This window comes from Hippichthys cyanospilos, chromosome 19 (assembly GCF_059441005.1).
Source record: "Hippichthys cyanospilos isolate Australia breed blue-spotted pipefish chromosome 19, RoL_Hcya_1.0, whole genome shotgun sequence".
Classification (NCBI taxonomy): Eukaryota; Metazoa; Chordata; class Actinopteri; order Syngnathiformes; family Syngnathidae; genus Hippichthys; species Hippichthys cyanospilos.
Window position 1 is genome coordinate 15,120,675 of NC_142387.1, and position 142,898 is coordinate 15,263,572.

The 142,898-nt window shown below is 43.3% G+C and overlaps 7 protein-coding genes across 21 annotated transcripts in view; 5 read left to right on the forward strand and 2 right to left on the reverse strand.

The window, feature by feature from the left end:
• Positions 1–983: 983 nt before the first annotated feature.
• myo3a (myosin IIIA) lies at positions 984–34,236 on the forward strand. The gene is made up of 37 exons (XM_088401692.1): positions 984–1,079; positions 2,436–2,619; positions 2,850–2,984; positions 7,888–7,992; positions 8,343–8,442; positions 11,827–11,903; positions 13,053–13,198; positions 15,094–15,159; positions 15,355–15,510; positions 15,624–15,665; positions 16,417–16,507; positions 16,785–16,901; positions 17,594–17,698; positions 17,781–17,864; positions 18,355–18,557; positions 18,696–18,794; positions 19,466–19,580; positions 20,254–20,380; positions 20,457–20,667; positions 20,756–20,903; positions 21,580–21,733; positions 21,799–21,887; positions 22,371–22,500; positions 22,713–22,795; positions 22,954–22,995; positions 23,737–23,814; positions 24,611–24,816; positions 24,887–24,998; positions 25,554–25,716; positions 25,791–25,871; positions 25,936–26,059; positions 26,149–27,436; positions 28,174–28,318; positions 31,036–31,127; positions 31,341–31,381; positions 32,263–32,478; positions 33,984–34,236. Exons 2-37 carry the CDS (start codon positions 2,452–2,454, stop codon positions 34,093–34,095), a joined length of 5,451 nt encoding a protein of 1,816 aa, XP_088257818.1. The 5' UTR covers positions 984–1,079; positions 2,436–2,451; the 3' UTR covers positions 34,096–34,236.
• A 994-nt stretch (positions 34,237–35,230) lies between these two features.
• gad2 (glutamate decarboxylase 2) lies at positions 35,231–49,563 on the forward strand. The gene is made up of 16 exons (XM_088401694.1): positions 35,231–35,738; positions 35,888–35,950; positions 36,027–36,179; positions 36,429–36,662; positions 37,569–37,659; positions 38,460–38,572; positions 39,042–39,157; positions 39,348–39,427; positions 39,908–39,962; positions 40,041–40,157; positions 41,113–41,177; positions 41,263–41,341; positions 41,483–41,632; positions 41,703–41,810; positions 42,914–43,003; positions 44,226–49,563. The coding sequence occupies exons 1-16, from the start codon at positions 35,672–35,674 to the stop codon at positions 44,397–44,399; spliced, it is 1,755 nt and encodes a 584-aa protein (XP_088257820.1). The 5' UTR covers positions 35,231–35,671; the 3' UTR covers positions 44,400–49,563.
• Positions 49,564–50,786: 1,223 nt separating this feature from the next.
• ralaa (RAS like proto-oncogene Aa) lies at positions 50,787–83,067 on the forward strand. Of its 11 annotated transcripts, XR_015868706.1 has the most exons (12): positions 50,787–51,134; positions 51,785–51,850; positions 51,956–52,042; positions 52,276–52,392; positions 52,475–52,552; positions 52,620–52,745; positions 52,924–53,587; positions 53,872–53,907; positions 54,081–54,168; positions 67,003–67,064; positions 73,053–73,134; positions 78,682–78,763. XR_015868706.1 is itself a non-coding variant. In XM_088441975.1 (7 exons), exons 4-7 carry the CDS (start codon positions 78,759–78,761, stop codon positions 80,262–80,264), a joined length of 621 nt encoding a protein of 206 aa, XP_088298101.1. In that variant the 5' UTR covers positions 53,058–53,907; positions 54,081–54,168; positions 73,053–73,134; positions 78,682–78,758; the 3' UTR covers positions 80,265–83,067. The 11 variants fall into 11 exon arrangements, 3 of the variants coding, with proteins under 3 accessions (XP_088298101.1, XP_088298100.1, XP_088298102.1); XR_015868700.1 differs by having other exon boundaries at positions 52,924–53,907; XR_015868704.1 differs by lacking the exon at positions 67,003–67,064.
• Positions 54,453–71,616, reverse strand: LOC148408082 (F-box/LRR-repeat protein 7). Its single transcript, XM_088441973.1, has 4 exons — positions 71,289–71,616; positions 65,366–65,455; positions 57,249–57,854; positions 54,453–56,620 (listed from the first exon to the last, which is right to left on the reverse strand). Exons 1-4 carry the CDS (start codon positions 71,323–71,325, stop codon positions 55,884–55,886), a joined length of 1,470 nt encoding a protein of 489 aa, XP_088298099.1. The 5' UTR covers positions 71,326–71,616; the 3' UTR covers positions 54,453–55,883.
• Positions 72,249–77,738, reverse strand: med1l (mediator complex subunit 1-like). 4 transcript variants are annotated; one of them, XM_088441970.1, is made up of 15 exons: positions 76,778–76,885; positions 76,337–76,412; positions 76,213–76,267; positions 76,011–76,137; positions 75,905–75,933; positions 75,706–75,777; positions 75,548–75,622; positions 75,130–75,206; positions 74,908–75,070; positions 74,652–74,776; positions 73,852–73,964; positions 73,520–73,709; positions 73,366–73,461; positions 73,058–73,160; positions 72,249–72,853 (listed from the first exon to the last, which is right to left on the reverse strand). In XM_088441970.1, the coding sequence occupies exons 1-15, from the start codon at positions 76,859–76,861 to the stop codon at positions 72,724–72,726; spliced, it is 1,515 nt and encodes a 504-aa protein (XP_088298096.1). In that variant the 5' UTR covers positions 76,862–76,885; the 3' UTR covers positions 72,249–72,723. The 4 variants fall into 4 exon arrangements, 3 of the variants coding, with proteins under 3 accessions (XP_088298096.1, XP_088298097.1, XP_088298098.1); XM_088441971.1 differs by lacking the exon at positions 76,778–76,885 and adding an exon at positions 77,572–77,738 and having other exon boundaries at positions 72,250–72,853; XR_015868698.1 differs by lacking the exon at positions 73,366–73,461 and having other exon boundaries at positions 72,822–72,853; positions 73,478–73,709.
• Positions 83,068–83,739: 672 nt separating the features above from the next.
• cdk13 (cyclin dependent kinase 13) lies at positions 83,740–94,469 on the forward strand. The gene is given in 15 exon segments (XM_088402240.1): positions 83,740–85,698; positions 86,241–86,840; positions 87,369–87,527; positions 88,149–88,288; positions 88,381–88,551; positions 89,336–89,525; positions 89,600–89,656; positions 90,308–90,409; positions 90,486–90,563; positions 90,709–90,825; positions 91,406–91,537; positions 91,702–91,901; positions 92,285–92,755; positions 93,280–93,812; positions 93,814–94,469. Coding segments are annotated over 15 exon segments (4,191 nt in total). The 5' UTR covers positions 83,740–84,586; the 3' UTR covers positions 93,943–94,469.
• A 47,880-nt stretch (positions 94,470–142,349) lies between these two features.
• The window catches only part of LOC148408085 (RNA-binding Raly-like protein), a 70,742-nt gene continuing 70,193 nt past the window's right edge, over positions 142,350–142,898 (forward strand). Inside the window, exon 1 of one of the 2 annotated variants that reach the window (XM_088441893.1) lies at positions 142,350–142,486. The gene's annotated coding sequence lies outside the window, so the exon portion shown is untranslated. The remainder of the gene's footprint in view (positions 142,487–142,898) is intronic. The other variant, XM_088441894.1, reaches the window with a different exon arrangement.

The window sequence follows — 142,898 nt, forward strand, 5'->3', positions numbered from 1 at the left end:
GGCGAGCGGCTGGAGTCATGTCCTGCTTTATCTCAGCCAGGAGGGCCGACTTTTGTATTAATTCACGGCAATCAATCATAATGATGTAGGTTATCATCATCGTTGCGATGATGAAGAGCTCAAGTCAAAGGGAGTCGTTTTGCAAGCTGTTGTGGAATGAATTACTCTTAGATATACAGTAACCAGTGTTCTTATTCCAGTTCCACCTGCGAACGAAAAAAAATCTGTGATAATACTGTACCTTTATCAGTCAAACGGCGCAACAGGGTTCAAAAAAGTCGGTTAAAAAAAGCCGGACAAACAGACTCAGTGACTGCTTTTTCCCCTGTTAATATTCTAAATAATGACAAAATAAAAACATATTGAGAAAAAAACTGCACCATGTGAAACTGTAATCTTTAATCTATGATACTTGTTTTATCTATTTACCTTTATTAAATATGCACCACTGGAGAATATATTCTGTAGGTATACATATAATGTTAGTCATACATATTGTGTATATATTTATAAGGCGGCCATTTTGCTCCCTATCTGTTGACTCACGGCTCGCCTGTTTTCTGAGTTTTGGCCATGCGATATTGCAAGATGCGCGATGATGATGTGCGAGGTCGTAACCTGTTGTCGTTTTCAACAAAATGGCCGCTCCGATGGATAAAAATGGATGAATCTTGTTATTTCATTTATATTCCACCAGTGCAATATTAATCAGAATGGCATGTTTAAATGTTGCCATTTATACTCAATTGTGATGCTTCGATAGCTGAGCATGCTAACGGAATTAATTCAAGTCATGCTTACATCAAGGCACCAATAAATGTGGAAATATTGTCCTAAAACAAGAGAAAAATGCCGCTGGTGTGAGGCAGCCTAACCAGCTTTCCTTTGGGAATGAATGGTCGTCTATATGGGGAAAGGCTCATGCCGCAACAGTGGCTAATTCCCGCTAATCCCAGCGCGCCTCCTACTTTCCAATGGTGGCCTCGCTCGCCGTCAGATTAGCCGGTTTCCTCGCTCCCGGGCCGAGCCGCCAGGAACGGGCCCGCTCGCTGTCCAAATGGGGCTGTTCGGACAAGCGTGTAAGTTAGCGTCTCGCTTTTGTGCCGCTCTTGCGCTTTTGTGATTGACTTGCTTTTTAGCTGCCGGGATGCAAGGCGGCTTTAGCATTCACGGATTTCATTTGTTCCCAGAGTTAACGGCATAAGAGTCAGACAAGGAACCTATTGGTGTGTTTTTTTTTCCCTATTTTTGTGTGTGTTATGGTGGCGTGAGCAGGAAGCTATGCTAGCTAATCTCACAGAGGACGCTAAGCACCGGTGTCTCCTTACATCCCTAAAAACAAGTGCTTTTCTACGTACTTTTTCCACATACTTTTAACTTCGTCCTACACATGAGCCGAGACCCCGTTCGTTTCCACTTTTATTGAAGGTCAGAGGTCACCGAATGGCGGTAAGATAGGTAGGGTAAAAAGGTAAACATTTAGTATTAGAATTTATAGAAATAAAGTGTTGCTTTTCTGTGTTGGGAGAAATCAGTGTCTTCATATGAATGAATATCATAAATGGCTTATTAGAATGTATGTAAATCACAAGATAATTGCCTGAAAAAAGTCTCTCAGGACAATTATGATTTTAAACCATTTTAATTCTATTATGCACGATAAACATTTTAAAGGAATTTTTTTTCAGTGATGTAAATCTACTGATTTTAAATCAGTCTGAACTAAATGTATACCTTTCATTTAATGTTGAGACTCCTTAAAGAAACGTAAATAAACGTCTTTATGAATGAATGTATTTATCACCAAACCCTATTAATAACATCATTCATTGTCATTTAAGCACATTTATTTCCAAACCAGCAGCCCTTCGCGTTAATCTCTAATTCACCCATTCAATCCCAAAGACGGATTTTTACGTGTTTTTACATCCAGACATTCAGTCCCAGGAATTGATGCTTTTTTTTTTTTTTTTTTGACTGAAAAGGGTTCTATATAAGGCAGGTACTAAGTTATTACTTTGGATACTTGGATAATTAAGCATGAAAGTAATCTATTACTTTAAAAATCCAAGTACTATAGTAACCACAGTTACTATATATATATATATATAAATTTCAAACACGTCAGTGACCCCCAGTTGTAGTTGACGATGTTCTCGTGTTTGGCGCCAGCACTTTTGGATATTGTCGTGTTCAGTGATGGAATAAAAGCGTGGAAACGTGTCACCCCGAAGCTCCTAATTCAACCCCCAACTGTGCATCTGCCGGGGGATTATCCTCTATTTACAGCTGATGTGCTTCTAGGTTAATTCCCCAAACACAACCGCAGGAGAACATGTCTTTTCCAAAGACAACTTTTGGACAGCCCTCCATGCGTTTTTCAGCCAATTTGCATTTGACGGTCGCTTCAGAAGATTTCTTTTGTTCTTGCGCAGGAGATCCCTCCTCAAAATGTTTCCACAATCTGGGAAATCGATCGTTTTCGACAACTTCCCGGATCCCACCGACACCTGGGAGATCATCGAGACTATCGGGAAGGGGACCTACGGCAAAGTTTACAAGGTGCTCAACAAGGAGGACGGAAGCAAAGCCGCCGTCAAGATTTTGGATCCGATTCACGTGAGCGCTCCCATCTGTGATCATTACAGTTGCAGTATTTTGTCCAATGGAAAGAAGCGATAGAAGGCACCAGGGAGCTGAAATTTCACCCAGATGGTTTGAAGTTCAAAATGACACGACCACTTAGTTACCACACTACAAGGAGTATGCCGTCCATTGGCTAAAATACTGGGAGAAAAATGTGGAAGGAAATGAGCCCAAAACGATCAAAAAGCCGCGTTGTTTTGCAGGATATCGACGAGGAGATCGAGGCTGAATACAACATCCTCAAGGCTCTTTCCGACCACGCAAATGTCGTCAAATTCTACGGGATGTTCTACAAGAAGGATGTGAAATGTGGAGATCAGCTGTGGCTCGTGCTGGAGGTGACTAATGCTCCCTAGCTAGTTTTTGGCTAGTTTAATATTTAGTATAATATTCGTCATTTTAACCAATAGTGTTCAAACGTCACGGTTTACATTTTTTTTATCCCCGAAAGACCGTCACAGGAAAGTCACGTAACAGCAACGCCTACCCCAATTTCATGTATGTGACATGTATGTGGTGGGGGAGGGGGTGGGGTGTGAGCGGATGCATGCAGGACTGACTGTGAGACACTCCTATTTCTATATTGCCATTTTGCACTTCTAGTTGTCTGTATGCCGTAAACATTCTAAAATGACGAAATGTGACGAAATTTTAGCACTGGTAGTCCCGTTGCGGCCGTGGCCTCGATTCTTGGCGGCCCGGCTTGACATTTGCCCGGCGGCGTGCAGACGGGCGAAAGCGCGGCGATTAAAGGTCTGATTGTTGCTGGTGCCGCGTCTGGCCAAGTTTGCGCCGCTCCGCTTATAGCTGGCTGCCGATTACGTAAGGCTAAGCCCGGCGGGGGGTGGAGGTAAGGATGCGAGTGGCAGAGTCGACCTGTCGGCCACCTGCGGGATTTGATTGCAAGCCAGTTGGCACGGCGGCAGTGCTTTCATGGGAGGGGGGTCTCTCGTATGTCATTGCTTCCCTGTTGAGTCGATTGTGGAACGTAGGGCAGAAATTGAAATGGATTTGATTTTAGTTGCAGTTTATACCTGTCAATGGTAGTGAATGCGTCGTTTTTATATATTTGATTCTTTATTATCCAGGACTATTTTGTTATAACCACTCATTATGCTGTTTCTTGACTTACCATAGATGCCCCCCCCCCCAGCATGAATTATTGTCTTTATTTTGTGAGTGTGAGTTTTGACACTTTTGGATACATATTCACACGCTTGGGTCATATTGACCCCAGAATATTCTTGCTTTTCTGAGGGGGTCAAAAGGGAATAATAATATTTGTCAGTTGGCAGGATTACACCCCCCCCCCCCCCACCCCCCCCAAAAAAAAATTCTGAAACATCTGGGTAATTAAACTTCATCCCTGGTTAATTTGACCCAATATGTTAATACCGTTCCAGATGAACAAATATGAAACGCAAATATACATTAAATATTGTCTTTACTTTGTGAGTGTGTTTCCAAATTTAAAAAAAAAAAAAAAAAATTGACACTGTTAGATACATATTCACACCCCTGGGTCATACTGACCCGGATGTATTATTTCTGTTTTTGAGAAATTAACATAAATCACTGGTTAAAGAAAATATCGGATTTGGATTTTGCGCATTTCTGACAAGTTTGGATGACTAAATAGGCCTCGGGTCAAAATGACCCGGGGACATTATTCGATCAAATCGAACAGGGGGTTTAAAGAAAACATTATCTTGAATGAAAAATGTGCATAATGGCCAGTCAGAACGGAGCCGTCGATCTCGTCGAAAGACCTGTGATGTTTGCGCATTGATGTTTTGCGCAACTAAAGGAGACGTCCCTCCCGCCTTGCGCGTCTTCATCTCTCATATTTCATCCCCCGCCGCCGCCGCCGCCGCCGCCAAATGTCAAAACTGTAATGGAGGTCAAGCTGGGAGCACAAACACACACGGCCGGGGAGATGTTGCTTTTATTTGTTTTTCCTTTTCTTCTCGTCTGAGCTAATAAATCACCCTGCGGACAGCTGATCAACTTGATTGATGACGACGGCAAATATGATGTTAAATCTACATGATTCGCTTGAAAATGTCTTAGTCTTGTTCTGGTTGCGCTTTTGTTGGTGTAAGCCTGTAATGGCTTTTATCTGTGTGGTATTTGTTGGTTACCTCTGCCAAGGAAATGTCGTTGCCCAGTTTGATATTTTCCAGGTGATTTACAGTCAAACACATTTGTGTAGAGAGAGAGACTAAAACCTTGTACAAAACCAATACGACATTTAAACAGTTAAGTTGGAAGGTTTTTTGTGTGAAACCAATTTTTCTCTTTTATTGAAACGAAATATTAGCTCTATATATCATTGCCCCCTGGTGGCTACTAAACAAACAACAACAAAAAAAACGTTCTAAGCCCCATTGGATTATAAAGTGCAGGTCTCAAATCATGAGAAAAAAGTTGCGGTTTATGCTCTGAAATTCACGGTATTTATCTTACTCACATTTTTTTCTCATGCACTAGAAAGAAACTTTATAAACCCCACTGGATTATAAAGCCCAGGTCTCAAATCATAAGAAAAAAGTTGCGGTTTATGCTCTGAAATTTACGGTATTTATCTTACTCACATTTTTTTCTCATGCACTAGAAAGAAATTTTATAAACCCCACTGGATTATAAAGCCCAGGTCTCAAATCATGAGAAAAAAGTCGCGGCTTATGCTCTGAAATTTGTATCTTACTCACATTTTTTTTCTCATGCACTAGAATAGAAGCTAAATCCATTGCGCAACCATTCCCTTAAAATAAAACGCTCAATGTCGCTTTTGTTATTTTTACTGTCAATTTGCACAGCTTCTCTGCCTCATTTGCATGTTTCCTCCCCAAACTTTCGCTAAATCTGCTATAGTTTAATCCCGTGTCTGAATTTCCTGCCTTTGGCTGAAGGATGGGGGGGGGGGGGGGGGGGGGGGGGGGGGCTGGAGTGCATGCACATGACGTTTAGCGATGAGGAGGATTTGCTCGCTAGCTCTCCATGGATACTATCCCCTTCTTCTCTTTATGGCTTCCCCCCCCTCCCCCTCCCCTCCTAAAGCGTAATTTGAACCGAGGCAAATGCAGCCCGCTCATTAGGAACGAGCCGCATCCTCCACTTTTCTTTCCTCATTCACGAAGCGGGATGAGAGCGGCGCACTTTCATGTGTCCCGTGCACTCCAATTGAGCGGGCGGGCAGCTGCAAAGTGCTTCAAAGAAAGCGGCCACGGGGCCCCGCTTTTATTCTGTAATCAGAAATCAAAACCCGATGATTTACATGCGCGTATCACAAAAGGAGGCAAAGCTTCCAGGCCGGCCTTTCAAAAAGGTGCGCGGCCATGAAAAAAATGAGTTAGGGTTCAAAAATGCAGTTAAAATAAACACGCTCATCAAAGTCGGGTGAGTCATCCGCTCGCGCCACTTTGATGGACCGCCGCCGCATTTGCATGACTGAAACCGGCGCCCGATCCATCTGATTGGACACGGAAAATATGCGCTTCGGCTTTTAAGATGCGCCGTCTGCGGGCCGCCGAACTTTCGGGCAAACGGGTCGACTTTGAGCCAAAAGCGAATCGGACACGCACAAAAATCAGCCATAAATTAAAATAATTGGGGAAAAAAGGGGTTATCGATTTAACACTCCTTAAAAATAAGTTTATTATAAAACTGATCTCGACATCAAAGGCATTTTACATCAAAAGGAAAGCATTGAAAGAAGGTGTCAGGGAGCTGAAATTTCACCCAGATGGTGACGATATGTCAAAAATTCAAATAGTTATCACACTACCGGCGTGCCATCAATTAGCTAAAATAATCAATCAATAATCAATAAAATAATGAATATACAGAGTTCAAATAATTATTTTTCACCCTTTGTTTTGCGTTTTTCAATTTATGTCGGCAACTCAGGATCATGCATTTCAAGACAGGATTAACTTTTCAAAACGGATTTTCAATTGCTGTTTAGGACATGTTTTCATGTCTGGGTATGGCTTGCAGGATACGGTTTTAAGATACTGCAAAATTCAAATTTAGGTTTCAAGCCAGGTTCAGCGTTTAAAATTTGGGTTAGGTTTTCTAATATGGGTTTTAAGCTTTTAAAATTTCTAGCCTGTTTATTGTCTCAATTTAGCCCTTCAAGCTAGGTTTAGCGTTTCTTACGAGTTATAAGTTATAAGGTTATGGTTTTAAGATTGAAAATCTGCTTAAGGTTTTAAATCAGGGTTAAAAAAGTTCCAAACTATCTTGTGAATTTTAAAACAGGATTACAGGTTTGAATTTTGCTTTCTGCTTCGTAATAGCGTTCCAGGAAATAGATTTTCTCCTCGCTAGCTTCACCCAGCACATGTACGGTCTAATTACGCTTTTGTTGTTCAAGAGCGGCAAATGCTTGTAATTATAAAAGAACACATAACGAGCTGGAGGAAAGTTTGCCGTTTCCCAGCTGAAGACGCTCATTGAAATGCCGAGCGCGCGCGCCGACGTGTTGACAAAACAAACGCGCAATTTTTCACCATTTCTGTTCCGCCTCCCTGCGCCGTGATCCAAGCGTCTTATTTTCCCTTTCACCTTCAGCATCCCCCCCCCCAAAAAAAAAAACAAGCTCTAAATGGGGGGTATTATCGTTTCCACGGCAACCAAAGGGGTCATTTTCCGTCATTTTGCAAGAGGGTGGGCGGCTTGCGGTTGACGGCGCCGTGGCACAATAGCGACAAACGCACGGCCATGTGGAATATTTAGGCCGCCTCGTCATCAGATTTGGACTTTCTTCTCCTCCCACTAAGCCGCCCGGAAAAAAGATAAGCGGCTAAAGAACAACTTTGTCCCATCTTGGCGTCAAAATCGCCTGCTCGGGCCCACCTGATGCTTCTGAGAGATGGCCCAGATTTGATCACAAGCGCTGAATTGCATTTTTTTTTTTTAATGTGAAAGGAGAAAGATTTAAATGTGAAATCAAATTTTCCATTGGGAATGAATGGTGACTTTTTTGGGGCGGAAAATTGACGTTTATTTTTGAGAAAATGAATTTTCAGAATATTCCTAAGGGGAAAATAAATGTGAAATGTCTATTCTCCCATTGGAAATGAATGGTAAATTTTTGGGTGAAAAACTGAGAATTCATCAAAAGTTTTGGAACCCTTAAAGCGAGAATTTAAAGGTGAATGTTTTGAGATTTTTTTTTTGAGGACATTTTTGGAACGTTGAAAATCCTTCCTAAGCCTGCAATGTCTCTTTTTTTAGCTTTGCAATGGCGGCTCGGTGACGGATTTGGCCAAAGGCATGTTGAAGAGGGGGGAGCGCATGGACGAAGCCATAATTGCCTTCATCCTGCATGAGGCCCTCATGGTGAGCTTTCAAACACCTCAATGTAAACGCTTTTCAATGCCCGTGTACGAGTCTGCCCTTTGACACTGTAGAGATAACACTGAGAAAGAAATTGCTTGCTGTTCCATTTCATTTGCTCTTAATTTGAAAAGAAAGTTCAACTGTTCCCGCCACGGCATGAAAACACGTAAAATTAGATTTGCCGATTTCCAGAAACCCTGTTAAAATCTGTGAACCACTGTACCAATGAACTGGATTGTCTTACAAATAACAACAAATATTACAATATTATATCGTCTCTGGACAGAAGATAAAAACAAGCATCCCCACGGTCAGGTGCCTAAAAAAAACCCCCACCTGTGTTTTGATAGGGTCTCCAGCACCTGCATGTCAATCACACCATCCACAGGGACGTCAAAGGCAACAACATCCTGCTGACCACGTACGGGGGCATCAAACTGGTGGACTTTGGTACGTGACGCACCCTAAAGGCATCACATGAGACTTCCTGATAGCTGGGAACATGGTAGACTTAATAAAAAAACAAAGGCAGTTCCCTTTTTTCATTCCAAGTAAAAGCTGCCCATTTGTAAGCATGTGTAGGTTTGCATTTAATCTTAAAAGCTTTTCGCCCCCGGAACATACAAATAACAACGTGTGCGTGTGTGTGTATGCACTCTTGGTTTTTGCAGCAATGCGGGGACCAAATCCCGAATTCATGATCTTTGTGGGGACCTCTTGGACGTTTGGGGACTATTTGGTGGACCTTTTTTTTGAGCAAGTTTTCTTAAGGTTAGGCCCTAACCTCGACCGAACCCTAAGGGTTTGGCGAGTCGGTCTGCGGGGTTCGGCGGAGATTCTGCTGATTTGCGCGCCAACAAGGTTAACAACCACTGCGTTATGCTTCGGCAATCTGTTGTAATGTTTAAGTTTAGGGACTAGGAAATGCAATATTTCAATGAGATGTCCCCACTATGATAGAAAACCCCCTTGTGCTTGTGTGAGAGCGATGTAAACGCAGCTTAATGGAATCTCTTAATATGTGAAGTTGCTAGAAAAAAGCATTTCCGAGAGTCACTCATCCTACTCTCCGAGGCTTATGGGAAAAGTTTGCAGCGCTAGTGCCAGAAATGCGGAGGAGTTTTGCCAAGCGCTTTGGCATTCACTCATCTTGAAGTACATCAAGTACAGTCAAGCCGTATGCCTCTGCGTAACACATCATTTTGAAGCGTTTTTTTTATATATATATATATACATATATATATATATATATATATATATATATATAATTTTTTACGGCATAGAGGCAAATTTCAAGTTGTGCGTCTTCTACGTTGTACCCCGTTGTGCCCAGAAAAGTGCTTGCTAGCAATGAGGTCTACTGGTTTGTTGTAGTTCAGAGCAAAAAGAGGCAGAGAAGGTCCCCAATTGATTTCACTCATTGTTGTTGCTCCCACAATGCCAAGGCAAAAAATTGATACTTTTACAGTATTGTTTTATTACCATATAATCCATGCAAATTTCAGTTTTCCTCTCTATGATATTTTGCATTATATGTTAGCATTAAGCTAGTGGGATTTCATTTAGTTTAAAGTCTCTTCAGGGCAAATTTTCTTTAATTTATTTCGTCCTCTGTGAAAGCAGGATGTGAAATTAAAATAAGGTTTTGCAAACGTCGTCTTTGAAAAACAACTATCAATATTTTTACCTACTTTCTGGCATTTCTGGCCAAACGATATTTGATTCATAATCTTCAAAAAAAGTTTTCTATTTTCCGACTCTCATTAAAATGATAGAATTGAAAATTATTTTAAGATATAATTAATTGATTATTTGACCAAAAATGTAAAATAATTATTAGTTGCAACCTTAAAGTGTTTTGTTTTGTTGTGTGCTATCATATGTTTTAAAATAACATCCGTTTGAAAATGTATTCATAATTACTGAAGCAACAATGCTAATTTACGTTTTGTTCTCTGCATAATAAAGGTTAGGATTGAGAATTTAAGAATGGCTGTGGAAAATGTGATCATTTTTTTCGACTGCATAAAAAAAAGAACTGTCAAAAGCGCCCTTATCTCCCTGAAAACACTGTTAGCATTTTAGCATGTTTGGCTAGCATTGATATTCAGGCCCTTGCTGGGTGAAATATTCACAATGTTCGCTTGCAGTAAAATAGATTTTTTTGGGTGGGGGGGCGCACAATCACGCGCGGCAATTGCGACGCCTCCAATGCGTCGTCCTTCATCAAGGACGCCGGCGGGCAGTCAAGTGGGCCGATAAGGCGCTGCATCATGGGGGTTTGTCTCGTACCTGCGAGGGCCTGAAAATGGAGCGGCGTCAGTCGTGCGGCCAGAGGAGCTTGACAGAACTGACGCTTATCTGCAACCGGTGGCGTCCAATCGCAGCCGGTCAGGACATTGCGAGTCAGCAGGGAGAAACCAAACGTGAGCGTTTGGTCGGGCGGGCGCCGAACTGCGTCACGGAGGGATTAATCTTCCCGCCCCCGCCCAACCCGGTTGGAGGAGCGTATAGAGCCCCCGTTGTGACTCATCACCACAACTGCACAAAATAGAAATGGAGGGGGCTTATGAATATTCTAATGAACCGTTATGGTAAATCTGCATGATGATTATGTATTTATTGTATACTGTATAGCAATCACACGTTATCACACCAGCTTTAATTTTAGGTTTCATCTGTTTTGTCTTTGTGAAACGAAGGTTTACGGATCAAAAGAGCTGGTATTAGTCGGGAAAAAAATGATATTGAAGTCAACTGATTAGCACGTTTTGATGACCTTAATGAAACTACAGCTTGGGGGCCAAATGCGGCCCGTTGAGCTTTTTAATCCGGCCCACCGAACATGAAGAAATTATTAGTCAGGAGGAGAGTGATAATGTTAATATCCTGAAAGATAGCGGTGCTTTAAAACGGTAACTCTTAGCAATAATTTAAAATATTTTCTTCATTTAATTTTCAGTTTAATCCCTGGGGGAAATTTTGACGGGCTTTTAGATGTTTTTGATGAGGGATATCAAAGGAAAAACACACAAAAAAATACACTGCTAAAATATTGCATAGATTGTCCAAACATGTCGCCTTTCAATATGCCATCCTTTCTAAATGCTTGAAAATGTGAGGTCGAGAGGTGCACCCAATAGGTGTCAAATTTAGCCCATGTTGGGCTCGTTTACTGCCAATTAAAATGGGAAATGTTGTCAATTTTGAATATATTGGAAACCTAATGTTTCATCATGCATTTCTACCGATTGTTGCGTTAATCCTTTCAACGTCAACTTGTGAACAGGGTGCAATAGAAAATTTTGTGTTGAGACCCCAAAACCACCAGGGGGTGCTAGCGTACAACTTAGGACATTTTCAAGCCTTTCAATGACTTAACTGAGTGGCTTAGCCTGACACCCATAATGCAAAGTTCTTTTTATACATTGTGGGACTTGTAGTAGACAAAAGGCTAACATTAGATCAGCCTATTCGCATCTTGGATACCTGCAGCATTGAATAGATGTTAACAATTTTTTTTTCGAAACCTTTAAACAACGTATATATCCGTCAATGGCAGTGAATGAGGCATTATGATTATACATTTATATTGTGCCGTTGAAGGTGCTCTACGACTTAATAAAACAGAACTCCAACCACATGGTTTCAAGTTTTCTTGAAAAGGTTGTTCCATTTTGCAATTTAAAGCAAGACATCATTTGCATGTCAAATGTTCCTTAAGGATTGCATGCAATTGTTTTCTTTTCTTGGTTTCCATAGTAACTGATTTCCCTTCGCTGTAAGACATCTTCTTGCGTGTGTGTGTGTGTGTGTGTGTGTGCTCCCCGGCAGGTGTTTCCGCCCAGCTGACCAACACTCGCCTGAGGAGAAACACTTCAGTCGGAACGCCCTTTTGGATGGCGCCCGAGGTGCGTTTTCCCTCTCTTGGCTTTCCGCCACATTAGCCTTCGGAGCACATTTATTTATCACTATGAGTTGAAGGTGTCTGTAAAGCAGACAGAGAAAAGTATACAGCATATTTTCAGCTTCAAAATATTCAACAAACATTATCATTTTGAGTAAAGTCTGCGATTGTTATGCTAGCATAAACCTAGACAGGCTAACAATGTTAGCATCCATGGTAGGGTAATTTTACAGGTCTAAACAGTTGCTACTTGTACAAATTGTGCCTCCAGGAAAATAATTAAACATTTTGTATTCATAAACAAAATCTAAACCACATCATTTGGAATGGCAAAAGTCTGCTAGCTTAATGCTAACATGTAATCGAGAAACAGTTGTTAGCTTCAGTATAAAGTAAATACGAGTATTTTAAAGTAAACAAATTTCAAATACAAATTTTTACCTTCCTGTCACAAAGAACAAAAAATAAACGTGCGTCCTAATACTACCTATTGAATTACGTAATTCACAAACAGGCACTTTAGTTTACATTGGCTGTAAGACGATTTTGCATGCTGTGCAAATGCGTCGCAACACAGCCTGCCGGACTTTGTCTTCGCCGGGTTTTAGTCTGATTTGAATCGGACGCTCGTCGTCCACAAAACCTCCAAGAAAGCATTGAATGAAGTCCACCTGGAAACGCAGGATGAAATAATTCCTTCTTCTTGTGGGGTATGGCAACATTTATTTGCCTTGCTTAACTATTAATCTTTTGTGGTAAGTCTTACAATATAATAGGCTTAAATTTGCAACAGAACAGTTATTGTGTTATATTTTTTTGTAAGACTCACCATTATGAGTGTACTTACGATGTTAGTCACATTGTTTTTGTACCGCAGCTATTTAAAACTCACTTATTCGCAGTACTTGTACTCTTTCCTGTTACTAATATATATGTATATGTGTGTATGTGTGTATATATGTATGTATATGTGTGTATATATATATATATATGTGTGTGTGTGTGTGTGTGTGTGTGTGTGTGTGTGTGTGTGTGTGTGTGTATATATCTGTATGTATATAATATATATATAAAAATATATACATATATGTATGTGTGTGTGTGTGTGTGTGTGTGTGTGTGTGTGTGTGTGTGTGTGTATTTATTTTTCTAGGTGATAGCATGTGAACAGCAACTGGACTCCACCTACGATGCCCGCTGCGACGTCTGGTCCCTTGGCATCACCGCCATCGAGCTAGGCGACGGAGACCCGCCCCTTTCTGAGCTCCATCCAATGAGAGCGCTCTTCAAAATACCCCGGTGAACCGCCGCCCACCCTGTTGCTGTCGTATATTATCGCCAATATTATTCCGAAGCGTTCTGATTGTCCTTGAAGCTATCATGTTTTTGGGGAGAAATTGACTATTGTCAGAAAATCAGACACTCATGCACTGATATCTGAGACGTCAATTTAAGTACAGGAACAAATTATCCGCGCTTGTTTTTTTTTGTCAGCACCGGTGATTTGTGGGCAGTTTTGTCGCATGGCTTGGTGACTGCGTGAAAGCCCCGTGAGCACTTCGCTGTCACTGCCAGTTTCACGGTGCAGCTCGCTGTCACATGCTCTCTCACACACACGCGCACTCACACACACACATGTACGGGGGGTTCTATCATAGTGGGGACATCATATTGCCATAATCCATTTCTTAGCCCCTAACTCTAACCTTAACCATTACAAAAGATTGCGTAACCCTCACTCTTACCTTAACCTTAACCCTAACCTAGTTCAAACCTATACTTGAGAAACCGAGACCCTCAAAAAGAGGTCTGATCTTGTGGGGTCCACTAAGATGATCCCTACAAGTCTAAGAAGTCCCCACAAAGACCGTATAACCCAGGATTTTCTCCCCAGCATGTAGCAAAAACCGAGGTCGCACACACGGGTGGGTTTTCTATGATAATGAGGACATGCCGTTGACTTAATGCATTTCCTAGCCTTTAACCTTAACCTCAAGCATTAAAACAGATTGCCGAACTCTGACTCTAACCTCAACCAAATCAAACCCAAGTCTTGACTCTCAAAATGAGATCTGAACTTGCGGGGGTCTACCAAAATGGTCCCCACAATTCCTAAAACCTTGTAGATAAAACCAAGGGTACACACACAAACCCATACACACAAATGTGCTTGCTGCGTGACTCCCGCGCGTCACGCCGCTTTGGCCGACTCTCTGTGACGGCTGCGTTGGACCTTCAGGCTTCAGCTCGTCACCTCTCCGCTTTTATTTCATCAAGCTTGGCGGTGGACGCACTCGAGGCTTTCATGTCACCACCATCACCCGCCCCGCTTAATTGACAGTCTTTTATTCCCCCCGTGTGTGTAATTCACTATTAACTTTTTTTTTAAAGAACCTTAAAATGCTCTTAACCGAGAACCCAAATTGACGGCGAACGTTCCAGCCCGTTGTGCAGCGCTAATCTTCACCCGTGGCTTTTAGCTTTTGGCAACATTAGCGCGCGGGATCGTGCCGCACAAAGCAAATGAATCGAGTGTTGTGAGCGGTGGCTGTAAAAACAAGACGGCCGCCTCATTTTCATTCACCGGTGGGCGTTTTTCTCGCCGATAAGAAAGGAGCTCTTAAGAGCTCCTGACGTCTCCTTTGGACACGTCGTGTGATTAAATAGAAGCAGCCCTTCCGCTCGTTAGGCCAATTTAGCGCCGTCTTCGCAGGCGGGGTGAAAAAGCCCCCCGCGTGCATTATGGTGGGCCCGCCGCCCGCACCTGCGCTACTTGTACAACCGGAGTAGAAATTGCTGTAAATTAGCTGCCCTTTCTCCCCACAGAGGCTTTTGGTTACACTGAAATCAACGGCGCATGTATGTGATTATACACGGAACCGGGAGTGATCATTTTATAAATAGTTTTACCTTTCCCACAAGATTTAAACACATTGGAACATTAAAACGCGCTAAACCCTCATGTGGTATTTCGGCTTTTAACGTTAAAGGGAAAGCATTGGCGCTAGGGAGCTGAAATCTCACCCGGATAGTGACAACGTGCCAAAGTTGAAACCATTTAGTTATGATACCTAGCAGATGTCTGCCATTCCTTGGCTAAAATACAATGAGAATGACGTGGAAGAAAATAACCAAAATATACCGCGCAAGGGTTAAATTTGCCTTTATGTGACTGAGTTTGTTTATTTGAACAGAAACCCTCCGCCCACCCTCCAGCAACCCGAGTTGTGGTCTGATAACTTTAACGACTTCATCGGCAAGTGAGTGAGGATTTCTTTCGGACTTAGGCGAGAAAACTAAAACTGTCTTTTAGTCTTCTTTGTATTTGACGCAAGTCACAAGCAAATTTGAAGGAACAAGTGAAAGGAAGATTCTGGCTAAATGCTTTTTTCTTTTTCCCATTACAAGCACAATTTTCGATACTTGCCCTACTCGTAATGCGGTCGGTCCCGCAGGTGTCTCATCAAGGACTTCGAGCTGCGCCCGAACGTGGCGGACCTCCTCCGGCACGTCTTCATCAGGCAGACTGCGGGCAAGGAGAAAATGCTGCAGAAACAACTCATTGAACTTATCGATCTCAACCAGCAAATAGGAGCGGTTGAGAAGACAAGGTACTGTCCTCCGTTCAGAAATCGGAAAAGAATCAGCGGCCTGACGATTAGAGCGTTATGAAGCGCTTATTTCAACACAGACGATGCAATGATCATGTTTCTGTTATTTTAAGCCATCACGGAAAAACAGACAGAAGCAGAGACAGTAATGAAAGGTAACAAAACTTCTGCTGCAGATGTGTCGTCACCCCATGTAGAGACTTTTATAAAAGTACTAGATAGAATCTTTAGTTCAATTATATGATCGGTGACACGATTGTCGTTGGTCCGACTCATACTGACGACAGGTTTTCTTTCTACGTATTTTTCAGAATATCAGACGCAACTTTTTTCTTATGATTTGAGCCCTGTGGCTCATAGTCCGCTGTGCTTTATTTGCAGTTTTGGTTCGGTTGTTTGTTTGTTTTGTTTTGTTGTTAGCTACCATGAGACAATCCACCTGTAAAAAAAAAAAATTATATATGTGTTCAAGGTGTCAATTTATGGAGAAACTATTAAATAGAAATGAGAAACGCTAAAAAAATATAGTTGTAAAAAAATAAAAATTAAGTATTCATTGAGTTAGATGTAAATTTGTGTGTTCATTTTATACGTATAATTTTATTTATTAATTTGATAAAAAAAATATTTTACATAAGATTAAAACTTCCAAATATCATTGTGTGCATGCTAATACTACAGAAAAAGCACGATCAAAGATATCACTTGACACGGTTTGAGATGGCAATCAGATTTCGTCATCTACAGTGTCAGTACATCACTCGCATGAAGGTAAACATTTTTTTATATCTTCTCATGGGATTACACGAAAAAATTTAATCGTACGTATGTAAAGGATGTTAAGGAATTTTGTGTGTAATCTGATAGGTAATCACATTTTTGTTGCAATCTTGTTGCACGTCGCAGGCATGAACGCATCCATACCAAAAAAGGCAGCAACACGAAGACGGATCGGGATGAGGGTGACGATCTCGCCGCTTTGGAAGTTCTCGACGAGGTAGCGAAAAATTGCGTTGGCTGTCATTTTTCCCGTCACGCTGATGCACGTTTAATGTCAGAATTCCAAGCGTCGTCTTTGACGCGAAAGCCATTTATCATGACTGTGGATGATAGATACGGCCCGGCGGATATTTGCGTCATCCTTCATCGTGAGAGCCTCCATGTCGCTCCCATTTTTTTCGAATCGAAGATAACAGATTGCAAATGAATTTGCAGTCCAAAGCGCTTGTTTTTCTCGGGACGTGACTCTCACCGATCCTTGGTTTCTTTTGCAGGATTCGGTCAGCGAGCAGCTGCAGGAACGCTACGTCCGAGATCAGATCTACACCTACGTGGGCGACATCCTCATCGCCGTCAACCCCTTCCACAAAATGAACATTTACGCTCCTCAGGTTCCCTCCTTTTACGCTCTTAATGGGAACCGAAAACCCCCCGTGGAAAATGAAATCCGCAAATGCGTATGAAAGTACCAGAATTTGTAAAATATGTATTCATACTCTATATTTGAGACAATGTGTAACGTATTTTCCACACTATAAGGCGCACCGGATTATAAGGCGCACCCTCAATTGACGACATATTTTAAAACCTTTTCCATATACAAGGCGCACCGGACTATAAGGCGCACCCTCAATTAATGACATTTTAAAACTTTTTCCATATATAAGGCGCACCGGATTATAAGGCGCACCCTCAATTAATGACATTTTAAAACTTTTTCCATATATAAGGCGCACCGGATTATAAGGCGCACCCTCAATGAATGACATAATTTAAAATTTTTCAATCGCAATATAGTAATACTCAAAGTAATAACAATAATAACTCAAATAATTACTGTAAACTCTCAACCTTGTTCAACTGTAAACACACAAAAGAAACAGGTAAAGATTACTGTATCAGTTCATCTCAATATTGATCCGTATATAAGGCGCACCGGATTATAAGGCGCACCATTATATTTCTTAAATAAAATTAAGGCTTTTAGGTGCGCCTTATAGTGCGGAAAATGCGGTAATTGTGGACCAAAATGTATTGCAGATGTGAATCAATTGATCAGTTTTCTCTCCTCATGTCTCGATAGTACAGTAAAATGTACGTGGGTGCAAAGCGGACGGCCAACCCGCCGCACATCTTCGCCGTGGCCGACATCGCCTACCAGTCCATGGTGTCGTACAATTCCGATCAGGTGACGCCCCCCCCCCCCCCCCCCCCCCCCCCCCCCAAGCGTATTTTGCCGTTTGAAGTGACGGGACGCAACCCGCACGCAGTGCATCGTGATCAGCGGCGAGAGCGGAGCGGGGAAAACGGAAAGCGCCCACTTGCTCGTGCAGCAGCTCACCCTCTTGGGCAAGGTGAGGAAGGCGGTGGAAAAAGTACTCGAGTATTGTTGAAGTACTAGTTCCGAAATGTACTTAGTTATTCAAAGTAAAATCGTTTTTTTTTTAGTCATGTCAACTACAGTGTATAAATACCGTAAATTTTGAAAAATAAATAGTAATGGAGTATTTGTACTCGATTACTTTGCCTCACTGATTTTGGTGTGAAATAAAATCTTTTCTTTGCATTCAAATTAGTCTTAGTAAAACAAGCAAAAAGTCCAATACAAATACAATTTATCATTATTCTGAATATTATTGTGTTCAATTGACAGCAAGAGGCAAAATGGCCGCCCCCTGAGATGGATCGTAAAACGGATTAATTTTGCTGCCTAATTCATATTCCACAAACGCAGGATTACTCACAGTCTCATGTTTAGACTAGATGTTGTAAACAAATCCAGTTGAAGTCTCTCTTGAAGTCAAATCCAGGCAAATGTTGCCAGCGCTTCTTTTTCTTCTCCAGGCCAACAACCAATCCCTCCAGGAGAAGATCCTGCTGCTCAACAGCCTGGTGGAGGCCTTCGGAAACGCCTGCACGGCCATCAACGACAACTCCAGTCGTTTCGGCAAGTACCTGGAAATGAAATTCAGCGCTGGAGGAACGGTGGTGGGCGCCAAGATATCCGAGTACCTGCTGGAGAAATCCCGGGTCATCCATCAGGCTGTGTAAATATTACTTTTGGGCGGATATAGTTTAGTTTGCTTTGAGTGGACCGTATTTTCGGAGCCCGATTACTCCGAGTAATTCATTTCTAATTGGCGGGGATTTATGTCGATGTTCGTGATGCTTGTATGTTTCCACAGGGGCGAGAAGAACTTCCACATCTTCTACTACATCTATGCAGGCCTGGCTGACAGGAAGAAGCTGGCCCACTATAAACTGTCTGACAGCAAAACACCAAAGTACCTCTTTCAATACCATAGCTATATTTTTACCTTTTTTTTTTAACTCATTCATTCCCAAAGACTTGTTTTTCAGTTTTTTTAAGAGATCGCATTCAATCCGAGTTGCTACTTTCCATTTCTTTCCATTTTATTCAAGTGTTTAGCTGAAGGATGCTCTAAAAGTGGCCAGTACTAAATAATCAATTACCATTGGTAATTATCAGTTACTTTAGGTAATTAAATAGTAAAATAATTGATTACCTTTGGTGGTTTTTAAAAAATAAACAATTACTTTGGGGAATTATGTGCTACAGTGCCTGTTTTTCCTTAGGTAATTAACTACTAAATTAAATGACTACTTAATGTGCTAAAGTAATTTAGCACCCTGGCTTAAAAATAACTAATAATTTCAGATTAAAAAAAAAAAAGCAATTTGACTTAACTTTACTGGTTTGTTTTTCCTAAAACAACCTAAAAAAAATAGATCACATTGGCACCAATACTGGGTTAGTTCTTTTTTTTTGACCCATAATTGTGTTTTTTCTAACCAAAGAGTTTGTTTTTTTTTTAATTCCCCATATATGGACTGTTTAAATGACTGGTGGAAAAAAAAAGCAAAGGACGTGGACACAAATAGACGTTTAACCACTGTAATTTCCCTCTCCCGACGCTTCCTGTGTGGCGCGCAGGTATCTGTGTAACGAGCACATTAAACTGGGGCCCGACATTGTGAGCAACACCTCCTACAAGGAGCACTTTGACGCAGTGGAGCAGTGTTTCAAAGTCATCGGATTCTCCCTGGAGGTAAACGTGGCTCCCCCGCAACCTACGGCCGCCTTTTCGACAAGGAACGTCCAAAAGGACAAAAGCGCTCTCACTTGCGCCGCGCTGGCTAATGAATCGCTGATTGATTTTGGATTTGACGGGAGAAAAATTCAATGCCGTAGGAACTTTCAAGCTAAACTAGAGATAGCGATACTGATTTTTGACCGTATTTTCCGTACTATAAAAGCCTTCAATTTTGTCAAAAGCTGACGGTGCGCCTTATAATAGGGTGCGCCTTATACAGAGCATAAACTGCGAGTTTTCATTTTTGTGTGTTAAAACTGAACATGTTTGAAACCTGATCTGCTCCAATTAGAGGTAATTTATATGGGGGGTAAAAACCTGAGTTTTTGTAAAAGAAAGCGTGATTTTGTCAAATAAATATGGAAACTGTTTTTAAATCAACAAAGCAATATATTTTTTTTTAATGTAATCAAGAGTTATTTTTTTCTTCAGATGGGACTTTCCACAAATTATCTTTATTCTTCATATCCGATTGTATTTTAATAAAGTTTGTCTGACTCATCTGGTTGGTTTATTGACATACGCTTTAGCGCATAATGCAACCCCAACTGTAGCTTCTATTCTATGTGCCATATAATGCGGTGCCGTCTAATCTTTTAGCAGCGTTTTGAATGAAGTTGCATTGCAGGAGCTGGGCAGCGTGTACAGCACCTTGGCGGCCATCCTCAACTCGGGCGACATCGAGTTCTCGCCGGTGGTCTCCGAGCACCAGACGGACAAGAGCAACATCGCCAATATGTCCATCCTGGAAAACGGTCAGCAAGACACTTGCATTCACCGCTAGATGAGCGCGGTTATTGACTTTTTTTTTTTTTTTGACCCTGGCCCCAGTGGCGTCCTTGCTGTGCATCCGCTCGGACGAGCTCCAGGAAGCCTTGACCTCCCACTGCGTGGTGGCCCGGGGCGAGACCATCGTCCGGCCCAACACGGTGGAGAAGGCGGCGGAGGTGAGGGACGCCATGAGCAAGGCGCTCTACGGTCGCCTCTTCAGCTGGATCGTCAACCGAATCAACGCGCTGCTGCGGCCCGACGGCCAACTGGGGTGAGCCCCCCGCCCCCGCCCCCGCCCCCGCCCCCGCCCCCGCCCCCGCCCCCTGGATTTCATCCGCTGACCGACCTCCGTCCCCTAGGGAGGACGACAAGGGCTTGAACATCGGCATCCTGGACATCTTCGGCTTTGAGAACTTCAAGAGGAACTCCTTTGAGCAGCTGTGCATCAACATCGCTAACGAGCAGATCCAATTTTATTTTAACCAGCACATCTTCGCCTGGGAGCAGGTAGCGTCCATGCATATATATAATAAACACAGATATTTATCATATTTTTTGGGGCTCGAGGAGGCTCTCAAATAGGCTGGGGTTAATGAACATAAAAATGAGTCATTTGGAGTCCTTGAACAAATGTTAAAAAGTACTCTGCCTTTTCATTGGCCACAGAGCGGGGCTCACGGGGGGGGGGAGTCGAGGGGGATGGGGCGCCCCCGGGGGAGGGCAGAGAACGGTTTGTTAATGTTAAATTATTTGCTCTCACCCCCGGAGAGCGCCTATAAATCAGCCTAAACGAGGCTCAATTAGGTGGGGGGACGCCAAGCAATAGATTTGAAATCCACTCTTGGGGCTTCTTGTTGGCGCCGGGCCCAGACATACATTTGTCCTATACTGTCACCATATACACTTGAGCAGAAGGGACTTGTTAGCGGCTTCGTTGGAAATGCATCGCTCATCTATTCGTGCCCAGCCGGATCAAACCTTTTTTCATTATTGCGGCAGAGCTCGTGCGCTAGCAAGTCGATTGGTTCTTAATATAAGGCGGTGTTTCTCAACTATATTTTGCCACGCCCCCCTAGAAAAGAGAAAACTTTTCGCGAAAACAAAGCCTTTTTCCTGGGATCATATTTGAGAAGCACTGATATAAGGGGACACGGAGCGAGTGAGATCTCCGGCTCGCGTGCAGGACGAGTACCTGAACGAGGACGTGGACGCCCGCGTCATCGAGTACGAGGACAACCGGCCGCTGCTGGATCTGTTCTTGCAGAAGCCGATGGGCATGCTGTCCCTCTTGGACGAGGAGAGTCGCTTCCCGCGGGCCACCGATCGGACGCTCGTCGGTGGGTTCCTCCTCGGAATTTCCCAAATCTCTCCTCGGTTTCTCACGTAAGCCCGATCTTTGCAGAGAAATTTCAAGATAACCTCAAGACCAAAAGCTTCTGGAGGCCAAAGAGAATCGACCTGGGTTTTGGGATTCATCACTATGCTGGAAAGGTACGTTAAGATATTGTAGGCGGCTACTTTTAATTCATTTTTCATAATTTTTTTTTTTTTTTTTTCAAGTTTTGATAAAGCAGTGTCTAAAAATGGCTGGTATTAATCAACTCAATTACTTTAGTAATTAATTCCTTTTTCCCTAAAGTAATCCATTACCTCAGTACCTAAAATTGTTACTTTTGTACTTCAATACCTAAATAGTTAATTACTTTGGTACTGGATTACCAGCTATCAGTCAGTTTTAGACCATCCTCTCGCAAAATACTTGAAAAAAAAAATTTCTAACAATGCCCCTGTCCATACTGTAATGTTTTTATTTTTGAAGAAGAAAACATTTATGTAAATAGTAAATGTAGAATGAGCTGAACAAATGGGGACCTCGTTGCAAGCCTTGGGGTGCTCCACAAAAGAATTTCACAATATTATTAGGTGTGAAAACAATTCTCATGATTTTTTGACACCTGCAATCCAAAATTTCAGGTGATCTACAATGCCGCGGGCTTCCTGGCCAAGAATCGAGACACGCTGTCGGCGGATATCGTCCTCCTGCTCAGGTCCTCGGAGAACGAGCTGGTTCGCAAACTTGTCACCCATCCCCTCACCAAAACAGGTGAGTACAGTTGCTAAAATGTTGAATTTCAATTTGGATTTTAGTGACATTTGTCTTGTTTCATGTTCCATTTAGTTTGCTCTTAATTTGAAAAGTAAACTATATTGTTCTTGTCAAAGCATCGAAAGGCATTAGGTTTGCTGATACTTGCAGAAACCCTGCTAAAATCTCACGTACCCACTAAAGTACCTTCATTTTCACAATTTCCCCAGGCAACCTCGCCCATACCAAAGGCAAAGCCATCAACACCCTCCTCACCCCCCGCACCCCTACGCGCACCCTCACTTTCGCCAAGGTACTAGCGCACTCGATTCTGCATTATTTCGCCACAAAAGGTTTTTTCGTTTTCCACTTCTCAGTCGTTTGCTTTATTTTCCAAACTAAAAGTGAAAGCTTCTGATTTGTTTCTCCCCCTTTTTCCTCCCCCGCTGTTGCTGCATTTCTGCGGTAAAGATGGGCGTGCTTACCTTGTACAGTTCCTTTACTTTCACTGAGGTAACAATTCATTTCACTTATTTCCTTTCTATTTATAAAAAATTGCTTCGCACCCTACACCCAGTATTCTCTGCCCATAATCCTTGTGCAGTATTTTTCCCAATCCTTTGATCAAAGAGAAAGCATTGAAATAAGACACCAGGGAGCTGAAATTTCACCCAGGTGGTGACATCATGTCAAAGCTTGAAACGGCACCACCAAATTAGTTATCAGTGCCATTCCTTGGCTAAATTACTGCAAGAATGATGTTGAAGAATTTGTCCAAAAAAATGGACACAATACTGCTCAAGGGTTAAAGAACATGTCCTCGCATTTGGCTCACTGTCATGTTGAGCTTGCTGGATTTCCAAAAGCAAATCAGCTCTTTTGTTGTGCGCTTTCTGCTTTTTGCGCGTATCTTTTGCAGCCTTCTGGCAATTTTGAGCTGACGGCTGACAAAAAATGTTTCCTTGATGTGTCGTCTCTCGCTGCCACTGTACAATATCAGATGGTGATTGGCTGGGTTTTTTGTTTTTTTTTTTAAATCCACCTTCAATTGAAATGTATACTGGCAATAAATAGGGGTTCACTGAATGCCATTAAAAAAAATAATAAAAAAGGCTTGGTAATGCTATATTAGCCCGCTGTGCTAATCAAATCACCGAGCCAGTTCATGTGATGTTTTAAAACTTGGACAATAAACTACAAATGGTTATTATTATTATCACTATTTTTTGACAAATGTTATTTTTATTCATCTAGCCAGTTGACGCCGATGCGCCCTACCATCCTCGAGAGACCACCAACATGAGAACGCAGACTGTTGCTTCCTACTTCAGAGTAAGATGAAATCCATATTCACTCATTTTACAATTCTTAGTCACAACACTGATCTTTTGGAAACCTTGCTTTTTTAAATGTATTTTATTTGTATTAAAGGGCCTAGCTCTTGCTGTTTTTTTACACATTTCACATGTAAATATATACCTATAAATTACATATGAGTTATATAGTAACTAACCAGGAAGTGAAACATCCTGTTTACTGAAGCGGCACCTTTCACCGTGTGGCTGCCTCGCCCCCTTCATGACGTCGTTCAATGCCAGCCGGCATCGCAACAATCATCCATCCGTCATCTTCACTGCTCATCCCCATGAGGCTCGAGGATGATAGAGACAATACTAATGGAGTGAATAACAGGGTCAAAAACAGCCCTGTTGTACTGATATTAAAATGCAAAACAGTGTCAAGCCACCACTCTCACTAACACGCATTCCTCCTATTAAATCAATACCTGTGGGAACCCAGTATTTATAACGATAGTTGTGCCTGCGGATGAATTATGTTGATTGTCCGGCTGTGCTTCCAAACACACATTTTCTCCGCTTTGGCTTTTTCTACAGTAAAACAAAGTAATAAATGAAACATTGCTGTTTACTTGGCCTTGCTTGGCCGACTCGATGCAAAATTTCTCCTCCTCAACTTCGGAACCAAAATGAAACTAAAAGATATGGGAAAGGTCGGAGTGTATTTACTCTCGCACGGGCGGTACGAGGTGTAGGGGAGGTACGAAATACTTCTGTCATGAGCTTTCATCAGGTCATATTTGTCTATAACTTTTGCCTTCTCCTTTTAGTACTCCCTGATGGATCTTCTATCCAAGATGGTGGCGGGGCAACCCCACTTTGTGCGCTGCATCAAACCCAACAACGACAGGCAACCCAATAAGTTCGACAGGGAGAAGGTTCTGATCCAGCTGCGCTACACGGGAATCCTGGAGACGGCCAAGATCCGTCGGCAGGGCTACTCGCACCGCATCCCCTTCGCTAATTTCCTCAAGAGGTCCCCCCTGACGCCCGTTCTCGACCGGGCGCTCGTTTCGCGTCCGACTGATGACGATTGGTTGTTGCAGGTATCACATGGTGGCATTTCGTGCTGACGAGGAGCCCGCCGTCACTCCCGAGACGTGCGCTACCATCTTGGAGAAAGCCAAGTTGGAGAACTGGGCCATGGGCAAGACAAAGGTAGTAGTCGTTAGGATATTGTACAGTTCCAGTCAAGTCAAAAACTTGAAAACATCTTCATATCCACATGCTATCAAATACTGTATAAGGCAGAGGTTATGCTATTTATTTGCCAAATAAAAGTTCAGCACACCACAAATCTATATCCATGCTTCTTAATGACATCAGAGCAACAATACATTTTACCTTTCAAATTAGAAGTAAATTAATTATAACATGAAGTACCTCACAAGAGCCTCCCTCACAAAAATGCGTGTGCCTTTATTTAAGTATTAAGATGGATATGTATTGTCATTTTTGTCAGAATTTTCAAGCAGAATATAGAATGTCTAGACTGTAAAGTGTAAACTAGTATCTGGGATTGAATGTCTGGACTGTAAAAACGTAAAAATACGTCTTTGGGATTGAATGAGTTAATCACTACATTTATACTTAATTCTGTTAGCCTGCCAATGGCATTCTGCATTATATTTTAGCAGTGGGCTAAAAAAAACCTTCTTGCAAACAAAGCATAAGGTTTGATTGAAAATGTCACACTAATTTTGTTTCATCTAGGTTTTTCTCAAGTACTACCACGTGGAGCATCTGAATCTAATGGTACAGCAGGCCACGCAGCGCATCGTGCTGCTCCAGGCCTGCGTCCGAGGCTGGCTGGGCTCCAGACGCTACCGCCGACTGTTGAAGGAGCGAGAGCGCAGCGCTCTGGTGCTGCAATCGGGTCAGTCGGCTTTCATGACCTCTACCCCCTTAGCGTTCATTAGCGTTCCGTCATTCTTCCGCTTTCATGTCCAGCTTACAGAGGCTATCAAGTGCGAAAGCGAGTCTCCGATGACAAGAAGAAAGTGGAGACCTTTGTGGTACAGTTCCAAGCCGGTAAGAGCCACCTGGAATGGGATGAAGCGCATTTTCCTGCGATTGTCATGTGTGGTACCGTTAGTCTGCAGAGGCTATCTTGCCAAAAAGAAGTTCAAGGAGTTGGTGGAGCAAAAGCACCGAGCCGCAAGCAAGATTCAGGCACACTACAGAGGGCACAAAGACAGGAAGAGTTTCAAAAGGAAACGGTGTGAAAATTAAACCAGTCATTTTTGTCATCACAGATAAGATTGAGTCCAGCTAAAAGTCTTTTTTCCCACAATACCTTCTGTTTTAGAGAAGCTTTGGAGAAGGCGAAAGCTGAGGAAGCTCTCAAAGCCAATCAGAAGAAGCCGCATGATCCAAACCAGACCATCAGCGAGGACGCTTTTCCAGCTTCAGGCGACGAAGCCCGAACTGAAGACGAGGAAACCAAAGCTGCTGTGGTTCTGCAGAGCAACTTTCGAGGTTACCAGGAAAGAAAGAAATTTAAAGATAGGAAGAAGACCGTGGCTGGAGCTGAGCTGCAGCTCCCACCCGCCTCGCTATTAGAAGCTGAATTTGACCAAGACGAAGGTGTGAAGAGCCCTGAGGATGAAGATGAAGATACGTATGAAGCAGAGGAGAACGAAGACAGCGATCACACGCAGGTGCCAGACGAAGATGAAGACAACATAGAAGCGGTGGATGAGACGGTGGTTGCAGAAGTCCTGCCTGAAGAGAACGGAGACTCCGCGAGCTTACATGAGCAAACTAAAGCCGCCACGGTCCTCCAGAGTAACTTCAGAGGGCACAAGGAGAGGAAGAGGCTTCAGGAGGAAGCCCAGAGAAACCTCAACAACTCATATAAGCAGGAACTATCAGATGAAGACAGCATGGAGCAAGAGAGCGGAGACCCGGAAGAGACCAAAGCAGCCGTGGTCCTCCAGAGTAACTTCAGAGGACACAAGGAGAGGAAGAGGCTTCAGGAGGAAGCCCAGAGAAACCTCAACTCATATGAGCAGGAACTATCAGATGAAGACAGCATGGAGCAAGAGAGCGGAGACCCGGAAGAGACCAAAGCAGCCGTCGTCCTCCAGAGTAACTTCAGAGGACACAAGGAGAGGAAGAGGCTTCAGGAGGAAGCCCAGAGAAACCTCAACAACCCGTATGAGCTAGAGGCTTCGGAAGAAGATGCCCCGGAGCAGGACAGTGGGGACCTGGAGGAGACCAAAGCAGCCGTGGTCCTCCAGAGTAACTTCAGCGGCCACAAGGGACGTAAACAACTTCAAGACAAGGTGAAGATCCCTGGAAGGAGGACACAAGAACAGACAGAAGAACTACAATCCTGTGAGAACCTTGAGACGCCCGAGGAAGTGGCACACGAGGAACCGTTATCTCCAACCGACGTTCAGCTTGATTTAACAGAGGAGGCTTTGGATGCTTTTGATGTTGTGTTGGAATGCGAAGATGAGAAACTGGAGGAAGAGGAGGCTGCGCTGAAGATCCAAAGTAACTTCAGAGGCTACAAACAGCGCAAGAAACTGAAGGCCAGCAAGCAGGCGGCGCAGGAGGAAGCCCAGCAGCTGGAGGCCTTTTCCAAACAGGTCACCTGCAAATACTCAGAACCTCATTTACTAAGATGTTAAAGTGAGTTTGAGAAGATACATGGATCTGGCTCACGGCACCAAATGAGCAGTTCTTGGGAGAAACCTTCACCTTATTTTTATCGCTAATGCTCACTACAGTAATAGTCACTATTTGGGGTGTAACAAGTTCTTGAGTAATTTGAGTACCTCTGTGCGAACAAAATGTGTCAAAGGTCAAGCTAACCATATCAACAATTATTCATGCATGACAGTGACACGCCGCTAACTTCGAAATGAATTTTATGTTCCCAAATTATTATTTTGGCAGCGTGTTGCGACGTTAACGGCTGATTTGACTTCATTAATGCCCCGTTGCCTTCAAATCAAGTTAAATTGTGAATTATAAGGAAGTTAAAAAAGAATTATGTTCACATTGTGGTATATGGCATTTGCCAGTGATTAGCTAACTAAGATAACTAACATTAGCGACTAGCAAGCAGCATTAGCGGCTAACGGCACTCAAAAGCCTTCTAGTCTTATTAATTTAAAGTTATTTTGACATGCAAATATATTTTGTCATGTATTCTGAATTCACCTTTAACCGAGGAAAAATATATTTTTAGAAATGTTATCCAAACACCAGATTAATCAGCAGAGTTTTTCGTTAATCCGCACGCTAACCGTTTTTAAATCAGGCGCCGAATACCAATCACAGCCATTCTCCAGTCTACTCATGCACTGCCGTTTGTCCGCAGATCTCAAAGACTTCTCACAACTTTGTGGTCCTGCAGCAGAAGTTGACGGAAATTATCCAGGCCCATCGATCAAACCCAGAGAGGAACGGCATGTTCGTCAAGGGGAAAGCGATCAACGGCTTCGCTACTCAGATGCACAAGACGCGTAAGTAATGCTCATCCATCTTTCAGTTAGATGCGTTTGTGTTATTTCCTGCTGAAATTTTCGAATTAGATTTGTAAACGTTTAGATCGCGCCCACAGCGGAGGCGAGGATTTCTCCACACGGCGAGTGGAAGCCTTTATTTCCGCCCTTTGCGGCGAGGAAGGCGATGTTATCGGCGCGGCGGTCTCGTGAGCTTCGATTAGATCGGGGAGCCGGTGAAAGTCAAGTGGGCAGGCGGGAAGCGGCGCTCTATCCACCGTGTCATCAAAATAAGTAATTGCTTTTGGGGAAGGTGAGCGGCCGCAGGCGGCAAACGCAAAGTTCACCCGCGACGCTCGCGGGACGCTAACGACGCCATTATCTCGTCTGTCACTCTTCACATCGGAATTGAAAATAATTGTCGAGGCCGATGTGTTTGGGATTGCTTTGTGAGTGATTTTTGCATTTCGATTAGGCTTGATAGCGCCGCGGTAATTAGGGTGATTTTGTTTTTTTTTAATTGTGGGAATCATCACCTAGTAATCACATGAACTTTGTCTATAATTGATTAGATGTCCAAATTCTTTTTCATGGATGAGTAATACTTCGAAAAACACATTTTTCTGCTCGCGGTCGAAGATGACATCATCTGCGCCAAAGGCTGAGGTAAGGACCAATCACAGCTCAGCTTGTGAATGTCACATGACCAGTGGGTGATCCGCGACTGGCAAGTCATTTTCAATAGCAAGTGGCAAAATGTGTTTTCAAAAATGTCAATGAAAAATACATTTAATCAACATTATAGACTAAATATTAACATTTTACTGCTGAACATGGCTAAATAAGTGGACTATCCCTGTAATAAAATAAATCATGAAAGCATTACACAGTTGATAAAAAGTAGGTTTTATTTTTACAAATGCTATATATATATATATATATATATATATATATATATATATATATATATATATATGAGGTGAATTAAGATGCATGTTTTTAGCCGTGTCAAAAAACAAAGCGATAAAAAGGGGTTTCCAAAATTAAGACCATGGATTGAAATGGATATTAAAAAAAAAAAGCTTGCTAGTTTAATACTAACTATTAAATAATTAACTAACTAAATACTAACTAATATGTAAAACAACATGGCAACATGATGGTGATTAGCATAGGTTTTACGGTAACCTTTAAGCTACTAAAAGCCGCTATTAAAAAACAAACAACGTAGCAACAAAATACAAAGCAATACACATTCACACACCCCAAAAAAATTCAACCAAAACATAACCAAGTATGCTACCTTAACGCTAACATTTAATGCAAAATATAGATTAGCGTAAATGTTACAGTTATTTTAGTCATTCTACTTGCCCTTTACTGACTTTTCCTCGGCAGAGAAAGGCCCGGGGTCTCCTGTAAACTTTCCCCGGCTTCATATTCATGCCCGCAATCATCCACTCCATCATCATTGCGCAATAAACGGGGCCGTCGCAACGCTCCTCGCGGGAAAGGTCGTCAAAGCTTAATCGCGTCGTGCCACAATTACGGCGGCCAATTAATTGGCGGCGGCGTGGAATTGTTGCAGCAATACAAAATGACCTTTTCCATGATATTGTAGACTTTACACACGCTCCGCTTTCATTGGATGGATTTTTATTCACCTGTTTGCGCCATTAATAAGAAGTAGCGTGGGAAGGTCAGGGTGATGTATGTTCAATTGCGTGAGAATGTTGTGGCCGTCGATCAGCGGTGACAAAAATGATCAATCACCGTGTAGTCCGCCAAAACCTTGCTAGGGGCGAAAGTAGGAGCAATCTGAAATGAAGCGTTGTGCGCACACTTTGCAAACTATACACGTTGATTTTTCTTCCTAATTTTGGAAGTACTTTTAAAGGGGTAATAATTAGTTATTTATGAGTATTTTTTTCCTTCAACCACTCAAATTGTTCAGTAGCGTCAGTTCTATCCATACATAAGTAAGTTAAATTTATCAACACCCCCCAAAAAATGGAAAAATAGTATCTATGTTTGGAGCCTGTGAAGTGACGATGACGATTCAAGACATAGCCAGTAACTGGTCTCTACCGCCATCTACTGTCTTGAGGCGAAACACAAGTCAACAAAGAATTTTCTGTCCGCTCACATAGTCTGACTTTGAAATTTTACATGGTTTAGTCATCTACTGGAAATTTCAGGTCCCTAGTGTTTTTTTTCCCCGTTGGTTGTTTTGTGAGATCATAAAAAAATCTAAGGAATTTCTATCATTTGTAAAATAATGCCACACATCTTACGTACAGAAAAGCGTACAAAAAAAGACTTTGATTTTGTTCGAAGCGACAGAACAAGTGCTGAAATGTATCAAAATAAAAATATGCAAAGTTAGCCGCTGACTGGCAGCGTCTCTATTGGAAAATTCAAAGAGGCGGCGAGGCCTGGAGGTTAAACTGCCGCGCGGATGGAGGTCAGCTCAATGAGAGAAAGGTCGCGACCGGGTCAACTGCGCGGCGAGCCGCTCGGCCGGAATGAATCAACTTTGTCTCAAACTGAGTGACGCCCGCGTGAATTTGTAGATCTCTTTGCACACATTTTTCAAAGTCTGTACCGGATTAATCGGATTTCCTTTGTTTCCTATGGGAAATATCGCTTTGCTTTCCTTATGGTTTTTGATTCGGTCAGACTCGGCGTACAGCGCAGATTGCTTCTTCTTTCCAAATGTCTTTGTGTCCGCCATTCAGCCGACAAGAGACTGTCACGGCCCCCCCGCCGCACCCTGCAGCCCAAGACCCTCAACACCCCCGAAGACTCCACATACTACACTTTGATCCATGTAAGTGGCGTGAAAGATGCTCCAGTTTCTCCGTAAAATAGTTTTCGGTCTAAAAACAGCAGCACATTCGTTCCGTCCTCCTCCGAGCGCCTTATTACTCAGCTTCATAGCGCCAGCGGGAAAAAAAAAGGGGTTTGCGCTGAACTAAGTGTGCGTAGAGCGCATGTTTACACTGCAGAAGATGATGGCTGACGTGTTCTCTCTTCCCTTTAGCGCTCCGTCCAGGATGACAAACGCAAGCCCAGGAAAGAAGAGTAAGTGCATTTAACGTCCTCTTAGCCGCCAACGCACGGCGACGCCTCATGACGCGCCGTGTCAAATTTATGAACGTCTTCCCGGACGCGTTTTATGTTCGAATTATAAATGGTGCTGGCCTTCTGGAGGACAGTAAGGTATTGCGCGGGCTCGCGTTATACAACTGAGTGCACAGGCGGGAACACGGGTCCGTAATCGTGCAGTAGACAGGAACATTTTACATGCCCCGTTAGGAAGGAGAGGCCATCGGGAGACTTTGAGGGAGGGGGGTGGGGGTAGAGGAGGCGGTCTGCGCTTAGAACAAACTATCAATCTTATATCATCTGAAACATTGGTGTATGTTTGAAAAAAAAATATTTGAGTGTGAATAGTAAGGGGATTTAAAGCGTAGCCCTGTGGAACACCAGAAAGAAACAACATCCAAACAAATATAAGTACCATTTTTGGACCGTAAGCTGGAGTGTAAAGTCGCAGCAGCAAAAATTGAGGGAAAAAAATGCAGATAGGCTGCAGTGGACTATACAAACAGTGAGAAAAAAGTTACAGCTTATAGTCCGAAAAATACGGGAAATAAAGAGATGTTTTTGCCGGGCCAAAATTGTTTGTATTGAAGGAGGATGGTTACCGATGATTGGAGCTGGTATTCATTTTCAGTATAAAGAAAAATATCGGCATTAAAAAAAAAAAAAAAGCAGACGTTCACACCTCCCGGTGTCCTTGAGGCTGATTGGAATATCGTTAATGTGTGAAACTCATTGATCTCTGTGTGGAAAATGCTCCGGTCACACGGAGGTCAGGATGGACTCTTCATGTGTTCACCAAGAGTCAAACATCGAGACCACCCGTTTTGGTCTTGACTTCTCCTCGTCCGTCTTTGTAGTCCAGGTAAGCTTGTGGACGTGGACCAACACTACTACCAGGCTTTGCCCACCAGCAAGTCCACGCCCGCATTCGCCTCCGAGGAAATTTCGCCCAAAAACGGCGTCCGGCGCAGGTTATCCGAAGACCCCGTGCGCGCCGTAGAAACCGAGCCAAAAACCGGCGAGACCAAGCCGGACGAAGCCAAGCCAGAGACCAAACCTGCCAAAAACGCAAGGTAGTCACTCATTAGAACACTTTCGCCCAGTTGCTCGGAAAACGTTTACGAAACTACGTGGTTCTTTGTTTTTCCATCGACTTCAATGATGGAAAAAAATTACTTTTCAAACAAACCGTCAACAACAAAAAGGGTTAAATCTTAAAAATATGAAACTTTGTAGAGAGGCTGACTGAAATCAGCATAGACGCGATGGTATTTGTAAATACAAAATAAACTGCTATTTTTCCACACTCAGTGGGTCAACAAGTACATTTTTAGCTTGATGCTAGCATAAATATAAAACGCTGTGGATAAGCTAACGTAAACTTGCACTGATCTTAGTATTTCTAAACTGTCAAACTGTTGAACACATACAGACTGTTCAGCAAAAGAATTCTAGCTTAATGCTATTTGACATGCCATAGCCAGGCTAACAGAAAGTAGCATGAATCTTACGGTGTTTTTTAATTTTCAAACTGCTACATTACCACACAGACAGACTGTCAACAACAAAAACCATTTTTGCTTAATGCTAACAAAAAGGGAAATGCTGTGGACAGGCTAACGGAAATTAGCATAAATGTTATGCTATTCCTAAAATGCCAAACAACTACTATTTTACCACAAACACTGAATTGGCTTTTGCCGATATCAGAAATCGTTTTTAAAAATACATGCTTAAATATATGCAATAAAGTGGACGTTTATTAACTCATTCAATGCCAGGGACGTATGTTCACGTTTTTTTTTTTAAGAGTCCGGACATTCAATCCCAGTGACATAAGTCTAATAATTAAGTATCAGGAAATGAATGTCCTTAATATACTTAAGTATCGATTTAATACTTATCCGGGATTCAATGTCCAGATTCTTAAAAAAAAACGTGAAAACACGTCCCCGGCATTGAATGAGTTAACTGAGCTCAGGAAAGTTTGCGCTGGAAATTCAGTCATCAAAAAAACAAACATTTCATCACCGATAGCGCTCATCATACAAAATAAGAAAGAAAAAAACCACTTTGTAGAAATGAACTTGTTTATCCGATGATTCTACTTAAAAGGAAACAACATCCCAGAGGCGGCCTCTCAAATGAGCGCGCAGATGGCGCGGCGCGGCGCCTTCGTCTGGCTGCGAGCGTTTAGGTGCAGATTTAAAGCCAAGCTAATTACGGGAGAGTCGTCGTAGCGACGACGCCCGCAGCTTCCCCAGACGTCTATTCAAGTCTTTGCCGTTTTTTCACCGTTTCCCTCCCCAAATGTCAAAAAAAAACAAAAAAACAATGACTCTAAATCAGAGGTGTGAAAGGACGGTTATGACTGTAAAGTCAAATCAATTTTAAGTACGATTGTCACACTCTTATTTAGTTTTGCTTATATGCTAGTTGCTTTACAAATATTTTTGGAAATTGAAGACAAATTTCAGCATTTCGCGAGCCACGTGAAATGATGTAGCGGGCCACGTCTGGCCCTCCAGCCTCCAGTTTGACACCCGTGCTCTAATTTGTTTTTTTCTCTGGTCCGCAGTCGCTCCATCGCCAGAACGCCGTCCGACGACAACCCGTACGACTTTAGGCACCTGCTGAGGAAGACCTCGCAGAGACGAAGGCTCATCAGACAGTACCGAGCGAAAGACTAATTTTTGTTTTTTATTATCTCATCATCTCTTTGCACTAAAATTCTGACCTAGAGCTTTTTAGACAAGCGCTGAACACATATGTGAATAAAAAAAAAAACTGCTTTACGTTAAAAATGACTGTAAATAAAAGCATTGCAAGTTTGCAGTTTTTTTTATACGAAAAAAATGCTGCTTGATTTTCTCAGGTTTTAGCTTTTTAGATTAATTTTTGTCAATATATAAATATACAGAACTCCACAAGATGCGGCTTTTAAATTTTCAATTTGACATTTTCAATTGTCAAGAAAAACTCCTGGGGACCCAGCTGTGAGCCTTGGGGTGTTCCACCCGCTAAATTCGATAGCGGGTGTTGCACAAGATGGCAGCAGCAGTTTTGAACCTCATAATTAGTTTTTTTTTTTTTTTTTTTTTAATATGAGAGTGGAAATGTAATAATTTCAAGTGGAAAGAAATCTTATTTTAGGGGGGGGAAAAGTTGCCAGAAATTGGCGCGTACAGCCATGCTGTCATGAAATAAAAATACGTTTATGATATAATTTTGATATGTAGTTATAATAAATAAATTAACAGTGGTCTAAGAACAGAATATGATTGTGGGGGTGGCCAAAAAGTGACCATGGCTTTACCATGTAGCTCCGCCCCTGGATACTCCCGGCGTTTTCAAAATAAAACTTTAGAGGAAAAGTTATTTTCATTTGTGTCCACTCTTGTATCCGTTTTGTCCCAGGAAGACAATAAAATGAATTGAACCCCACTTAAACACATGAGACATCATTGGAAAGGCCCGGATGTCCTCTATTGAGGACACTGGGACTTCAATTGTTATTTCATTTATCGTATTTATCTTTTCAGAAATAAAAATAATGACTACATTAAGTCATGAAAATAATGAAATAAATAATGATGAACATAAATGTCCACTATAATGGACACAAATGAATAAGCCGGGTCTCAGATGAAATGAACATTTGTTTCCTTTTTTTTTTCTCATGAGTCACCTTCAGTACAAGTATTCGAGTAACGAGTATGAAATTCTTTTGACGTGACGATCTGTGACTCCGCAGTGATAGAACGACCCTCTTTTTTTCCTCTCTCTCTTGCCCCCCCCCCCCCCTCCCGCTCCGAAAAGGGGGGGGGGGGGGGGGCGTGGGCAGGCAGGGCTCGCAGCCGCCCTATGAGACGCCCTCCCGGGCAGACGTCTCTGTCGGCATTCGCTGCAGCGTTTGGAGCAACCGCGTCGGCGTACGTGTGCAAAAATCACGACGCCACGCGGCTCGACATGACCCGCAAGTGAAGGCATCACGATTTGGGGGATTTTTTTTTTTCGGGTGACGTGCAGATTAGAAGTCACGCGCTTGCTTTTGTAATCCACTTCTGTTTTTTTAAGGATGTAACGACACTTTTTTTTCCCCTCTGGACTATTTTCTAATTAAAGAGTGCGTGTGAGAATTTAAATTCTGCAAGCGCCTTCTCTCTTTCTTTTTTTTTGGTTCCCCCACCCGCGTGTGCGTGGATGTGCGCGCGTCCGCAGACGTCGAGCACCAGCAGCCGGCCACACTCGGCGTGCTCCTGAGCCATGGCGTCCCCGGGCTTCTGGTCCCTCGGTGCGGGGGACAATTCGGGCAGCCAGAGCCCCAACACTCGTGAGTCGAAGCCGCGCCACGCGGATTTGCGCTTGCGGGCCTTGCGTCATCGTTTGTAATTCGCCAAAATTCCCCACGTAAACTCGCTTGACATTTTTTTTTTCCCTGCATTCCTTCAATTAATTTGCGCATTTTTTCTCTGTTTGTAGCCCGGGCTTGGTGCCAAGCAGCGGCCCAGAAACTCTCCGGAGGGCTCGGATCTAAAATATGTGGTAGGTCCAGCTCAATTTGATGATTATTTTGCATGATTTTTTTTTCAATGAAATGTGTTGATTTGATGCATGCAAGCGCTCCTGAACGTGAACGAGGGGGACAAAGGTGCATCGGAGCCCCCCGCCGCCAAGCAACAGCAACACGCGGCGGAGGGCAGCTGCGGATGCAACAAAAGCTGCAACTGCACCAAAGGCGCCGTGCAAGGCTTCTCCGACCTCTACTCAACAGGTGCACGACACACCTAAAAAAAATGGAAACAAATATTCATTTCCAGCGATTTTTTAAAAATTATTTTCAGGCCCCTTTGCGTGTTATGTAATTGACCTTGCGCTTGACGTTTCTTGATTTTTTTTTATTTTTTTTATTTTAGCCTTCGTGATCATTAAAAAAAAAACATGGGTTCGATGAGCAAAGGTCACCTTGTTCAGTTTCCGAGAAAAAAAGTGCGTTTAAAAAAAAAAAAATGCATTCCTGCAGATCTGCTCCCGGCCATGGACGGCGACGCAAAGACCTTGAGCTTCCTGCAGGAGGTGGTGGACATCCTGCTGGCCTACATCGTGGAGTCGTTCGACCGAGACACCAAAGTGATCGACTTCCACTACCCCAGCGAGCTGCTGCAGATGAACAATTGGGAGCTGCAGCACGAGCCCAGCACGCTGGACGACATCTTGATCAGCTGCCGCGCTACCCTCAAGTACGCCATCAAGACAGGTGAGGAGTGGCCAAAAAAAAACATTTATTGCGCAAGAATGAAAAAAAAATCACGTTGTTTTTTTGTGCTTTTTTTTTAAAGTGAAAAATAAAATGGGAGCCTATCCTCCGCTTTTCTCTGAAAGCTGCCGTTTACACAGGCCCGATCCATACGAAATTCAATCAAAGCTTTTTTTTTTTACATTAAATTCACGAATAAATAAAAAAAAAATGGTGTGTTGAAATTGTTCCATTTTATTTGATCAGTAATTGCATGAAATAAAATGACATGGATCCGGATACAATTTTATATAACCTCTTGACAAAAAAAGAGTAAATGTGGTGAATAGCATTTGTTTTAAAATAGTCTTTAATTTTGCAGTCTTAGATGCAGCCTACAAAATCGAACATTTCCATTTAATTATTTGCCTTAAAACAACAAGAAAATGAAAAAAAAAAGATTGGATAGATAGATAGATAGATAGATAGATAGATAGATAGATAGATAGATAGATAGATAGATAGATAGATAGATAGATAGATAGATAGATAGATAGATAGATAGATAGATAGATAGATAGATAGATAGATGTAAAAAAATCCTCCTATAAAACGCAATCTGACAATTTTGGGGAGCTGTAACTACAAAGAAACGAGGACTGAGCTGTGAGCCTTGTGGTGCTCCACGTCTACTTTTATTTATTCATCTGAAAACAGTTTTTCCCCTCCCTGTTCATGGTGAAAAACATTTCTGTTTCGTTACACGAATAAAAAATGGTTTGTTTCGCTACCAAAAAAACGAAGAACAATGCAGACTTTATATTGATTTAAATATCATTTTTAACAATGAATAATTGATCTTGTCTTTTCTCCCCCATCTTGTTGTGTAAAATAATGTATTCTATCGCCTCGCACGTCATTCCCCAGCCCACCCCAGGTACTTCAACCAGCTCTCCACTGGCTTGGACATGGTGGGCCTGGCCGCTGATTGGCTGACGTCCACCGCCAATACCAACATGTAAGTTCAAGCAGCTCATCATCATCATCGTCATTATTATTCATCCCGTTTCCCTTCCATGCGCACGTGCTGATAAAGGGCCCCCCTTTGCCCCCTTTTTCCTGTCAAATGAACAAAAAGGGGAGAATTAGCCCCCTTTAACGCCACTCACCCCCCCTCTCTTGTTCTATTTTGTGCCCCCCCCCCCTCCCTCCTTTCCTTGCATCCCCATGGGAACAAGAGAAGGAGAAAATTGGCTGTGAAATTAAATCCAGCGGCTCCATTTAGTGTGTGTCTGCTTTTGGGCTGATAAAGCTTCATGTCGCTTGTCCAACAGTCACCAAAAAAAAAAAAAAAAAGGGGGCAATTAATTACAGCCTCTAAGGTCGGACATATATGGACATGCCTTTTATGGACATGTCTTTTATGGAGAGAAATCACTCACTGAAATATGTGGAAATAATATTTTGTTATTATGGTATTTTGTTGCTGCTTTTTTTATCTAATCATCCCTCTTTTGCCGTGATAATTATTTTCTGTTCCGAGTAAATTATTTAAAAAAAAAAAAGAAGCTTGAATGGACACGTTTTTTGAGTGCACCTGCACAATATCATCTTTGTAATTTTTATAATTGAGGTTGCAGCTTACGAAATTGCCATGGCATCTTTTCCTTTAATATTTCGCAATAAAAATAAATAGGCAAATAAATAAAAAGGAAAAAAAGAGCTTTATTACAGTTGATGTTTGTCTGTTGGGTCGCATTTCTTCGTGTTCCGAATTTGGATATCTGATGTTGGGTTTCCTGTGACGTCGCCACGCAGGTTCACGTACGAAGTGGCTCCGGTATTCGTGCTGCTGGAGTACGTGACGCTCAAGAAGATGCGCGAGATCATCGGCTGGCACGAGGGCCGCGGCGACGGCATCTTCTCGCCCGGTGAGCTCAAGCAAAAAAAAAAAACAAAAACACTGTATATATATAATAATAATTAAAAAAAAAAACACGAAATTACTGCCGTTATTCAGCGGGGGACGATTGGGAAGCCTCCTCCACAATCAATGTTTTTAAACCTTCCTTTTTGATCACTATGCATCGTTTGATTTGAATATGATCATATTTACATTCTGTATATATTATTATACATTTCATGATATCATTTGTTTTAATTTTGGCTTGTCATTCAAATAAACACAAACGTCAATATTTTCGTCTTGAAATGCTTCCTTGTTGTTTTTCTTACTCTAAATAAAATCAAAGAATGTAAGATCTACACGTTTTAATCATGTAAAACATGAGCGATTGTCTGTCATTGTGACTTTACTTTTGCGTACTTCCATCGTAAAATCCGAATGGAAAACACGAAAAAAAAAAAAACACTCACTGCAGTACTCAATACATCCATCAGGTGGTGCCATTTCCAACATGTACGCCATGCTTCTGGCCCGTTTCAAGATGTTCCCTGAAGTCAAGGAGAAAGGAATGTCATCCGTTCCCAGACTGGTGGCCTTCACTTCGGAACATGTAAAGCCCCATCGTCATATTAAATACATCATTTTATTATTATTATCTTTGCCAAAAATCTCCTTTGAATTGAGACTTCCAAACGTCATCACAAGGGTGACTATATTTGTCACGCATGCCTATTAGGATGGAAATTCTGTGACATGGCCTACATTTATGATGTCATATTCTGTATTTTCATATTCCATAGAGTCATTTCTCCATCAAGAAAGGAGCGGCGGCTCTGGGGATCGGCACCGAGAGCGTCATCTGCATCAAGGCCGACCAAAGGTGACCAAATCTATAATAATAATAATAATGATGATAATAATAATAATACTAATATAAAAACGTGGCCTAATTCATTTGTGGCTAATTTAGCATCCATTGTGTCTCAGCACGACAGTAATCGGATCCCATCCAAACACAATTGAAAAAACTTGGATGTCCTCTACTGAGGACACTGGGACTTAAACGGGTAGCTCAAAAATAAATGTCCACCATAGTGGACTAAAATGAATAGGGTACCTCTCAGGAGGGCGTATACACACCGGCCAATTTTTTAGGTTTTCAGTTGCTAGTTTTTTCTTGACTGTTAGCTTAATGCTAACAAACAATGCAATTCGCCATATACAGGCTAACAACTAGCTAAGGCCATCAACCAATGCCATTTTTCAGAATACGGTTTCATATTAGGAAGTCAAATATGTTTAAAAAGAATCAATTATGTATTTATTTAAATACAGTAATGTTATTGTTGTTTTTTTCCAGTGGCAAATTGATCCCCGCAGACCTGGAGCGGCGAATCCTGGAGGCCAAGCAGAAGGTCGACACGCTGGCGACATTCGGCGACACCGTCGAGGCGAACGTAATTTGATCCCCTGACGTGTGGATTCCAACGCAGGGTTTCGTGCCGTTCTTCGTGAGCGCCACGGCGGGCACCACGGTGTACGGCGCCTTCGACCCGCTCATCGCCATTTCCGACATTTGCAGGAAGTACAACGTCTGGATGCACGTGGACGTGAGTGGATCGCTTCGACCGATTGCTTTGCTCTACATCACAGCTACACACGCACACACAAATGTGAATGCAGGTTATAAATCATCTCCCGTCTCTCGGCGGCCATTATTGCCCCCCTCCTCCTTCCCATCTTCTTTTTCCACCTCCTAAAGATGATTTAGTCCGGACATCTCAATTTTTCTTTTTGCAGTGAATTTTCATCAGAATTCATCATTATTTTTGTACAGTAAAGAAACAAATTGAATTTATCGGACCTATCCAAAGATGTACGTTATAAAGTGAATTTTGAGCTGTTATTTTCCGTATTAAAGCATTTAATTACTTCTAAAGTAATGGATTGTCTTAGGTTATTATGTACTAAAGTAATTGATTAGTTTTGGCAATTAAGTACAAATCGATTACTTTAGTAACGATCCATTTCTTTTGTGACGAGTCAGTTTAGTAAAAAAAACATTTTAGTCTGAAGTACATTAATATTAAGATACCAAAGTAATCAATTACTTAGAGACGAAAGCACTACTTTAAACTAAAAGAATCAATTACTCTCGATGCTGAAGCAATTTTAGATTCTAATTAATATTTAGTTACCTAAAGTCATGTATTACTTTGGGCAGTTAAGTACTGATGTAATCGATTATTTAGCTAATTAGGTACCTAACTCATTTAATGCCAGGGACTTTATTTCATGTTTTTTAAGAAACCGGACACCATATACTTAAGTATTAAAAGCATACTTATGTACATTAAGGAAATTTATTTCCAGATATGTAAGGTTTAAATCCATACTTAAGTGTCTGGGATTTAATGTTTGGACTCTTAAAACAAACGTCCCTGGCATTGAATGAGTTCAGTAATTGATGGCCTTAAGACTAAAATACCCAAAGTAATTGTTGAAGTTAATATTTAAAGTGTAAAAAAAAAAAACAAATAAATGTGTGTGTTTTTTTCTCGTCAGGGCGCGTGGGGAGGAAGTCTGCTCATGTCCCGAAGACACCGGTGGAAGCTGGACGGCGTTGAGAGGTAAGCGTCCACTCCTTTAATTCTTTCAAATACGGCTAACGCGGTTAACTTTGGATGCTAGCATAAATGCTGCTTGCTACCGCAGAGCCAATTCGGTGACTTGGAACCCGCACAAGATGATGTCAGTGCCGCTGCAGTGTTCCGCCCTGCTGGTGCGCGAGGAGGTAAGCTTTAAAAAAAAAAAAAAAAAAACTAACCACAATTGAAAATTCATGGTGAAAAAAACTGCCATTAAAAAAAAAAAAGTCAGAAAAATATCCACAATAACTGAGCAAGTGTCTTTCGTCCTTTGGCGCCCTCTTCAGGGCTTGATGCAGAACTGCAACCAGATGCACGCCTGCTACCTGTTCCAGCAGGACAAACATTACGACCTGTCCTACGACACCGGAGACAAGGCGCTTCAATGCGGGCGCCACGTGGACATCTTCAAACTCTGGCTCATGTGGAGGGCCAAGGTGAGGATCCGGGCCCGCCCGCCGCCGTCTAGCAAAGCATCATGGGGATTTAAACGAGCGCTCTTGGCAGGGTACCATCGGATTCGAGGCGCAGATCGACAAGTGTCTGGAGCTGTCCGAGTATTTGTACAACAAGATCAAGGACAGGGAAGGATACCAGATGGTCTTTGACGGAAAAGTATGCATATCTCTTTTTTTTTGTCGTTTAATTAGCATGTCAGCGCTAAAAAGTTGCTACGGCGTACTTTAAGGATGTTCTGACTCGTTTGGACACCTGTCGCTAGGCAGAATTCAGCTATTGGCAAATAAAAATATGAATAACTAAAAGTAGGGATGGATCGGTTGAGCCCTTGATCGGCAACGATATTCAACATTTTCACATTTATCATTTATCGCTTTTTTAAAATATGTTGACTGATAATAAGTCAGCTTAAAACTGTTAAATTCTGGGAACTATTTGTTTGGATTTTCAATTCAATTTTTAAGATTTATTTTTTACAGTGGAAGTGCTGTATTCTTCGTCTTTTCTTATTGTTTGGAAGAAATGAAAAATCTATACGGAAATCTATGCTCTGTATACATATCTCTGAATCTACAGCACATATTGGAAATGTAAAAATAATGTGATTTGGCAGAGATGCAACATGTGCTTTGTAGTCCATATAAAAAATTTATTGCAAAAAGAAAAATAGCACCATCTGCTGGATGTTTGTGGTGCACTCTGTAGTCTCTTTGGCTCCACTGAGTGGAAAGAAACAGCGTCCTCTGCAGGATTTTTGCGGTGCTGTCTCAAATTCAAATGTAAATGATCTGCGAAATAGTTCAAATCCGGCTGAAAATCACGTGTTTTTTAGTAAATAAAAATGACAAGAAGAGAACAATTGTGGGCTGTAGAAGAGCACAGTCTCATTTGTGCTCTGTATTCAATATAAAATACATTGTTCTAGCTTTGTCTGAAAAGGCTTTTGGGCTTGGGCGACCCCCCCTGGGCGACCTCCCCCCCCCCCCCCCCCCCCCCCCCCCCACCATTATATGTCATGAAGGCGCAATTAATTGCTGATATGCATATGAATGGCGCACAAATACGCTCCATCGAACACCAGGACACGAAAAGCGTGCCAAGATACGGCGAGACGGCCATCTTGCAAAGATGCCTCCGGACACTCATTTGCATGACAAAATGAAAATCATAATCGTTTGCTTTTCATTCCTTTCTGGTCCAATCTTGTTTGAAGCGTGACGTTTGATTTTAGTCATGTGTTTGATTTCATGTGCGCGCAGCCTCAACACACCAACGTTTGCTTCTGGTATCTGCCGCCCGGAATGCGCTACATGGACGACAAAGAGGAGAAGAAGAAACGCTTGCACAAGGTGACTCGAGTGGAAATCACTTTTATTGAGAAATTTTGAGCAAAATTACTATTTAAAAGATGATTTCATAGTGAGAAACTTCGCCACCGCCTGGTAAAGCTACAATACGGTAAAATGACTCCTTGTTCCAAAGACTTGCATTTGATTTGCTGATGCTAACTAAGGGAAAGGGATTAGGCGAGTTTTTTAGCATTTGTTAGCGACCACTCAATGAGAATTTCGGGGCGGTTTGATTCCTTTGGAGATGACTTCATCACTATCTTTGAAAGCTAAAATACAATAAAAGTACTCGCGGTCGTCTAAAGGCATTTAGCTAATTTGCTAATGCGACTTAAGACGAGGGTAATGCTAGTTAGCATTTGTTAGCGACAACTTTTACAGTGATTTGAAGCCGTTTTTACTTCACTGAAATGATTATTTGATTCATGTAAGGACAACCTAGTGTTATGAAATCTAATTTGTTGATGACAACTAAGACAAACAGATGATGCTAGGCCGTTAGCACGTGTTAACGACCACTTTTATTGAGTATTTTTGGCAGTCTTTACTCACTGAAATGTCAATTTGATTCAAATAAAGATATAAGTATTCAATGTTGTATTAAAACCTGAAGCTAATTTGCTAATGGCACTTAAGACAAACGGATGTGGCTAGTTTTTTTTACATTTTGTTAGCGGCCACTTTTATTGAGTAATTTTTCAGTTTTTCTGACTATTCGATTCATTTGAAGATGGCTTAGTGATGTGAAACTTTAACATTGTCTAGTAAAGCTAAAATACAGTAAAAGTACTCACTCTTATCTCAAAATCTGTTGCTAATTTTCTAATGCTAATATTGCAAACTTAATTGACAAAGAAGCAATGTTGCCCAACTAGAAATCAAATGAATGAGGACATTTAAAAATACAAGTCATTTAATCTTTAACTTGTTGTACTGTATATGCTACGCTTCCTCGCTAATTTAGAAAATTAAAAATGATAGCGAACACAAAATTGGCTCAATAATTTCCACCAAATTTGAGTCTTCAGTGGCAGGAGTTAGTAGCGCCGGTTCTAGGCCTAGCTTGTTAAAAAGTACACAATTGACTGTCTTCACTTCTCTGTGCTAGCTATGCTAATTTGCTAACGCTAATTTACGGATGGAAACTGGATGAACAGGCTCCGGTTTTTAAATACGGCTAGCGTTAAAAGTGAATGAGCTTGGAACCGTTTGCATGCCGCAGGTGGCGCCGGTGATCAAGGCGCGCATGATGGAGTACGGCACCACCATGGTGAGCTACCAACCGCAGGGGGATAAGGTCAACTTCTTCCGCATGGTAATCTCCAACCCGGCCGCCACCTTTGAGGACATCGACTTCCTCATCGAGGAAATCGAGCGTCTGGGCCAGGATCTATAAAAGACCGTTCCCATTGTTCCGAGCTGCGCTTTATTCCCACTCAAAACTAAGATTTTATTCGCCGTTTAAAATGAATATACGGTGAACCCGTTTATCACATGGAGTCGAAATTTGCGTTTGAGAAAGTCCATATAATTCAACAATGGATATTTACTTAACCTAGCTTAGTGCTAACGCTATAGGATTGATGCCTAGCGTGCAAACAATGTGGGGGTTCGTTGTATTCTTATATAAATATATGTATATACACATATATCTCTATATTACGTATGGTAGCTTTGCTGTGGACCGATGCGGTCCAAAGCGTTGTATAAGTGCTTCTGTCTGCCTTTTTCCGCTCGTGTTGTCCAAACCCACAATCGTTATAATCGGTGTAACTTAAACTGTGCTGATACGTGATAATGTGCAATAAGTCCACAATTAATAATACTGTAGTTATTTTTCAGTATTTTTTTATTTTATTTTAATGGCCATGTGGTGACGTTTCAAAGTGTATGTGTTCTCTAGCGTCAATCATTTTGTAAGTAATTTTTAAAGCGAGTCTTTGGCCTTCCTTACCTCGACGTAAACGACTGCCGTCGTATCTCGCCCTAGCGTTAGCGCCGTTGCTACTTTGCCAATTTGCCATGACTCAGTCGACTAAAAGGTAATGTACCAAATAAGAAGCGAGTGAATCAATGGCGCGAAACAAGCGCGTGCGATTAGCTTCCTGGCTAATGTGGGAATCTTAACGTCGCGGTTAACAAACGTGTTGCAAACATTTGATTGTTAATGCAAAATTGGCTCTAATCTTTTATCTTGAGGAAATGTCTGGTAATTGCTAACAATTGTTCTAGAGCTAGCTTGCTCACAAATGCGTTATCAACTGCCATTGTGTCTCACCCTAGCGCTAGCCTCGTTGCTGATTTTCCGATGCTGATGTATTCTTGCACTCAATCTGCATAAAGGGATCATTACAAAATAGAAACCAAGGGAATCCATGGTGTGAAACAAGTGTATGCGATTAGCTTCCTGACTAATGTAGGAAACATCTAGGCTAACAAATGCAAATTCACATTTGCAGCTAGTTTGCTAATTTAGCATCCGTAACTTCATTCCAATAATGTGATGATGTACTTTTAACAGCCTAGTCAATCCATAACATAAAGGTATTCGATTAGCTTCCTCGCTAATGTGAGAACGGCTAACATTAAAAAGTCAGTAGCACTATCGTTTAAAAATGCAAACAAACGAACACAAACTGTGAAATTAACAAATTAGTGTAAATGATTTGAAGGTAGATTCTGGAGCGCTGATTCTACATCAAGCTAGCTCAAAATAATCTCATCCTAGAGCTAGCTATACGGCTAATTCGCTAATGCTAATTTACCACTCATGACAGAATGCATCGATGATGTTAAATTGATTAGTAATTTGCGATTAGCTACTTGGCGCTTAAAATTTAAGGATTCAGTCACACTGATTCCAGAACTAGCTAACATTTGAAAATGTAAACAAACTGACAAAAACTATGAAATTAAGAAATTTGAAGGTAGATTCAAGAGCGCAGGTTCTACAACAAGCTAGCTCAAAATAATCTCACCCTTGCGCTAGCTCTGCGGCTAATTCGCTAATGCTAATCCATCGCTCATGACTCGGCTGTTTCATTTGATAGCTGAGTGCATCGAGGATGTTAAATTGATTTGCGATTAGCTACCATGTTTATGTAAATATTTAAAAACGGCAGCGATTTGGGGAATGAAACTACTTCCTGGTGCCACTTCCTCGTACGGCTCCCCTTTAGCTCGCTTTACGCTAGCTGCTCCTTGATTCAATCTACAGCAATATCGACGATGTGATTGGTTGTAAGAAAAGCACAATTAGCTCCACAATGGCTTTTGATTTGACCAGGTCATGTGTAAATATTGCTGGGCGTGTATACATACATGTACATAAGACATATAATCAGAGATTATTTGTGATGTTTTTTGTCAAGGTAGAGCTTGGGCGGGCAAAGTATGGTCCGCGCGACACATTAGCGACAGTTCTATAAAATATCTTTTTTTTTTCATTATTATAAGGTTTTGATTTGGTAGATAAATAACGACGATAATAACAATAAATAATCGCAAATTTATTTCATAAGATGACCCAACTTTGCCTCTTCCCACGATCTAGCGTGTCAACTTTGAATGTATTTTCGTCCCGCGTGTGTGTATCGTGATGGAGTGTGCGCCTCGTTTGTGGTGACTTTTGTGAGCCGGAAGCACTTTCTGTTGTGGTACGTGACGGCGTGACCTTTGTGTGTCTGTTGTGGCGTATTTTTGCTGCCTTATAGTCCAGTTTTGCTAGTATTGTCTGTACATGAATTATTACCACCTGACACCTTGATGCTCTCATGTGGGGCTCGTGCACTTTAGCATACAAACATTAACACACACACACACACAAGCCAATGATGTGCAATGTCTTTGTTCCTTAATGAGGGTGACAAAATATGTTGAAAAGTAACCTTGAATGTGCAATCAGCAGCGATTACGTTTATATTTTTTAGAAATGGCAGACCGTCCAAATTAAATTGACAGAAACTTGACTCCAAAGTCTAAAGTCCTCTAAAAGATGTGGAAGTACAGTAAAAAAAAAGTACATCAATAAAATGGGAGAATAGACGGAAAATGTATGGAATTTAAAAGCTTTAAATAAGTGTGCTGTGTTGGATTGTGCAGGTTAAAATTTTAATTCAGTGATTCTACATATAACCACTAGAGGGTGCCTGTGTGCCACTAATGTTTTTCCTGATCCCAGCTATTCACGGAAGTCCACTGCACTCTATAAAGATGTGAAGCTAAAAGGCTAAATGCTAATGACCCTTCTATTATTATTTTTTTTCTTTTAATGCTGGGTCTTTTTTTTTTTTTTTACTGTGTTTCAATTCACAGTTACAAATGTGCCAATATGCTTTTTATTTTCCAGAACGTAAAATTGTTGGTAGTCAATATTCAAACGTTTGTTGAAATATCAACAAAAACATTTCAAAAACACAGAAACTTCACTCATCCTTGTTTTCAAACAAAAGTGTCAAAATCTTTCAGAAATTGACCTGAAAATTGAAATGATTAGTTCCCGGAAGCCAACACAGCATTAAATTGATTTAATATTCGGCCTCAGATTAACCAAAAATAAAATGTAGTTGCTGAGAAACTCTATTTAAGATGAAGAGGCGGGGCTCAATTTGTCTAAAAGAAAAGTAGTGCTTTGCTGCCATCTTGTGGCATGTACCTGCACTCCCAAACATTTGCGTGTCCTTTTTTGTCGCACTTTGGAGCTTCTGCCGTATTTGTATTTTTATTCACGTGACGTTTCCGACGCGCCGAATCGAGAAGTTTCGCTAACGGCTAACGGCGGCGCGGTTGTCTGCTTCCAGCCCCTCGTCCTTTTGCACGTGCATGCATGCGCTTACTTGCCTTGCCCTGCTTACCGTTTGTGATGTAGCGCCTCCTATATATGCACACATATATATCTATAGCTATATATCCGCGTCTATGCAGTATCTATGCGTATATTATCTCTATTACCGTCAGTGTTTGGCTTTGTAAGTAGCTCTGGTGTGCCGTCCAGCATATGATTGTGGTCTTTGGGCTTTGGTGTCAAAAGCGTGTCTCTGTGCCGCCCGCCAGCATGCCGACCTCGCCTCTACGCTCTGTCTTCTTCTTCTTCTTCTTCTCCTTGTTGTTCTTCTGCTTTTCCCGCCGCTTCTGCCTGAGTGTCATATATTCTCGCCGCATGTCTCCCTCCCCGCGCTCTGACTCGGTATTTAACCTCTCTCTCTTTCGCCTGGGGGGGCCTCTGGCCGCAGGGAGCCGCCGCCGCCGCCGTTGGGGACTCTTGCCGGTCGTGTCGGACGTTTGTTTTTTGTCGCAAAGACCCTCCGAGCATATTGATGGAATCCTCATTATTTGCTAGTGTAAGCATTCGATAAGCCTTCATTGACACTAGACGATATGGTGCAAATGTATATTCTCTAAAGTGATGTGCTGGAGTTAACGTTCATTTGTCCTGTGTTACTCTTTGGGGAAGAAAATATATGAATAAATATTGTAAGTAATCACAAAATGTCTTTCTGTAAATATTCTTGGGAAAGGTAAGCGTCCAACTATCGGCGCTCGTTTTAAACATGAAACAATTCCACCTCGCCTGTTTAAGCAACTATGTAGTATTAGCCTTCGGTCTGCTAGATTAAGGCTAATGCTAACATAGGCAACGATTAGCATCTATGTCTCTGTGCTATGACCCTTTAAGGAGTTGAATGCGGATGGACAATGTAACAGTGCCCAGTAAAAACAACTATGGAACATTAGCTTTAAGTCTGCTAGCTTAAGGCTAATGCTGACATTTGCAATGATTAGCGTCTATGTTTCTGGGTTATGACCCTTTACGGAATTTAATACAAAACATGTAGACGGGCAATATATAAGTGCCCAGTTTAAAACAACTATATATCATTAGCCTTCAGTCTGCTAGCTGAGGGCTAATGCTAACATAGGCAATGATCAGCATCTATTTTACTGTTATGACCCTTTACGGAAATGAATACAACACATGTGGAGGGACAATATAAAAGTGCCCAATTAAAAACGACTGTGTAGCATTAGCCTTTAGTCTGCTAGCTTAAGGCTAATGCTAACGTAGGCAATGAATAGCATCTATATCTCTGTGTTACGATCCTTTAAGGAATTGAATACAACAACTGTGGACAGACAATACAACAGTGCTCAGTAAAAACATCTATGCAGCAATAGCCTTTTGTCTGCTAGCTTAATGCTAATGCTAACATAGATAATGAATAGCATCTATGTCACTGTGTCATGACCCTTTAAGGAGTTGAGTACAACACATGTGGGCAGACAATATAACAATGCTCAGTTAAAACAACTACTTAGCATTATCATCAGTTTGCTATCTTAAGGCTAATGCTAACATAGGCAATCATTACTACCTAGTATTTTCTTTTATGCAAACTGTTTTTTTTTCCTTCACAAAGGGGTTGAAACCTAAAAGAAAACGTTGTGTAGCTGACAAGTTTGCCTGACAAGTGTCTTTTTTTGCAGGGTTATTTATGGTGTTTATGTTTTTGGAAAATTGTTGTTAGCTTACCAAATAAATTCACAGCTACCAAAAAAATGAATTTTTTTTTCTTCAAAAATGTTTGTTCTCAAACTATATTTCCAAGAATTTGCATAGGCACCATATAACATGTTCACTATACGCACATTTTGCTTCTCTTTCCTGTCGGCGGCCGACTGCTGCGTGTTTCCCCCTCTCGATCCTCCCCGGCCGGCTTCCTGGAACTAACCCAGCTCGGTGACTCACGTTGCATATCAGAACAAAAAGATTGTGAAAGATGACGAACGAGCTGGTGTGATTTTCCCGAGGTTCACAAGTACAAGGTGTCTTTAAGATAGGGGACGCTCGCTTCGCTCATGATAAAGAAGGCAACCCCGTCGTAAAACACTCGGGAAATCACATGCATAAAAACTTCATATATATATATATATATATATATATATATATATATATATATATATATATATATATATATATATATATATATTAGGGTTCACGTGATTCTTCATTGGCTATAACAGTCCTTGGAAGAGCTTTTATTTTCTTCAGCGTGGAGTTTCTTTCTTAGTCACAACTGGTGCCATAAAAATGACGTTTATTACCGGTCCGTTGTACTTTTCTCCACAAAGTGGGTCAACGGGGGGGGGGGGGGGGGGGGGGGGGGGGGGTGTTACCTCAGCATAAAAAGGCAAGAAGGCATCCCTCCACTCCGAAATGCACGTGAGTTACTTCACTACCTACACATCATGGTGAGCTTTTTTCCTTTGATTCATTATGTATATTCAGTTTATATTGCTGGCATAAATTGCATTTATTAGGGGGGTGAACCTACTTTTCTGTAAACATATATATATATATATTTTTTTTTGTCTTAATCCTGTAATTTAGTAAAAATATTTCCCCAATTTTATACATATATATATATATATATATATATATATATATATATATATATATATATATATATATATATATATATATATATATATATATATATATATATATATATATATATATAATAATAAGCAATAATAAGCAATAATAAATAGCATACTCACTTGGCAATTGACCAAAAGTATCCATTTATGAACAAAATGAAAATTTAGGAATCATTCCTCAAACATTTTTTTTTACATTTTTCAAGAAAAGAAAATACATCAACTGCGTAAAAGTGCCAACTGCTAAATTTGTTACATATTGATACAAAATCCCAATGACACGATTTGTGTTGATGTAATTTGCAAACAGAAAATGTCATGTAAATGACAGTAACAATGTGCCAACTGGTAAATAATTCTTCAATTTGCCTTTATAATACACATTTTAATACATATTTACAATAACAAGCTTTGCGTTGACCTAGTTTGCAAACATATAAAACGTGTGTGACGCCACGCAAAAATTGAACCGATGATGAAAGATTTTTTTTATTTATTTTTTGCGCCGTCTTTACCGGAAAGCCTCAGAACGAGAACTTCCAAGAGTGTGAAAAGAGGAAGTCCAATCGGTGATTTCATAGCCTCGTATGGCAACGCTTCCTTCGACATTGTTATAATGCAAATTTTTCTTCTGTCGAGCCAGGACGCTAGCATGCAAGCGCAAATTGTCATCCTGGAGAGACAACGACAAGAGGTGAGGAAAAAATTAAATGTGCCGGTGAAGTGTCATGTGCCTCTGTCTGAATTTAGGTTTACCCTGGGAAAAAATATATCTATGTATATATGTTAACTGGTATTGATTAATACCCTTAACAGGGTGCAAAACATGTTGGGATTTTTAAAAAAAAACATTGAGAAATAGATTGATTCATGTTCCAATTAATTTGTTCTTATTTTGAGAAGGAAATGTACTTTTCCTTTCATGCCATGGCAGTAAAATGTATTATATTAGATTTGCCGTTACCTGCAGAAACACTGTTCAAATATTTTCCCATAAAGGGCCTTCATTTGAAAAAGTTTACACATTTGAATTGGTTTTTATTGCAGTATTCTTTTGAAAAATGAACCCAGGGAGAACTATTTTTTTCATCCATGTACCCCACAAGCAAGTGAAAAGCATTTTGAGATTTAAAAAAACAAATTGTGAAATAAGTTGCTTCATGTTCCAATTACTTTGCTCTTAATTTGAAAGGTAAATGTACTATTCCTTTCACAGCAATAAAATTGATTATATTAGATTTGCTGATACCTGCAAGAACTCCGTTGGAATATTTTCTTGTAAAAGGCCTTCATTTGAGAGCTACTGCGTCACTTTTTTTATTGACTTATTTATTTTTGCGCCAGCTTCTGACCATCAATGAGAAATGGGCAAAAGAGTACTACACTATGGTGGCATTCTACCAACACAAGGTAAATAGCGATTACTGTCATTATTTCAATAATTTATTTAATACAATGATAACAAAATAAGACTGCAACAGTTTTTAAAAATAAATAAAATGTCATTTTTGACAGCTTTTGAGTTTCCAAGCATCACAGCAAGACGGTGACAATTTAAATGAAACATATCAAACAAAAACATTCAAGAGAGACAAACCTCAGGTAAAATATTTCATTCATTTTGCTTTTGTTTGACATACATATTTCTTGTTTACATTTTGGTATTACAGTCACTTTACAGGCGACTTCATACTTATAGTGCAGATTATTTGCTGTACAGCAGGACTTTTTTTGTCTTTATATGTTTATAAGTAATGAAATAAATATAGAAGCTTGATTACTGTGCTATAATTCAATAATATCGATTTAAAAATATTTTTTTCAACGATTTTCAGCACGTAAACTCTGAACTACAAAAAGCGGCGAGGGAAGCCGAAGAGCTCCGGGCGCAGAACCGCATCCTGACGAAAAAAGGGCGACATCAGCAGGAGGAGATCAACAGGCTCAATAAAGTGAGTCCAAAACTTATTTTTAAAAAATAGTTTTTCCTAGAATGACAACTTGATTCGTGGCTGCTTTGCCCCGCCCCCAAAGGCTCTGGAGGAGAGACTCCATCCTGGTCAGACTATTGAGGAAGGTCATGGACCCTCGGACGACCTCTGGAAATATCAGGTTAGCTTTAGCTAACATAAAACTTTAGTTTTTCTTTTTTTACCTTCACATCTGTGTCTTCGTCCAGGCGGAAGTGTTCAAAGAGGACTTCCTGAAGGAACGAGGGGACAGGGAGAAGCTCCACCACAAATACAGCGAGCTGCAGAGGAAGCTGAGCAAAGCTCGAGATGAGCTGCACTTCCTTAAATCGCAGGTATACTAATGCAATATATTGAGACTGCCGGTATACCGTTTCCATGGCAACCTGGCTTCAAACAAAAGTGTCCCCTTGGAAAGCTGGAATCAAATCAGTCCTTGACTATGACATTGCATAGGCAAACACTTCAAATTTGAATCAAAACGGAATTATTGACATTTATCTTGTTGTTTAGGCCACTTGGACCCGCATCCTGCATCCATGCGCTTGCAAGCGGGCCGAGCAGCGCAACACCTGCTCCCATATGAAGCAACACCCATGATGGATGTCTTGCTGGAAATGATGCTCAGAATCTAGAGTTATTTGTTTGGATTTGACCTTGAATGACTCTCCGTGGCCCACTGTCAAAAGGACAAGTAAGGGCTATCGCTTGGCGGCCGAAAGAACAACGTGGGAAATACTCTGGCTCCCTCTAGAGGCGTTTTTTATGAACTGCATTTAATGCAACCTTTGAAATTTACTCCTTTAGCGCGGACAATTCATGCCAGTTTATTTATACAAGCTTGTCAAAGTACATTTTTAATCACCTTTAAAAAATATATTCAAAAGTATCGCCCACTTATTTAGCCATTTTCAACAGTAAAAAGGTTATTTTTATGATTAATTTGACGACTAAAACATGTCTCCATTTCAAGCAACATTTGTAAAAATACATTTTGCCCCTTGATCTCGACTGAAAATGACATCACATCGGCCCTAACGGCCAATCACGGCTCAGCTTTTGAATATCACGTGACTAGGTGTGTCATAGCTGGGCGTTACCTAAACCTTGGGCACAAGTGGAAATATTTTGATATCACGCTTCCTCAAACAAATATACACGACGCATACAAATAAAGGTAACCTGAATTATAAACAATATAAAATATTTTTTTATGCCCTGAGACAAATGACGAGAGCGGTAACTAATTTCTAGCCAATGCGATTATTCGTTTATTCACGAATGCAGCCAATCAACTTGAAGGCTTTTGCGATGTAGGAAGCTAGCAAGTTAGCTAACAACTTAGCTAGCACGCTAGCTAACAGGTGCGGGGACTTTATTGAATTAAATTCTGTTAACTGAAATAACTGCTCCCCGAACCATATTTTTTAAACGACGGTTCTTTGGAAATGATTATTACAGAAGTATGTACGAAATACACGAAAGTGAGCACAAACTGTGAGTATTCTGTTCTCTTTTTTTGTCAAATGAAATAAACTGTGAGGAACTAATTAGCGTCTCAACTTGTATAGATGTTTTTTTTTTTTTTTTTATTAAATATTTGAAGCGTGCAAAGCGAATTATGAACGAGGTTTTAAAGAAAACAAATCATCTTGCTACGGCATATTTAGACTAGCTGATGACGAGCTTGAAGTCCGGAAAAGAAGCAGACGGAACCAACGTGGACACAGTGTGGAGGACAAACGTGGACAAATGAAGGTAAAATAGACATAAATCATCACGTGATGTAAAAAGATTTTGAGAAATGCAAATGTGTACTATTAAAATATTTGCTGCCCTGCATTCGTGGGTTGCGGCCCACGGCAACCATTTGACACAGCTAACTAGGTATAGTAAAATAATCGTAATACTATAAAAATAGTTTGCTAAATATGCAAAAATACAATTATTAGAATTTGAACAACGATTTTGATTTTGCTCGATTTAATTATTAATTTTATCAGACACTTGAAAAGTGAAGGACTAACGCAAAATAAAAGTGCTTACCAAGGCATCCATGGACTTTATTTGCACAATTTGAGCAGCAAAGTGTTTGTGTGCGTCAACGTGAAAGCCCTTTAATTGCATGATTGTCACAAGCACAATGTGATTGTATTAAGTGTAATGTACAGGCGGAGCATGTTGCAATTTGTTGTATTATAAATAGTCCCATTGCATAGCAAATAATGCTCATTGCAAAACAGAATAATTTACAAGAGTCCTCTTGTAAGATGCTGCAGAAAAGTCACTTTTTTTTTTTTTTTTTAACAAGGTGGCCCTAAAATATGAACACAAATGTGAAGTTATTGTACAGAATGGCCTATATATTTTTCAAAGAGTGCATGTGGAGACTGTTGCACCAATAAAACAAACAAAATATTACAATTATTTGGGGCAAAATAAAAGAGTTAATTTCTCACATCCTGGCAAAATTCTCGCCAAAGATCACGGTCAAATATTAATGTAACTTACTTACGTTCTTCTCAATTACAATTTTGATATATTTTAAGATTGGAAAGTACAAAAAAAAATCTGTCTTTTTGTGTTGGCGTTGATCCAGAAAATTTCAGACCTTTTTTGAAAATACAGTGTGTCCAGTTTGCAATGATTGAGGACAATATGCGCGTGGGGAAAAATAAAATTACAAGTGCGCTTCAGGCTCCCCACCACAAGATGGCGCCAGGAAATTCAACATCCGACCACCGTAAATTTACATTGTCTTCCTTTGCATAGAATAGTTCAGTACCAGTCCATTTTTTTTAAACAAATGATCTCAAAGTTTCATCAACATCACATAAAGAAAATACAATGACGTACAAACGCGTTATCAGGGCAAAAGGTGCCTTCTTTGATTAGCATTTTTTTTGTAGTTCCTGATCGTAAAATGACCACAAGGTGGCAGCCAATACTTGTATCGAAGCACCGATACCTTGAAATGAGCCAAATCAGCGCCGATATTGATATCTTGTTTCAACACGTTTTAAATGAATGCACATTCCTAAAAATACAACAAGAAACCAGTTAGATTTTGTTTTGGCAACACTTGAGCATGAACATTGTTAATCATGCTAGCGTTTTTACCGTTAAGTCGTGTTCAATACCGACACTGATACAATGTGATATACAAATCAGATGACTATGACTTGGGTGGGGTAAAAATATGATCGGGACATTCCTAATCACAAAAAATAGGTACGAGAGTGTATAAAAAATGTGCATGTTAAGATCCAGAGGCTGCTGGACAGAAGAGCAGAAGCGGAGTCTGTCGCATAAGCCCGGTTTTGTGGAAACGCACCACATATCAAAGTGGGATCGGGACACCCCCAAGTTGTGTCAAGTCAAAGCAAAAAATCTCGACGGGGTCACTCGTATCTCAAGGGTCCCCCCGGATAAATAGGTTAAATACGTTCCGCGAGGCTCCGTTCACAGTTTCGTCAATAGAAGGCGGGGTTGGTGTGCTCGATGACGCATTTGCGGCAGTGGCGGCGCACGAAGCGCAGAGCCTCGGGCGACACCTGGCACTCCTGCACGTTGAGCAGCTGCAGCTGGCAGCAGTTGGCGGCCAAGGCCTGCAGGCCGCGCCCCGTCACGCCCCGGCACGCCCGCAGGCTGACGCGGCGCAGGCCGTCGCAGTACAGCGCCAGCTGCTCCAGCCCGCCGTCCGCCACCAGCGGGCACCTGCCCAGGTCCAGCGACTTGAGCTTGGGGCAGCCGCGCGCCAGCTGGGCCAGGCCGTGGTCCGTCAGGCCCTCGCAGCCGCGGGCGTTGAGGTAGCGCAGCTTGGGGCAGTAGCGCGCCACGTAGCGCAGGCCGGCGTCGCCCACGCGGGCGCAGTGCGCCACGCTCAGGTAGCGCAGGCGCCCCTCCAGGCGGGCCACCTCGCGCAGGCCCGAGTCGCTCAGCAGCCGGCAGTCGCTCAGGCTGAGCTCGCGGAGGGCCGGGCAGTGCGGGGCCAGGTGGCGCAGCGCCTCGTCGCTCAGGCGCGCGCAGCGCCGCAGGTAGAGGTGCGTCAGGCGCGGGCAGTGAGTGGCGATGATGCGCAGGCCCTCGTCCTCCAGGCAGAAGCAGTCGCTCATGTCCAGGTAGTGGATGGAGATCTGCTGCCCGTGCAGGGGCGACAGCTGCAGCGAGGCCTCCTGCGTCAGGCTGATGCACGTCACCTTGGAGCAGCCTGCGGGGGGGGGGCGCAAAGCGGCCTCTGCTCAATGCTCGATTTGAAAATGGGATTTTTTTTTTCATTCCCTTGAAATGTTTCTGCAGACGTGCACTAGCTGACCAGCGCAAGGCAATTATGCTTGAAAAAAACGACGTATATTTGACTTAGCGGTTCCAGGAACGAGCGTACGTAACATCATTTATTTAACTCCTTGCTTGCTAGCTTCAGAAAAATACTAATGATAGTGTGCGTCCATATAAAACTTATCAAAATAAGGAGTCATTACAACTTTAACAATAGATTATATCATGCTCCAATTAATTTGCTCTGAATTTGAAAATATAACCGTCCTGTTCTTGGCATTATTACAGCACTTTGAGTTATGATTTTGCCTGATTTTTGTGAAGACGCACCCTTCAGGGGTTATGCGAGATTTCAACTGGGTTTCGGCAAGTATCGGCAAACCTAATTCAATGCTGAGACAGGAACAATTTCAAATTAAGAGCAAATTGACTGTAACATGAAGTGAGTTATTTCTAAATTGCGTTTCAGGGACTCCTTTGCAAAATGTCGCACACCTTTTGTTTAGTTAAACTTTGTGCTCGGCGTACCTAACGACTATTGCGATGAGCGTCGGCGCTACCTGAAAGGTCGAGGTGCTCCAAGTTTGGGCATCGCGACACCACCTCGAAGATGGCCTCATTGGAGATGTTGTAGCAGCCGGCCACCTCCAACCGGCGCAGTTCGGGGCAGCACTGGGCCAACGCGTACAGCCCGCGGTCGGTGAGCCGCCTGCAGCCGCTGGCCGCCACCGTCTCCAGGGTCAGGCACACGTTGGGCGTGTCCTGGCACAGCCGGTGGGTCAGCACCCGCACGGCTCGGTCGGCGTGCAGCAGCTCGCCGGTGAGCCGCACCACGCGCCACAGGCGCGGGTCCCACGCCAGGTTGTACCAGCGGCGGCACACGCGGGCGCAGCGGCACAGCTGATTGGTGGCAAGGTGCGAGAAGATCTGCAGCAGGATGCCGTCGGGCAGCAGGTCGGCGGGGGAGTGGCCCCTGGGGCCGCGGGTACGGGTGCGGGCGCCCGGCTGGGGGTGGGCCGCGGCCGCCGTCTCGGAGGCGGCGGCCGAGGAGGACGACGACGTGGAATTGGTGTCATGGCCGTTGCTGGACAACGCCGGGGAGGACAGAGACGACGATTTGAGCCCCGGACTGGGCGTGCTCAGCGTCCTCGTGCTGGAATCCAAACCTGGGTCCAAACATGCGAGGATTTAGCAAAACGAATCAACGATTGGAGAGCTGTCATAAGTAAACGCATTCTGGAAACAAACGCCTCAAAATTCATGTCCTCATCCACCAAAGATGGAATTATTATGGAATTAGAGACGCAACCACGTGGCGGCCTCCGGGCCGTCCGTCACCCGGGTTGTACGCCGCGTGTCAACGTCCGCCTGACGGATGGACGCCACGCTGGCCCTAATGTGGATTTGTGTGTCGGTAATGTCAGCGGGACGGCGACGTCCTTCTTGCCAGATGGCTATTCCAGACCCGGACTCCGTCTCACCGTCTGATGACATCCGCAGACTCCTGGATCAAGTCACCTGACTCGAGGCTACCTTTTAAAAGATCTCCGCTGAGCCTTAAATCCCACGTCCAAATGTCGGCAATGCGCGCTACGGTCACTTTCACACAGATTCCTGGAAAACTGGCAAACCGGAGACGCGCCATTTTGGTTGTCGTCGCGTGCACATCCAACACAGGAATACAGTAGTAAAAAAGTAGGAAAATGCGGTGCCGCAATAAACACTTTTGACTGGCAAAGTCATTCAAACATACTTACAAACACGTTCAAACATATTTGTAGTTGTAATTGCGAAAAACATTGCATTTCCCCCCATAATGCCACACAGGTATTGACTTGCACATAAAAACGTGCCAGAAGATTTATTCATTAACTGCATTTGGCAAAATTGGGAAATAAATAAAATAAAAATGACTAATGAACTATGTTTGAGTTTTTCGTGTATTAGTAAAACAATGTGAAAATATAGCTTTTTACGTACAAGCCCATAATACATACTGTAGAATTATGTGGAAAAATGCTATGTTCTTAGCATTTAGGCTACATGCACATTCAAGCAAATTTACAAATATTTTTTAACATAATTCTAGGTTAAATGCTAAAAATGTTACATTTTCCCCCCATAATGCTGCTTGGTATTGACTTGATCCCCAAGGCATTATGGGAGAAAATGCCAAACAGGCATATTAAAACCATACAAAATACTGCTAAACAGTGTTTAATTAATTTTCAAACATATGCTTTTTTAAAACTTGCACGTATCTCAGTCAATACCCTGTGGCATTATGGGAAAAAATGCTGTTTTTAGCATTTAGCCCACAAGTATGTTTGGATATATTTGCAAGTACGTTCAAACACATTCTCAATGTTTACCTTAGTCATCTTTTGATCTAAGACCCAAATATCTTCTGTATTCAACACCAAAAAAGGACCTTGCCGTCCCAATACTTTTGGAGAAGCCCAGAATGGCCTGCCAGCGAAACCCGGCGGCAATACTAAAATCATCAAGTTTGCGGGACAATACTTTTGCTGTCTCCATAACAACTCCTGATGAAGAACATGTGACGTGACCGAGAGGCCGTTGACTTCATTCATGAATAAAGCGGCTGGAATCCGCACGCCGCCGCCGGAGCGTGTTTACGCACATGCTGGACCGCTCAGCGTGCCGCAGGAAATCGGAGGAGAACGAGTCAAACATCTGGTCTTTACCTTGGACGCGGAAGCGGGCAGCGGCTTCGGAACCGAGCGGGACGCTCGCATGCGTTCCCCATGCGCGTGCGGCCGCGCCGGGCCTGAAATCGTTCGCCACTAATACCCAAATCGGATCCACAGCAGCGCGGGGCAGCAGGATCCAATTAGCATCGACTTCGCCTCCGCTTGGCAGCGCCATCTGGATGGCGCTTTGATACGCGGGGTCTCGTGTAAATCGATGGGTGGGGTGGCGATCATCAAACGCAGCTGGGAATTTGGGTTTCAATCTTTTTCCATGTCCCCCGCATCAATTTGGAAGAATAGCTTCATTATAATTGTTCTAATAACTACTGGATTTTCCGCACTATAATTCATAGCGGGTTATGAGGCGCACCTCCAATGACTGGCCTATTTTGAAACTGTTTTGACATATAAGGCGCACCGCGTTGTAAGGTGCATAGAATAGAAGCCGAACATTTGCCAAACATCGATTTTACGACTACCGTGAAATCTCAAAATGTGGTGAAAAGAAACCCTGACGGAATGTCAAGGGTTAAAGTGAACAAGTGGAAACAGCACAGGGTGTGATGAGATTGTTTGTGGTTGTTAGAAAAGAAGTAAGAGGAAAAGGAAGGAAGGAAGATAACTTGGCAGGCGAGCCTGCAGACTTTAGCAGAGACGGAGACAAGTGCACGGGCCGGCGGGCCGTGTGACTACAAACTCAAACTGCAGGGATTCTTTTCAGGCCCGTCCAAAGCAGTCAAGTAGATGGAGTTGCTTTCAAGATCTCTGCCAAGCGCAAAAGCGCCAGGTGGGAAGTTTTCTGCCTGCTCGTTAAAAAGAAAGTACTTGGAATGGAGCAGCTTGACAATAACTCGTGGAGGGGTCATGCCCCCGACAAGGAAGAAATCATTTAACTTTGCCGGAGATCCACCGGGATATTTTGGGCTCGTCGGACACAATGGAGGGCAAATGGGCCTCATTTGTTTAACACTGTCATGTAAATTACCGCCGCCGATAGGAATGGAAACCGTTACCTCGGACTAGGCACGGACCAATATTAGATATACACCCCTTTTATTCTTATTTATCTTATTTTTAAACAAATATGGAACGTTTGGTACATTCAATTGAATGTGCAGCATGTTTAATACAAAGAAATAAATACATTAACATTTTTGATTTTTCTTAAGTCGTAATACTCCGACAGTGCCAAGCTGTTTTTAAGACAAAAGAGCTCCTCCTGATTGTCAATGCTCGCCAAGAAGGCAACAAATCGAAACGCGGCGATTCCCATCTTGCCGTTTGATTATTGAGTCAACTTTGCAAGCACTTGTGATACCGTATCACTCAACTGCACTGTGCTTCCACGAACGCATACTGTGGGGCGCTCTGGAGAAAAAAAATCCTTTGAATTAACGATGTGACATAGTTTCAAAATAACTTCGAATGTTATCATTTTTAACCCTTAAACAGAGGGCGTGCGGAGTGTCACAACTTGATTTCGATTGGTAAAGCTTTGTCCAATCATCTCTCAGAATTGGGCAACATCATTAAAATTCAACGTACATATTGGTTTAGACACGCTAACTAACTGTCGTAGCAGTCATTGCCTGTTGCGGCTCAAAGCGGCTCGTGTTAGCTGACGTTGTTGCGGCATTATTTTCAATAAAAAGAAGCGAGCAGACTGAACCAATGTCCGAGTCCATCCTTGTTCACACAAAGGAATATTACTAAAACCGAGAGGATCATGCCGATTCAATTAAGAGTTCACCGGTTGGAGAACACGGAAAGGTATTCCATTCGACACCTTTATTCATTGCCGTCTTTTGGCATACACACGCAATCATCAACTCGGTAAAAAACGGATGCTACTCAACTTCGGGTATACGTATATGATAAAACGAACTACATCCGAGTCGCTGGGAAAAAGTCAAACTGTTGTCCCGTCAGAGAGATCTCATGATAAGGAGCTGAAGTAAACCCCTCGTGTGACTGTGCCGTCAAGTTCCGCGAAACACAAAACACACATTGCCACAAGTTTGTCAACGTAAACATCCAACGAGGAACCTCGGAGGCCAAACCCTCCACGCTCTGCCTCGGAGTTTAATTCAATACATGGAAGTCCGTGTTAGCATGCGGTGCGCCGGCCGCGTTATCAGCAAAGCCTTCACTACAGGAAGCGCTTATGTCACGGCAACGAGTCGGAGGACAATAGGCGCAGTTAGAATGCCGGCACTCGGACGGGAAGCAGACCGCTCCGCTCCCTGCAACTCCCACAGCCGACCTTCATCTGGACCGCATCGATTCTCACACTCGTTCAAGCTCAGAAAGATGAGAGGTGAGGTCAAAGAGCTTTGTTACGTCAGAGAAACGACCAGAAAAAAAGATCTGCGGTATATCCTTGATATACTGCACCACATCTGACCATCCTGGCAAAAAAAAAAAAAAAAAAGTATTTCCTGTCCAGACGGGTTTCTGACACAGAACTTGGGGATAGGTCTCCTTGATCTCTTTGAGCGTGTGATGTCAGCACCCGTGTCCTCGCTCGAAAATAATGCTCGCGCCGCATTTGCTCGGCGAGACGGACAAATGGCACCAAAAACATAACCTCCTTGGCGGATGTAATGACATGCTAGCACTTTGCTCCCGGCACCACTGCGCCTAATTACAACCCCGCGGCGGTTCTGGTGGGGCTGTAAAAAGATTTGATATGTATTCAAGTCGTAAACATTCTGGAGCCCTGTTTGGGGAAATGTGTGTTAAGCTAATTACAAGATGTAGTTTCTGTCGTGTCGTCAAGCCAGTGCTGTCAATCAATACCCCAAAGGGCCGAAACTACCCTGACGATGACGACAAATGTGAAGCGTTTTCACAAAATCAGGCATATTTCTCTAAAAGTGAAAATTGGGATACCGTACTTTTCGGATTGTGCGCCGCAACAACAGAAGATTAACACGCCTTCAACACAGATTAAAAATGAACTCCACCTTTTGAAATAACAGCAGCACCAACATATTTTCAACATACACTTGGATTGTTAGAATACTGCACTAACACAACAGTATCGTGAATGTTTGTATTTACTAGAGGAACGTGCTCCCCTTGTGGAGAAGAAATATGTGCTAGCTCAAAGCGGTGCAGTGCAAGCTCAATATCAATATTTCAGTAGCATCTTCTTCTGCCCCCCTTTGTTTACTGATAAGATTGCCCCCTGGTGACTAGTAAAAAAAACTGCTGATAAGCCTCTGGATTGTAAGGTTCAAAGTGTGAGAAAAAAAAAGAAGCCTCTTATAGTCTGGAATTTATGGTATAGTCCAATTCTACATTTAACTCCCTGTAAAATTATAAACAATACGTAGAGGTAGCTAAAAAAAATTAGTTACAGCACTGTAGATGTTTTGAAATGCTTACCGTTGAGAGATTGTAGTTGATTTTAGATCAATCATTGAACTTACAGCGTTACTGAAGCCGACAAACACGGAAGTGGACGTCACATCGAGAGGAGGCGATGTGTTTGGAGTCAATCACGTGTCTTGTAGGAGGGCCCGCGTACCCACATACACATGCATGAGAATTCCGTCGGGGTGTTTGTGACGCTACTTAGCGGTTTTTCACTTATCGCAAGGGTGTTTCGGCCCTCATTAACCGCAAAAATTGAGGGATTACTGTATATTGCCATTACGGTTATCGGCCCATGCCTAATTTGAACCTTTTGCCTGCTGGGAAATAAAAGTCCAGACCTGAAAGAGGCCGTTTGGGTAGGAATCCCAAAATCGTCAAAAATTCATATTTTCATCAGTAACTCAAAAGTAATCTCCGCGACATAAGCCGGCTTTTGTCAAAACACATCACAATATGTCTCCCTGTTCGTCACGAACACGGGCCTTGTAAGGATTGTTAAATTAGATTTGGGGGGGGGGGGGGTCCAAGGAGAAAACTGCCGCCAAGAGGCATCTTTCCCAGCCCTTGTCACCGAGGTGAAAAACGGGACTACAAAACAGTGCTGCCCCTCCCCCTTCGCTAAAACAACTCCTCTCCTTTCCTTTTTCCTTTCCCTCTTCTTGACTCGCCGAATGGAAGCGAGGACAAGCTGATGGGAGAAAATCTTGGGGGAAAATATCTTTGGCTCTCATTTCCTCCCTGGACACCAACTTTCCGAGAACTTTTAAGAAGCTAATTCTCGGAACGACGGGCATCATGATGTGGCTTTGGCTGGAGCGAATGCAGTCGACGGCACGATTCCCGCTAATCCTCCATCGGTAACCAAAACTCACCCTACTTCACTCCCGTTTGGACGACCGATAAATATGGATCGAATTTTTGGCCAAAACTCTCCAAGTTTAAGCAAGTTCCCGGCATGTTCTATGCGATCACCTGGCAATGGCCGTCCCTCAGCAACGGCCGCTTAATGGACGCCAACGCCTTCGTGACAACTTGCAGCTGGAAGCCAAACGGAACACATGCCACGCGCATTAAGTTCCACTCTACAAAGACGCGTTTGTCACGCTCGGCGGCTCAACGTGGAAGGGGATACGCGCACATGGGATGAAACCATGAAAAGTCACATGCATTTTCCACATATTTGGACCATAACGCCGTACGTCCAGAGATTTTTCCCAGACTCGGACCAATGACGACAGATACGGTGAACGCATGGGTTATATTCCAGACCTGATACCGTATAAAGATCTCTCCCTGTTTTGAGGAGATGGTCCAATCTAATGCAACCACCGTAGTTCCACCGTCGACATTTTTTGGACTTTTATTGTCCAAAGAGTGAAAAAATATAGAAGCGTGTACGTCTAGGAATTCATAAATGATTTGGTTATCACACCCGTTTTTTTTTCCTTTTTAACTCAAACCTCATGTCTCATAAATAAATAAAAATATAAATAAAACTACGGGTTAAACCGATTGCATCATCTAGTGATCGCCGGAACATGAACTCCAACTACCTCAAAATCCTCATCATCATAAACAACCCCCCCCCCCCCCCCCCCAAAAAAAAAAAAAACAAAAAAAAAACAAAAACGTGACAGCTAAAACCACGGGTGGCGTACGTGGTAGAAGAGCGTGAATACTCCCAGTGTGCGGTGGGGAAATTGCCCAAACGGCTTCCTGATTAGTTTAGAGGACCACAGGACTGGGTGGGCAAAGACTGTGTGATCTGCACGTGCATGAGTACTTGTGGAACACTAACGTATATGTATGCATGTTCGTAACAAGGAGGGGGCGTGGGGGGGTGCTGGACTGCGGCCGTGGTGGTTGCAGACCATGTCATTACTGCCACTTAGCGTGGAGAACAAAATAACACTTTCAGTCATAACTCGGGAGGGGAACGGTGCTCCTGAATCCCTCGCTAAACGTTGACGGATCCGAATCCACAAGTACGCTGAAACAACGATTATCGTGGGGGATACGTTCCCCTCATAGGTGAAAATCTGCAAAATACCAAAGCTCTGTAAGGTGACCATCTGGTCCTGGGGGCTACTGATGTGGTCCTCGGGGAGCTACCTTGATTCTGCGGGTGGTCCCTGTGTGCTTTACTTAAAAATATTGAAGTAATCCATCTCATATATATATATATATATATATATATATATATATATATGAGATTTTTACTTCAATAGCTAGCTGCAACCCTACTTCAAAGTGATCGTGACCCACGAAGAATGGGCCGCAAATAAGCCCGCGCGCCGTATATTTCATTTAGCGTCTTCATTGGAGCTAACATGCCAGAAAGCGGTGACCTTTTTTTTTCTCTTTCCCACCTCTGTTTCATATCCTCTGCGTTCTTATCGAAGGCCCAGTTCTACCGAATTCCTGCGAGTTAGCGTTTGAATGAGGGGTCATCCCAGGAACACCCGGGTCCCTCTCCAAAAATAGGCAGCGCGAAACGTGGATAAGGAGGGAAGCGAGTCGGTGGGAGGAGACAAAAGAAGAAGCTGGGGGGGGGGGGGCTTAATGAGCACCAGATGCTTTACCTTCGCTGGGAGTCGCATTCTTGGGGGCTTTGGTGGGCGTGTGATCGGTGCTGGAACTTATGTCAGACGAGATGCTGGAGCTCCCTTTGCCTGCGGAGGGAGGAAGCAGAGGACAGTGACAGCTTAAGGATGACTAACTTTTTCGCTCGTCGCGTCCGCCCGCTTGTTTTATCGCTTTGGTGACACCTATTTCTCTTCTCGGCGGTTTTCTACTCCAAAGCAGAGAAAACAGATGAATACCTTTCAGCCCGCCTCACTTAGCGATCCGTCTGTTGAGAAAAACGTGATTGGTGGTACTTTTTCGCTCGCGCACGACACTGCCAAACACCATTGGAGTTTATTGCTCGGAGCTTATAGTGGTGGGAAGTAACGACGGTACTTTGTTATTGTACTTAAACTTCCTGTAAAAATTGGAAACAATTTATTTGCCAACAAATGGCTAAACGAGCAAACTGAAATGATTCGATGTGGAATGGCGATGTGGAAAAAAATTATGTTTAACAAGCACAAACATTACAGTGATATATATATATATATATATATATATATATATATATATATATATATATATATATATATATATATATATATATATATGGAAAATATGTTGTTTTTTTTCCAGGCCAGAAACTGATTATGAGTTGTAAAAGGAGGCAATATTGATTTTTAGTTAAAGGAGAGTATTGACGTGAAGAAAATGCTGACTCTGATTTAATTTCATTGAAATGTATATAGGCATGTTATTGATCCATTTTTTTTTATGACAAACTGAGATTTTTTTTAAATCTTTGGTAATAGGGATGTTTTTTTATCTATTGATCAATATTTTATTTTTAGGCAGCTCAGCCCTACACTCATCTCAAATACGTCACCCGTGCTACAAACTTGTCTGCGTCGGATTGCTTACAGTGCTAATGCTAGTTTCGTGTTGCTAGCACATATTTCGTTAAAACTGGATATGCGTTTCTCTTGTATTCATCAAGACTACGCACTTTCATAACGGCATGAACTTATCGAGAAATTTCGCCAGAGGTTCTAGTCACGCTACATTTAGATCTTGCTAGCAGTTGTCATATCACTAACTGCTTGTGAATTTTTCTCGCATTAAGAAGGAAATAAGTCTTCGTCGATAGTATCTGTATTTATACTTTTGCCAGCTGGTTGGGGCTAAGCCGAAATGGTGAAAATGAAGGTGGAGCCCTTCAAACGCGCGGACGAGAAGACTCGTCGTCCACGGTGACTGCAGACTGCCTGTCTGTGGGCTGGTTGTTTATGGGCTTCCCTTTCTCCGGCGGGATCTTAAATGCAGCCCTGTGGCTTTCCCGACACGGAGTACGCGCCTCTCGGCCGGCGTGACAGGCCGGACGGGGAGCTGGAGTCCCACGACCGGGGACTGAAATCAAGCAGACGCCGATTTGTTGCCTTGCAGGGTTGGATATCCAAATTTCTGTCATTTCCACATACGCAACTCAAAATTGCTTGCGTATGAACGACAAAAAAGATGTCGACGCTTGAGTCCAGTTGTGACTCAGAAAGGCACGGACGCCACTTTTTGTCACGATGATGCGACAGGAAAAAAAAAATCTAATTTCTGGCACTGTGATTTTTTTTTTTTTTCTTTTTTCTCCACCCTGTAGCATGAAGCTCCGCTGGGTGCTGCTAGTGGCTTCGCAAGATTCGTGAGCGGCCCGTTGTCGAGGTAGGCGGGTTGGAAAAGTTGAACGTATCTCGCAAACGTCAGTACACCACTCGCATTTTTGTCCAAATGTGATTATATCTTTTCACGGAACCCCATTGCAAAGGTGTAAATTACAGTCCCCCTCGAAATAACTCAAGACAAAAACGTTCAAGGTCCAAAACCGCCGACAATAAAAGTGAGTACACCCCGTGGTGAACATTTCCAAAAGTTTCTCTGCAGTATTGTACTGTAATATGACTTTTTTTTCATAGTTTTCTGCAATGCAGTCTCTGAAATGTCAAAGTAACAGAAGTTTTAAAATGTTATTTTCTTTGTTTTAATTCTAAGCAAGGAGTTTCAGCATCAGAGGAATCTCTTTAAGTTCGCTCAACTTTTAAGCAGTTTTAAATTAAATGATTAGCTTTTTATATGTTTGTCAAAATTCCAAATATCAGCACAGATATCGGCTGATGATCGGTCCATCCGATTTTGAACACAACTGCTCCTAATTCACACCAAACTCCGGCATTTTTTAAGTCACATGAAACCGGCGAAGGAAAATGACTCAAAAAAGCTAATCTGGAGATTTTTATTTTCACTTACTGCCGGCGCTTGAGACGTTAACGGCTTTGCGTTGAATTATTTTGAAGCAACGGTCAAATTTACCGTTATGTAAGCTGTACGTTGAGACCGAAACAAAGTTTCCTTTGCTCGCTAAATGTGAGGGGTGTACTCACTTTTGTATGTACAGCGCTCCAGCGGAGCTGAGCCGTTGACGAGGATGATTAATTGCCCGGTTGCACTTGAAAACAGATGTGGACAGACGGGACAGGAGCTTTCGATCTGTTGCGATGACGATAACAACTCATTGCTTCCTCGTAGGTCATCATTCAGTACTGTACATTACTCATTTTCATGTAGTACATTAAATATCACGCGCATAGCGAGCAGGATTATTAATAAAAACCAAAAACACTTCCAGGAAATTCTATGTTCTTCCTGTGCCAAATACGCAACCCTTTTTTTTTAATGGATTTTTAAGAGCACGTAGTTGACGAATTTATAATTGGGCACCTTCAGTGCAGTACCAAGTTGTACCACAACATGTCCTGGCAGCACTGGGCTGTACTGAGACAGATGTAGCATAAATAAAAGCAAGAAGAAAAGGCAGAGAAGATCCCCAACTAATAAATTATTCATCCTACATCTGTCTATGCTAGTTTCTGTTAGCTTGTCTGTAGCATTTAGCATTATTGCTTAGCTAAGTCAAAGTCATTTTAGCAATTGTCGTTAAATGTGTAATACGCACTTGTGTAATATGTATTCTATAGCTAGTAGTTTTTTAGGTCAATGAACTCAGTTTTTACATTCTAAAAAGCGAGAGTGCACTGTGATGCTATGTTCAAAGTAGCGCTAGGCAATATGGCCCAAAAAATGTATAATTTTTAGTTGATATGTGATATATTTATACATATATATATATACATTTTTTTTGAAGCAATTTATATGGGGGAAGCAATTTTTATGGGGAATTATCTGATTGTTTTGTTAATGTTTCCTTTACTGCAGCTCCATCTAGTGGGTGCATAACGCAACTCCAGCCACTACTGTAGCTTCTATTCTATGCGCCTTATAATGCGGTGCGCCAGTTTTAAAATTCGTTCATTAGAAGGTGCATCTTAATAATAATAAAAACCCACTGCGCCTTATAGTGCGGAAAATCCGGTATGCCAAATAGAGACACAAGGGGCGACATCATTATCTTGACGGTCGTCCACCCGGTCCCCGCTCGGCGTCCCCTTTTTAGACCGAAAGCGGTTTCCACTTGCTGAAATGTGGTTTGACGGCGTGGTCTAGGTGGCTTTACGGATTTAAAACTCACCATGCAAGCGCCCGCTCAAGATCACGTCAAGTCGCAACCGGACTCGGCGACGGTCGAGTCCAGTCTCGGGGGACCCTCCTGAGCGTCCACTCTTTTGGGAACGCTGCGCGGCGGCGCTGTTATTTTAAACATCACAACTTCCAATCTTTTTCTCCGCCGCTATTGACTTAGGACGGGATCACGCTGGAATGTTATTTATCCAAACATTTGGGCCGGGCGGACAGAAATAACGCGGCCCGAGATTTTGGGGGAGTTAGTCCACGTTGGAAGATTAGACCTCTGAGATGATAACGCGGAGGTGAGCCTGACATTCCGGGATCATTTCAAGTTGGGAGATCGTATCGCTCGTGTGGAATGGGAGTCTGGGATTGGGTTTATCACAACATCCACGCTTCAAAAAAAAAAAGTTTCAAGTCTCTCTTGATTTTGGGCTGCATTCCATTTAGGTGAAGCACTTTCCCTCTGTTTATCTGTAAGACTGAGAAACAGTTTCGGTCCCCGAACCGCGAGAGCCGGCCTGTGTGACCACAGAGAAACCGACGAAAAAATAATCATCATCATAATAATATTACCACCACAGTTACCGTTTTTCTTGACAACTTCATCCAGACGCGACTTGAAACACATCCCGAGAATTACGCAAGGGTTTTTTAATTTCCTCCAAATGATGCTATATGATTGCCTCCCATATCCCATTTCAGTGAGAACACACTCGAAAGAATCCTATACAAAGTGTGCGTTTAATCAAACTTACATTTGGAGGCCCGACACTTTGCCAGATGAAATTCCTCCGGTGGTTTTGCATGCGGCGTTCAAACGACAGCGGGCGGCAAAAAAATGTCAGCAATTGTCTCTTATCGTGATCCCAGAGAGTCACACGCGCCCTTTCGACCTACCTCCTCCGTTTTAAACAAGCGCTTGCTTAAAGGCTGGGAATCCCAATTTCCGTTAGCAAGTCATTTCGCATTACGCCAATGGATTTTTGATTGATGTTGTTTCACTATTCAAATTTGCAGCGTATGCAGTATAAACTGTACGCTTTTCGTTCCGTCTCAGTTCTACTGTAAAATGTTGACAAATGGCTCGAAAAAAGTGAACTTCAGGTCTCATCTTCCTTTCCTCACAGCGGCGACATGAAAATTTCCCGCTCCTTGACAGCAGGAGTGCGCTACTTGAAAAAGTAGCTTCAATTTCAAACCCACCAATGCTAACCCGGCACATATGCATGCACTTTCCGTAATAGTTGACACCTGTTTATTATTTACATGATATAGCGCGGGTGTCAAACTCATTTCAGCTTGCGGGCCGCATTCTTTTTCTTTTTTAATGAACGCTGTCCAAAATAAAACAAGAACAACATCAGTTTTAATCGTAAAAAAATTTGAGTTTTTCATTTATTAAAAACAAAATCAGCTCATTTTTATACTTCACAAAATCATCTCGTGGGCAGGATTTAACCCATTTGCGGCCCACAACCGGCCCACCGGCCATATGTTTGACACGCCTATATTATAGGGTATAATAGATGCTACATCAGTCGTTCTCAAACGTTTTTATTGAAATATTTTTTCTTTCAATTACCACCTAATCAGCGTATTATTGGATCAGGAAGAAACGCAATAGTTTTGTGCCATGCATGTTTGATTTATTATTCTTTTGAACCACATCTGTAGTTGGCATGTCTACGTGCATTTCATTCAGCGACTTCAGAAGGTAGATGTAACGTCATGTCTTGTTTCGGCCTTGTCTGCCGGAAAATTGCGTCACTAATGACAATGTGCGTTTATAAAAAAAACATTATAAAGCATAAAACGTTTCTAACACATTTTAACAATAAGGTTCTTCATGTTCCAGTTAATTTGCTCTTCATTTGAAAAGGAAACTAGAGTTTCTGATCTTGTGTACCCCCATTTGAGAGCAGTATTACATATTATACTTTATATAGTCATTTTTGCAACCTTAATTTTTTTTTTTTTGAAGATCTTTGGAAGTGCAAAGGTGACTTCAGTCCAAGTCATTTGCACAGCTTGCATTCCTTAAATTTGCTTTAATGGTAGATTTTTCACTTGATATTGAATTTAAAGTTGTAAAGTGACGCAAATGTGTTCCAATTTTGCCATTAGTATGACGAGCGCGTCTTTAAAAAATTGCTCTGCATTCAAACGTTCCATTGAGGCGACTGCCTGTGCAATGTGACTGTCAGTGAGCATTTCAATGGGGAAAATTGCACTTGAAAAATATTCCTTGCATTAATGCTGCTGCTCTGCCTGCTTACTTCGCCTAACTTCACGTGAAGTTGCAGTTTAGGCACACACACAAAGTTTTCTTCAAGTCTTCAGCGCAACTTTGGTGCACTCACTCACCCTCGCTTCCATAGAGTTTTCCGTTGTTGGCACCCATTTGAGAGGACACATAGTCGAGCACCAAAAACTCGAGAGGCGATCGAAAAAGTCCAAATAGTAAATCCAGATGTGGGACGCGAGTAGGACGCCTCGCGGCCCGGCCTTCAGCCTCTTCTCTTCTTCTTCTTCTTCTTCTTCCAGCGGTGCACGGCGCGTCTACATCCTCCCTCCCTCCTTGTCTCTCCTCCTTTCTTTCCCTTTCCCGCGCATGCGCACAGCAAGTCTCGACTATAGAACAGCGAAGTGGGGGGAAAAAAAAATCTGGAGGTGTCCTAAATGGCAAGCAGCTGTTTTCGTCTGCCTGCCCCAATAATACTGTGCAGGGCGTCGTGCACGCGCGTGAGGTCCGACTCGGCGACGTGCACGAGCCTCGCTTCCCTTGGATTTAAAGGGACCGCAGCACGCAAAAACCGCCGAAGTGCAAGTCTGCAAACAATGGGCTAACTTCATAATTAGAAGGACTGCGGCGAGAGAGTGCTCATTTGAATAGAAAACGAGCGTATAAATAGATTTTTGCTGCGAGTCACAAAGTCAAATGTGATTTTAGTGGTGAAATCCCGTAGATGGCGCTGTTGTGCGAGGAGGGGAAAAAAAAACAATGTTTTTAACGTTGCTGAAATTTGTAAACAAAACTTATTATAAACGATTCGTCGTGACGTCACATACTTCCGGTTAGCCAAAAACTCAAATTGCACCACTAGTAAACAAACTCTTTGACCAAAACATTTTACAGTCTCACACTAGGAACACCGGCTTAATGCATGTATTTCAATTATTTAATAAGATTGCGCTCCTGTAAAACTGATTTTTATTCTATACTATTTATCCTGATAGTTTTTTGTTTTTTTTTGCAGTGCTCCCAATTTGGTTGGTACCCCCCACTGATTATCCTTCACCAATGAATGCCAGTGCCAGTTTGTGAATTCCCACAGCACCAGGGAGAAGGGGGTAGTGTTCGACTGAATGGTTTTACCGCACATTTTGGAATGTTTCTATTAATAGGCACCGCATAGGTCATTGGATACTTCTCCACAGCAGTTGTCTGGTGGTGACGTATTGAATCCATGCAGGCCCTGACCATTTTTGGGGAATGTTCGACACCACTTGCTTTTTTTTAATTTTTTTTTTTTTAACCTTGATCGATACCAGTTCAAGTACTCAACTCTTGAGTAGTCACCGATACCAAGTAGTGATGCTATAATCCACTAACACACGTATAATTTCAAATGTGGAATTTTCCCTGAAATGTCATGAAATCAATGGCAATTTTATGTTCTTCTAAAACTAAAACATCGTAGTTGAACTCTTTATTGTTATTCGAGATATCGGGACATCGGTAATTGTTGGCCGTTAGTGGTAGCGACTGCGGGAGGCCGGGTCTTGCGGTCCAGCTTTTTCACGGTGCGCTTTGGGAGAATGCTGAGGACAAAGAGACGTCCTCCATGGGGACGCACAGGGGAGGGGTGGAGTCGGCAAGTTTCATCTTTTCGTACAGCGCTTTGAGGGTCAGAGGGATTGACATGCAACTAGAACAAAACCAAACAATTCAACTTCAGTTCAAAAGACACTCCTGAAAATATTGGCTACAATATGTTCAATTAATGTGCGGGGCTTATTTTTTCAGGTAAAATTTCTGCTGGAGTAAAAATAAAGCAAAAACTTAAAAACAAAATCTAAAACCCAGCAAATATCTTGTTGAATTGTTCTTTTTTTTTTTATATACAGTGTACCTTTTCATGATGCCCGAAACATACTCATCCATGGAGGAATCGCCAATCTCCACTCCATAAAGTCTGCACGTGACCTGGTAAGAATCTGGAATGCTCACCACCACTGTAAACAATTCAATGAATTTGTTAGCGTTAGCTGCATTAGCAACATTTTCACACATTGAGTGCCGTTGACTTGAAAGCACGTCAATGGGAACGCTACCAATGAGTGCCAATCAACAACTACATTTCGGTGTTTCATCACGGTGTTTTTTTTTTTTTTAATTACTGGATTAAAAGAGTTATAATGGAAAAACAAAATAGCTCACAAACGGCAAGGGAATCTTTGACCGGTTGGTGGAAGGTCACAGAGAAGGCGTTGTCAGCCTCAGGACGTACCTCAAAAAGTTGATTGTACTCTGAAACTAAAGCGCAGTATACCTTATTACCGCCGCCAAGCAGATGTTGCGCAATCTCGCCAACCTGGAGTTTGGGCCATGCAAGTCCTCAGTAGCGAGTTGATGGCGCACTGATGCCGCAGCACCTCCACCAGGCGTGGCACGTGGGCGGGGTGGCTGAAGGAAACGCACTTCGTCACGGCGCCTGCGTGACAGTCCGCTTCCCACGCTTCTCCGGGAAAAACATACGTGTGCGTGTCATCGCCGGGAAGAGGCTAGACACACAGGGACTAAAATCAGGCCCAAACTTCATCCGCCGTAATTAAGAAAATTCCTTGTTTTCTCCACAAATCTAAGTTTGAACAAATGTGCCATTACAAGGCTTGCGTAATGACAAAGTGTGAGAACTTTACATACCGCAGAGAAAAAAATTTCCTGCTCATTCTCTGCACCGCTGTTACTTTGAGAACCTCCAGCAAGAACTTTGTGAAATGGCGCCCACTTCAGGTCGATATCAACTACTGCAATTTCTGGGAAAGAATGCAAATAGGACTCATCGTTTTAAAACATAGGCTTTTATTTCAAATTTTATCTGGATGCAATGCAAGACGAGCCAGAAATTACACGCATTACCGTATTTTCCGCACTATGAAGCACATCTAAAAGCCTTCAATTTTCTCAAAAGATGACAGTTTGATTTATAATCCGGTGCTCCTTGTTGTGCACAAACCACGAGTTTTCATTTTTGAGGGATGAAAAAGAATCATTTAATCGCCATGTAACTTCTTCAATTTTTACCTCTGCATTTCAGCTTTATGTATTTTTCTACTATTAACTTTTATAACATTCTGTTTGAAATGGTACTTTCCAGAAATCATCTTTAGCTTAATTTCCGATTGTCTATTAATAAATTTGACTGACCTATCTGATTGTTTTGACACTCTTTAGTGCAGCTCCATCCAGTGGATGCATAATGCAGTGGCAGGCAGTACTGTAGCTTCTATTCCATGCACTTTATAATGTGGTGTGTTATATAGATGCAAATATAAATATATAAATACTTTAAATAGAAGGCGTGCCTTATAGTGCTGAAAATGTGGACAAGGATTTTTTTTTAGGGAGCTGTCGTGGGGTACTTGGCTGAATATTTAAGATTTTTTTAAGATTGTTGGCTGGTGGTCAGTAAATAAAGATGAGCGTACAAAAAGTATTCAAACCTGTAATCTGCTTGATCTTCTCAACAAATGGCCTGAGCATGGCTATGGGCGGTTTTAGACGGAGAACAAAGCAGGCAGGAAACGTCTCGTGCTGCACGTCGCTCACCGGGGTTAAGACAGGAAAACTGACAGGAAACACTTCATTACTCCTGCCATATCGTTGGTTTCAATACAAACCAAAACACTATCGTGTACAATTTTGCATTGTTTTTGTTTTTTTTTGGAAAGGTAGAGAAATAATTCAATTTGACTTCACCCTTCGGGGTCCAGTTGTAAAGGCAGCGGGACGACGGATGCCATCTGAAGTTTGTGTGTCATGCGACTGGCGCCCACGCCCACCTGGGCCGCCTGCCTGTCTGTCAAATTCGTTTTGTCGTGCCCATTTGGGGGAGAGTAGAACTGGATGGTTAAAGGGCAGTCTGAAAAAAAAAATGTGAATCAGAAAGAGAATTTTATTCCTTGATTCATTATTGTCTACCTGCATTTTCAGCTAGTAGACATCCAAACAAGCTGTCGGTTATTTTGTCCATCTGGTCGCTGCTGCTATTTCCCAACCTGGAAGCAAATAAATAAATTAATAATTCCTGCAAATGCACAACATATTTTTCGGACTATAAGCCACAGGTTGTAATCAGATATTTACACAGAAAGATTTAAAACGTCACAAGAATACCGCACCAAGACAACAGTAACATGCTTGCTTGTGTTTTTCTCTAGTGAAGAGTGCCCTCTGGTGGTGAGTAAAATAGCAGCTCAAATTCAAAATTAGTACTATGATAGCGTATTCTTCTGTACAAAAAAAAAATGCAGATAAGACACACTTGACTATGAGCCGCAGGGTTCAAAGCGTGGGGAAAAAAAGTAGCGGTTCTCATGCCTTTGGGCAGTCCACTCACCTGGGCAAATGCGAAATAGCTTGCAAATCTTTCCCAAGGTGTTGTAAAGCCGTGAATAGTTGAAATTTCATGTCGCTGAGAAGAAAACAAAGTGGTTGAAAGACAAATGTCCACAAAAACATTCATGCAACAAAAAAAAAAACTATCAATATTCGTACTTGTCTCCCGGGACGTCATACTGGCTCACGAGGTCTTCGAGTTTAGCACTGAAGTCTGCAAAGTGTTTTGACCTGTTGTGGGCAAACAAGCGCAAATTAGAGTCCCGTGCAACGTCCTGTCTTGGGCCACTTTATTAGGTACACCTTTTCACGAGTATACCACAGGGAAGGTGTACCTCATAAAGTGGTCCTGGCTTACCTAAGAGCTTGCAGGAGGGACTCGCTACTCTGGAAGGCATTGCAGTAGAAGAGGTTACGGGTAAAGAAAAGGTGTGTGCTGTTCCAATTGATTTGCTCTCACGCACAAAGGGGGTTCCCCCATGCGGCGCCAACTTGACCTCCTCTACGCCGCCGCACGGCAGCAGCACCACCTCCAGGTAGAACAGGTCGGCAGTCAGGTAGCACGTGGCCTCGGTGAAGTGGAAGCCAAGCCTGTCGCGGGAGGTAAACGCCAAATCTGACCCGAATCCCGTCCCGTAAAAAGCGGGCAGGAATTTTCCTTCTTACCCTTGCCGATTGGCCACCAACTCCAAACGAGATCTCATAGCGCTTACGGAGGACACTAAAAGAGACAACCGGAAGGAGAATCAGCCGTGTTCGGCAAATAAAGTTGAGTGGCCTTCTCGTTTACCCGTCAACACCTCCTGGAGCCTTTCCAGGGCCCGAACGAGCGGCTGGCAGGGTTCCGAGGTGTTTCTGGGTTTGTCCTATGACGAGACGGAGGAAGAGTGTGTATACAAACAATAAGCATAATGGAGCGCTTGTGTGACAATAGGCTTCCTTGTGTGAACACACTCGGCCTCCCCGCCCGGCACGCAAACGCATGCGCTTGTTTTTGCATTTTGATGTCCTGCAAAATTTCCCCTAAGAATAAAATTGCCCTGATGAGTTAATTGGAAAAAGCTGCCCGTCCAATTACTATTACTTGTAAAATGAGTGCTCCAGCAACGCTCAATGGCTCAAATGTGTACTTACAACAAATATGACCTCATGGGCCGATAAGCATCATAAACATTCAACAAGCCTACCGCGCAAAGTTGGTGGTGAATTGGCACTTTTCAAAATGGCTTACCATGCAATTTCGAACAAGCTGGAAAGTCTCATTCCAATTTTTTGTGGCATATTTTAAATGCAGCCTTGATAAAATGGAGCTCATCACCGTGAAAATTGTTATTCTTTTCCAAAGTCTGTAAAAACAAAACAGTCCTGCGTAGTTGTTCTCACGTGAACCTGCACTTGGTTCCTCCCGCTCAAGCGTGCAAACCTTTTATTTTGGAGACGTCAGGTCAGTGAGGTAAAAATATTTTTATTAACATAACAAGCCATGAGGCAATTTGTAAGTTTTAATAATACCAACAGGCGAAAATGTGTGTAGAAGATCATTTAAATTACAAATAAGCTAACTTGGTTTAATCATGGGAGACAGGGCGGAGGCTCACGAAGCCGAGTGAAGCCGAGAATTGCCGAGTGTTACGGGGAATTCTCTGGCGAAGCCGAGTGTGCCGCTAATCGTTGGTGCGAGGGATGCAGGGCGGAGGCTGACGAAGCCGAGTTTAGCCGAGTCCAGCCGAATCGAGCCCAGCCCGCTACCTGCCTATCACATCATTGCTGCTAACAGCTCGAGCTAGCTTGGGGAACTAGCCATGAGCTAACGAGCAGCTAGTAAGGAAGTCTCTTTTTTTTTTCCTTTTACCCACGGCAATTCAAAACCTCGGTTCCCGGTACCGACGTGAAAGCTTTCGACAACCCCGGTAGGTGATGTTTCATCTGTCACGAACTGCTTCGTCGCTTAGCATAGCATCGTTGACTTATTAGCTGCTGGTTAGCCTGCTGTTGAATCGCCCGAGTGGCCGTCGCCGTCAGTACCGGGCGGGCAGGGACGATCCCGGTGAACATCTGTTGCTGTGTGAGGCATTTCCACAACGGCTTTTGTCCATCATAACAAACAGTTTCTTTCTTTTTTTTTTAAAAAAAAAAAGAAAACAGGAACCAGCACTCATTCAAAATCGGTGTGGTTCATCTTAGTCTCTGCAACGCCCACTATGTATCTGCAGCTAGCTAGTTTTTCTTTATTTTTATTCTTTTCCCGTTTGACTATAGTCACCTGCTAAATTGCTAATAGGATTGCGAAAAAAATGACATTCCGGATCTTTGACTTTGACGAGCTGCTTTGTCGTATCGGAAAAAAATGAAGGAATGATGTCCTAAAACCCCATTTGTCACTAATAACAATAACTATTTAAAAAAAAATAACAGTTAGGTGTCCAGTTACCTCACTGCATTACGTCATATTATTTCTCGCAGCCATTCATTATATTATTCCCAAACGACCATTCGTCATTTAAAACAATACGTGGGCACTACACTAGTAAAATGTTTTAAAAAACATTCACGTTAACTTCATTGAGGACTGAATTGTCTATAGGTGAATGCCTTTTGCAGGTTTATCCTGACTTGTGTGCACACAAACAAACGCCTCAAACCTTTTGTCGACCGAAAGGGGCAAGGCTATAAAACATCTGTTCAACGGTCTTCCAATAGGACAGGGTTGTCAAACTCGTTTTCGCTTGCGAGTCGCGGAGGAAAATTTACTCACAAGTGGGCCAGACTGATAAAATCATGGTATATATGTACACAACTTTAAAACAACAACGTCAGGTTTATTATTCTTTGGATTTTACTGTCCATAATAGTACAAGGGCAAAGTCATTTCTAATGTAAACCGTTAACAATGCTAGTAATCATAAATCGGTTAGGCTTTTTCATTTATTGAAAAAAATCCGCTCATTTTTCTACTTTACGTGACAAAAATAATCTTGCGGCCCACGGGCCGTATTTTTGACACCCGTGCAGTAGGCCATTCCACCATGATGTCACATTTTTCCCAGGTTTTCTGCTACCTGAAAATATCCTCACAGTACAGTCAGTGGACAAAATGATTAAAGCTAATTGAGTTGCTCTTCCTTTTTGTTTCAGGGATTCAAAGTTTCACTTTTGCGGCTAAATCGGGTGGCCGTCGTTTGACGAATTCAAACCCCTCGCTACGTGGAGCCATGGCAGCCGCTAAACCCAAAGGACAGAATTCTTTAGCCCTCCACAAGGTGATTATGGTGGGCAGCGGCGGCGTGGGCAAGTCGGCCCTCACGCTTCAGTTCATGTACGACGAGGTAAGCGCCCGTGTCGGAGTCACGTGAACGGCGTGCGAATTCCCCCGCGTCATTTGCATTTGCTTCCCGTCGCAGTTCGTGGAAGACTACGAGCCCACCAAAGCGGACAGCTACAGGAAGAAGGTGGTGCTGGACGGCGAGGAGGTGCAGATCGACATCCTGGACACGGCCGGCCAGGAGGACTACGCCGCCATCCGCGACAACTACTTCCGCAGCGGCGAGGGATTCCTCTGCGTCTTCTCCATCACGGAGCTGGAGTCGTTTGCCGCCACCGTTGACTTCAGGTTGGCCGCAATGTCAAATAGTATCATTCGTTTGTTAAAATTGACAATCAGTAATTAATAAGAGTCCAAGTGTAAATGTCAACAAAAATGACATATCAGAATGTATATACAGTTTGTAATTAGAACTTAAGTGATATGGTCCAAAAGTATTTGTTTTTTTCCACTGCAGTCATGCTAGATATGATTGATCTATTAAATAAAAAATCCTCTTTAAAATGATCGGACAACAAAAATTTGTATACTGATTGTAAATCACTTTTAACAAACTAAACATGAAGAGTTATTCATACATTTTACAAAATAAGTAGCCAGTAACTATTTGAAACACGTCTTGTAGGGCCGTGCAATAATTACATTTAAATAGTAATTTTAAAACCATTTGAAAACGATGTGGTTTACGAGACACGTTTAGTTTACACTAATTACTAACCACTTAAATGTGGCCTTTAAGCAAGTTCTACTCAAGGAATGAATAGCTATTTTTTGCACAAGTTATGAAGGTTACGTTAACTCTATTTTAAACGTAGCATATATTATTGTTACCTCGCCCCCACATAAAATTGCATGAGAAATAAGGGCAATTTTCCATTCAAATTTCTCGTCCCTAGTTTTAAAACCTCCACAAGAGGGCACTGTCGCGCGTACCAATACTTTCATCACATCAGCAAAGCAAGGAGAAAGCCCAACTGGTTGTACGGACTTGCCGCTTCCTCCCGTTTGGCAGAGAGCAGATCCTGCGAGTGAAGGAAGACGAGAACGTCCCCTTCCTCCTGGTGGGCAACAAGTCGGACCTGGACGACCGGCGGCAGGTGAACGCCGACGAGGCCAAGGCCCGCGCCGAGCAGTGGGGGGTGTGCTACGTGGAGACCTCGGCCAAAACCCGAGCCAACGTCGACAAGGTCCGCCCCGGAAAACTCCCCCTTTTTTTTTCCCTCTTTGTTGTCATGTAAAAAAAAACACTTCTTTTTTCTTACCCCCCCTTTAGGTGTTCTTTGATTTGATGCGGGAGATCCGCGCGAGGAAGATGGAGGACAGCAAAGAGAAGAACGGCAAGAAGAAAAGTAAAAGCTTGGCCAAGAGAATCCGAGAGAGGTGTTGTATTTTATAGTGGCCAAATAGCAACCACAAAAAGAAAAAAAAAAAAGCCAGAGAGCTGCTTGTGTACATACTATACATTTCTCAGATTTTTTTGATTTGCCCCGCCCCCCGCCTCGTCCCTCTCCCTTGCATCAGGAGGGACTCCATACGCGCTAACTTTTTAACACGCTCACACTCCAAATTGCTCATGTGGACTTTCGCTTCCTTCTCTTGTTAAAATGAAGCGGAAAAAGACTTAAGTGGGCTCCACACATCCGTGGCGTTTTCAAATCATATAAATGCGAGAGACCTGTGATCAAATGTGACCAAAATTGCTGATATAAAGAAATCAGACCTCCCAATTTGGTTGCGCGTAACCCGCTTTCGATCAAGTCGACCAGGGGACGATTTAGAAGAAAACGCATCAAAACCTCACTATGGGAACTTGGAAATGATCCCCCTCAAATTTCAAAGTCCTCCCTGGAAAATGGGAATCATGCTAATGTTTTATTTCCAAACAAAAAACACGTTGAATCCTTCATTTTTTTCCCCTCATGTACTACTACCACGTTTGACACTATCAACCCATATTTACATTGTTTTTTCTCAATTTTGTCTTCTATTATATAGTCCACCTATTTAGCCATTTTCAGCAGTAAAAAAAAAAAAAAATCTTCCTTTTTAAATGATTTTTCACGTCCAAATAATACCTCTTTAAAAAGACTTTTTTTTCCCACTCGTCCGACAGAAAATGACACCTGTGCGCAAGGCTCTCGTAACGACCAATCACGGCTTGCCGCTTGGTCATGTGACATTCGCAAGCTGAGCTGTGGTTGGTCATTACCTTCAGCACATGCGATGTCGTTTATTTTCAGTCAACGGCGAGCGGTAAATCGTCTTTTTAAAAGTAGCAATTGTACATGAAAATGAATGGCCAAATAATTCATTTTTACTTCTTCAAATGGCTGAACGTGTGAAGAATCCTTTCAAATCTTTGTCAAATATGCACTAACGTTCCCACATTTCCTCGCCTGAATCCTCTAAAAGGCACAAAGAATTCACACGTCCTTCCTGGCACATTTCATATAAGTAACGTCTGTCTTTAACATCTTTTTTTTTTATTATCGTTATTATGACTACCTATTATGATATTGTTTTTGTGATCGAGTCATATTTGGTGCTCAAACAGGCCAGTCGAGTCCCACCGCGCTGGCATCAGAAAGGGTGCAACAAAAAATTGCAACCATGCCAGTTTTGGCAAACTTTTTTTTTTTTTATTACTATTTTGCTTTATTTGTTTCTTCTTCTTTGTTTGGTCGGTAAAATGTAATTTTGTCGACAAGCAATTTGATGATTGTTATTTTTTATGTCTATTTAACTCATTCAACCCCCAAATACTTATTTTTACGGCACGTGTTTGATTTAAATAAATAAAATTAAGACCCACGTCTTTGGGTTTGGATGAATTCATACGTTTAAAAATACATTTTGGCACGTGCGGTTGACAAAAAAACGACATCGTCTTTGGTTCCGTCTCGCGTAACGCTGTTAATTAAACGTGAAAAATCGTTTCACATCAAATGAATCATAGACAAAAGTTTACTGCAGAAAATATTGAAATAAATGGACCATCCCTTTAATTGTGCTGACCCAGAGAGCATTTCCAAGTCGTAAAAACAAAGATCACCAAGAGGAACCGAAAAATTGAAGCCGGGAATGCTTTTAAGTTCTGGAATACACATTCCGCATCACTGCCTTAAAAGCAATTTCAATCCCTGTGTTTAATCCAAAAAAAAGTGTGTGACACATTGAAATGAGATGTCACAAAGGAAGAAAAAAAAAGTTCTTCTTTCACCAAAGAAAACTGATAGCTACTATTTGCTCAAGTTTCCATGTTATGAATTAAAGAGAATCTGGAGAGAAAAAAAGTGGGCGGAGCCAAGCTTTTACTGCCTGCACTTGACTTATCTGACCTTGATCTTGCATTATTTATTTATTTTTTTTTTTAGAACCATAAAATTGCCCCTTCACGCCCTTTTGCAAATAACTGAGCCACAGCTATTATTCTGTTAGGTTTTTTTTTCGAAAATAAAAAAATGGATTGCCACTACTGGAGACTATGCAACAAAAACAACAAACTAAAACTGGCATAACTGCGTTTCCCTTTTCAATCCCCCCCCTCTTTTTTTTTTTTTTTTTGCAATCATATCCTAAAAAATGCAAAAGAATGCCCGCGGTCCGTATTTCTTGAAAAGCACACACGGTGGTGAGAGTGATTGAAGCTTTTACGTGTTGAGGTGAAGCCAATAAGTCGCTTAAAACAAAACAAGGCTAGAATGTTTTTCATTTAAGGGCTAACCTCCTGCACCATAAAAAAAGCAAACAAAATGTTTTCACAGTAAAGACTGAACCGCCATCCTCCTCCATTGTCAAAGTGTGCTCTCATTGCTAAAACCACAAAAAAAAATCATAAAAAAAAATAAAATGACCACCGTAGTGCTTGCTGTGGCTTTACAGTCGAATCATCGTTGAAAGGGGGGAACGCAAATACCCGCCGTGAGCCCCCAACTTGATTTCTATTGCAGCTTGCGAAATTCAAAGAAATTGTTTTGCCTTTTTATATTAATGCTATAAAAAAATAAACTATATGGTATATGTCTGTTTTGGTTGCTGGTGGAGGATGTTTGCCATGATTGAAACGCTACCGTCATGTTTACTACAGTATTTTCCTTTTGAGACATAACCACTAACGTAGCTTATACAGTACCTGTGCGTTTGTGTGTGCGCGCGCGTGTGTGTCGTTTGGAAATGGCAAATAAAGGTGATATGACTAATCTTTGTTTATGTTGTGGTTCTGTGTTGGGGGTTAACAAAAGCTCTTTATGATTAATATTGCATTCCTGAAATGTGAAATAAGCAGTTAGATCCACTTGTTAGAGACTCTGTGGCGGCCATTTTGTCACTTGCTGATGCCTGAAAATAACATCGCAGATTCGCGTGTAATAACCAATCACAGCTGACCTGAAGTTTGGTCAGGTGATATCCTAGCAAGCTGAGCCGTGATTGGTCGTTACTGTCCTCGGAGCAATGGTGATGTCATTTTCAGGGGACGGCAAGTGCCAAAATCTAGAGACCAAAATTGGCCATTTTTCCTGGTAAATTCATAATACGCAAACCCAATATTAATCAGGCACCCCAAAAATTTGCTACAAAACTAAAGTTGTTAAATGAGTTTTATACACACACACACTGTACTATTGCTAATGTAACATGTTGAAAGAAATGAACTTTATTTTTGTTTGCAAATATTGTAAGAAGAAAGTTCGTGAATGGAGCACTACGCTGTTAAAAAAAAAAAAAAAGCAGAATTGAGTTGACTTCCATATGTAAATTGGAGTGTTGGGGATCAGGGGTTCCCTCGGCGATGGCGTCACAGGGCTCGTCGTTACGCTTTCGCCTGTGATTGGCTGACGCCGGCGAACGAGGCCTGTAGTTTGAAAGCTCGTCTGGGGCCCAAGAAGTGTTAAGTAGCACTAGCTTCACGCCGCCAACTAACTTAACGCCGATTAGGAACTTAATTCAAATCGAGCCGTCCGCTCGCTTTGGCTCCCCGACAGCAACGCGTGACGCCTTCAGGGACGATGACGCCTTGAGCGGGAGTGAGCCACTCGGCGGATTACACGAAGGAGGAAGCGGCTTTTTGAAGGCTTTTTACAGGCTGGAAGTCCACGCCGAGGACGGAGAGAGAGACAAGAAAGCTTCCCGGCCGGCTAGCGGCTAACTCGGCTAGCTCGCGTGCCGCTCCACTTCCTTGTTGCGCCTCGCCAGTCGCAAACGGGAGACTGACAAGTTTGATATTTTACTTTTAACGTTCACCCGTGAATGGAAAGACCCGAATGCACCGGCCGCGGCGGTTTCGCGGAAACGGAGCTTTAAATCCGGACGGGCTTTGGGCCTGTACTTTTTGTCCACGAATGCGATGTGTCGTCCGGTACCTTTAGCCGCCGGAGGCTAACCTAGCTTCCATTGATTTAGCATTTGCTAGTGAAATCGTAATAATGCACATCGTCAAACGCGTTTGTTTACTCGCGTACTTGTAGCTAAATGTCTTATATGTGTGTTAAAGGTTGTGAACGATTTGAGGAGTAACCAGGCCGGGGTGTTAAACACAAGTTAGCTCTGTGATGCTAACGTTAAGCTGCTGGTTTTAGCTAGCTAGAGCATTCCAAGCGCGAGGTATGACGCTAGCTAGTCCGATGTTATGATGTTCCGGTCCACAAACAGGAGAATAGTATAGGAGTGTATAAAGGTTATTTCTCAGTGGGGGAGGCGTAAGTGCAACCGCGTGGCTAAATGCCGAACTCGGATGTACTTCGGGATGGCCGCGGCCGGAGTCCCTCCGCGCAGAGGAACGCTAACAGGCAGGACAGGCGTAACGCGAGCAAGCCGGGAAGCAGTGCTGTTCAGCGGGACAGACACAGAGACAAGAGACGCTCCTCGGCTTCCCGCCGGAAGAAACGCAGGCAGGCCAAGGACAGGGACTTGTGGCACGCCGGTGCAACGGAAGCTACTGTCAATGACCGATGTGGCACTTTTGGGAAGGAAGCTGAACTTCAGACGCTGGTGGAGTACGACGACGTGAGCTCCCAGTCCGAGCGCTTCTCTGGGAGCCCCTCGCCCAAGTTGGACCACCCCGCGGATCGGTTCCCCTCGGATCGATTAACCGACTTCGGGGAGTACAACGGCCCCGTTAGAGACCGCGGGGATGTCTTCCTCATCAAGGACGAGCTCGCCAGAGGCTCAGAGGAAAGGAGAAAGCCGGCTGCCAAGGACCCCGCTCATAAGAAGGAGCGTCCCAATCGCGAGAGGAACTCCAAAGTTCGTGGCGGGCTCAGTCCGAGCGGCTCCAAGAACCACCGAGATGCGCCGAAGACCGACAAAAACGGCAAGAGGGCGTCCGCCGCTCAGCCGTCGCAGTCCGCGGACAAACGGGACTCCAAACGGCAAAGGAGTAAAACGAGAGCCGATAAAGAACCGCCGTCTGCGTACAGAGACGTTCCTCCTCAGGCGTATCGAGATGAAGAGCCTCGGGCCTACAGGAGAAGCCCGGGATTCAAAGCCGAAAGTCCCTATGGGACGTCCTACCCTTATAGCTACCAGTCCCCGTCCGGTTACAACCAGATGATATCGAGACGAAGTCCCAATTACCCGAGCAAAAGATCCTCTCCCACGTCTAACTACTACGGCCGAGACTTCGACTCGTACGGCGCTTCCAAGTCGCCCGGCTCGTATTCGACCAGCAAGAGGAAGCGGTCCCCTACCAGTCCGGCCAACTGGCGCAGATCCCCCAGTTACAACCGACATAGTCCGTACGAGCAGGGGGAGTTTGTCGCCAGTCCGTACGTCGGCCGGCGGAGGTCTCGAAGTCCCTACAGGAAGTCCCACAGCCCGAGTCCGGATGTCAGGTCGGATGCAATGCTTAACTTTTATTTTCATGAAAACGTTCACGCCCAGAAGCCAAAAAATGGCGACCAACCAATACATTTTTGTAAGACCTAGCTTTGGCCTAAGAGCAAAAATACTGAAATATTAAAAAAGAATTAAGACAAAAGGGGAAAAAAAATCGTAAAAAAAGGTCTCATGTCACCACTGAAAGGTAAGCAGGCCTGCATTTCTCAGCAAAAAAAAAAAACCCTTCGAGGAGGAACAAAATGTCGGTGGTGGTTAACTTGCCAATCCAACTTCAAAAATTCCCATCTGAGCGAGAGACGGCTTTGCCAAAAAAGCAAAAGTATGTTAACGTTTCAAATGAAACCGGTTGAACGAATAACAGTTCTACTAAACCGCATTAATGTTTGCCCTAATCTGATGGATTTTTTTGAGGCAGGTGCAAAATAAAATTCCAATCGCGGCATCGTTTAATATATGACCATAACTTTTTCCATTGCAGGTTTATGTTGCTAAAGTTTAAGTTGCAGGTGTTAAAGCCGCCCACGTTTGTTTCCAGGCGAGCGGCGAGGTCCCGCAGCCGCAGCCCGTATTCTTCGACCAGGCGTTCTCGCTCGCGCAGCCGCCACCGCCACTCTCGATCCCGCAGCCGGCCCACCAGCCTGTCGCCCGGAACGCTCACCTTCAAGAGCAGCCTGGCGGCCGAGCTCAGTAAGCAGAAGAAGGCCAAAGCCGCCGAGGCCGCCGCCAAAGCCAAAAGCGCCGGCAAAGCCGCCACGCCCACCAAGGCGGCCGCCGCCGTTTCCACGCCCGCCAAGGCGGCGGCCGTCGCCCCTCACCAGCCCGGTCCCAAGACCAACCACGCCCCCAGGAAGCTCCGCCCGCCCTCTCCGCCCGCGCCCCCAACGGCGGAGAAAGGACCTCGCACGCCCACGTCCGGCCAGCCGCAGTCGCCCTCCGACCGCTCTTCCAAGAGGAGCGCGGAGCAAGCCGCCGGCCGAGACAAAGACGCAAAGGCCAAAGATGACTCCAAGAGGAAAACGGCCGCGGCGAGCGCGCCCAACAAAGATAAGGAACGAGCGGGCGGGACCTTCCTCTCTGCTGTCCCGACCTTGTCGCTTCCACTCAGTGTTCTTGAGCAAATGGAGAAAGGAGACAGGTAAAGAAAAAAAAAAAAGCTGCCATGTGGAAACCGTATGAGAAACGCTTTACATTTGTCTACCATGTTTTTCGCAGTCATAACAATCATACATTTACAGTATATACAATCATATACTGTATATAGATCAAATTTACACGACACTTTTGTACAATATGTTATTCAATTTATGCATAATTTTTGTATTTTTAATAGTATTTCATAGTTGTTCCATGAATTGACATCTTGAACAGAATCCGCTGGATTGTCTCCTGGTGGCCAGTGCAGGGAAAAAAAACGCAGATACACCACACTGGGCTATATGCCACAGGGCTCAAATCATAAGAAAAAAGTTGGGACTTGTAGTCCGAAAAATCTGGAAAAAGTGGCAACTAAAACAAATCAAATACACTGTAAGCCATTTAATTTTATGAGTCGTGTCGTCACAGTTTAAAACGATTACAATGATACATATTTTTAAGTAGGGCTTAAATGACAGCCTCCAGAGTTAGTTCTCTTTATGCAACGACATTGTTTCCCTCCATTCAGCGTGAAGGACACGGTTATGACGGCCAAGAAGAAAGCCGACCGAAAAGGGCGCCCGCTCCTCGCCGAGCTGCCGCTCCCGCCACTTCTTTCCAGCCGCACGTCCTCCCCGCAAAGCCCGGCCGACGACAAAAAGGCCCAAACGCTGCGGCGAAGGCCCAAGTAAGTAGCGCCTGGTTTTCGTCGTTGAACAGACGTGCATTTTTTACTAAATGTATTCTTACTTACAAAAATTACCGTTACGGGAGGACTTCAGTTGGCTGTTAGCCGCCAGCGCCCGTTGCAGCTAGCAGCGGCTCGTGTTAGCTGAAAAGAAGCGAGCAAACCGAACCAACGTTCGAGTCCATACTTGTTCACGTGCGGGAATATTCATAAAATGGAGAGGTTTGTATAAAAGTTATGATGCCAGCTGATTCAATTAAGAGCGCACCGGTTAGTGAAGACGGAACGTTATTCCACTTGACTTGTTTATTAATTGCGGTCTTTTGGCACACAATCGTAAACTTGGTGGAACTGGATGCTGCACAACTTTGCAACTGATACAACAAACTCGAGCTGTAGTGCAAGGAGAAGGAAAAGATCTGCTTCGAGTGCGATCGCCGTACACTGGTGCTGCGTTCGCTGACTGCATACAATGTGGGAAATCTGACAGTCACTTCACTCACAACAAATATATAACTTATGGATTTAAACACAAGAAAATATGAATAGTTTAGGAAAATGAGGTTTATACGGGAACATACTTTTTTTTTTTTCTTGAAAATGTTTCCTCGTTGTTCCCAGAATGTGCGGCCCGCGATACGGTGAGATTAAAGAGACGGAGATCGACTGGGGGAAACGCTGCGTGGACAAATTCGAGATCATCGGGATTACGGGAGAAGGCACCTACGGCCAGGTGTACAAAGCCAAAGATAAAGACACAGGTGGGAAATGCTCATTCCAAAAAAAAAAAAAACCCAAAAAACTCTTTTTGTCAAGCTGTTCTTCAAAATCAGTGTGGCGGTCTTGTCCTCAGGGGAGATGGTGGCTTTGAAGAAGGTCCGACTGGACAACGAGAAGGAAGGCTTCCCCATCACGGCCATCCGAGAGATCAAAATTTTGCGGCAGCTCAACCACAAGAGCATCATCAACATGAAGGAGATTGTCACCGACAAGGAAGACGCGCTGGACTTTAAAAACGATAAAGGTATGAAAATAGTTTTTTAAAACGCCTTCAAATCCGAATTTTTTCAACCCAAACATGTTAAAGCATTCCTCGGCGACTCTTTTCAATATCAAGAAACGGGAGACGGTTACGTCCCTAAGCATTCAGCGTGACAAAGCAAAACAGAATTAAACGTCATGTTTAATTATCAAAACGTGCAAACAAACTATTTACTTTTGAGAATGACAATCTGCTAACTTAACGCTAACTGCCAAACGGCAAAGACAAGTCTGCGGAAGGATCGAACTTTGCATATTTAACCACCAAAATGTTCAAACTCCGCATTTAATTTTACCAAATGAAAATCTGCTAGCTTGATGCCAACAATGCTAAATGCCAAAAACAGGCTAATGACGGCTTCAACTCCAACACGTTCAAACCGACCATTTCGTTTCGTTAGATGAAAGTCTGCTAGCTCAATGCTCGCGCAGGCAAACGGCAAAGATGAAAGTCTGCTAGCTTAATGCTCGCACAGGCAAACGGCAAAGACGGGCTAATGGAGATAGACGTTCTTTGTCATTTTCAAATCGTCAAAACAGCTGCAACTTAACACACGTGGACTAGCGACGCATGCAGACTTAGCGTAACAGCACAATTTCCAATGACATACTTAAAAATCCTCAAGCAAAACTTCTGGTATCATTTTTCTAAAAGTTCTTCACTTTCTACGAATGTTTTACGATGTGAAACGCCATAGACAGGCTAAAGGAAATTCGCATAGATGCCACGGTACTTCTAAGCCGCCTCTTTTTTTCCCACCTTGTAGGTGCTTTCTATTTGGTTTTTGAGTACATGGACCACGACCTGATGGGCTTGCTGGAGTCGGGCCTGGTGCACTTCAACGAGAGCCACATCAAGTCGTTCATGCGGCAGCTGCTGGAAGGGCTGGACTACTGCCACAAGAAGAACTTCCTGCACCGCGACATCAAGTGCTCCAACATCCTGCTCAACAACAAGTGAGGCCGCGCCGTATACGAAACCTCTTTTCTAAGGAACCATTTTCTCGATGACGTTTTTCCTCTTCTATCAGGGGAAAAATCAAACTGGCGGATTTTGGTCTCGCCCGGTTGTACAATTCTGAAGAGAGGTAAGTCCATATTTGCTGCTCCCAGTTTATATATGAGATCAAAATTTCTTTCTTTTTTTAAACCAGTTTTTGCTGCACGTTTTTCATCGGTCAACGAATTCAAAACATCCCAAGTTCAGCGGGAGATATTTTCCACTTCACCAGAATCTTATTATTTTTACGACATGCACGACCAGTCAAAAATGTGGAATTATCCCCCCCCCAAAAAATTGAAAATAAATCATAACAGCAACACATAAGGAATATTTTCCCAAATTGGGTTCCTTTTGCCAGGATGACAATTTTCCACATCAACTTTACGGTGTGAATGATGCTATGACCTGGAAGTACATTCGGTTCGCAACTCTGCCTTAAAACTTTAAAACCCTTTAAAACTCAACAGAAAAAATGATCCTTGTAGAAGGTCTTGTATAAATGTAACCCTTCAAAGTGGGCATCTTTTGCCAGGATGACAGCTTGACATTTTCTCAGTCAGCTTTACGATGTGGATGCTGCTATTCGAGCTTGAAAGACTCTCAGGTCGCAGCTGTCCGTTGTCTACATCAAAGAGCTGGAATTTCTCTTCACACCCTGCATTTCGATGCGATGAATCCGTTTCATCTTCAGCTCACAATTGTTTTCACCCGTCGGTTGTTTTGGTCCGATTCGCAGCCGGCCGTACACCAACAAAGTCATCACGCTGTGGTACCGCCCGCCGGAGCTCCTGCTGGGCGAAGAGCGCTACACGCCGGCCATCGACGTGTGGAGCTGCGGGTGAGAAGGGCGAAGAAGACGACGTTTGGTCGTTTGGAAAAAAACGGTTTTGAAAAAAATCCGCCTCCGTTCACAGATGCATCCTGGGTGAATTGTTCACAAAGAAACCCATCTTTCAAGCCAATCAGGAACTGGCCCAGTTGGAGCTGATCAGGTACAAGAAGGATTATCGCGCGTTGCCTTTTTAAAGGAGCTGTCTTCAAGACAAGAGAATGGTGCTAACAATACAAAACGCCATAGACGGGCTAAGGGAAATGAGCGACGCTCTCCGCTTATTTGGGCGCTTCGATGTCTTCCAGTCGGATCTGCGGTAGTCCGTGTCCCGCCGTGTGGCCGGACGTCATCAAGCTCCCTTTCTTCAACACCATGAAACCAAAGAAGCAGTACAGGCGACGACTTCGCGAGGAATTTGCCTTGTGAGCTTGCCCTCTCTTATGTTTCTTTCTTTTTGGTACGTCCAAAAATTGGCATTGAATACTTTTTAAAGTGGCTTTGTAAGCCATGTCGAATGCATTTTTAACCCGTGTGTCCGGCGATTTTTTTTAATTATTATTTTTATTTTATTTTTTTTATTTTTACTAGCCCGGCCTGATTAACTGACTTTGAAAGGGTCATAACATCGTCAAATACATGTATATATTCACTTTTAACCCCTCAAAATGTTCAGTGGCATCAGGCCTATCCATACAATTTTTTTTTTTCTTGGTACGACAAAAACCCAATATCATTTAGGAAATGGAAATAGGAATATTTATTTTGTCTTAATTAGAGCATTATGACTTTCGACGACTTACATCCAGGCTAAGCCAATCAGCCGAGTCGGGGAAAGACTTGCAAATGTCGTAAATTGGCGCCACTCTGCGGTTTTGGGGTGTCAACAAATGTTATTGCTCCCTCTGCTGTTGAAAGGATTAATGCAACGGGGGAAACGCATGATAAAAATCAGGTGTCGCGCTAGTTGTAACGAATCATTTTGTTTTCGCGTGTGCGGTCCAGCATCCCTCCGACGGCCCTGGACCTGTTTGACCACATGCTGAACCTGGACCCCAGCAGGCGCTGCACGAGCGAGCAGGCCCTGGGCTGCGAGTTTCTCAAAGACGTGGACCCGGACAAAATGCCCCCGCCAGAGTATGTGGTCGTTCCTACATTTTAGCGGCGTAGCTCGGCGGCCTCTTTTGCGTTTCCGTTCCCCGCGCGACCGAAGGACGGGAGAGAGATCGCGACCGTTTGAATACGATGTGATTTTATGCCCCCTTCTGGAGTTTTGAAAGCGTCCGCTTGAATGTGCGCAGCCTTCCGCTGTGGCAAGACTGTCACGAGCTGTGGAGCAAGAAGCGCCGGCGGCAGAAGCAGATGCCCGAGGAGCTGGCCGGGCCCCCCAAGGCGCCGCGCAAGGAGCTCGGCCCCGACGACAGTCGCAGCAATACCCCGCAGGGCTTCCCGGCTTCGGCCGGCATCAAAGCCCCGAGCGCCGCCGCTTCTTCCTTACTGGGTCAGTGCAGGAATCCTTCGTTGCTCTTTTTTTTTTACCCAATCCGGCTGAATAGCAAGTTTGAACAAAAAACCTCTCGGATTAGGGCCCGGATGATGTCGGCCTTTGGAGCGCGGGCCCCAAGTTGCGGCCGTTATGTTAACTATGGGTTTAAACTTGTTGCATACGCTATCCTTGTTTATCCATGTAATTTGTTGCCATGCAAAACAAAGACAAGCTTAATTCTGATAAGCCGTGGAAGGAAGCGGCCTGGATGTGACGGCCACAGTCACGGTTGCTTTAAGAAAAAACAACACATAAGACTCTTGCAAATGACATCACGCGATGCAGATCGCGGTCGCCGGCCGCCTCGGGCTCACCCGCTGTTGTTGTCGGTACCGCAGACCCGAAAGGTCCCAACTCCCAGCTGACCCAAGAGCAACTGGCCGTCCTGCTGAACCTGCTGGGCCCGCCCAACAGCGCCGCCGCCGCTTCCACCAACGCGGCCCAGTTCTTCCAGGCCGCCGGCCCCAAGGTCAACCAGGAGACGGCGCAGCAGCTCCCCAAGGTCCCGCCGGCCCCCGAGGCGGCCGAGCCCCCCGCCCAGGCCCCGCCCGCCAAGCCCCCGCAGGCCGCCGCCCCTCCGGCCGGCGTGCCCCGCACCCCGCCGATGCCCAAGCCGCCGTCCCCTCCGCCCGAGGGGGACGCGGCCGCCGCCACCCAGACGGCCGTCACCATGCTGCTGGCCCAGCTGCTGCAAGCCCAGAGGCAGGAACCCGCCGACGGCGGGGACGGGAAGGATGCCGCCGCCGCGGGAGCGCCCCCGCTTCCTCCCGACGCCAAACAACCGCCGCCGGCCAGCCCCGTCTCGCCCGGTAAGTTTTATACATCGCGTGCTCAATCAAGGTTCGGGTAACAACGGATGCCCTCTTTTTTGGCTTTGGTCATGTGACGTTCGCAAGCTCGACCGTGATTGGTTGTTACCAGAAGCTTGCGCATGTGATGTCATTCTTCAGCTGACGGCAAGTGGGGGAAATTGCTTTTAAAGAGAATTGCACATGATAAATCACCGAGTGATTATATAAAACTTTTTACCAATGGCTAAGGATGTTTAGCGTCACATCTAGTATCAGTGGCTGGTATCAGCAGCCTCCACAAGTATCCAACAGCTAGAAAATATCAGCTCGATACAGCGGGACAGATCACCAAGTAATTAAACTTTTTACGAATAAAAATAGCTAAATATGTTTGCCATTACCTCAAGTATCAGTGACTGGTATCAGCAGCTTCCATAAGTATCCCAAACTTTTCCCATCCCCCGTTTTCAAACGTGGTTCTGTCGGGGATTTCCGTGAGCCTTTGGAAAATGAGCAATTTTTGGGTGGTTTTTGTCCGCCAGCGCTCGACATGGCCAAGGTCCCCATCCTGCCCCCGGACCAGAGACCGCCCGAGCCCCCGGAGCCGCCCCCGCACGCCGACCTGGACTACCGGCGGCCGCCGCCCGAGCCCAAACCCGGCCACGCCCCGCCCATCGCGTCGGCCGGCGGAGGCGACGGCGGCGCCCGCCCCCCCGAGCCCGACTACCCGCCCCTCCCCACGGCGGAGGGACCCGGCTACGGCGGCGACTTCAGCCACCCGTTGCCGCCGCCCCCCTTCACGCCGACGGGCTTCGGGGACAGCTTCATGGGTCACATGCTGGGCGCCGGATTAGCGCCTCACTCTCTGAGAGAAGTGTTTAGCGGGCCGGTCCAGCCGGCGTCGCTGGAGCCCTTCCCCCCGCCCGCGCCCCCCGCCGCCGCCGCCGGGCCCCCGGGGATGGTGTTCGCCGGGGACAAGGACCACCGCTTTGAATACAGCCCCCTGCCGGTGGAGGGCCAGCCCCCCGCCGCCCTCCACATGTACAACCACGCTCTGGCCCGCAAGGACGGCGCCCCCCCCCCACCCGCCGCCGCCCATCCCGGCGCCGGGCCACGGGGCTTGGGCCTCGCCCTCCTCCCAGGTGCCGCTCGGCTTCGTGCCGCACATGGGCTCCGCCGTTCGAGGGCGGGGCCTGCCCTTCTAAACTAACGTCAGAACTCGCCGCAGGGAGCGTTTCTCAGACCATTCTTTGATTTTGATTTGATTTTTTTTTTGTGTGTGTGTAATTTGTTCCACAAGTGTTACGAATTAAACATTTTTGGAGGGAGTGTACCATGTTTTCACATTGTGGTACATTGTTTTCCTCCCCGTGATTGCGACCTCTTATACAGTTCTACTTGCACTACTGACTCAAGTAGGCGATAAACACTTAGGAGCACAAGAACAACGCGTCATGTGACCCCATTTCCTGTGCTCTTTTTGTTTCTTTTTTTAATTTACAAAAAAGCTTCTGGACTGCTCACACACGGATGCGCAATTATGATCCCCGACGGAGACTGGACACAATGTAAAATGCTCACACAAAAAAAGGACTCAAGGTGTTTCTCTTTGTTTTGTATTAAAAAAAAAATGTCGACCACAGCCCTTTTCCTTTTGGCAAGTGTTTATTATTAAAGAAATGCCACTGTTCTATAAATGGTCCTTTCAGTTCCTATAAAGATTATTTTTCAATGTCTTTTTCTGCTGTCTGTGACTGTGATCTAGGCAACCACTGGATGGCGCCATTTTGTAAAAAATAGTATTAATGGCGTTTGTGCCATTGATTACATTGAAAACTACCCACAGCAATGGATTATTTGAGTGTCTTTTTAATGGCTTTTTACTTACAAAATACGGTTGTTACTTTGTTTATCTCCGGGGACGGTGACGTGATTGTGCGAAGAAAATAGACCAAAAAAAAAAAGCTCAAAGGCAAGATGGAGATTTTTGATGGTAGGAAGCATGACCATGACAAAAATGATTTGGGGAAAAGCAAAATATTTTCTATCCCTGGCCTTTTTTGAGATTTTTTTTATTTAGTCTGCCACTAGAATGACTCAAGCATAATTATCAATGCTCAGCCGTAATGAAATACAAGAACAGGATGCAACCGTCTTGGTTGTGTGATGTATAAATAGCGGATTTATCAAGGAAAAATAATATATAACGGTGTAAAGAAATTACAGGATCAAACGCGTCATGAAACAAAGTAAAAATATGCTATTAATCGTCAAAAGAAATTAACAACGTAAAAAAAAACAGGTAACCAAAACAAACTAGTAACACAAACGTAGCTAATATTACATTGGCAAACTTTGGTTAAATTTAAAGTTTTGTGCAAGGGTTATTGTCGCTTATTTGTTATTCAGTTCGTCTTTTGCGTTGCTTCTTGTGCATGCCAAACCGCAAGGGGGCAGTGTAAAAAAATCCATTTGCAAGTCACGAAGAAAAAATGCTAACTTTCTTAGCATGACTGGTTGAGCTCATTTTTAGCTTTTGTGTTGATAGTAGTTCAGTGTTAACACCAGATTCAAGAAGAAAGTTAAATATGTCTAACAGTACACGATAGTCAATATTGTAAAAATACATTAGGCAATTTATTAACAGAAAACGGATCAAGATAGTGTCTTGTAATTCCACCATAAAGTCGCAAGGGGACAGTGCATCGCCTTTTTAACGTCACACTCATTAATCTCCTGCCACAGGTGTCAGGTGCGTTTTGTTTTAGTTCACATCGAGGGAAATATGGATACTTTTTCTAACTTTTTGGCGATTTAAAAAACTCCTTGTTGGGTGTGTATTTCTCGCTTCCTCTCAAACAGACGGAACGAGTTGCAAATATTTACCTGGAGGACCGACAATAAGGTAAATATTCCATGTCACTTTCAAACGAACGCGAGGTTGACTTTAATTAGTTTTGTTCGATTTAAATGTGGTAAACTAATTCACAAAACATTTCACGCAAAATCTTGCTAAAGCATGATGTAGTTTTGGTCACAGGATGATCAAAATTCTGAAAACACTCGCCAAATGGTTAACATTATGACCGTAACCGAAGTACAAAATGACCGAATACATTACGCTTTCAAACTCAACTATTTGCTGTTTTTTTTCCCCTGTGTTTGTTAACATGTTGTGGCATCTTGATGCCAAGGAGTTGAAGACATCAATTTTTGACATAATAGTGCTTTCCTGCCATTTTGTGACGTTTATGGGTATTTGTCAATTATTAACACTCAAAGTGAGTTACTTTGTATATATTTACTGAAGCTGTCAAAATTAATCAGTTAATCGACGATTGATTGATCATGTTGGTCGACAACTATTTAAAATTTTGAGTACACTGTCAAAGTCCTCATCAGTTTTTTTAATCATGTGGAAAAAAAAAAAGTTTTCTAATACACTTGCAAATAACGTTTTTATCCGATTAATCAACACGATACACAATTACAAATGTATTCATCGGACTGCAGTCAATTTTGGAGATCTCATTAGTCCGCCATCTTGTTTCTGCTGTTGAAAGGGAAGCTCGTAAAATAAGAGTTAAGGGCGATTAATCGGGAGATTGAAAGCGGCGCCTATGAATTAACCTTTTCTCCGGCGTAACAGTTAGTGACCCACAATGCATCAGTCATGATGCCCGGGGGCCTCGCAAGCGGTGAGTCAGGCAGCGCAGCTAATGGATGTCAATCGTCACCCCCGCTATGGATTTTTGTTTTCATTTATTTACGCTTTGTTTCGGTTTCACAAATCGCCACCGGGGCTCGGCTGTGCTAATTAAAGTCAAATTCCGCAAGTGTGCGCGTTGGATTCAGGCTGTTTTATCTCGTCGCTTCATACATTTAATGTTGTTTTTTTCGTGCGGAATAGTTTTTTACTATACGGTAATGTAATAATGCCAATAGTTCATCAAAATGACAAGTACTTAACAATATATATATATAAAAAAAAAAAATATATATATATATATATATATATATATATATATATATATATATATATATATATATATATATATAATTTATTTTATGGTAATGTGATGATTGTGATAGTCTTAAAAATGATTAGAGAGGGTACTTTACTGTCCTTCTGTTTACTTGCGTTTGTTGCATCCTGGTGAGGCGGAAAAATGGTTATTTTCATACCAATACCGGTGCGATTATTCAAACTCAATCAAAATGACTCGACGAGGCAAAATCGTTTTCCAAAATGACAAAAACAACAAAAACAAAGACCCACGTGTGATAGGAAAAATTTGTTTTGAAAAATTGGTCAAGTAAATCTAATTAGATGCAATGTCATAATGCTAGCTTAATGCTAATATGGAACGCAAAACCACATGAATTGGCTAATGGAAATGGGCATAGATAGCGATAGCTAACAAACAAACAGAAAAAAACACGACCACATACACAACTACACAAGTGTGATAGGAAAAATCTTAAAAATTGTCAACAATTCAATTCCTTGTAGTCTAAGTATGCTAGCTTAATGCAAAAATATAATTTAAAAAAATGCATAACCAAAATGTGCAAAAATGTTATGATAGGGTTAGGTTGCCAGTAAAATTGATATATTTTTTTTCTTTAATAATTTTAGTTGCAGTAATAAACACAACAAACATTAGTTTGATGAAGGTTTGATTCTTGCAAACCACTTAGCTAGCATTTAGCCTTTTACGCAAAACCCGTATTTCAAGTTTTAGCTCATTTTCAAATTGTCAATTTTTGAAACGATCAATATAACTTTCATTGCTTGCTCAGCCCTAAATCACGATAACTCACGGGAGCAACAATGAACAATTACATCGCGTGCCTTCCAGTAGAGCTCAGTGCTAATTGTTGTTGTGGCCGAACGCGGTACTACACTCGAGTCAGGTCGCTCTCAATCGGAACTTGACAGTAAAAAAAAAAAAATCCGGCGCAGGTTCCCTCTGTTTTGTTTTGGCCTCGTGTTCCCGTCGTATTCCCGGTGACCTATCGTAGCGAGACGCTTAAAATGTCACGCTCCGCTTGGCAACGGGTCAGCGTCTGATGAAAGAACCTTTGTCGGCTCGCTCGTCAAACGCGCATTCCTCATCTCTCCGCTTCCATATGCGCCTTGGAAAATAGAGTCCATACGTCCTTCGGTGCATTCGCCGTCCAGCTCTGGCTGTCTGTTAAAATCACGTTTACGACCCGCCCCCCCCCGCAGTCCCCCCCGGTCACAAACATGTCGGCTTTCATCTACACACAGTTGAGCCTTCCGACACACACACACACACACACACACACAGACAAACACTGGAACGTATGCGCACGCTCGCGATCATCGACAAAAGTTTTAAACGAAATCCAATTTGATGAAGGTCGGACCCAAGGGGAGGATTTGTGACATCACCAATTAGCTTAATTAAATCTCTGGTGCGATCGCGGACTCTGATCGATAACGGGCTTTATCGCTTTATCGTCTCAATGATTCTGCGTGTTTGAAGCACAAACGTGAAGATGTTTTTATTTATACGACAGTCCAAGCACAGCGCGATATCTCGATATTGATCTGGCTAGTTAGCAAGCTAGCTAGCTATTGATCTCTCGCTTGTTATTTTTTCGAATATACTTTTGTATAGTTCGGACAGTATTGTCTCGGTGGCGTTGTAGGAGCCAGAAGCAACTTCAGTTTTTGAGAAAAAACCCAATTTTTCACGGCGAAATTTTGACGCGAAACGCCTTCGTAAAGATCAATGAATAAAATAAGTGCGGTAATCGACATGCTAATTACTAGTTGTGAGATGATAGTTTTACTGTGATTAAAACATAAATAAAAGTAGTCTGGTTTTCTGTGAAAGTACAGGATTTGTTTGTTAGCGATGGGTAACATATTTTAGCAATTGTGAAAAATAATGTCGCCAATCTACTATTTTTATTGCAGCTCCTACTCTTAGCGCCTATAAATTCATAAAAAAAAAAAAAAAACAACACTCTTCCATCCTGATTTTTTTTATTATTTTTTATTTTTCAAAGATGGCCAGCACTTTTATCGCTCATTGACCCAGCGCCTTTGCGCTGACGTAGCATTTGCGGCGCGTGGGCGGCGGCGCCTTGTTGTGTGATTAACGAGCGCGCACACGGACAAGCGGGCCGCGTTCCAATCAACCGCAAGGACTCCAAGTGATGGAGGCCATGAAGAAGATGAGCCTCCGACCACACACAAACCATCCGGAGGAAATTTAATTGACTCCTTAAAGGGAATCCATGTGCAGGAGCGTGAAATTTAACTCTGCTCCATACGTTAAGTCAATAGTTTGAACGTTAACGGAGAAGAGAGGTGCTTCATTTTTATGCCCCGCGCTACTGCTAACGTTCTCGGTTCTTTTCTAATGTCCTGGACCATAAAATCTGTAAATACTATAAAATGGTCCAAAAGAAATCCTGCGGGGTTAACATATTGTATACTCAAAATGATAAAGTATTTTTTCAGAGACGTTAAAGATAAGTGCAGAAAACGGATTTGTCCCCTGTAATTTTCAACTAAGTTTCATTCAATTTCATGTTTTTTTTTTTTTTTTGTTCCCTTATTGTTAGTATGGTAGGACGAACTATTGTACGTAGAACATCTTGAAGGTTTTTACCTAACATTTCATGGTTTTATCTTTTTTTTGCCATTGTTATCCTTTGGATAATGATAAAAGTTTGTTACAATCTAATTGTCTAGCTAGCTAACAAACAATAAAAACGACACACTTGCAAACAGACCAATTAGCTAGCCAATTAAATAACTTACTCAACAGTCATAATAAACCAGCTTCCTGACCAAACAACAAATCGGCTAACTAAATTTTGAAAACGCTAGCTAGGTAACGCCTCAAAAATGACAAAACTGCTAACCAACAAACTCTCAAACAGACCAATGAGCTAGCCAATTAAATAACTTACTGAACAGTCATAATAAACCAGCTTTCTGACAAAACAACAAATTAGCTAACTGCATTTTGAAAACGCTAGCTAGCTAGCTCACATGCTCAAAAATGACTATTTATCAATAAATTATCTCACTAACAAAATAAATATTTTATTCAAATAATAACAGTTAGCTGTGTTCTAGACTTTTTAAAATAAAATCGCACAACGTTAAAAAAGTTCTTATTTCTCATGGCGTAAATAACAAAAAAAAGCTATAGCCAGCATCTACCGACTTTTCCATTTAGTTGCCACACTTGGCCATGGCCGCCATTTTCTTGGCCGTGCAAATGGAGTGTCGGCGTGAGGGATGCATTGCCAAAAGTCAGCGTGGGTTGAGGTGATGTATCTGCTGTCACTTTGTGCATTAGCGCGCTGACCTTTTCCCTCTCGCTTCCTATTTTGCTAGCAACGTGGAGGAAAGATGGATAAGCCTGCCGCCAAACATGTCAGCGGCGCCGCTCGTCTATAAACGCCAGGCTCACGTTTCCAATAATAATGTGCAAAAGGAAAATACCAAGTCACTCGGTCATTAAGAGAGGAATTAGCTTGCTACCTAACTAACCGAATGATGAATTAGCCATTGAACCCACATGACTGCGTATTAGCCGTTTAGCTAGATATTAGCTTAGCTTGCGGAGAGAGAGAGAGAAAAAAAAAAAACACATTCTCACGAAACTAATGAGATTGCAAGATTGTATTGCCAATTTTAAGTTCGTTGTGAATTTGGTGAAAATAAACAAATTTGCTAACCCTCTAATGAAAAAATAAAAACCCGTCAATGTCACTAAATGCGTAACATGTTATATATTGTATTCATGAATCAACAACAAAATCGCTCGCTCGCTCTGACAACCTGACAACTCACTCACGCAAACTCAACACGGATTAGCTAACTGGCTAAATAACTAAACAGCAAATACAATAAACGATAAATTAGCTGCCTCAGGAACTCGGCCACTACCTTGATTGCTAATTTCTTGTTTGCTGGATGAATTCAGTGTAATTGATCACTCGAGCAATTTAGCTAACTGGCTAAGGAATCAAACAACAGTCATGAAATCACAATTTAGCAACAAAATAATTTGCTCACTCAGTGACAACTTGGATAACTCCCTTACTCAAATTCAACAGCAGATTTGCTAACGGGCTAAATTGCTGAACAGCAAAAACAATAAATGATAAATCAGCTAAGTAGGCGCACAACTAACTAGATTGCTAGTTTCTTGTTTGTTGAGTAAATTCAACATGTTGAATCACGAAAACGATTTAGCTAACTGGCTAAGTAATCACGAAGTCACAAAGTAGCAACAAAACAATTTGCTCGCTCAGTGACAACTTTGCTAACTCTCTCAAACTTGTTAGCAGATTAGCTAAATCACAAACAGGAAATACAATAAATGCTAAATTATCTAGCTAAGTAGCTGAGAACTAACTAGAGAGCTAGTTTGCTTCATGCCGCGTGAATTTGCTTACGAACGCTCCCTTTCACTCAAGTCACTCGAGTAACAATCGAAAATTAGCTTACCGAATGGCGGAAAAACCAAAAGACAAGTCGCCAACGGAGCAATAAGGTGGCAAAAATTCGATTTTTATCACAATGGATATTATGTATGCATAATTGACCACGCAGCAAAAACTCATTGGTACCGTTTCATATTTTCACAGTTTGCACAGCAAGTGAAACGCGCTATCCTGTTGCGGAAAAACACCAGCAGGTAAGTTACGATGCACAAATGTAAGGAAATGAGTGATAAGTGAGGAAAAATGGGCCTTTCTTTTTTTTTTTTTTTCTTTCCCCGTCCGCGCGCGTCTGTCGCTGTAGGCAATAGATCAGGCCCAAATGCGGATTGATTATGCTGTCAGCGGCGACGGTATCCCGCCTTTTGAATGCATTTCATATTTGATTCAGTTTGTTATTCACGCCCCCGATGCTTTGTGGTGCCATTTGTCTCCGCCGTCGTCGTCAATTCATCATCGCGCGGGCGCCATCGTCACATCCAGACAATTTACACAATAAGCAATATTACGCTCGCCCTTGAGTCAAACGCGGCTCGTCAACAAAGCGAAATATACAGAATTGCAATTACACGCGGCCTCGTTTAAACCCCCGAGTGGATTAGTCACATCCCGTTTGGGAATGAAAATGCTCCGCGGGGAAAATTCTATGCCGGATAGGACACTCGCTCAATAGGAAAGGAAGTTGCCGTAATTTTCGGACTGTAAGTCGCTACTTTTTTCTCAAGCTTTGAACCCTGCAGTGTGGCTTATCAGACGTTTTTTTTTTCCAGCCACCAGAGGGAGCAATCTCCCGCTAAACAAAGAGACAGGAAGAAGATGGCGTTTAAGTATTGATTTTCAGGTTCTTTTACTCGCCACCAGAGGGCACGCCCCACTAGTAAACGCAATCGGGCGTGTCACTGTTGTGTTGGTGCAGTACAGTATTTTAAAAAAATCAGAAGATTGCATATAATTTTAATGTTGTTTCAATGCAACTTGAAATCAAATTTTTCCATGTCCGTCTACATATGCATAATTTGGATGTTGTTGATAAATAACCACAGTACCTTTTTTCTTTTCAAATGAAGACCAAATTAATTGGAACATGAAGCAAAAGTAATATTGATTAGGGTTAAAGAAGTAAGAAAAAAGACTGCACAACCAACCAATTCCTAACTAAATTAAGGACTAACCATGGACTTGAGTATTTCTTTTTTTTTTTTTTAACCCTTGTGGCGTTATGTTATAAATGATGGAAATTCCTTTAATTTTTTTATTGGAGTGGTTGAAGGAAAAAAAAAATCATCAAAAACTTTAATTATTATGCCTTTAAGAGCATTTACAAAATTAGGAAAAAAATGCAAAGCGTGTGCGCTTTGGCTTAAGCTCCATCTCCAGCATTGTCCCTTTTTGTTTGTAAATTATTCCCTGAGATTCTATTCCATGTTCCCCTGACTACAAATTAGCTAAAAAAAAAAAAAAACAGTAGGCAGAAGTGTCGCTACGGGTGTTAGCGCTAATCCAGCGAAATGAAAACAAAGCGAAGATGCAAGCAGAGCCCCAAAGTTTGGTCCAATAAGCAAGAGGGACACAAAAGTAGTTTCCCGTAATAGTTTGTGATACCTGCATGCCTTTCACCTGAAAATAAACAACTGCGAGGGCGAAAAGTCAACTCGCCAGCTTCCATCTTTGTTTTTTTTTTTAAAGTGGGTGGGGGGGGGGGGCTGGAAAGGTAGCGGTGAATTCCGTGGCGGCCTGGCGCGCACCAGGAGGCCTCCCGCCGGCTCGCCGGCAAACTTTGACGCTGATGCCCGGCGAGGCGCGACGCCGCATGGTGTCAAATAACGGCGGGATTAAAGTGGCGGCGCCGGCACAAGCCTGTGATCACACGCTGATGTTTTGGGGGCGGCGGGGAAGAAAAACAGCATTCCTGAAAGGCTGCCAGTAACTCTGCCCATTTGGACAAGAACGTCCTCCGGATGCGCGTACTCCAATCTTTCTGATGAATAATTGATGCCTTTCGCTTCTTTCAGGCTTGGCGTTAAGTCGTTTGCCGCCCCCCCCCACCCCCCCACCCCAGCTGAAGGCTAGCAAAAACGCGGATCTCCAAGGACGAAGACAAGCGTGATCCTCCCGGGTCCTTCAGATTATCTGCATGAAAACGAACCAGGAAACAGAGGTGAGTTCGGTGGGAATATTTCCGCGTCCGTACAAAATATCATGAACAATATAAAGGGTAAAACCTCTGGGCCAATATTTATTATTTTAGCGTGCATTGGACGCACCAAGAGTTCGGCGACAATGTACTGAAGCAGAACAGAATATTTTTGTGAATTATTCAGATTTTCTTGCGTTCATATGCGTAGGGTTTGTTGCGCGGGAGTTGTGTTTCAGATTTCCCACGTCGCGAGCGGTCAGTGAATGCCTCGTCCGAAGCGGTTTGTTTTTACTTTTCCTCGCGAAGCGGCTCGTGTTCCTTTTGCCATAAACACACGATTTTGCGCAGGATTCATGCGCCACCAACATTATCATTTTGGGTATATGTCAAAAGAGCAAAATTCACTCTTTATGTGCCAAATTTTATTGGAAAAAGAACCCTCTAGAGGGTTATAATTGTTAGCATTTTCAATCACCTTTCAATATGTGGAATGATGTCCAAAAAGTAAGAAGACTAGGAAAAATAGAAAATAAAATCAAGTATGTGCATGTTTGCTATTATAGTAGTCAGCGTTATAAACTCACAATGTTGTTCTATGAATTAGCATTTTGAAAATGCCTTTTCGTTGAAACCTTTTCTTCCTCCTCTTTGGTTAACTGCGATGACATTAACGTGCAGCCAAGCGAGCGCGAGAAAAACTGGTGAAACATCCAACCAATGAAAATCTGGGCTAAACATGCACTGAAGCATGCAGTATATCGTGCAGTCAGACATGATTTTTTTTTTTTTCGGAGTGACAGCGTCCTCAGTATTAATCTCGCACAATATCAGACACATTGTCACACTTGCGCGGGAGCTCATTAGATTGCGCGAGCGTACCTAATGAAGTGGAGTTTAGTTTTGAAAATGCAATCTTCTGGAGTGCCATCCATATTTGATAGCGTTGTAATAGAAAAGATTTTTTTTTAACATTTTCTTTTTCCCAAGACCGGCCGACGCCCCCGTGGCGCCTGCGCCGTTTGCATTTCGGATTGCAAGGTCGTGTCCCATCGACAGACGGACACACACACACACACACACACACACACACACACGCACACACTGCTGTGTAAATGCCGGGTTTAATAGTGGCCGTACTTTGTTTGTGCCGCCTTTATAAAATCATTCATAAGATAAACGTCAATCATTTTGCATAAACAGGCCTTTGCTTTCTATTATTTATCATGTTTTCACCTAACAGCGTCTGACCCTGCACCGCACCGCACGTTTGCAACTCTCACACAAGCGTAAAAGAAGTTGCGCAACGTTAGCTAAAAACAAACTTCTGTTAATCCTCTTGTTATATTTGTTTTGCAAGGAACAGCAATAATGTCCCTGGGTCAGTTTGACCCGGGGCGTATTTAGTCAATCAAATGTCTGAAATGTGTAAAATCCAAGTCCACTTTTTTGTTCAAACCATGATTTATTTATGTTAATTTCTCTTGGACAGCAATAATTTCTCAGGGTCAGTTTGACCCGGTGCGTTTTTATATACGCAAACCTGTCTGAAATGTGAAGAATCCAAATCCAACATTTTGTTTTAACCATTGATTTATGTTGTCATGAATAGCAACATTGTATCCGGGTCACTTTGACCCGGGACATTTTTAGTCAACCAAACGTGTCTGAAATGTGTGTCATCCAAACCCATTAATCTGTTTTAACCAGCGTTTTATGTTCATTTCCCTTGAAAAGCAAGAATGTCTTTGGGTCAAGCTGACCCAGGGACTATTTATTCAAGCGATTGTGTCTGAAATGTGTATGATTCAATATTTTGTTTTAACCAGCAGTTTACGTTCATTTCTCATGAAAAGCAACTAATATCTCTGGGTCAGTTTGACCCGGAGCCTATCAAGTCAACCAATTGTGTCTGAAATGTGTAAATTCTAAATCCAATATTTTTGTTTTAACCAGTTATTTATTATAATTTCTCACAAACTGCAATAATGTCTCGAGGTCAGTTTGACCCAAGGGTTTGTGCATTTATCCAAAAGTATCAAAAATCAATTTTTTGATTGGCAACACACTCACAAAATAACAATGGCAATGCTTAATTTATACATGTGTATTACCTATGTTTCTCTGGAATAGCAAATAACATCCTGGGTCAATTTGACCCGGGATCGTTTGTAATTATCCAAAAGTCCCCAAAACGTTTTTTTTTTGGGGTGTAATCCTTCTACTTTTCAAATCATAAGATCCCTTTAGCAATAATATTCACGGGTCATTTTGACCCGGTTCTCCTTTTTTATCCAAAAAGTTTCCCTATAAAGAAACAAAAAAAAAAGTTGGACAGTTTAACCTCCAACATAACAGGAAGTTTAATCAACAGGCAAGTCCAGTTAACGGCATCTCGCGTACACGAACTCGGTGACGGCGCTGTGCGTAACCGTGGCAACCGGGCCGCGGGTGACTTTGCTTGGACTCATTAGCGTCAAGTTGCTCTCGTACGCCATCCTGAGAGCGTGACTCACGCGTCCAACGAGTACGTCCCGTTCACTTGAACGTCCTCCTGCGACGCCGGACGGGCCCTTTTCGTCACGCGTCAAATTTCCCTCCGCGAGCGGCAATTTTTAACGAGCCCCGCGGCGTGGCTTTTAAAACGCCTCCCGTCAAACGCGACGCGAAAAAGCTTCTGGCAAGCCCAGTCTACCCAAAATTATTTGGATAAAAGAAATATTTGGCGCTCTGGTAGCTGACCTCCATGCAGAGGTGCAACGATTCATTGACAGCTAATCGATAATTCTTTGTATTAACCCTCTCAGGCTCAAATTAAGTTGCAAAATTTTGATTGAAATGCTGATTGAAAACATTCAGCGGAATGTCCATGTGAGACATGTCCATTGAAATGTCCAATGAGACACGAGTGAAACAATGCAATATGCGCAAACTCGTGAAAAAAAAAAAAAGAGAGACTTCAAACAGTTCTGAACCGTCCATGTCGGATTTAATACATTTTGGAACCACTACATCTTTAATGGTATCTCGAGTCGAAAATTGCGTCTTGTTCCAATCCATTTGCTCTTAATTTGAAAATACATTTGTAGTGTTGCATCCGTGTTATCAAGCAAAATGCTTTCTGAAACTTGCAATAAACAACAAAAAATTAAGTGTAATGCCGATTGGAAACAGTCGACGGCGAGACATGTCCAATGAGACATGAGTGAAACAACTATCAACTATCAAACACCAAAAGAACTTTGTCTTTGCTTGTGTTTTTTTTTTTTTTTTCTCCACGGCCGTTCTGAGATTGCCCAAAGCGCTGGGATAAAAAGAAATATTTATCCGCTGGCCTCTTATCAGGAGGACGGCCGCGCATGAATATGTAACATCTCGCCCGCGGGGCGCCGGGCTTCAAAGTTCTTCTTATCGTGGATGCCATCCCGTCCTGTCCGGCCGTCGTACTTCCGCTTTCCTCAAAACCTAATGGAAAAGCCCCTCACCTTTTCATTTTTATTTATTGATTTTTTTTTTTTTGAAACCTTCGGACATGAACCTGTTGGCGAGGAGCAAAAGCGAGCGTGGCGTCGTCCTGGTTTTTGCGATGCGGCGCGGGCGTTTGTTCCTTTTTCTTGTTGTTGTTGTCACCTCGACAAAAACAACAAAGACAACGTGCGCGCGTCGACGCTTTACGTTCTCCGCGGAGGCCGCCGAGCTTTGGAGACGCTGCCAGACAAAATCCTAATTACGTTTTGCGCCTGTGTCTTCAAAACGTTCCAACGCGAGGCACTCCGATCTGTTTTTGCACCGTCGACAAGACAAAGAAAAAGGCGGAGGGGGAGAAAGGAAACCAGATGACGCGGTTGTTCGTGGCCATTTGATTAGGTACACCAGACCCTAACCTTAAAACCCTATCGCTGTTTTGAAAACCAAATCTTAACTCTGCTTTAACTTTTTGTTGACTTTTTAAAAACCTTTTTCACAATTGTCATTTTGCCACTTATTACTATTAACGAGAAAAAAAATGTCTACTGATTTTAAGGGGCTTACGTAATATTCTTTGACTGGTTTATCGTGTCAGTGAATACGTTTTGTTATATGATTGGTTTACCACTGCCAGCGTACATACTACGCATATTAAGTTACACTTTTTATTGTTTTAAAGCTTCCAGGGTACGTACAGTACGTAACCATAATGTTTTCAGATTTTCTTTTTCACTTTTCGCGGAATCCTGATTGCATTGTTCTCTGCTTGGTTTATCGCCGCTAGCGTATGTAACGTACGTAATACATATAATACTCTGATTTGTTATAACTCCGCCGGCGTACGTACTGTGCGTAATGTTCGCTGATTGGTTTATCGCTGCCGGTGTATGCACTGTACGTATTACGTAATTTCTGATTGGTTTATCGCCCCCGCGTATGTAACGTACCAAATACGTATAATTCGCTGATTTGTCATAACGCCGCCAGCGTACGCGCTGTGTGTAATGTTCGCTGATTGGTTAATCGCTGCCAGTGTATGCACTGTACGTATTATGTAATTTCTGATTGGTTTATCGCGGCCAGCGTATGTAACGTACGTAATACGTATAACTCTCTGATTTGTTATAACGGCGCCAGCGTACGTACTGTGCGTAATGTTTGCTGATTGGTTTATCGCTGCCTGCGTATGCACTGTACGTATTATATAATATTTTCTGATTGGTTTATCACTGCCAGAGTACGTAGTGTACTTAATATTCTCAGATAGGTTTAAGACGGTACTTGTTTCGTTAAAAAAATTGGTATTGAACACCCCGCCTTTCCTAATTGGAATTGAACCGACTTATAACTCTAACCTAGATCCACAAGCCTAATTGCGTAAAACCCGAACGGCGTCTCGCAGCCATAATAGACTGAGCGCGAACCTCCTCTCGGCCGCCCGCTGATGGAGAGACGCTTCTTTTATGGCTTTTTGACAGGCGGGGGTCACGTTTACCTTCTCCGTCCAACAGTGTTTGCCGAGGACGGCGTCAAGGATATTTACGTCCCACGTCCTCAAAGCTCCGGCGCGGCCTCGCCGTTTATCGGCAGGTGCTCCACCGTGACGCGTAAAGCGCACCCCATCGATCTTTGGCCGGTAATGAGCAAGCGGACAGTAATTTAGGGCCATAACTCCGACAGCCGTATTGATCGCGGTGGACCCGGAGGGGGTCGGGGTAAGGGGGGCGGAATCGCCCAGGGGCCACAAATCCCGGCGCAAAGTGTTAACGCACCGCTCCGCGCCGGGGTAAATCAAAGCGGCGCTCGTTTGTCTACGTCCTCCGTGTTGCCGCTCAGCACTTTTCCGCGCCGCCTTTTGACGGCCTGCGTCAAAGGCCTTTCCGTTACGGTGCACTTTTTTGATTGAAAATTCCAAATTTTGGGTATGGGGTGTAAACTACAAAAAGGAACGAAAAACCACTCTTTCGGGTGAACTCAGTTGACCTTCTGCAAAGTTTTGAATGCGCAACTTGCGTTTTCTTTAACCTTTGTGGCGTTATGTGACAAATTATCATAAAACAATCAATGGAAAAAAAACACTAAGGAGCTGAAATTTCCAGCGGATGAATAAAAGGTGTGACATTTCAAAATGCAACTGTTCTGACATTACTACTGTATGTGATTGCAGCTGGATGTGTGAAATTTAACATACAGTATATGTATGGATAGAATTGATGCCACTGAACAATGAGGAATATTTAAAGTTATAATGATTTTCTTTTCCTTCTGAAATCATAACTCCGGGAACTTCCTCGATGAAAAAACTCCAAAGCAACCTTTTACAGCGCAAGAGTCAGTTTTAGTGATTTTCGTAGAAAATTGTGAAAAATGAAGCTTGACCACTTTGAACTGTGTCATGTTAACATCTGGGTGAAATTTCAGCTTCCCAGCGCCTTATTTCAATGCTTTCAGTTTGATGTAAAGATCAAAACTTTGGCAGAAACACCGCACAAATGTTAAGCGGTATCGCCATATTATCGCCATATAAATGTGAAATGACGCCCGCGCCGGAACTAATCGGACTGTATTTTGTCCACGACCGGAGGCGAAAGGTCGCAATCATCTCCCATTAGCACGTGTAATTAATGTGCCGCATTGTTCGGCGTGGCGTAAACATGTCATTTAGTGCGCGGTGCCGCATTGTTTGCCGTGGCGCAAATGTGTCATTTAGTGCATCGCGCCGCATTTACAATACATTACCGTCGGCTAGCATAAAAATCTCTTTTATTCCCCCCCTGCAAGAGTTTTTCCCCTCTTTACCTGCAGCAAAACTCATTTCGCTGGAAAATTGGCTTGAAACCCCCCCCTCGCCCCCCCCTTACTCACCCCTCCCCTCCCCTCTCCTCCTCCATGCGTTCCGCTCGCCGCCGTAATGCACCCGCTATTGTTGTGCCTTGAGCGCTAATCCAATTAGCTATAGGAAGCTAATGGAGTTATCTTTCACGTTGGCACGTCACCTGCGCGGGGGGCAATCGGTCAAGGAGCCCGCCGCCTCTTATATTGTGGCTTGGAGGCATTTACCGTAGCCGGTATGCAAAACTTTGGCAGCGGAAAATAAACGCTGAATAGCTAAGTGGGGTCGCGCAGTACACAGGCAAGTCCAAAATTAGACTTGTGCGCACAACATGCAAGGCTGGGCTCTTATTTCTTGAAAATGAGCGAGCATAACAGCTGTCATGATTAAGGGATTAAACATTTCAATCTGCATTTTCTCTATTTTTTACTGAATCGTAATACATTCGTTTAGCATTTTCCGCATTGGTGATTTGAAATATTTTTGAATAAATGAATGAAAAAAAATATTTGATAAATTATATATTCTTAAATCAATTCAAAAATTAAATTTGCTAATATTGTATAGTTCTTTAATGAATGTGTTTATGTAGCCCTCAGTAAAGGTTGTCTTTTTAACCAATTCGATCTAGCGACAGACGAATCAGTTATTCAAGTAATCGTTAGTTGCAGCCCTAATTTCAAAAGTGCTTTTTAAAAATAATTTTCTGTGTTAAAGGTGTGTGGGAATTGGACAAAAATTTCACTTATTTTGAGTCCGTCTGGAACATCTACCCTGCTAGCTTAACCCTTATGTATTTTTGACCATTTTTTGGGAAACTTCTTCCACATCATTCTTGCAGTATTTTAGCCAAGGGATGGCACACTGTGATAACTAAGTGGTTGTACATGTTGTCACCATCTGGGTGAAATTTCAGCTCCAGAGTGTCTCTTTTCAATGCTTTCCATTTGGTAAAATACTTTTGATGTAAAGATCAAAGGATTGTGCAAAATACTGCGCAAGGGTGAACGCAAACCGCCAGGTTCAGGCAACCTAGGCAACAAAGCAGAAAGAAGACAACAAACTTTTTCTGGCGAGGAGACCGGACAGGAACCTGGCTTCTCAGATCTCCTTCTAGTCTGGTTACAAATTCTGTCCCTCTTTTATTCATTAGGGTTGGCCCTAGTTACAAAACCGCTTGCTGATCTGAAAGGTAGGGGCAGACAATATGACTGAAAGGTAACAATCAGTTTCTGATGGGGGGGGGGCGCATAGGTGGAAGTCAATTTTCTATCAGTCCATGGTGACAGACCCCACGCTGTTCCATCCTGTGATTAGGTCATGGTACCTGTGATTAGGTCATCGTGCCTGTGATTCTTCAAAGTGAGCACCATTCGCCAGGAAATCCTAACCCCGCAGTTTTCCGTACTTCCAGACACATTCGGTAACTAAACGTCAAGTTATTTGACCCTCGGCCGGGGTCCAGGGGCAGGCTACCGCCTTCTCGGCCCGCCGCACCGTCTATTAGTCGCCGTCTATTAACACTTCTTCTCTCCGCTACAAACCCGACCACGCGGCGGCCATATTTCCGGCAGCGTTGGCAGGTGGCGGGCGGCGGGATGCTGAAATAACCCGCAGAGATAGGAAGAATCAAGCAGTTTGGGTCACGGACGGGTCAACGCTCTATTACGAGAGCGCCATTACACCGTTAATGTTTTCCTATCGAGAACCGGCGGCTTTAATTGAAACCTGCCGTTACTACGGTGCGATAATCGCATCACGGACGTAAAAGCTGTCCTGACAAACGGTCAACCCGCGTTTAGAATAGGGGACGCGTTCCACACCCGACCCGCGACGGGAGAACGAGCTCAAACTGCACAGTTAGAGGTCGATATGTGTCAGTGAGAAAATCCAGCAGAGCAAGAACACGGTCAGACCTTGCCACAGGTGACAGTCCCCTTTGACATTTTTGCTACTTGCGCGCCGTCCGGTTCTCTTGGACGGGAAACGATCCGACAAGCAATTTGGGGGCGGCGTGGATCAGGGCCAGAGTACGTGAAATGACGCCTTTGAAAATATAGCTTTTATTTGTGACGTTTCATATGAATGCCAAAAATAAAACATATATTGTTACTACTCCTAGCTTACAGATTAGCTTAGAGATACCATTACAAATGCATCATATTTTCCGCACTGTATTAAAAGGCGCAGTTTTGATTTATATGGTCGAGTAACGTAACCCGGAGGTCCCCAGGTACTGGGCCGCATCTGAAATCATTTTGGAACCGATTCGTTTATCCTTTGACAGTTCATTCATTCGTTCTTAGTTTTTTGGCGCCGCCTCTGGCCATTTTCGCATTTTGTCGTGAGGAAGGGCGGTACAGAAAATACGAAAAATGAGACAAGGACGGCGCTGCTATTTTCAAGTCTATTTTTTTGTTCCCGAAAAACGCTTTGCGTTGGTTCGGGGATACTTGTCTGAAAACTAAAATATTTCACTGCGGTTACATCACTGAAAAAAGTTTGAGAACCACCGCGCTAAAAATCAGCCAAATTGTCAAGCCAGCCTGAAAGACAACAAACTAAGTTGTATTCTTTGTTGAATCGGCGCCCACGTCTGTACCCAGAGCTCGTCTAAATGCCGCCGTCGTTTTGGCGTGCCCACGTGCTCTTGGAAAAAAAAGACGCCCGTGGACAAACGAGACCTCGGGGAGCCGTTGTTGCGTTCCAGCCGGTTCCACCAGTCGCTCCAAAATAACCGCGGGTTGATGCGTATCATAACAAGATGTACTAAAAAGTCTGCAGCTCCGGCGCAAGAAATTGAACGGGAAGTCGGCCGTTTTGGTTCGAAGCAGGGCAATGAGTTCAACCAATCAGCGCGAAACAGGACGTATGGAAAAAGTCTTAGGGACCCATCCCCGAAATTGAACAGGAAGCCAGCTGTAGTGAGCAAATAATCATCACAGGAGGCTTAACAGATGGTTGAATCCTGCTGCTGCGTTAAGTGCTTGTCACGTATACTCGCGGCGCGCTAATTATTTTGTTTTACTCGCGCCCTAAACCAATTCCATTAGCGCCCCCCATCCCAACTCGCTTCGGATGCGGGGCACACGACGGCCTGTTTACTCGGCCCTGCCGCCGTACCCGAGAGTGCTGATCAATGCCTCGCAGGCGGAACAGTGGAAAATGTTTATGAGGCTTTGTATGCTGCCGAGCGAGGTTATGGATCCCCGGAGCTCCCTTAACCGTCGCCGGACTATATTGTTCTCGGATTTTCATTAACACGTGCCCTTTGCGAGCTGGAGGCAGTCTATTTCACCCAAATCACACAACTACTTTGCTTGCGAGGTATGACTTTTTTTTTTTTTTTTTTTTTTTGCATTACCGCCGCTATTTCCACTTTCGATATACCTATGCGCAAATTGGCTGTCTCTTTCTTTGGCAAATGAAACTTAAATGATGGCTTTTTAATGCGAGGCGCTGCAACAGTAGCAATTTAAATGCAAATGGGACGCAAATGGAGCCCTGAGGTACGCCCACATTCACGCTCAAATGAAACACCTCTATCTTTTTTTATTCCAGCTAAATGAAACACAGAAGTCAAATTATACATATTATGTATCATTATTGTTAGGTAGAAAGCTCTTAGTGTACAAATTTGGTTAATTTCATATTTTTGGGTCAGTTACTTTTCTTTCTCTTTTACATTTTCTCTCTTTCACACTCTCGATTTCTTTGTTTCTGTTTGTCTGTCAGGCTAGCTATGTCTGACTACGCCTGGCTAGCAGTTATCTAGTTAGCTGTGTCTGTGTTTAGGAAGCTGTATCTGTATGGCTATGTCTGGCTAGCTCTGCTAAGTTATCTGTGTGTCTCTATCTGGGTAGCTATGTCTGTCTCACTAGCTGCGTCTGGCTAGCTGTGTGGCTATATCTGGCTAGCTATGTCTAGCTAGCTGTGTCTGGCTATGTCTTGCTGTGTCTGGCTAGCTGCGTCTTGCTAGCTGTGTGGCTATATCTGGCTAGCTATGTCTAGCTAGCTCTGTCTGGCTATGTCTGACTAGCTGTGTCTAGCTACGTCTGGCTAGGTTTTTCCAGCTACTATATGTCTGGCTAGCTATGTCTAGCTAGCTAACCATGTCTAGCTATCTCCATCTATCCATATCATCAACCATATCTGCGGTAGGTAATTGATGCCCGCCAAGACTAATTTATATTTCGCTATCTTGACACCTTGTGTAGTTAATTTCCCAATAGTGGCGCTACGCTAATAACGAATGATCTTATCTCTCCATCTTGCGAAGCATAACAATACCATAATTGATATGCGACGTTTTCCGCAGTTACAACATTACCCACAGTGATTATTTTGGAGCTGTGGAAAGGGATAATTAATGACTGCTGAAGCCGCGCACAATGTTTGATCGTAAACAGACGAAGAAGAAGAAAGCCATTCGGGGAAAGCGAAAGTAACTTTTCACAGCCATCATAAACTGTGACGACTTAACACTCGGAGTGAACTCGCCGCCTCCGCAACGTGATGGTGAATGTCGATGAGGATGCCCACAGTTGTTTCCCGTCAGTTCCCCACGCGCTTCTGGGGGGGGGGGGGGGGGGGGGGGGATGTCAGAATAATGAAGTTCCCCTCACTACAAAGCGATGTGGGAATTAAACCCCTCAAAATACAGCCCTTGTCTTTTGCATTGATCTTCGAAAATGCAGCTGAAATTCCACGCTTTCTGCGTTAATTTGGTTCGCAACCTTTTTTCTTTCTCCTCGATGCGCATCCCGTTTCGGTTCCCGTTTTATACTCGCTGATATCCGTCGATCCAATAAGAGCCACCAGAGAAACACAAGCTGCATCTCCAATTGTGACTTCCAATTAATTTCCATCACTTTAGAGCATTTCCGCTTTTCCGACTAAAAGTCCCCAGGCCACAAGAGTAGCGTATATTAGCGCGCGGCGGCGTACACCAATCATTATCTCGTTGGAAGGGGACTTCATTTGGCCCAACACAAATGAGCGTGTCCTTCCTTAGGCGTCGCCACTTAGGAGGGAAAAGAGACGCGTTTTTCGAGTCGAAAGCTATTCGAATGAGTAAGAGCGAAGAAAACTAATTGTTTAAGGATGATGAGTGAAGTAAAGAAATGTTAGCGTGTGGGTTTTTACATCAGTTTTTATTGGTGTGTTTTAATAGCAAGCTAGCTATGAGTAGGATTGCTGTAATTTTTTTTAGTGATGCTCAAATGAAGCTTTTGTGGGTCATTTAGGGCCAATTTGGGGGGAAAATGGCGTCGTTTCGGGAGGCTTCTGGAACAGCTAGTGACCTCTGCTGGCGGAAACACGCACTGCAGTTGATTTGGAAAAACCTTCACGTTTTAATTTGCGTCCACAAACGGCAAAGTGGAATTCTATTACGAAATAAAGATTGACTACAAAAAGTGTTTTTTATATGATTTAGTGTTTACTTATTTATTGTTGTGGTTATGCGGCAGTTAATCGCTTAAATTGTGACGGACCGATTTATAATTTATGTTCATGATTTTCAAACTTTCAGCTTTTCAACATTAGAACCTTTTTGATGATAGAAGACATCTCCTATTTATTATATATTATATATTCATAAATATTTGTCCCCAAAAATAACATAAAACATTGGCCCTGCTCTCAAAATAAATATCAGTGAATAAATATTTGTCCGCAGAAAAATATTAAACATAAAGTATCCTTATTTGAGAACCATATAGATCTGTTATGAAAAAAATAATCCATGAATGGTTAATGAATATATAACCACAAAAAATGATCAACATAAAGTTTCAGACCTGTTAGCAAAAAAAAATAAAATAAATGTATGAATATTTGTCCACAGGAAAAAAAACATAAAACATCCTCTTTTGGGGTTACAGTAGAGATCTGTTCACAAAAATAAACCATTAACTTAATTAATATTTAACCACAAAAAATAATCAACATAGTGTCAGGCCTGTTTGCAAAAATACATGATTATTCATGATTATTTGTCCTCAGAAAAATATTCAACATTCACTAGTTTGTGTAACAAGGGTACAGGATATTGGTGCTTTGCTGATTATTTTTGTCTATGTGGTCGAACTTTCACCACATCAAACTTTGAGCTTTTATTTATGTTACGACTTTGGAACAAAACCGAGCCAAAGAAACTGTAAACAAACCAAAATGAGCGCAAATGCCTTTCGCGTCGCTTTCAAGTAACAGGACTTTTACGATGAGAAAAAAAAAAAAAAGTGTTACATTTCCACAATTGCGCGCCTTTAACGGGCATTTCTTTTCTGCGCCGTCCCCTTAAAAACGCGCCTTGAAAAGAGGCGAATGGAACACGGCTGCTCAGCTTTATCGCCCATCTGGGTCCAAATGTCAGCCACATTTTTTTTTTCTCCCCCCTCTTAAAAAAAAAGTGTGTTATCAGATGGCTTCCTATCGCTGTGACAGAAAAGTATGGAACAGGCGACTCTGAGGTAATTGCCAACACCGGGGGAGGAAAAAAAAAGATGTCAGGGCCGCGCTGTGTTGTGAAATCACCCGCAAAATCTCGCTGTTTATTAGAGAAACAGTTCGGCGGAATGGACTCCTGCCTCCCTTTACAATGAGTGTATATATTTTATAGAGAGAGCATTCAGATGCCCTATAATGCGGCAGATGGGATGAAAGGTATAAACCATAAATCATTGGGAAATGCGGTACGGCATAAGCAAAATGCAGGGACGAAAGTGTCAAAAGACCACATTGTTGGAGGGGATTATTGAGGCTTGCAGTTCATCCTCCAGCCACTTGAGGCGCCGATTCGGGAATTTGCTGCGCAATTACGCCGTTTTTACTTGATTTTTATTTATTTCTGGTCACATTATCCTTTTAATACCATAGTGTTGGAGGAGATTATTAACTGAGGGATGCAGTTCATCCTCCAGCCACTTGAGGTGCTGATCCAGGAGTTTGTTTGGTACGCAATTAAGCAGTTTTTACTTGATTTTTATTTTTTCTGGTCACATTATCCTTTTAATACCATACTGTTGGAGGACATTATTAATTGAGGGATGCAGTTCATCCTCCAGCCACTTGAGGCGCCGATTCGGAACTTGATTATGATGCAGTTTTGCAGTTTTTACTTGATTTTTACTTCTTCTGTTTTTCTTCCTCTTTTTTCATTCTTTTATTAGCAGTTTTCGACAGTATTGCAACGCCACTTCTCATGATACATAAACCCTTTTCGTAGTATTTCGACTATCCTTAAATAGTTCAACTTCTTTTTTCGAATTCTCCGATCGACCGCGATGACACTATTTCTCACGTTGCAATTTTCTTCCTGGTAATCCAACTTAAATAAACCACCAAATTTTCCTGAATGTTTTCACGTCATTTGAGTAATCTCCATTTCTATCCGACGTCACCTTTGTCGTTTTTTTTCCCATGCTTGGACGTTCTCAAAAACATCAAAAACGTTATAAAGAAAAATCTGTGACAGGAATACTTTTGTTTATCCAACATGATAGTCTTTTTTTTCTGTATAGGACCCCTTAACATTATACCAACAACAACACCGCTTTCCTAAAATACTTCTTAGTGAGCATTTCAGTCGCTGGCTTGAATTCTTTCTTTCTTTATTTTGGCAAAGAACTACAAGGCCCTTTTGGATCCCGTCATCTTCCCCCCGCACTCTTTCTCTTCTCTTAGCGCGTATTAACGTTAAAAAACAAAGCATCTGTAATCAAGCTTGTCAGGAAGCGTGCGGCGGCGCGCCTTTCCGACATGCCCCCATTCTTTCATCCGCGCCGCGACTTTTCTTTCAAGACAATGTTATTTGCTTGAACCGGCAGCACTCGGGCACAAATAATCACGGCAAAATAGGAAGGGACCGACCGGAATTTGGATGCGAGCCGCGCCCCTGCAGACGCCCGAGCGTAAATATTCCTCTTTGCCGTCCCGCTGACGCTCTTTGAAAAGTTGTCATTAAAAATCCTTGCATGTGCCTCATTGGATTTCGCAGTGGGGGGGGCGCAGCGGGGAGGTAAAATTGCTTGAAAGCCAGGCGCACATACCACCCTAAAAAAAAAAAGCGTGTCGCTGTCTTGTCATCACGTGAGGCGGTTGCCGTGGCGCCCGCAGCCATCTGGGTGCCCCCGACGACGGTTGTCATCCACTCGTCTCACACCTGTCTTTTATTCTTTGGTTTTGCTCGTGTGATGTCTTTTTTTTTCCGCCCCTTTTTAATACCCCGCTGCTTATAAATGTAAAACATGACGGCTTTGTTTTCTTTTGCTGAATTTATTATCGAATAGGATCAACAGTAGCGGTTTTCTCGATCCCCATCAACTCGTTCAATGCCGGGGACGTTCTTTTGCGTTTTTTTTTTAAGAGTCTGAACATTCCATCTCAGGTACTTAAGTATTGGTTTAATACTTAAGTATCTGGAAATTAACGTCCTTGATGTACTTGATTAAATACTTAAGTATCTGGGATTCAATGTCCAGACTTTTAAAAAAACGTGAAAATACGTCCCTGGCATTGAATGAGTTGATAAAACATTCATTTATTTGTACTTTTTCTTTTTCTTTTTCTTTTTCTTTAAGCTACTGTCAGTGTTCATTTTTTTGCAATCATAATATAAAAAACACAACCAATGCATTTACTATTAACCTTGATTTTTTTTTTTTTTTTTTTCAATTATGCATGCAGACCTTTGTCACTATGGTGCAATTTTCCCATTTGATGAAACGTTCCCCCTCAGGCAACGACACCGAAGCGTTGGCGTTTTTCGTCCCTGCAAATACCTTGTAGCATTTGTCCGACCGGATTCCCCGTTTTGGCCGCAATTTCTAATTCACGTCGCGCAGCACCCGGCGTGAAACATGCTGCTTTACATTAACCGCCGAGCGGCGCCGAGCGGCGCGCATTCGCTCGGTCTGCCTTTTTGCTCCGAGGCTACCGAGCGCCTCTCGCGTCAACGCTGAGAAATAGCCTTGGGCGGCCGCCTCATTTTTCCCCGTGAATAAAAGCGGCTCGTCAAAAAGCCCCCGACTTTGTTCTCGTAATCGATAACGCGACCCCGAAGGACCCCGGCGAGCGCCGAAGCCCGCCCGCGCGTCGCCCCTTCATTAAGTCTCGCAACGGAGCGCCAAAGGTGAGCGTTTAACAATGCTACATCGAGGCAACTTATCCAATTAAGAAAGGTGACTTAAGTTTCCGCGCTCTGTACGTGACTTCCTTTCGATTCCTTTGCTCGCCGAGCGCGAGGAAATTGACTGTGTCGAAACTGCTAGCGAGATTACAAAATAGCAGCGCTAGCGGAAGTGGGCAATCGTCCCTAATTCTCCAAACGTAAGACGCAAGATGTTTGGCGAAAGGATGTTCTCAAAATGGCTGGTACTACATTGAATTACTGTATTACTTTAGATTGTTAATTACTAATAAGTAATCCAAACAAAGTATAACGTACTAAAATAATTGATTACTTATTACAGCTCTCCCGTCACTCACTAATGTATTTGTAAATTAGGAAATAAGGAATACTTGAAAGTTGTCCCCTTCCAGGAATCCCAGAACGCTTTAATTTGCGTTGCGATGTGCGAGCGATTTACTCATTCAAATCATACTTAAAAAGCAAAATAACATAAACACTCTTAATACTTGATTCTAGACATTGCTCTTTACTTTAGGTCTGTAGGATACATTAAAGATAATCATTCGTTAAAGACACTTTCTCTCTTAATAGTAGCCGCCACATGCTAATAATACTCTAGCACTCAAGCTAGGTGCACGTGGCTTTGCTAATACGTTTCATTGCTCATAAAAGATATGCTACATTTAGCCAACGTAGCTAAATAAAGCCATGAATGACAACCCCGCAATTAGTCATGCAGAATTAAATCAAAATCTTAACTTCTAACTTCTCCATTCTCTTTGTCTCGCCGCCGCCGTTCTCACGTCCTGATTAACGCCACCGCTGATTTCATATTTTGTTTGTGTTCTGTTCAATTATTCAACGCGACGCCGAGACGTAATGAGTTCCCCCGTCCGTTATTAATGGGCCACGCCACCGCTTGTTTACCCAACGCGTGTGATTATGAAGTTATTCACCTTTTCACTCACTTCTTAACACACACACAAAATTACTGGCCTCTTTCTTACTTGCGCTAAAAAAAAAAAAGTGTTTACTTTCAAACTCTTAAAGCCTCGTCGCCTCATTTCAGTCCTTTGTGAAACTTTTGAGCGGTACTCCCCCCCCCCCCCCCCCCCCCCCCTTTATCAGCGGCTAACAAAGTGCCCTTGCAGCCTCTGCATTTGTGTGTGTGTGTGCGTGTGTGCGTCGCTTCTGTATAAAACACTTGCAAACTTCCTTTGAGGGGACTGAATGGAGACACATGGCTTTCAATTAAAAACGGGGATGTCTTTTAGTTACGCTAACTGCTAGCATTCACTTGTTATTTTTATGTTAGTTTGACTACCGTTAAAATTCCAAGAGCCGTTCTATCCTCAACTTTAAAATCCGAGTTAGGCTCTTGTGGTGCTTTGAGATACAAGCGACGTGGCTTAACCGTTTTATTCAAGGTACGAGTCGTCAATCGGACGTCGACGCAGTTGGCTTCAGATATTTTGCCACTAGGTGGCAGCAGCGAAGTCACATTTAGCCACCATCAGTTCACCGCGAGTACTTTTCAGCCGAACCTTTTCGGACTCAAGTTTTATGCTTTTCTGGGGGTATTTTGCCAATTGGCTTTTTGCTAATAATGAGAAGAAGCTGGCAATCAAGTGAGGAAGATTAATTGCATTTCGCGCTTCAGGTTTTGATCGTATTGAGATGCACGATTGCGTTATTGAACCCCGCGTCCCCGGCGCGGGCGGAACCACAATGTAAAGCCACCCGACCATATGAGACGATAAGAGAAATGTTGCCTTGGTGACGTCGGACTTCCGCACACAATGGCAATAAATTGCAGCAATCAGACGCAGCCGGCCGACAACAGACAGCGGGCGGCAAGCATCGCTGTTACTATTATTACTGCCGTCATGTCGGGCTTGTGCTAGCGAAGGCCCGCGTGTCAAATTTGGCACAATCTGCCCCCAGGTGTCTGGAAATGAGCATCCTGCTGTGTGGGAGGTGTCAGGACGCTTCTGGGAAGCGCTGATGGAACGCGTAGTGACCATGTTCACTATTTACTGGCGGCTATGAGCGCGCACAATCAGCGGCCCCTCGGGACCAAAAGAATCGCCGTTTTGAGGGCTTTGGCAAACCCGAACTCGGATCGTTTGTAAAGTCTTGTCATCATGAAGAAATGGAGGTATTTGCACCGGTGCTTGGGTTGCACTTTGTGGGGAAAATTCAGCCCCCAGAACCAGTTTTACTTCATGGCATGAAATTTGATAGGCATGTCCGCCCACAAAAAGTCTCAAGAAGACACTGAAAACCTGCTGTATGGGTTTAACGTGACCAATAGAGCTCAATTTGGCGAATCTCACGTGTCCCTAATCGACAAACTTCCAACTGCTCAACAAGCCAGTTTTATTCACCGACTGGAAATTCGGTTGAAATGTCCATCAGGGGTAGACCTACAAAAAAGGCTCAAGACGCCATGCTCCGAAACACTAAAAGTCGGCCATATTGGCTTGAAGTGGCCATTGGAGCTGATTTTTGCAAATTTCAGCTGTCCCTAGTCAAAAAACTTAACAGCCCACAAAGCCAGTTTTATAAATTCGCCTGAAATTTGGTAGAAATGTCCATCACGAGTAGACCTACAAAAAAAGTCTCAAGCGACCAGGCCTTGAAAGACACTGAAAGTCCGCCATATTGGTTTTACGTGGTCAATCTAGCTAATTTTGCAAAACCCAGGTGTCCCAAATCGACACACTTGTCACAGCCCAAGGAGGAGCCCGTTTTATTCACAAGCTTGAAATTTGGTAGAAATGTCCATCAAGCGTAGACCGACAAAAAAAAGTCTCCAGAAGACATACTCCAAATGACAGCGGAGGCCTGCCGTATCGGCTGAAAGTGGCCATTGGAACTCATTTTTGCAAATCGTCGGCTGACAAGCTCGTAACAGCCCGTCATCGTTTGCAGCGGCCATATCGGGCGCTTGAAAGACAAGAGTATTTCGAACAAATTTCAACCATGATGGTGGCAAAATTCGATGAATGGCCGCTATCAAAACTCAGGCCTGCAGCTTTGGTTTTTGCCACCGCACAAGAGCGAAAAGTCTTGACATCATCAATGTTTCATTGAAAAGATCTCAATCCGCAACGTACACCAGACAAGGTTTTGATCGAGCTGCGTTATTCTTTTTAAAAAGTCGCCCACGGCCGTGTGATTTCCTTTTAAATATTTCAAGCATAAAACAACAAACATTCCGCCGTAGCCCCGCTTCCATTATAGAAGCTTCCCTGGGCAAGAAACCCAATTAAGACGCAAGCTTCACATCAATTTTCTCTCCGAGTGCTTCCTCAAGACGCCGCCGCGGGGCAACTCATCCGGGCGTCGCATCAATATATGTGTTTTTGCTGATTTAATATGCATGGGAGGAAAAAAGCACAGATTTTCATCCCCCTTTACCAGGAGTTACATTTTTGATAGATCTGATATTTGCCACGTTGCTCTGGCTCGACGGCTCGGCTTCTTCAATTTGTAGATTCGTCGGCGGAGAAGATGTAGAAATTTGTCGAGGTCAGTCACCGGCGTCGGACCGGAAGAGCTTCAACCTTTTGGCGATGTCGAAGGGACCCTAAATAGAGCAAAAGAACCTTTGATTGTTGAAGAACTCTGTCTAAGAACTCTCCCTTTCCCGCTTTGGTTTCTTGGGATTTGTCGGGTTTTCAGCGATCGGCCTCCTCCACGTTGGGACAGCAGCCAACTTCCATTATTGTGGATTGAACTTCTTGACGAATTGGGGCAGATTTTAATTGCCGTTGTATCGACGAAGAGATCAGCAAAGTCTTTTGAAGGGAATTGATTCCCTCACTTTGCGTGAGTTTCTTTCCGACAAATACCGATGGAAAAAATATGCACGTTATCTGATTTAATTTCAAACCTATCATTCATGTATTCAAATGGTAAAAGTGTTGATTGAAACGCTGAAGGCGTGCTGCAGGCAGAACTCTGAAGTACTTGTGGAACCTGTTTCCAGCCGTTTGTAGGGTGGAAGGCCCTGGAGCATTTGAGGGAGATGAGTAACTTTCCTGCGAGGATGTCTTTGCTGAAGAGGTCAAATATCGTTGAAGTCGTAAACTATTTCTATGTTTACGTCGTAAACTATTTCTATGTTTACGTCGTAACCCATACCGTGCTTGAGAAATTACTCAAAGGCAGATGTGGAAAGATTATCTATAGAATGGGTTAGACCAGGGGTCACCAACTCCGGTCCTCGAGGGCACCTATCCAGCATTTTTTCAGTGTAACCCTCCTCCACTGCACCTGATTCATAGGATGTGCTCATCAAGAAGCTCTGCAGGAGCACCAAAATGATCATGATAATTTGCATCAGGTGCAGTGGAGGAGGGTTACACTGAAAAAATGCTGGATAGGTGCCCTCGAGGACCGGAGTTGGTGACCCCTGGGTTAGACAGACCTAACATCCTTCTCTCTCGATCTAGAAGATCGGTTGTTCTGACTCAGATTGCGTTATTTACTTGCAGTCTCTCTTATTGATAGCTCTGACAAATACGCAACGTCTTCCTAAAAAATAGGAGATCATAGACTCGAGTGACGGAAGGTCTTGCTCCCGCGTGGATGCAGCTCCTGGCGATGAGAATTGAGGTCAGGGTTCAACATTTCAAAACCAAAGTGTTACTCGGTAATACAGGTCTGGAAAGCAAAATTCTGGAGGGACTGATTTAAAGTTTTCAAGCTGCTTCGCCGCTAGTAAATCCCCCCCGAGGTTGTTAGTTTTCGAGCCTTAATTAAGACGAGTGACGGTTTCGCCGAGCGCACGAGCTGCGCTTTCCCCGGCAAAGGTTATCCACACGCAGGAGGCGAGCGCCATCAGACGTCTGGCTCAAGGACGCTCTTGGGCGCCTCCCGCCTGAGCCCCGCCGATCGCATCGCTCGGCTTGCTGGTCGGATTTGAACCGCCGACCTCGGCGGGCACAAGCGGATTCCTAGTGCGGAACTCTGTTTTCGCCCGGAGAAGTGATTATTTCTCCAAAAAGACGTCGCATGTGATCAAGTGGCTATTAAGCGAGCAAAACCAAAGGGCGGAGAGCGCGCTCGCGTCCCGTTTCCTCCGACTGAGGGCTAATATATGCGAGACGCGGCCCCATGGCGTCCTCCGCGTCCCTACCGCCCCATCCAGCCGTCCATCTCTTCCCGCGGGACAAGCGGACGAAATGGAATTAAGATTGCATGGAAATCAGACGCTCCGTTAATTAAAGTGTGAGACTCCCCAAGGCGTGGGCATGACTTTTAGGCCCAGAAGGTTGGAACGGTGGAGGGTTCTCCGGGTGGGAACCAGACGGTGACTGCAGGGTGAATAAGTGGTTAACGACGTCTCGAGTCTGAGATTCAGAGTTTGAAACCTTTCCCGGGACTATGGGTTCACCGAACGCTTCAGCTACTATTCCAAAAATTATTTTACTGATGTTAAGACTCCAAATTGTCCTTATGGTCTCTTGTTGTTCGCAAGAAGGCCAACCGAAATGTATGAGAAACGTTTATTAAGAACCCTCTTCTTAGTCATAACGATAAAATAACGAATCGATGCACTTGCAGACATTTATTCCATTAGAGACGTGCGGACAAATACAACATTTAACCGTTGGCAGCTTCTCGTTTGTTTTCATGTGTTAACCAATCGGCTCTCTCCAGCCAGCCGGGTCATGTCGTGGTGTACCTCATTGCCTTCTCACAGGTTGACCTGAAATTTTATGCTATAAAAAGAAATCGCAAACAGCTAAGTTGTTTTAATTCCATCCATTACAGACTGGTTGCATGCCGGATCACATCCCAGCAGGTAACCAGTCGGGGTACACCCTAACCTGGTTTCCAGCCAATCACAGGGCACCCAAAGACAAATAACGATTCATACGCCAAACAACTATTTAGAGTGTCCACTATACCTACCATGCATGTTTTTGGAGTGTGGGAGGAAACCGTAGTACCCGGAGAAAAGCCGCCCAGGCACGGGAAGGGCATGCAAACAAATCTGCCACCGTGCCGCCCGGTATCTTAAATCTCTCAGAAAAAAAAACACCAAATTCTTTTGATTTTGACTTGACTTAAACGACTTCTTTGGAAGGGAAAGCCCTGCTGGACAAAAGTCTGTCCACACCTTTGAGCAAGGCATTAAATCCTCCAAAGCGCGACATCTTTTTTGGCGATACTATTTATGTTGGGGCCTCGTGATCAAACGGCAATGAAAATGTTCCTGCTTTTTTGAAGGACTTGCATGGAAGCGCAGTCATCATTAGAAAGCGCCAAAGCAATTACCTCATACCGTTAGAAGTGGAAAGTTGTTAGTGTAGGTGTGAATTTGTGTTGCTTACCCTCGCAGCTTCTAACCGTCTGCTCACAAACGCCTTCCTGAAACTAATTGATGCACAAAGAGGTCATTTGAAAAGCAATTAAGAGTCGGCGCTTTGTTCCCGCCTGACCGATTATTGCGTGAAAACGTCCTAACCCGACGATGGATCACGGCCAAAGGGACCCGTGCCATTTCCGTACGCGCTGATTTATCTGCGCGTCGCTTGGCGGGCTTGTACTCAGACGGCGGACTTGTCTCACCATCGGTTGTCTTTTTAACTAATTCAATTCCAAAGACACATTTTTACGTTTTATTCAAGACAAGACATTCGATCCCCGGTGCGTAAAATTTTTTCAATTTGCCAGTTTGGCTAGTAGAGGTTGTTCTAAAAAGGCTGGTGCTAAAATGAATCGATTCTTAGCCTAAGGAAATCGATTAGTAATCGATTACTTCAGTAACCTAATGTCATCGATTAGTAACGATTTAGTAACCGAAAGTAATGAGCTCACAAGCGGTTAGAAAGTAATCGATTCATGGACAGATTACCTTAGTAATCTAAAGTAATTGATTCGTGAGCTGAAGTAATCAATTACTGTTGAATTGTAGTTGCCACAGTAATAGATTACTTAAGTGCTTTACTTCCAAATGTTATGGATTACCAGTACTTTATACTGAATTAAGTTAGGGTTATAAAGTAATCAATTACTTTAGTACTTTCTACTTTATTAAAGGAGTCATTTACCTTAGTACTTTATTACCTAAGGCTTTGGATTACTTTAGTAATTAATTTCCTGAAGTAATGTAATGATTTCGTACCAGCCATTTTTAGAACAACATTTAAAAAAATATGGGTGTGCGCTCTACACCGAAAAAGAACGTAAAAAGTCTTCTTTGGCAATGAATGAGTTAAGTATGCCGGGCTCTCAGGAAGCGGGAAGTGGTTCATTGAATGACAAACGTCCCAACGATTTCTCCTTCAGTGTATCGAGCAGCTTTGCGGTAATTCACGCGGATGTGCGGCATTGACCCGTCGCACGTCAGCCGTTGAGGTGCAACAACGCGGCCGCTAGCGCGCCGCCCTCGCTCACGCTGACTGATTAAAAAGTGGCGGACGACAAGTTTCACTTGAAATTCGCTCTTTAAGGGAGCGCGGTCGCTCCTCCGAAGAAAATAATGATTTACAGCTCTTTCAATTAGCTACGAGCTTCCAATATCGTAGCTGGGGAGCGACGCGTCGGCCCCGCCGTAAATCAAACGGAATTACAAAGCAGACGGCGTGCCAAGACGCAACGCGGAAATACTTCCCGCGCATATCCCATCCGTACCTCTGTGCTCTTTAATTCCCGCATCCATCAGCGCCGGCGCCCGATTGGTCACAATGAGCGCCTTTTCGTGGGCGAACGGCGGGCTAAATCATTAATTTGCTCCAATTAAAGCGGCGGAAAGACGATTTGCGGCTGGCGCGCTGGCTCTTTGAAGCAGCTGCGTTATTAGTTGTAGATTAACTTTGTTTGGGAGCCTCGCTTCATTTGCATTTGTGAAAGCCAGGCCGCCATTGTGGAGACGCGACCCGAGCCGGCAGATGGCTCGCTATTCAGCGTTCATCCAAAGACGCCGACTCCGACCTCTCTGCTGCCAATCATTAGCGATGCTACTAGGGGAACTGCGGCAACACCTGCCTCAAAACGAAGGATTATCAGCAGCAAATAAACGACAAAAAATAGGCCAATGGGAGCGACGTCGCAGGCTTACAGGCCAAGCCAACGCGTCGGCCTATTACCTGCGCGGATCGGCTCCCGAAAATCACTATGAACACACCGCAACGAGGCCAACTACTATGTGACTTAATGTAGTACTCCTCCCTGCCAGAGGGGGCGATAGTCACTGTTTCTACTGTGTGGTGTACATCACTCGTAATGCATTGTAGGATACCCGATGTCACGCCCGTAGCTTTATTTATACGCAAATGAACAAACTGTTTTCGTTTAGCACTCATTGTAGATGTCCTAATCCCCTAATCCCAACAAACTCTTCCGCATTCTTGTGTCAATAGCCCCTGTTCAAATCGAATTTCCGAATATATGGCTTGCAAGCTTGTTCCCCCTGGTCGGAATCCTTCAGGAAGACATCCCGAGCCTTGACGGACGGGAGGTTCTCTCAGGGTGACTTCATCGTCAAATTGCTTTCCCCGTATTGGTTTGTGCAAAGTCGCGGCGGAAGCGCCGGCGCATATGGTTTCTTTCCTGTTTTTTCCCCGGTAAAGCGAGCAATGACTCGAGGAAGTAGTAGCATCCCGGGGAACATCTCGACAGGAACACAGTTTACTCCATAAAAGACTTTCCGTTGACTCTTGTCCCTCGAGGTGAACATAGCAAGTGAGCGTTCTTGAAAATGGTTTTAACAGACTGAAAAATGATTTTTTTTTTTTTTTTTTTTCCCGCTGAGGGATCACCATCGAACAGTCTGAAGCCAAAATCACTCACCTAAAGCAGCAATAGCTCCAATGACACCGCGAGTAAACAAAGCTTTTCGTGTCATTTGCCCAAGGGCGAGCAAAGAGTAAACAGATGAAATGGCTTGGTCATAGATGGCACTCTTGATTTAAAGATGCGGTGGAACTTTTATTTATAATCTATAGACAAAGTAATGTGTTTTTTTTTTACTGCTAAAATGGCTTAATAAGTGGAAAATTCTGGTCTGGCTGTGAAATTTATGTTAAAAACTGATTTTAAGTCAGTATTTATTATTTTTGGTTGAGCATTTTCCGCAGGATTTTTTTTTATGATTTGAATCTTTAAAAAAAAAGTTTGTTTATTCATCCGATTTAAAATAATACTCGTCTAGAGCAGGGGTGCCCAAACCTTTTCCATCCGAAGGCCACGTAAGGCCTGGGTAAACTTTGATTAAAAGTAACAAGGCAACTTAGCACCTTTTTTCATGGTGTTTACAGTCAAATATTTTTGTTTAAAAAAAAAACAACATTAAATCACAAATCTTTAGCCATTTCCCCATCAAGGGCGATAGTGTAAGCCTGAAAAAATATCCTCGCGCGCACCTAAACAAAAGAAACAGCACGGTAAAAACTTGGGACACAATACATGTGTTGAGGAATTCGTTGAAGAAACCCTCGGAACGTGAACGCGATGCGTCACGGGGCTCCCGACGTCTTTGTTTGCGAGGCGGGAAAAAGTTCCCATTTAGCAGTCATGGCACTTGTCATCAACGCAGCGCAGGTGGCAGACACGACAACGCCATGACTGTCACAACCCTCAACGTCTCAAAAACAACCAGTCAGTCAGCGTTACGGATAAGGCCTGAAAAAATACACAGATGCCATTGTTTTCTTTCTTTCCCTCGCCCGCTTCCCGCTGCCGGATCCTCTCGTGTCACCGCTAGCGACCGCGAAGGAGTCGGCGCTCCCCCGAGACCCCCCGCCGGTTCAGCCGTAAACGCGACTGTTTAAGCGGTTAAAGACGTCCCCCCCCGGCAAACGGGATAAGCCGAGCCGCGCAGGTGAACCACGCAGGAAACGCTGGAGTGAGACAAATCATTCCCCCAAAAATGACTTCCCCTTCCAAGGGGATGCCGCCGCCATATAGTGTGAAATTGATTTCCACCAAGTGAATCAGGAGCTCATCTCTCCTCGCCAAAACAAGGTGGCGCTTTTCGAGGATAAATCGGGATAAAAAAGCCTCGCCGCAAATTTTTGGATCGTGGTCCAAAAAGCTCTTTAATGACATTGGAGAGGCTCGGTCGGATGCCCGCTAGCCTGCTAAATTGCCGTCTTTCAAGTCTACTCCGATCCGTGTTAGCGTCACGCCTTCATTCTTTTTTGTGAAAAGGTGCCACGCGCAAAACCTCGTGTTAATCGCCGCGTCGGTGCATAGTCAAACGCTTCTCGCCACTTGGCATTTAGAGCCCTCCAGACTTCTTCTCGTGGGTTTAATTGCGCGTGAAATCATTGCAAGGTGAGCGGGCGGCTTGCTTAAGATTTGACAAGTTTGACAATGAAGCTGTTTTGTAACTTTTTTTTTTTTTTTTTGCTTGAAATGAAGTCGTTTCGAACAGTGGTTCTCGAATGGGGTGCTAGTGCCCCTGGAGGTACCTGAAGGAACCTCAGGGGTACTTGAGATTTGGAATAAAACAAACATGCAAAAATCCTTTCAAAATAATTTTTGAATTGATTTTTTTCAGAAAAATATGAGTTCATTATACAAATTTAATGTACTAGAATGGTTGGACCCAACTTATGTGCCACCGCTCGTTACCTGTCAAGTTAATATTTATTTTTCTAAACACATCTCTACAATGAGGACACTTTGAATATTTTTCAGTGGACAAATATTTAGTTATAATTTGTTTTGTTTTTTTAGAGCAGGTCTCTGTTGATTATTTTTGGGAAACAAATATTTATTAATAATTAAATTAATGATTTATTTCTGTGGAGATCTCTACTGTAATCCCAAAACAGGGCCCTTTATGTTGAATATTTTTCAGTGGAAAAATGTTTATTTATAATAAAAAAAAAACAGGTCTGATGCTTTATATTGATTTTTTTTTTTTTGCGGAAAAATATTTATTATTGAGTTTTTTTTTGTGTGTTTTTTTTTTTAATGACAGATTTCTTCGATCTAGCAGCCAACTGACATCCGCCCTCTCGCCCGCCCCGCGACGGTAATTATAGTTTTTCATTTTTTCGGACATGCATTAGCATTTTCTCAGATTTCCCCTGTTTAATTCCACTCTCAAATTAATGAAACGAAACTGCAAGATTGCGAAAGGTGAAACGTGACTTTTCCAAGCACGGCGTACGCTCTGGTCTTCCCAGGACGTTTTTACAAATTGACAGCCGACGCTAAAGAAACGCGGACAGGGGACGAGCGCAACGCCGATACAAGTCAGTGTTCTAACTCCTCGACGTACCCGCAGCCCTGGCGGCTGATACCTGCTCATGTTTTATTCAGGAGAGTAAAGGTAGTGCGTGTGTGGCGTGAGTCAGCTATCGCGTTTCTCAGCGCTGGTTTTATAACGCTCCTCCTCAACGGAGCCTGGCCGGGTCCTGATAACGGAGACGCCACCCGGGGGGGCCGGCGCACGACACCGCCGGAGGCAGCCATAACACCCAACGAGGGGGGGTTAACGTTCCGTATCGAGACGCCGCACACCTGAGTGAAGCTTCCGGCGGGTCTGATAACGGCGCGGCGGTGGACAGAAGAGATTGAGATGTTTCTGCATAAATTGGGCATTCCCGCATATTCCCGTCTTGCTTTTTGTGTTTGTGGCGCGTGTGATTATCTTGCTTACCGGGGTTTTTCCCGCCTCAAACTGGAGGTGTCGTTTGGTTTAGAACAGGGGCGTCAAACTCATTATTTTTGTCGTGGGCCACATTGTGGTTATGCTTTCTGTCAGAGGGTCGGTACGACTGCGAAGGCAAATAAATTTGAAGTGCGTTTGTCACGCCTTTACCTAGTTTTGAAATCGGAGAAGCAAAAATAAATAAATCAAAAAACATGTTTTTTTTTTTTCCCCGTAAATTTGCAAATTTGCTATCTTAGCCAGAAACCTGAAGTCAAATCAGCATTTCGCAAAATGACCCTCATTCGTAACCCTTCTTTAACTATATCAGCGCCAAGCGTTATCAGAAAAGGAAATCTCGAGCGTCGATATATTTAGCATTATCACTCATCTTTCAAGGCTGACAGAATATTGGGTGCTATGCCTGTGTAAACATAGATGGTATCATATGAAAGATTGATTTCCATTCCTTACGTAGATTTACAAGATTACGTGCAAGATCTGTGTTGAATGTATGGCAACACTGCCATCCAGTGGTCACAGTTATCACTACAGTGCTCAATCGGTTTAATATTGGATACGCACTAGTCAAGGGTGTCAGTTACCCTCCATTAAAAAAAATGTATTTGGCGAGAATTTTCTTATTTTTATTACTATTTTAAAGGACGAGAATTCTCGTCCATGGCACTGAAAGGGTTTAGAGTGACTTCAAAATGTTTTGAATACAGCAACACCCCGTGAGTGTGGCGTAATAAGGTAATTGCAGTTATGAACGACACCCAACACTGATGGAAACATAAAGCCTCATGAAGCGCTTATATCAATCTACTCCTCTAGATGGGGCTCGAGGTCGGAATTTGGAAATGTTTTAAATTTCCACTGCAGCGTTGGACAAAGAGTGCCATCTAGTGGCGCAATAAAATATTAAAAGTGCTTCATGAGGCTTCATTTTCCAATCACTACCTAACACGGTCCTGACAGTTTTCATTATGTCGTATTAGTGATGGGAAAATGAAGCACTTTTCATATTGTTTTACTCCCCTAGACGGCCCTTTTTGTTTTACGACGCAGTACAACTTTAATGCATTTCTATTGCACTATCCTTTATCTTGAAAGCAAACGCACCATCTGCAGGAGTGAAATACGATTGCAATTATTTCACGAGGCTTCGTTTTTCCATAAGCGAGAATCGTAGATGGACGGAATTAGGCTTAGGAGACATGAAAAACACACGCACCCTTCGGGATCATCCAGATTTATTTTCTCCTATCGTCCTCTTGCCAGATTCCCTTTTGGCTCGCTATCATGGAAAGTCGTCGCAGGCCATCCGGGTGCATCCATGTGCGCACCAATATGGGGTCTTGGCTCCCAAATAATAATAACGCACACATGGCTGAATCTCATTGTTCATTTGGTGTTGCAGTCACGCCACCAGAGAGCCACCGGAGGCTCTCGCTGACCGCTGACGACCGGGGGGGTTCTGATGCCGCTCGCGCGCTTCAATCACGCCACGCGGCCGGGCGGGAATCTCCCCAAAAATGGGACACTTGGCCCCCGCGGCAATAAGTGCACCAGTTGCTTATTTCGCAGCACAATTTCCACATTTTCCACACCGCCAGTGACATTTTTTTTCTGTCGCTTTCCCAAGGTCCAACCAGGAGTGGGCCGCTCCAGATGATGCTCTGGGCGCCTTAGTCGAAATGAGCGCGGACGTCAACTCGCGCTTGACCTTGACGGGCTAATATTGTCAAAATCTATCTGAGTAATGCGTGGGAACGGTCCCGAAAGCGGCGGCTAATCTGTTTTTGCTAATATGAGGGAGCATATGCTAAGAGAGATAACTCTGTTAGGCGGGGTGGTCATTTGGAATCTCTGGTGCTGGAGGCGGAATTAGCCCACTGGGTCAACCCACCAACATCTGTCTGCGCGCGCGCAAGGTCGGCCTGCCTTATTAGGCCGCAAATCTTCAACTGTCGGGCCGAGGAAGAACAATATTCCATGATGCACCGAAAGGTGCTTCCGTGTTTCATTGCTATATGCTGTATATTGTTATATACAGTATATATACAGTTTTAATGAACACCAAGTTGGATCCACGTGCATGAGTATATTTTCCATATATACCATATATGGTCGTACTCAGATGGTCATGAAAAACGACAATATTTACAATAGCTTGAACAAGTTTGCTAAGTTAGAATGATAAAGTAGCGTTCTTATATCAACAGGAAAATTGATGAATGGTGGCGGCTTGAGATGAGACACAAGATTAGATTTTTTGCAAAATTTGTCCTGTAAAATATCAAATATACTGTACACCGTGTGTGGTTGTGTTGGCTGTCAATATTTTACCATACTTTTCAACATTTCTTTATTTTATATCTACGTATTTATACTGAGATTGTAGACAACGCTATCACCGTAGCAAATGGTCAATGAAACGAAGAGAGCACATTTGAATCAGCCTGGTGTGTTCAAAAGTTATCAGTATGAACGGCAACTGCAGGCTGTTAGCCTCAAAGTGAGTCATTTGAGTCTGTTCAACTGCCTTTAAAAGATAATCCGACCGGTCTCGCCAGATGACACGGAGCACTCGAGCAGCGCTATCTAGCGGCTAACTCATGCTAGGTGCTTCTATCAACAGGCTAGCTGTGCAGCGAAAAGACATTTTGTAGTGTTCTAGTTTCGCAAAGTCTCGTCGTACGAGATCTCGTCCTATTCCTACCATTGGAAGAAGCTCGATCACTCTAATTCTTAATTTATGCTCGTACCACTCCCAGCTGGCTGTCATCAGCTCCAGTCAAATCTGTCAAGTCATCGCCGCTCCAGTCCGTCTTTAACTCGCCAGTCGTATATTTTTGGATTCGTCAAGTTAGAGGCAATCGAAACTGCGAGCCACGTCCTCATCTCTCACTTTTTAATCTAGCCGGAAAAGGTACAAAGATGCAACGCATGGAAATGAATTACGGGCGACAGATATTAGCCTAGCAGCTGCCGCCGGCTTCCAAAATCATCTATTATCTCAGCCGACGGGGAGGGTTCCAACCCGCCGTTATCTGCGCTGCTTTTTCTCCGAAAGGGCATCTGCTTTGTTAATCGCCGTCGACTACGTGACCGGCGATCCAGTCAAACGTGTATAGAAAAGGCGTCGTTAATCTATCTCGGAGCCGCGAGGCGGTGTCAGGCCTTATCTCGGTGGTGGGCCCGGCATTTTGAAACCCGGGCCCCCGGCGGGAACTTACCTGACTCCTTCCACATTTTAATGCCACTGTTATAATGTCACAATTAATATTTATTTGGCGGAGAACCTGGGCGGATTAGACTCGTAAAAAAACCCGTACGTTGGGGTGCTCCGAGTCAAGGCATCGCAGAATCAGACTTGTGAATGTAAGTCGATGCTTCTGATTAGTGTTTTAGGCAAGCCGAGATCCGCCGTCGAGCTTCATCTTCCCCAAAGCGCCGAATGATGTTTCCAAAGCGCCGTCAAACGTTACAGTGACAGATCGGCCACGTAACATCATCCGAAGCTAATAATTGTTTTCCATCGCGGCCCGCCGAGAGAACGGCTTCATTTGCCGGGGGAGGCATGAAAGCGGGGATTAGTCGCTCGCCGTCTACGCCGCGACGACAAAACAAATGTGACACGCCGCCCGGCTTTGGGGATTCTTAAGACGTCCCTCACGCCGCCTCGATTGTCCACCCACTAAAAGTCATTTGGAAGCCTTATTAGCTCATTTTTGCGGCAATTTAGCCGTGTGCGTTTTAGCCACACAAAGAAGCTTGTGTTTGAATTTCAGACAGCAATAACCGCTTAGCGAAACAAGAAGCCATTATATTATATCAAATTCTGGACCACAGATTATTTTGCTCATGTTTTTTGCCACTGTGAGGCTTGGAAAAGAAGCTAGGAAGCCCTCAAGTGTCACAAAGATAACTAGTTTGCTAGTTAAGTAGTAAAAACTAGCTACTGCCCCTGCTGGCTACTTTGGTACGGTAGACCTGATCTACGAACTAGCGTAACTGTTTTGGATACTAGTTTTAGAGGCTCATGTTTGCAAATTATGAGCATAATTACTTTGATGAATGAAATGCATACTATAGCTAGCTCATTGAGTATGAAATGGACTAGTATGACAGGCTATTTTTGCTAGTAGCAACTACTCTTTACTACTTTGTCATGGTGTATATACTTTATCAGTGGTTTAAGCTTACTAGTACGGTGAAAAATTACTCGCACAGATAGAGGGTCATTTTTTGCTTCAGGTAGGATTAGTTGCTTCTTTCTTTTGGTTAACTAATTTAAGAAACTAACTTGGATGGAAAAGCAAGCTACTACGTCGCTCGGGCACAGGGCTGTCAAATTCATTGTTATCGTGGGTCACGTTGTAGTTATAGATTCTGTTAGAGGGCCAGTATAACTTTCAGAGATTGGGAAGAAGGTAGTTCTTGTTGTTGTTTTTTTTTTTTTTGTTTTCTTTTGGTTGAAGGCAACTTAAGTGGTATTTTAGCCAGAAGCTTGACGTCAAATCAGAATTTCGTGGGCCCCATAAAATGATGTGGCGGGCCAGAACTGGCCCCCGCCCCTTGAGGTTGACCCCTGTGCTCTAGCATAACTGTTGGCTAATACAAGTAGTTTAGAGAGAGGCTTGCGTGTTTTCAAAACCTATTGGCATGATAATTTACTTTTCCACATTAATGAATGAAATACGTTAGCTAGCTCCGTACAAAATCGACTTATATGAAAGTCAAACTGCTTGCAGCAACTTCTAACTACTTTTTCATGTTGTAGGGTTTACTTAGTATTGTTATAAGCTAACGTTAGACGCTAACACTAGCATAATTGTGTTGGATACTTCAACTAGTTCAGAGAGACGGCCTTATGTTTGTAGGGGCTACTACCATTTTACTAGTAATTCACTGTTTTATACATGAATAAATTTGTGGTTGAAAGACATAAGTTAGCTGGCTCGATGTATGAACGGCTAACTTTGCTGGCTACTACTACTGCCAACATCTTTGTCACGCTATACGATTTGTTTAGTGGTGTTGTAAGCAAACTGGTATGATGAAAAGTATAACGCAGAGAGAGGCTCATTTGTTGGGGGTTTTCTGGCATGATTTGTTTTTATTTTGTTTGAGTAAATGAACCGTATATGAAACAGGCCGATATTAGCTAGCATGTTGAGATCAATGTATAAATAATGGCAAGGTAGAAAGCGCTTTGAAGCTAACTAGACAAGTAAGGCTTTGATCCGTGCACTCAACATAATTTGTAAGGCTTATTTTCTGAAATTTTTGACAATATGCCCAGCACTCACATGCTGAATCTGAGTTTTAGCCGCACGACGAAGCTTTGATTTTTCGCGAGCTTACAACTGCGTTCGAAGGTTTTGCAGGTCTGACCGCGGGTCAAGGTAGAAGCCGTCGCGTTTTGACGATTTCTCCGTTGCGCTTTGATGGCGATTGACTGATGAAAGGAGTAATGAAGTATCACGCGGGCATTATTGAAAAGACGCTTACGTAACCGTGCCAAGTTTCCCAAGGCTTTCACTCACGGGTGGGGGGGGCTCAGTGCTGCGTGGGTAAATGTCAGCCGCTATTCAGCTTCACTTTCATAACGCTATTGTCACTCCGCCTTAAATACCCTCGACCTTCAGGAAAACATGGAAGAGAAGACGGTCTATTCATCAGCGGATGCCGAGAATCTGTTGCAAAAAAAAAAAAAAAAAAAAACACCTTTTGTGTACAGATACTCGATTAGGACTCGGAGAAGCACATTGGGTCTACGGTTTTGCTGCACTTGGACTTCTCCTGGGTTATTCTGGGATCCGTGTGAGGCGTGGGCTGGGTTCTGAAAGTGATTTGTCCTCGTTTTTGACACTATCGATCTGACACGGTAAAACCAAGCCACCGCGGTGTTTCCCGACAGAACGCTACGTTCTTAGCTTTGGGAAAAGAAAAATACTCTGAAAATGAGACCAGTTTTCAGACTGCAATTGAAAGTGTTTCTTCGTCCTTGGGAGCCAGTTCAGCATCACGTTTTTGAATATAATTTGTCGATCGTCCTTCAGACCCGACGAGTCGGCGACCGCTTGTATTTTAAAGCCGCTGAAGTATGTTGGAGGACGAGAGCGCGTCCCTTTTGTCGGGTGCAGACGCGCCTTTAGGGCTCAGCCAGGTAAAAATATAAAACATGACGGGCTGTCACATGACGACAGGCCTGAATATGACTTTCTCGCTCTCTTTGCAGGGCACTTATCAGATGCTTTGTCCTTTCTTTTAGGACATAGTTGTCGAACTCCGGTCCTCGAGGGCCGGTACGATGCCGATTCAAGGAAGTAAGATTCGTAAGGGATTTCCTAAAATTACGACACGAAATGAATTTGAGGCATCATAACGTTTAAGGCGAATTTTTGATTTGAATGTCCTAAAACACAGGTGTCAAACTCCGGTCCTCGAGGGCCGGTATCCTGCAGGTTTTCCGGTTTTCTCTCCTCAACACACCTGATTCAAATGATTAGCTCATTAGTAAGCTCTGGGGGAGCTTGAAAATGATCCTAATCAGGTGAGTTTAGGAGAGAGAACCGGAAAACCTGCAGGATACCGGCCCTCGAGGACTGGAGTTCCACACCTGTGTTTTAGGACATTCAAATCAAAAATTCGCTGTAAACGTTATGATGCCTTAAATCCTTTTCATTTCGTGTCGTAATTTTAGGAAATCCCTGCCGGATCTTACTTCCTCAATTTCACATTTTGACGTTTTTTGTTGTTGTTGTTGTATATTTATGTGATGCGTTTTCACAAAACCAGTCCCTATTGTTCATATTATGCACCAATCAGAGCAGCGCTTTCGTCTCCAGCATCATTTCTATTTCTCCTGATTTTGAAAACCCGCATATCACCTGACCTGCCGGGAACCGATAAATGCATGATGCGACTAAACGATGAAGGGCCTCTTCATGTACATGCTCACTTATCTTCACAAGCCACAAGTGCGTGTCAGCGTTGAGCTTGCGGCAGCCGGCGGTGGGGGGGTGAAGTATGTGTCATTTGATTGAGGCGTCCTCGCTTGCGCCTGCACCGACTTGTCAATGTGGTCGGCGGAAGCGGGGGAGGCTAAGTGCCACGCACCTTGAAAAGAATCAAACGGGAACGAGTGCCACTCGGCACTTATATTTTTTTTGATTGTCTTCTTTGTGGAAACCTCACATAGTAATTTGTCTCATTCAAAAAAACCCAGAACAAAAGCACTCAGGGTGCCTATTTTTTCCCTCGAATTTACTGCTTTTGTTGTTATTCCTTTGAGCATCTCATCAACCCACTGATTCATGTGCCACTTGACTGCTGATTACACCCGCGCTATACACTTGGAAAAAAAAAAAAAAAAACGAAACTAATTTCATTTGTGGCCGCAGAATTTGTCAAAGCGCCGCCGTTTTCTTTTTGCTTGCAAAAAGAGTTAAATTAAACAACCTAAGCAATGTTATCCAAACACATATAATAGCAGCCTTTTGTGGCATATATATAGATATATATATATATATATATATAGTTCCATTGCTGCCCTTGTTCTAATCGCAGCTTTAAAATCAGGAGAGGAAAATAACCATCAAACCTTTTCTTCAATATCGGATCAGCGCTTAGTCCGTTTTTAAGAACGAGAAGTTAAATCATGCAGTCAGTGTGTGATTACAGCTTTTAGCACTTCCCCTTATTTTGCTCGGAAAAAAAAAAAAAAAGGAATCATTGAAAGCCTCCTAACTCTCGACCGGTAATTAGCGCCGCGCTCATGCACTCACTTATCTTGCGGAGCGCTCCTCAGAGACGGGCGTCCAGGTCCAGGCTCACCATTCAGCCGCCGACGACTCGGCCAATTAGCGGCGACTCGCGGCCGGCCGGCCCTGGACCGGCCTCGCCTCGCCTCGCCTCGCCTCGTCTCGCCGCGCCAAGATTCCGCGCCTGGCATTTGACTTACTTACTTGCTTACGCTGTCCTTTACCTCAGACGTCTGGCCGTCGCCGCAGCCGCTGGCCCTTTAGGTTTCCGTGGCAACAGACTGAAGGAGCTATTCTCGGGGTCCGGACCTTCATTTGATTTGCCTGAGATTAATAAAGCATAAAGTCCACGGGGGGGAAAAAAGAGGCGGCGGCGACCTGCCAGGTGACTTGACGTCCTTAGAAAACGCAACGTCAACATCTGCATACTTTTTGTTTGACTTCTCCAGATGTCGAAAAAAAAACCTCCAGAATTAGAACCAACAAAATCGATTTTATGTATAGCGCGAGGTCGCACAATCAAACATTCCAAAAGCCAACCCAATGCAGCAAAACCCAACAGAAGACAAGCCAACTCATCTTTAAATCTGTTTCATACGATGTCACACCAATATCAGCCCAACATAGCAAAGCCCAATACATCAAAACCCAATGCACTGCAACCCAACATACAAAAACCCAATATAGTGCAACCCATCGTAGTCAACATTGCATAGCCCAGCATACCAAAAAGAAAAACCCAAGCCAATGCACCAAAACCCAATCAAAGAAAACCTCATTTTAGTGCACCAAATATAAGCCTAACATCACACAACTTCACATCTCGAAACCCAATGCAGTGCAACCCAACATACGAAAACCAACTCAAGAAAGCACAACCCCATAGGCTCAAGACTCAATATCATACAATTTATTCCACCAATATCAGCCCAACACAGTGCAACCAACCCAACAATCAAAAACCCATTGCGGTGTAACCCGAGACAGTCCAACTTTGCACAACCCCTGATGGCACCGCCCAACATACTGAAAACCAACCCAATGCAGCAAAACCCAATAGAATCAAAACTCACTATCATAAAATTGATCGCACCAAATATCAGCCCAACGTAGTGCAACCCAACAGTCAAAAACCCATTTTAGTCCAACATTGCACTCCCCGACATACTGAAAACCGACCCGATGCAGCAAAACATGTTATGCTGTAGTTTGTGCCGATTAAGGTCTGATTTGATAACAATTTCCGGAAGAATTCATGACGCCGAGAGTCAATCCCGGCAGGGAACGGTCATATCCGGAAAGGTGCTGACTAAATCCAGGGTTGTCGATAGGTTCATTTTGTTACTTTAGTGTTGTGGGCGTGCGCCACTGAAATCAGGCGCTTTTCTCTTCCGCTCCAGTGACGCTTTCCCGTCAGTCAAGTGCCCTCAAACAGCACATTGTGAAGGTAATTTCCCCCGCGGATAAGACTCTCCTTCACACACACGCGCGCGCTTTATTTGTCTTTGCGCTGAACAAACGCGGCCCCTCCCACCATCGGCCTCACCCACCCGCTGTGCCCGGCGACTTTCTTGTGTCGCGGCGATGAAGGGCACCCGCTGTTCTCAGCCGATACCGCCGTCATCCGCTCCCACCCTCCGCATTACTGACATCCCGCCTGCATTATTCACAAGCGCGCCGCTAACTCGCTCAGTCGCTTCGCAGTCGAGTCACCTTGTGTCACCTTTCGGGGCTTTGCCGCAACCCAAAAATGAGACCTTTCTCCGTCTTCCCGCCGTTTGATGCCAGGTCCGCGCGTAACGGCGGATAATGTGTTTTTTCCCCTCCTATTTTGATGAGATTCCCAGCGGGCGACATCGGGCCGCTCTTGAGATCGTCATACCGGAATGTGGCGGCTAAAATGTCGTTATAAAACATAGGGGGTCCGTGATGTAAAGTCGTGCCTCGCAACGTACCCCGACACAAAGCAATGATCTGTAACGTAACTAAACACGCCGCATCATAGCTGCGTGCGAATGGCGAAAAGCAACACGGCGCAGCACGACCGTTTTTTTCCGTATCGTAGGCCACGAATACAAGCCTTGAATTTTCTCAATTCCACAGTGCGCCCGACAATCCTGGTCCAAAAATACACAAAGTAGTGTAACACAATATAGTTCAATGCGACATACACGCACATTAGCAGTTCTCAAATTGTGGTATGAGTACCCCTGGGGTTCATGAAGATTTTTCAGGGGGTATCTGGGGTTTTGAGGTAGTTTTCAATAGTTAGGGTTGTATCAGCAAGTCTAATTTCATATTTTTTAATGCTGGGACAGTAGTTTTCAAATTAAAAGCAAAGTAATTGGAACATGAAGCTACTTGTTACTGAATTGTGTTATGATAGCTCCTTGACAAGACGTATGCCTTTATTTTTTTTCCCCTGTCATTAGTCGCACAATTGTCCGGCAGAAGTAAAACAGATGTTGTCACGTGATCGATCTTCATTTATCTGCTCCAGAAGTTTCCACGAGCTTCTCCGACACTCTCAGTCAAGCAAGGAACTCCAGACGAGGCGCACCAAATGTGACTTGAAATGAAAGAATCAATCTGCCGCACGCCAAGTCAGGAAGACGAAAAAAAAAAAGGAAAAAATAGCGTTGATCAGATTGTCGGGCTTGCTCGTTGACTTAATCGCCCCTGACAGAGGCGGCGGCGTCATGACTTATTCAAGGATGAACGACTTACTCGAGCACGTGCCATCCAGCGGAATTACCTCTGCCGCGTCTGGATAAATATAGTATACATATCTGCCGCATGAGTCACGCTGTCACACACTTCGCTCGTTTCAAGAATTCAAATGGTAGAATCCCGTCCGCTAACGCCCGCTTTCCCAAAAGAAACGGATTCATCTTTTAGCCAATGGGGCTCCCCGTGTTCTGATCATTTGGTACGTGTGGTGATGTCAACTGAAGTTGACGTCGCAATTTTTTTGCTAGCCTGTTAACAATGCTCCGTTTTGTTAGAATGAAGCTAACAGGAGAAAGACATTTACAAAAAAAAAAATTGTCAAGTGAAATTCGACATTTCTGTTTTGGCGAAACTAGAGCTCTTTCTTTACAAAAGAAAACTACGGGGAACTATATGCTCCCCACAACATTTATTGGCTTTTGCCGTAGCGGCGCGCGATATTTTTGCTAGCCCCTCTTTGAAATGTTCCGTTAAATGTTAGCATTATGCTAGCAGAAGAAACTGACAGTGCGTGATCAGGACGGGAGAAGTAAACTTCGGAACCCGATGTATCACATCCCAACATACGCAATTTAACATCCCGTAGCGGCAAGGCAAAATTGTTGCTAGCTCCTCTTTGAAATGTTCCATTAAATGTTAGCATCATGCTACCAGGAGAAACTGACAGTGTGGTAACACGACGGGAGAAGTAAACTTTGGAACCCGATGTATCACATCCCAACGTACGCAATCCAACACCCCGTAGCAGCAATATATTTTTGCTAGCCTGTCTTTGAAACGTCCCGGTTAATGTTAGCATTATGCTAGCAGGAGAAACTGACAGTGTGGTAACACGACAGGAGAAGCAAATGTTGGAACTCGATGTATCACATCCCAACGTACGCAATCCAACATCCCGTAGCGGAAATATATTTTTGCTAGCCTGTCTTTGAAATGTTCCGTTAAATGTTAGCATCATGCTACCAGGAGAAACTGACAATGGGAGAAGTTAACGTCGGAATTTGATGTATCACATCCCAACGTAAGCAATCCAACATCCCGTAGCGGCAACGCAATATAGTTTTGCTAGCCCGTCTTTGAAATGTTCCGGTTAATATTAGCATTATGCTAGCAGGAGATGCTAAATTAACCCAACAATTCATGTCAGAGCTTTCAATTGGAAGTTATTTGCAGAACTGATGGAGTTGTCGTCTTTGAATCTTCTCCAAGTGATATTATACAATTGTCTCGCCTTTAAAACAGCAGGAGAACAAGAAGCGGCGCCGTAGGACTTTCAAAAGTGTCTCGTAAAAGGTTTAAAGCACGCACGAGGTATGAAACCGGCGGCAGTTTGTTCATACGTCTTTTTATTTTTTATGTGGCAGATTTCCACTTAAGCGCCGGTGGGCCCGCAACGTTTGTAACCCGGAGAAGAGTAGCCCGCCAACTTCAAACGGAGACGCTTGATTTCTTGGAAGAACGTCTTATTTCTTCTCCGAAAAGTTCCCTGCTCACTCACTGGCTCAGGAAGTGCTCTCGGGGGAAACGTGAGGATGTAGCGAGTGGGAGGAAGAGGAGGTGAGCGCACACGTCACGTCACTTCAACCAGACAAAGTGGATCGCACTTTTAAACGCCCCTGTGTGTGTGTGTGTGTGTGTGTGTGTGTTCTTTTATTACTCTGCTATTTCCCCCTGCACACATTAATCCTGCCCCCCCATGCTTTACAGCCGCTGTCACTTCCTACCGGGACCGAATCGGAACATTACAACCCGAAAGTCCTCCATCTCTCAATGAGACACGCTCACACACACACACACACACACATGCCGAAAAACCCGTGATAAGGCAAGTCGCGGTTCAGCGAGATTGCGTCAAAAGCAATGCTGAGTCATGCATCGGCGCTGCCCAAAAAGTTGAAAAAGTTCGCTTTATTCCCAGGAGCGGTTGCGCGATTTCCGTATACGAGGTGTCCGTATTGACAAACCAAAC

Bases quoted from the DNA above. Each gene is read 5' to 3' on its own strand.
- myo3a (XM_088401692.1), top strand. From the start codon at position 2,452: ATGTTTCCACAATCTGGGAAATCGATCGTTTTCGACAACTTCCCGGAT. The intron at 8,443-11,826 runs GTACGTGACGCA...GCTCCCCGGCAG, and splicing joins CATCAAACTGGTGGACTTTG to GTGTTTCCGCCCAGCTGACC. The intron at 19,581-20,253 runs GTAAACGTGGCT...GTTGCATTGCAG, and splicing joins TCATCGGATTCTCCCTGGAG to GAGCTGGGCAGCGTGTACAG.
- gad2 (XM_088401694.1), top strand. From the start codon at position 35,672: ATGGCGTCCCCGGGCTTCTGGTCCCTCGGTGCGGGGGACAATTCGGGC. The intron at 41,178-41,262 runs GTAAGCGTCCAC...TTGCTACCGCAG, and splicing joins AAGCTGGACGGCGTTGAGAG to AGCCAATTCGGTGACTTGGA. The intron at 41,342-41,482 runs GTAAGCTTTAAA...CGCCCTCTTCAG, and splicing joins CCCTGCTGGTGCGCGAGGAG to GGCTTGATGCAGAACTGCAA.
- LOC148408082 (XM_088441973.1), bottom strand. From the start codon at position 71,325: ATGGGTGCCAACAACGGAAAACTCTATGGAAGCGAGG. The intron at 65,456-71,288 runs GTGAGTGAGTGC...CTCCCTCCGCAG, and splicing joins AAAACTCTATGGAAGCGAGG to GCAAAGGGAGCTCCAGCATC. The intron at 56,621-57,248 runs GTAGCGCCGACG...CCCCCCCCGCAG, and splicing joins GGAGCACCTCGACCTTTCAG to GCTGCTCCAAGGTGACGTGC.
- med1l (XM_088441970.1), bottom strand. From the start codon at position 76,861: ATGAGCTCCATTTTATCAAGGCTGCATTTAAAATATGCCACAAAAAAT. The intron at 76,413-76,777 runs GTAAGCCATTTT...GTCTCGTCATAG, and splicing joins AGCTTGTTCGAAATTGCATG to GACAAACCCAGAAACACCTC. The intron at 72,854-73,057 runs GTACACTGTATA...GTTTTGTTCTAG, and splicing joins GTTTCGGGCATCATGAAAAG to TTGCATGTCAATCCCTCTGA.
- ralaa (XM_088441975.1), top strand. From the start codon at position 78,759: ATGGCAGCCGCTAAACCCAAAGGACAGAATTCTTTAGCCCTCCACAAG. The intron at 78,873-78,947 runs GTAAGCGCCCGT...TTCCCGTCGCAG, and splicing joins TTCAGTTCATGTACGACGAG to TTCGTGGAAGACTACGAGCC. The intron at 79,157-79,880 runs GTTGGCCGCAAT...CCCGTTTGGCAG, and splicing joins GCCGCCACCGTTGACTTCAG to AGAGCAGATCCTGCGAGTGA.